The 135218-nt window shown below is 33.5% G+C and overlaps 14 protein-coding genes, 4 long non-coding RNA genes and 3 pseudogenes across 20 annotated transcripts; 16 read left to right on the forward strand and 5 right to left on the reverse strand.

The window, feature by feature from the left end:
* Window positions 1-5241: 5241 nt before the first annotated feature.
* Window positions 5242-8228, reverse strand: LOC133677818 (E3 ubiquitin ligase BIG BROTHER-related-like). The gene is made up of 6 exons (XM_062099945.1): window positions 7733-8228; window positions 6706-6806; window positions 6534-6593; window positions 6012-6136; window positions 5692-5800; window positions 5242-5554 (listed from the first exon to the last, which is right to left on the reverse strand). The coding sequence occupies exons 1-6, from the start codon at window positions 7920-7922 to the stop codon at window positions 5516-5518; spliced, it is 624 nt and encodes a 207-aa protein (XP_061955929.1). The 5' UTR covers window positions 7923-8228; the 3' UTR covers window positions 5242-5515.
* Window positions 8229-14258: 6030 nt separating this feature from the next.
* On the forward strand, window positions 14259-16150 carry LOC133678303 ((S)-N-methylcoclaurine 3'-hydroxylase isozyme 1-like). Its single transcript, XM_062100586.1, has 2 exons — window positions 14259-15212; window positions 15301-16150. Exons 1-2 carry the CDS (start codon window positions 14292-14294, stop codon window positions 15904-15906), a joined length of 1527 nt encoding a protein of 508 aa, XP_061956570.1. The 5' UTR covers window positions 14259-14291; the 3' UTR covers window positions 15907-16150.
* A 319-nt stretch (window positions 16151-16469) lies between these two features.
* LOC133677941 (uncharacterized) lies at window positions 16470-18406 on the forward strand. Its single transcript, XR_009835862.1, has 3 exons — window positions 16470-16559; window positions 17477-17556; window positions 18149-18406. It is a non-coding gene; the product is annotated as an uncharacterized LOC133677941 (long non-coding RNA).
* A 13144-nt stretch (window positions 18407-31550) lies between these two features.
* LOC133678958 (probable (S)-N-methylcoclaurine 3'-hydroxylase isozyme 2) lies at window positions 31551-33490 on the forward strand. The gene is made up of 2 exons (XM_062101494.1): window positions 31551-32544; window positions 32633-33490. Exons 1-2 carry the CDS (start codon window positions 31624-31626, stop codon window positions 33236-33238), a joined length of 1527 nt encoding a protein of 508 aa, XP_061957478.1. The 5' UTR covers window positions 31551-31623; the 3' UTR covers window positions 33239-33490.
* Window positions 33491-34193: 703 nt separating this feature from the next.
* Window positions 34194-36118, reverse strand: LOC133678212 (DNA-directed RNA polymerases II, IV and V subunit 6A). The gene is made up of 6 exons (XM_062100452.1): window positions 35975-36118; window positions 35276-35309; window positions 35011-35183; window positions 34866-34917; window positions 34628-34695; window positions 34194-34479 (listed from the first exon to the last, which is right to left on the reverse strand). The coding sequence occupies exons 1-6, from the start codon at window positions 36007-36009 to the stop codon at window positions 34410-34412; spliced, it is 432 nt and encodes a 143-aa protein (XP_061956436.1). The 5' UTR covers window positions 36010-36118; the 3' UTR covers window positions 34194-34409.
* Window positions 36119-40245: 4127 nt separating this feature from the next.
* Window positions 40246-41855, forward strand: LOC133678512 (uncharacterized). Its single transcript, XR_009835982.1, has 2 exons — window positions 40246-40464; window positions 41537-41855. It is a non-coding gene; the product is annotated as an uncharacterized LOC133678512 (long non-coding RNA).
* A 6028-nt stretch (window positions 41856-47883) lies between these two features.
* On the forward strand, window positions 47884-49493 carry LOC133677808 (uncharacterized). Its single transcript, XR_009835837.1, has 2 exons — window positions 47884-48102; window positions 49175-49493. It is a non-coding gene; the product is annotated as an uncharacterized LOC133677808 (long non-coding RNA).
* Window positions 49494-57669: 8176 nt separating this feature from the next.
* On the forward strand, window positions 57670-59278 carry LOC133678356 (probable (S)-N-methylcoclaurine 3'-hydroxylase isozyme 2; annotated as a pseudogene).
* Window positions 59279-63636: 4358 nt separating this feature from the next.
* LOC133678899 (probable methyltransferase PMT15) lies at window positions 63637-67575 on the forward strand. Its single transcript, XM_062101412.1, has 6 exons — window positions 63637-64535; window positions 65427-65637; window positions 65748-66045; window positions 66134-66526; window positions 66625-66702; window positions 67031-67575. The coding sequence occupies exons 1-6, from the start codon at window positions 63792-63794 to the stop codon at window positions 67272-67274; spliced, it is 1968 nt and encodes a 655-aa protein (XP_061957396.1). The 5' UTR covers window positions 63637-63791; the 3' UTR covers window positions 67275-67575.
* An 80-nt stretch (window positions 67576-67655) lies between these two features.
* LOC133678900 (protein 108-like) lies at window positions 67656-68021 on the forward strand. The gene has a single exon (XM_062101413.1). The coding sequence runs from the start codon at window positions 67737-67739 to the stop codon at window positions 68019-68021; it is 285 nt and encodes a 94-aa protein (XP_061957397.1). The 5' UTR covers window positions 67656-67736.
* Window positions 68022-70850: 2829 nt separating this feature from the next.
* On the forward strand, window positions 70851-74917 carry LOC133677937 (protein FAR1-RELATED SEQUENCE 5-like). Of its 2 annotated transcripts, none has more exons than XM_062100079.1 (5): window positions 70851-71035; window positions 71668-74042; window positions 74140-74292; window positions 74370-74425; window positions 74537-74917. In XM_062100079.1, exons 2-5 carry the CDS (start codon window positions 71709-71711, stop codon window positions 74874-74876), a joined length of 2883 nt encoding a protein of 960 aa, XP_061956063.1. In that variant the 5' UTR covers window positions 70851-71035; window positions 71668-71708; the 3' UTR covers window positions 74877-74917. The 2 variants fall into 2 exon arrangements, with proteins under 2 accessions (XP_061956063.1, XP_061956064.1); XM_062100080.1 differs by having other exon boundaries at window positions 74370-74429; window positions 74537-74731.
* A 10643-nt stretch (window positions 74918-85560) lies between these two features.
* LOC133678989 (GDSL esterase/lipase At1g29670-like) lies at window positions 85561-88122 on the forward strand. Its single transcript, XM_062101543.1, has 5 exons — window positions 85561-85867; window positions 86270-86394; window positions 86835-87077; window positions 87307-87553; window positions 87661-88122. Exons 1-5 carry the CDS (start codon window positions 85609-85611, stop codon window positions 87930-87932), a joined length of 1146 nt encoding a protein of 381 aa, XP_061957527.1. The 5' UTR covers window positions 85561-85608; the 3' UTR covers window positions 87933-88122.
* Window positions 88123-92137: 4015 nt separating this feature from the next.
* LOC133678647 (F-box/LRR-repeat protein At3g48880-like) lies at window positions 92138-96659 on the forward strand. The gene is made up of 3 exons (XM_062101051.1): window positions 92138-92355; window positions 92644-93039; window positions 95722-96659. Exons 2-3 carry the CDS (start codon window positions 92666-92668, stop codon window positions 96275-96277), a joined length of 930 nt encoding a protein of 309 aa, XP_061957035.1. The 5' UTR covers window positions 92138-92355; window positions 92644-92665; the 3' UTR covers window positions 96278-96659.
* A 1425-nt stretch (window positions 96660-98084) lies between these two features.
* LOC133678684 (membrane steroid-binding protein 1-like) lies at window positions 98085-100238 on the forward strand. The gene is made up of 2 exons (XM_062101125.1): window positions 98085-98446; window positions 99719-100238. The coding sequence occupies exons 1-2, from the start codon at window positions 98139-98141 to the stop codon at window positions 100056-100058; spliced, it is 648 nt and encodes a 215-aa protein (XP_061957109.1). The 5' UTR covers window positions 98085-98138; the 3' UTR covers window positions 100059-100238.
* Window positions 100239-116822: 16584 nt separating this feature from the next.
* On the forward strand, window positions 116823-122228 carry LOC133678758 (methyl-CpG-binding domain-containing protein 13-like). 2 transcript variants are annotated; one of them, XM_062101248.1, is made up of 6 exons: window positions 116823-117127; window positions 118287-118379; window positions 118516-118611; window positions 118842-118988; window positions 119928-120588; window positions 120804-122228. In XM_062101248.1, the coding sequence occupies exons 1-6, from the start codon at window positions 117044-117046 to the stop codon at window positions 122015-122017; spliced, it is 2295 nt and encodes a 764-aa protein (XP_061957232.1). In that variant the 5' UTR covers window positions 116823-117043; the 3' UTR covers window positions 122018-122228. The 2 variants fall into 2 exon arrangements, with proteins under 2 accessions (XP_061957232.1, XP_061957233.1); XM_062101249.1 differs by having other exon boundaries at window positions 116825-117127; window positions 119928-120582.
* LOC133678357 (uncharacterized) lies at window positions 122162-123248 on the forward strand (annotated as a pseudogene).
* Window position 123249: 1 nt separating this feature from the next.
* LOC133677976 (uncharacterized) lies at window positions 123250-124028 on the forward strand. The gene is made up of 2 exons (XR_009835879.1): window positions 123250-123581; window positions 123711-124028. It is a non-coding gene; the product is annotated as an uncharacterized LOC133677976 (long non-coding RNA).
* Window positions 124029-124160: 132 nt separating this feature from the next.
* Window positions 124161-127165, reverse strand: LOC133678086 (uncharacterized). Its single transcript, XM_062100280.1, has 7 exons — window positions 126876-127165; window positions 126030-126235; window positions 125765-125905; window positions 125222-125330; window positions 125029-125090; window positions 124809-124912; window positions 124161-124722 (listed from the first exon to the last, which is right to left on the reverse strand). Exons 2-7 carry the CDS (start codon window positions 126120-126122, stop codon window positions 124617-124619), a joined length of 615 nt encoding a protein of 204 aa, XP_061956264.1. The 5' UTR covers window positions 126123-126235; window positions 126876-127165; the 3' UTR covers window positions 124161-124616.
* A 619-nt stretch (window positions 127166-127784) lies between these two features.
* LOC133678173 (protein phosphatase inhibitor 2-like) lies at window positions 127785-130361 on the forward strand. Its single transcript, XM_062100404.1, has 5 exons — window positions 127785-127923; window positions 128194-128232; window positions 128643-128764; window positions 129312-129491; window positions 130040-130361. The coding sequence occupies exons 2-5, from the start codon at window positions 128228-128230 to the stop codon at window positions 130237-130239; spliced, it is 507 nt and encodes a 168-aa protein (XP_061956388.1). The 5' UTR covers window positions 127785-127923; window positions 128194-128227; the 3' UTR covers window positions 130240-130361.
* Window positions 130362-132197: 1836 nt separating this feature from the next.
* On the reverse strand, window positions 132198-133357 carry LOC133678369 (chalcone synthase-like). Its single transcript, XM_062100656.1, has one exon. It carries the CDS (start codon window positions 133302-133304, stop codon window positions 132306-132308), a length of 999 nt encoding a protein of 332 aa, XP_061956640.1. The 5' UTR covers window positions 133305-133357; the 3' UTR covers window positions 132198-132305.
* Window positions 133358-133866: 509 nt separating this feature from the next.
* Window positions 133867-134529, reverse strand: LOC133678358 (large ribosomal subunit protein uL14x/uL14z/uL14y-like; annotated as a pseudogene).
* Window positions 134530-135218: the final 689 nt, after the last annotated feature.

Here is a 135218-nt window from a genome sequence, read left to right on the forward strand (position 1 = left end):
TTTTTTTTACCATTAAGGTCTTGACGAGAGAAGAAAAATAGCATATCTAAGTTAACTCCTAATTTATTCTTATTATCATCGTAGTTTTAATTAAAAAAGAATAAATACCATCAGGAATTTTAACTACCATGCTTGCTGCAGCGTCTTTTTTATATGACTTTTATAAATAATTAAAAAAATAAAATTAGCTAATTAATACTTGTAAAAGGAAGTTTATTTTTGTTTAATCCAAAAAGCCCAAATACTTTGTGAAAGGTTTGTATGAAACGAATTATTAATATTCTTACTTTCTTCTTTTTTTATATCTGAAAATAATATTATCACTTACAAATATTTTTCTTTATTTTTCATAATTGATGGAATTTTTTTAACTCAACCCTCAAAGAAGATGGTGCTAGCGTATTTTGTTCTCCGGCGGGTGGCAGTTTTGAGTTGATAATTAATGGAGTAAATTAATGATTAAATCACATTAATTACTTACAATATTCAAAGTAATACTTACCTAAGTAGATTTTGTTGCTATATATAGAATTTTCTCCTGAAAACCATTCCTTTCCAATCCACAAGAAAAAAAAGGTCACGGAGCTTTTTGCACATGGTGGCCACTTGTTTAGCTTGAATGCTCACACACGTTTTTTTTTTTTTTTTTTCATATAATGTGTACCAATACGCATGACAAGGTATAATAATAATAAAAAAAACTTAGGATGAAAGAATTTACTTTTGATTTCATGTTTGAGTTTTTTTGTTATTAATATAATGGTTACTGTAGATTTATATAGTTATTAATATCAAGATTCATAAGACTAATCAAGACGTACACAATTAGTTAGTCCGACACTTAAGTTTCAATCACTAATCTCTAAACAATTCGAATGCAACATTTTTAATTTTCATAAAAATAATACAAGGTTTTTTTTTTTTTTAGATTTACACATTATCCTTACTTGGAGAGGCTCACTATGGGTTGCTCTTTCAGAGTGGTCCAACATTTCCAGCCTGGATTTTATTCAATATATATCAACTCACCGAATGATTTGATGTGTAAAGTGACATTTCTTTATAATTATACACATGAGATTCATGAGTTGTGTAAATGGTAAAAAAAGATCATGATTGCTTGCATCACACATATAGTTCATGGAAATTATATATCTTGCACATGGGACCATGCACTTTCTTCCCCTTGAAAATATATTTTATACCTTTATTTGTGTTAATTATTCAGTTTTCACTCTGTTTAATTAAAATCTCTATTGAATTAGAACCCGTAAAAATGTTCTTAATTTTTTCTTTTGGTTTAATTCCATGAAAGAGCTAGCTAGCGTGGCTTCAATTCTTGTTAGTTTTGACAGAATGGTATAATGGATTTATTTATAATAAAAGGGCTATGAACAAATAAATAAAAAGGTAAAATTGGGTCTACACCAAAATTATCGACCATGCATCTAGAAAATCAAACCTTCTTAATTAGCCACGACTAATCATATTTTAACCATTAGTATACTCAAAACAAAGAAGTCTAAATGAAATATATATTCATTATAATTACTTAATTTCTTCACCGGCCGATCATCATCATTTACCACCACCTCTCAAACCATTTCTTATCGAAATTCTATTTTCCCATGCATGGCAAGCTTTTTTCACACTAGAGGCTAGCACATAAATAAAAGTGAATGCTTTGTTGCTAGCTATTTAATTAATCGAAATTGCATAGCGCAGGAAATAATTTTGTTTCCTAAAGATGGTGACTAGTTAGTCCAATGGTCCTTCATGCTCTGCCGGGGCCTTCTTCTTTCCACGGGAATCGTCAAACTGGGATGTAATCAAATAATTACAAAGATTAAACTAGCTTAAGTTGGTCATTACTAAATTGAGAAACTTTCTCTCGAAATTTGAAGAAAAATTATGTCGTCCACTAATTTCACATGCTTAATCACGTTTGCGAAGCACTTTTGAACCCTATCAGACGTAGGGCTGACTCAACACAAATCATTCATTGAATTCATACACATGGAACAGTACATGTGTGTAGGACAAAAAGGGAGACAGATGACAGATTTTGGGTCGGAAATCATAAGGTTTGGACTGAAATCTCAAATGGTTGTATGTTTCTCATCTGAGTTTAAGAACACTATTGTCAAAAAATAATTGAGATAAGAAGGTTAGCTCGCAGTCTCAATACTTCTGCCAAAAGCTTTTAATGATGACAGTATGAAAGATGCGATGATGCAGATATATATATATATATATATATATATATATATATATATATATATATATATAGATTAATCTTTTTTTCTTCTAGCAATATTACTTTCCATTGTCCTAAAACACAAATCTTCCCTGGCTATTCCTCCATGGCCAAATTCATGGCCAATTATAGGGAATGAACTTCAAATGGGAAACAAGCCCCATATTTTTCTTCAGGTTGATGGTCCCCTCTCGTCCCTCCGACTAGGGACTCAACTTGTTGTGGTAGGGTCTTCTCGGAAAGCAGCCTCAGAAATCCTCAAGACCCACGACAGAGAACTCTCCGGCCGGTGTGTCCCTAACGTACCATTCGCAAAGGACCCCAAACCGAATAGGGACTCCATAGCCTGGACGGTTGAGTGCACTGACAGATGGAAGTTCTTTCGTTCCCGGATAAGAAATGAGCTATTTTTAGTCATTATATTTTTAATTAAAATTAAAAAAAAATACTAAAGAAAAGGAGAAATTACTATCCAAAAGACATTTCACATAAAATTATCTTTAATTTAAATTTTTTTTGAACTAAACATTAAAAGTAATGTTGTCTTTTCATAGAAAGAGAAGGAGAAGTTACTAGCCAAAGATACATTTTATTAATTATTTATTAAAATAAGAAAATTATCCCTGATTGAAAAAAGAAAAACTTTGAATTAGGCATTAGAAGTAATGTTGTCTTTTCACCAAGACATATTGTCTTTTATAAATTATAATTATAGGAGGTTAAATTGATCATTTTATTTTTTATTGCATATTAAAATTAATAATTTAATTCTAAAATAAAAAAAATATAATACCTCTTACTAAAAGAGCATTTTGATTTCATTTTATATTTTTTGAAATATATCAAATCATGTGTCCTTAAAAATCACTAAATAAAATATAATCTCAATCAATACTTCAAAATGGCTAAAAATATTTTTATGATTAAAAAAAACATAAAAAGATTTTCCACATCTAAATTCCTAGCCTAGTTGGTGAAATCTACCTTAGTATATGATTATGTTTTTTTGTGGGTCCAATAAAGATTCCATTTCAAAAGGATCGAAAATGACAAGTAATATTGATGATTGTGTTTCACTTTTCTATCAATGCTTATAAATAATAAAAATAAAAAAAACAAATAGGGTTGAACAAGAAGTTTCAATAAATCAAATTGATAATTAGAGGCCAATTGGTGTGAGGGTCCCAATTGATGAATCACATGGTTAATTTTGTACCGCATGCTTCTCCATCAACTCTAGTTCCTTAGCAGGTTTCAAACTAGGTTTTCAGAGCACTGTGTATGGGATCCAAGGTTGATTGTTCTAACCATGAATGAAGCCTAATCTATACGTATAGTCAAACCCAGTCATTAAAAATTAAAAAAAAAAAACTTATGATTTTTTCTGAATTTTATCAATTATAATTTTCTGTTATAAATGACCAATTGATGGCCTAGTGCCCTTGTTAGGCCAAGCCTTGAACCAAATTTGACAATCCTATTATTAATCTATGCTCTGGGAAAAGACAATTCTCAATTCTTTTCTCTCTTTGTTCAGTCAACCATTTAACAAAAATAAAAATATGAATATTAAATAAACACACAACATAATGGATTTTCATTTGAAAAATCTTGGTGTGGGAAAAATCAACGGGAATGTAGTCTGCTCAAACTCTTCCTCCAAGTCGAATAACAGGATCATAAAGTTCTTTCATAACCCAGATAAAGGATATATATTAAATCACCAAATTCATGATCACAAGGATGGATTCCATCAACAAAAAAAATAAAAATAAATAGGGCTATATCTCACTGATTAGGTGTTTTGAAAATCCTCAAATGTAAAAGTTTCTCAATGATCAGCACTATCTAAGCTCAAGAACTTGTTACCGGGAATAATATATCAAAATATTATTTTAATTAGAAAACAAATCATTCTCCAATTAAGATGTAAAAATGAAGAATACACTTTTTCTTCACCCTCTTATTTTTGGGCCATAAGCTCTTTCTCCCTGACACATGCAGAGCGAAGAATAGAGGTATTTTTATAATTCAAAACTCTGAAAGATCAAAAATATCATAAATATAAAAAAAAAATTCAAAATACTTAATTTTATTTTTTAGGTCTTCTTTTGCCAAAAAGGTATTTCAATATTTTATATAGAAAAAAACTAGAGAACCCTAATAATACTTAATAAAAAAAAATAAATTATGGAAAAATATCCCCTTCAAATAGGAAAAAACACTAGAAAAGTATCATAATAAATAATAGGAAAATAAAATAGAAATAAATAAAATTAATTAAGAAAAATATCTATTTTCCTAAAAAAGCTCTAGCATTAGTCTCTTTAGGTTGAGAGGAACTCGTCCTCGAGTTTAGTCTTTAGTTAAAAATTATTCTTCATCAAGAACATCATTTTATGTGTGAATCACCTTAATATGCGTTCCTAACACCTTTATATCGACCACTTATATCTCTAACACATTTTTAGACAGACAACTTTATTATGGATCCCTAACACAATAACTTGGTGCGGGTCGTCGCATCAAGGATCCCACCATTAAGAATTTGAATGATAACAATTGATATAGACAAAAACAATACACTAGTTTTTGAATGTTTTTTTTTTCCCAAAGGGAAACCTCCTCATCTCTTTTTATACAAGTATGTCATGTCATGCAACTTTTTTTAATCATGGTTGTTCTGTAACATACAACAAAACAAAATAATCACCAAAAACCATTGGGTTTTAATATCAATTGACACAGGTAACGTGAATGATAAGAGCTTTGTTATAAGTCAAAACCCTCTAAAACCAAAAACACCGTAAATATAAGAAGACTCTCAAAATATTTAATTTTATTCATTTTTATCTTCATTTGTTAAAAAGCTATTAAAGCCCTTTATATAGAAAAAAACTAGAGAACTCTAATAATACTGAATTGAAAAAAAATAAATTAAGGCAAAATATCCCTTTCAAATGGAAAAAAAAACTAGAAAAGCATTATAATAAAAAAAATAAAAAAATAAAATAGATAGAAATAAAATGATATTATTTCCATTTACAAAATGGTGGAATATCTATAGAAGATTTAGTGGTCGAGAAGAGTTTGTCGTTGTCCTAGAAAGATAATGTAATATTAGAAAGGAATCGCCTCGCTTATTTCAATTGAAAAAAAGAAGAAGAAAAGAATGGAAAAGACTACATATGATAAGAGTAAATTCAGAACCAGCAGCTCTAATCTCTGCCATGGTACCATGTCAAATGCCAAAATGAACTAACTAACAGCCACATCCTCTTTGCAGACACAGCAGTTCTGCGAGAGAAAGAAGAAGAGAGGGGTCAGGCATGCCTTCACGTACAAAGGCACAGCAAATAACTATGAGAAGATTACATTTAGTACGTAGCTGCTAAACAGTAATCAACATTGCCAAGCAAGAATAAATAACTTACCTTGTTATCTTCCATCCATTTCTTAATGCAATCCTCATGATATTGGTGCGCGCAGGGCAGAGTGACCAAGCGATCCCCCCTCTCGTATTCCATTTTGCATATCACACACCTAGATGCAGGCATGAAAGAAGAATTAAAGAGGATAATAACATATATAATCATAATTTAGAAGCTATTTTTTGGGAAGGTTGTAGGCATGACGGAATCGACATTGTCATGGTCTTTTACTTGCAAATGTGTGTGTCTGTGCCCCTGCTTATCACTTGCACATAAATGTTGTGCTGAATAGAACTTATAATTGAAGCTAATAATTCTCTTACTCTGCATCTCCTGAATTGCTTCTTGTGCTTGATGGACTGTACTTGTGAACAGGCAATCTAGAGATTGCTTTCCTTGACAGACCTTTGCTTACAGTACCCATGGATTCTTCGAATCGATGCATTTCCTGAACAAAATAACAGGATGTCGAAGTTATGTTCATATTATGAAGATCCCAGCAAGAACTTGTGAGTTATATGTTAAGACAAATGCCAAGAATTCTCGAACATCAATACATGTGGAAGACCGACCATTTCATTTTGATTTTTGTATCATTTGAAGCCACAACTTGCCAAGTTTTGACCAAAATCCCAAAAGAAAGCAGAGTTTACACTGATTTCTTATTGAAAACTTAAATGCAATAAACAACGTAAACTGTTGTAATGTAATGTGGAAAAGCTTGTTTGATGGAGCATACAACTAGAATTTCAAAGAAAAAAAGAGAAGAAAAACTAATGGAGTCTGCTAAAACAAGTCAGCTCAGAAATTTTACGAAAGCATGCAGTTCCCGTTCGAAAGCCTACCTCATATGACATATTATCTAAATCAACTTCACCGCCATCCCGTGTTCGAACATTAGTCTCCTGATCCGAAAAAGTAAGAAAATAGAAAAATAAAACTCAGTAACACACACACACAGCACTTGAAGAAAAATAGAAGAACAAAGAGAAAAGAGGGATGAGTTCATTATCTTACTCGAATAGAAGTTCCTCCACGATTAGCAGAACCTCCATGATTAGCAGAAGTTCCTCCACGATTAGCAGAAGTTCCTCCAAGATTACCCTCCCATGCAGAATCTGTAGAAATTCACTATTTTGGTCATATAAATAAGGATAAACCAAATTAACACTGGAAGTGGTCCAGTTGTTAAAGTCGTTTCATTATCAACTAAAGCAAAATTTAGAGACCACAAGCTAGATGAATATGTTTATTCAACTGAAAACCTGTAGAAATTTTACTCAAGTAAGTTGATTATAACAATCAGTTGAATCCATCACCAGGTCAAAACACGAAGTTTATACAGATAATAGTTTGAAACAGTGAGACTTCTGCCAGTCAATTGCTTGTCTGCGGTGCAGGAAGAAAATAACATTGATTCTTACTGGAAAATTCAGGAAGAGAACAAGACTTTCATTTTAAGGTCAAGGATAATCTAAAAGGGTTTCAAATTTAAACTCAATGAGATTTGAGAATGCCAGATGTTTCATTGCCATGCTTTTCCCAACACATTGTGCTGAAGCCTTGGAGCTATTTAATCACAGTGGAGGGTTTTGAATCCATTCAAAGAGACCCAGAAAGACAAAGAATGAACCCATCACAAGTTCCTACAAGGAAAATATTTTATGGTGTGTGGTTACAAGGAATGTTGTGATCCTACGACTTAATCTTAGTTATGATTTGCAGACTCCAAATATTGCAAGTCCAGGCTCTTGGCCAGCACCCAACTCCATTCCATTCACATTCTGTAATTTTCAATTTGCATAACTTTGATTTTCTATTTGTTTATATTGAGCCTAAGGAGGAGTCATCTCCAGGACTGTAACTAGTTGCATAATAAATAGCAGACACATTTTTGTAGATTTTAAACCTCACAGCATGAGATTTGTGAGTCTTTAGCAAGCAGACTATGGAGCGAGGAACAAAATCTAGCACTTGCCAAGAGTTATCCAAGAAGCTTAACCATTAACTAAATATGATTCAATTAAAGGTTCAAAATTTTTACCTATTATACTTCCAAAGGCTCCATCATATAAGGCCATAGTCCCCAAGCTATCCTCCATCTCCTGCAGTTCTCTAGCTATAGCTGCATCATCAGCTACATATGAATTGTAACTCTGATGCAGTTCTCTAGCTATAGCTTCATCATCTTCCAAATACGAACCATAGCTTCCATGCCATGGTTGTCCCATCATCGCTCCTAAGAACTGCCCCTAGTTACTCCTTTTATAGCATGATAAATGGCTCTAATTATATTAATTTTAGCAGTTTGTATTCACTAATACAGAAAAAAGGAGGTCAAATATATTCTAGTTACCATAAGGACCATGGATCCTAAAGGGCTTTCAAGTTTCAACTTCTAAACATGGTGTCGAGGATGCTAGATGGCTGACTGTCACGGCATTTTTTCCCTACCTCTAGATTAAGGATATTATGTAAGGCTTAAAGTGAAGGTTTTTCTATTTCATTCAAAGGGATCCGCAATAAACTGCATGAGTCCTATTAAAATTCTTAAGCAGGTCCAACTCAATGCCAAGAAGTAAGAACATTGACAGTTGCTTGTTATGCTGTGTGGTCACAGTGGAAAGCTCCGATGAGGCATCAAGAGTCACTGTTTCCATATAATCACCTTTGTTCTATAAGAGTCCCTAAAATTTTGTATCCTATTCAATTTTTCCGTTAAACCAGATGGGTATAGCCAGTAAAATAGCACAGTGCTGTGAGCTCTGCTCTTGAAGATGTCTAGTCCACAAAATATAGTACTAGCCTGCCCAGATTATTTGAAAGCTATGAACTCTTTTCATGAAGGTCAGCATCTAATCTTATTCAACCCATCCCGAACAGAATATGGTAAAAAAAGTGGGTTCTAATTTTATAATGATTTTTTTATTAACTTGAGATGTTAAGCATCTGTAAGCTCCACAATAAAATCTTTGGCATTCCTAGTTGTGCACTAAGTAATGTAGATTTAAGATTATAGAGTTAGGAACAAAACTTTGCCCATAGTTAACCATGAAAGGTAAGCAATTACAAGATAAAGATTAAATAAAAGTTGGTGGTTCTAACTAGTTGTGCTTCCTGAGTCTTCACCATATATTGACATCTCCTGTAGTTGTCTAGCCATAAATTCATTATCCAGCCATGAACCTCCAGCCGCCTGCCCTGAGTGCTGTCCCTGGTTTCTGCTTTCATAAGAACCACGATAATAGGATGCAATATTGCCATCGTCTTCGTATGATTCATACTGGGAGTATGTGCCCTGCATCATTGTTAGCCAAAGAAGAAAAAAACTTAAATTCACAATCATCAAGAACACAACTGCCCACATTATTAAGCTAATGGAAATGTTAAAACTAAGAATCTGATGTACATAGTGCCGATAAGAGTCTGAACTGCGGTCAGGATCAGCTAAAAACCGTTCAAAAAGTCTAGATTCAAGGGTATCCCAATAATTTGAATCGTTTCCATATTGATTTCCCTTCATGATTAACACACAACAGATTGGAAGCAATCTTATTTTACTCCACAAAATTGAAGATCCCTTCTCGTACTTCACCTTTCAAATCAAACTTCTCCTTACACTTATATGGGCACGAAATTCAGTACTCTCATGAGAAGAACTATTTATTATCATTAACAGCGCGGATCATTTATGATAGAATCAACACCATATCACAACCAAATATCCTCTTAATTCTCACTTTCATGCTTCAAAGTCATATTCTTTTTCATAATTAACCACAAAAGTTAAACACTTTAAATCTTTTCCAGGTTATGCCAAAGTTAATAATGAAATAAATGGTTACTAGTAAATCAACAAGTAATTATCTTGAACATAAAAAAACAACAAAATCTCTTCCTGAATCATTCCCATAAAGCATAAGGATGTTCATGAAAGAATAATTATTGTGTTTTAAGGCATTCAATAAATAAGATCAAATCTTTACTGATTATAAGCATGGAAAAGAACAATAAATGACAGTGACTCAAGATTATAAGAAGCAAGATTAAATCTTTACTACATTTTCCTAACTCTTGAAAATCTAAAATGATAAATGGATTCTTGAATTGAGCATTCAAGATAACTCCTTGAAACAATGTTCTCCTTTATTTTTTTTTTTATAATTAAAATTATAATTTCAGCAAGCTAATAGCTCAACTAATAATAATTAAGTGGTAAAGTGTCAAATAATTATCTCAATATAATAGTTTAAGTTATTAGGTGAAATCTCAAGATATGATTTATATTATTCTCTAACACACCCCCTCAAATGAAAGTCCTTTCAGCTTGAAATTTGCATAAACCCACATTATTATTTGCTTAATTTTTTATCAAATAAATAAAGATGGTAAAATTCAAACTCGTAACCATTTAGTCATTAAAACTTTGATATCATATCATAGAATTACCTCAATCTAATAGTTTAAACTGTTAAATGAGATTTCAGAATATAATTTATATTATTTTTTAATAAAAAACAATTAAATAAAAATATTTTTAATTTAAATTTTATTTACATTTTGCATTTCACGTATAAATATCAAGTGGGATCTCGAGTTGAAGAAAAAACAAATTAGCATCATTTAAGTGTCTACTGGGTGTCTCCAGATGATCCAATTTCTTGGACTGCGACAAATGCATAATTTGGCTGTAGCATTCATTAAATGTTGTGTGGTGGGCCTAGTTGTAATTAATAATAGCATTATGATTATTGTTTCTTGTTTGATTTTGTTGTAAATATTAATTCAGGTGAATGCACGCAGGACCATCAAATTCAATGGAGATCAGAGAGAGACTTTGACAATGGCATCTAAAGCCCCTTAAATTTATTCCAAAAAATCCACAAACTGATCCATCAAATATTAAGACATTCATTGGGGGCAAAGAAAGATGATTCAAAAACCAAAAAAAGAGAGAGATAGAAAAGAAGGCCTTTTGGACTTGTTAGAAGAAGGAAAATAAAAAAACAAGGGCTCTTCAAACATGGACGGCCTTCGACGTTCCTGTTCTTCTTCTTCTTTTTTTTTTTTTTATCAATTATTGTTGTTTTTTAAAATAAAAAATAAAAAATCAGTCACGTGATTGATTCCATCAAATTTGCAAAGATCATTCCACAAATGTTATCAGTTACATCTGTCCAGGAGATTACCTGTAATTGATATATAAATTAATTCTTTTTTGTGCCTTTTGAGATTTGCTGATATCATAACTTCTACTATTTTAAAATTAAAATTAAACCGGCAAGGTATGCTTGGCATTTTTTGAATGAGAATGACCCCCTCAGGTTAATGGCAAGGTCTTCTACTGTTAATGTTTGTTTTGTTTCTTATCAATGTCCACATACTGATTCTAAAAATCTTGCAATTAAAGAAAAAAAATGGTTAAAAAGAGAACCCATCAAATTAATTTGAACGAAGCAAAACATCGACATCTCTTTAACCAGGAGGTAATGAAGGCTTTGGAGGAGTAAAGTAAAAGTACTTTATTCAAGTAGACATGTCTCAACTTCTTGTTGTTGAGGTCAACCTATTCTTTCAGGCTCCTGAAGAATGGCATGAGTACACCAAGTTCAGAATCACATGAAGAGTGACAACAGAAGTAAAGAATGCGCATTCCATATATCCTAGTTATATCTTTTCCAGAACAAGGTATTATAATTCCTCTAATGGAGCTTCCAGCATGCTTGGCTGGTTATGGGTTCAAATCACATTTGTAAACAGTACAGAACACAATGTTTTAGACAAGTTTCCTTTGAAGTAGATACCTGAATGCCCAGTATGGCTCGTAATAAAGAGCGTATCAGGAATGCATCGGCTTTGAAAATGAAAGGTAATGTAGGAGATTTAATCCATCTAGTTTCATTTCGTGATGGTTTGGAATCTGAGGAGGATAGGAATAAGTCGTGGAAAAGATCCGAAACATTCCTGAGGCTTATGCCAGGAAAAGAAGAGGAGTTCACTGAAAGGATTAATGCATTAGACAGTGATAAGATCAGTTTCATCCTTGCTGATCAGACTATTGGATGGGCCTCGGTGTTGGGGATTTCTGCTCCCCCTTGCGGAACGGTGGTGTTCATGATCATTGCTCAAAGGAGGCTAAGCACGGAGGAGGATCACATCCACTCAACTCCCATCTCTCATTGCTATATAGGGCAACAGCTGCATACAGCAGCAGGACTGCTGGTGGCAGCCCTTCTCTTTCTTTCTCTCTTCTTCTCTCTTTTGTTCTTGCTCTTTCTCACACTCTCTCATTTTGTGCTGCACTCTTGGTGTCTATTTATAGGCTTCAATGACAGCTCCTCTTGCTCATTTGTCAACAATGGTGGCTGCCAAACTTACCAAACTTTGACATTAGACAATGGTTGTTGGCTGCCACCAACAACCCACTATTGTAGCCTCTTTCTTTGATAATGTCAAGGGGCTGCAAATGCTGCACCAGCAGCCCTCTTTGACTCTTACATGGCAGCCATCTTCTTTGATGATAACAACCATCTTCTTTGACAATGACAGCCACATAATTGTCAATATTCCAACACTCGGAACTTGCAGAAAAGAAGGGGATCAAGTGAGCTGCGTTTTGTTCTGCTGCAGCTACAATGTTAGTCCAGAGATTCAACATCCCAAAGCTCATTGAAGATGGAATCATAGATAATGAAAGCCAGTTCTTTCTCTCACCACTTTCTGTTTGTCCTGTTGTGATGTTGTATTCAGTTTTACTATCAGTAACACTTCATGGAACGTTTTGGTTCTGTGAAGGTGATGAATGCAGAGATAGCTTGCTAGCTAGGTTCAATACAAGAAGTATGAACAAATAATGGTGTCAATATAGATATCGGAGCTTATTGAGTGTGTTTGGGATTGTTGTAGCATTTGTGATTGTGGTTTGAAAAAAGTTGTTTTATAAAAAAACAATTTTAATTGGGATTGGTTTAGTAAAATATATGTTTGGTTAAAATTGTGGTTGATATTGAGGTTGAATAAAAAGTAATTTCATGTGTTTGGTTAAGAATGCTTTTCAAATTGAGGTTATAAAATAACTAAAAAAAGACATTTAGTAATATTGATTGTTTTTAATTAAAATATTATAGATTTAACTACTGTTATTATATCATGAAATAAATAATATTTTATATAAAGTATTTTTTATTGTTCCATTAAACTATCTGCAATTTCATCACGTTCGAAATCCATGTGACAAGGACTACAGTTTCCATGACTTCATGAGCATGCAACAATATCAGGTTCAATATCATCAGGAGTAAAATTGAGATTACGATCAAATTCTACAAATACTATGTCATGATGTGATCTTCTTTTAATGTAATTACGTAGTACCATTGAATAATGTTAAACACTATGTTTTCGAGTAAAACACAAAATCTAAGAAATTTTGCTTGATTTTTTTATTTTACTAGTCGGACCCGGTCCAATGCATTTAGGTTCGGGCAGGACCAGGTCCTGCCCATGAACAGTGGAGACGCTCTCCACTGTTCACTTTGCAGAATAGTGGAGATGGAGAATGCAGCTGAAGAAGAAAAAGGTGAAGGCGAAGGGGAAGAGCGAACTACCCTGCGCGGTTTTCTCCCCTTTGATGGTGGTGTTGTTGTTGTTGATGGGTCCAAAAGGTAGACGGTGGTGTCCTTTTTCTTCCTACGTTGGCCTCTGTTAAAACTTTCTTTTTTGTTTCTGTTTCGGCTTCCCAAAGTAACCTCTCTGTTCTTGAAAAACTGAGGTGAGATGCTATTTGTAAAGTTTAGTATTTTTGCTTCTGTTAAACCTGAGGTACAGTCTCAATTTATGGTGGGTTCCACCAAAATAAAATCGCGTTTTACTTTAAGTAAACATATATTTGTGTGACTCAATCTCAATCTCACATACGGCCGCATTACCAAACAGCCACTAAATTATGAAAATTTGAAATATTATTCTCTAAATTATGAAAATTTAATCACGAGGCTGGTGCATTTTTGTCAAGAGAGTGATTGAGATTGGTGAATTGATATTTCCTAGAGTAGGCGGTGAAATCTACCATAGCACATGACTATGTTTCAACTACGTCCTATCTTTGATGGGTCCAATAAAGATTACATTTCAAAAGGATCTAACATAAGAAGAAATATTGATGATTTTTGTTTTGTTGATCCATCACTTTCCTATCAATACTTATTAATAAAAAAGGACAAATAGTGTTGAACAACAAGTTTCAAGAAATTAAATTGATAATTATAGGCCATTGTTGTTAGGGTCTCAATCTCCTCGAACATGAATCACATGGTTTTTGTACCACTTGCTTGGCAATAGGGATGCATGGCATTTTTTGTCCAAAGAAAATATATATATATATATATATATATATATATATATATAAAAGTTATTGGCTCACCACCACAAGATTGGATCTGAGAATAAACCCCTCAGGTTAACGGCAAGGTTTTCTACTGTTAATGTTTGTTTTATCTAATTATTGGCAACAACAGTCCGTAGTCAGCAGCTAGCTTGATTGCCTCTTCCCCCATTATAAATAGAAACATAGTTAATGTTATAACACACCTTTGTATTAATTCATGGAAACCATGGTTTCAATAAGTGTTTTAGCAAACTCCTATCCATCCTTTCCCATGTTGTTTCTTTTAGCAATATTATTGTTACTTTCCCTTGTCCTAAAACACAAATCTTCCAAAGTCCCGGCCATTCCACCAGGGCCAAAATCATGGCCTATTATAGGAAATGTACTTCAAATGGGAAACAAGCCCCATATTTCCTTGACTAAATTAGCACAGGTTTATGGTCCACTCATGTCCCTCCGACTAGGGACTCAACTTGTTGTGGTAGGGTCTTCTCGGGAAGCAGCCTCCGAAATCCTCAAGACCCATGACCGAGAACTCTCCGGCCGGTGTGTGCCTCACGCATCCTTTGCTAAGGACCCTAAGCTGAATGAGGACTCCATAGCTTGGACGTTTGAGTGCACCGACCGATGGAGGTTCTTTCGTTCCCTGATGAGGAATGAGCTATTCTCTTCTAAAGTCGTTGATGGACAGTCAAGAACAAGAGAAACCAAGGCCAAAGAAATGATAGATTTCTTGAAAAAGAAGGAAGGCGAGGGAGTCAAAATACGAGATATTGTGTTTGTTTATACATTTAATGCATTGGCGAACATTTACTTATCAAAAGACTTGGTAGATTATGATCAAATTGGAGAGTGTCAAAGAGTGTGTGGGCTTGTAAGGGAAATGATGGAGTTACATACAGCTCTAAACATATCGGATTTGTATCCTATACTTGGTAGTTTGGATCTTCAAGGTGTGAGTAGAAAGTGTAATGAGTGCGAGAGTAGAATTCAAGAATTATGGGGGAGTATCATCAAAGAACGCAGAGAAGGCCGCAACGATACAGGAGATGATGATAATTCCAGTAAACGTAAAGATTTTCTTGATGTTTTGCTTGATGGGGAATTTTCTGATGAGCAAATCAGTTTATTCTTCGTGGTATATATGATCTCTAACTTATACACTCATAATACATTCCTTTTGTTGAGATATTAGTAATATCATTTGCATTATTTCATGGGAGCAGGAACTCTTAGCTGCAGTATCGGATAGTACTAGCTCAACAGTCGACTGGGCGATGGCAGAACTGATGAGGAATCCACAAGCAATGAAACAACTTCGCGAAGAACTTGCTGGAGAAACTCCTGAAGACTTGATAACAGAATCAAGCCTATTAAAATTCCGTTACTTGCATTTATGTGTCAAGGAAACTTTGAGATTACACCCTCCAGCACCATTACTAATACCTCACCGAGCAACAGAAGATTGTAAAGTTTTGGACTACACCATACCAAAGGACACCCAAGTTCTTGTGAATGTATGGGCAATTGCAAGAGACCCTGCCAGTTGGGAAGACCCTTTGTGTTTTAAACCTGAAAGATTCCTGAATTCTGATCTGGATTACAAAGGAAACCATTTTGAGTTTTTGCCTTTTGGAAGTGGAAGGAGGATTTGTGCCGGGTTACCAATGGCTGTTAAGAAAGTTCAGCTGGCTTTGGCCAATTTAATCCATGGCTTTGACTGGTCTCTACCAAATAACATGCTTCCTGATGAACTAGACATGGATGAGAAGTATGGTATCACATTGATGAAGGAGCAACCTCTTAAGCTTATACCGAAATTGCGGAAATGATCATAACTTCTTGTGGTTGATGATGGAGCAACCTTTTAATTCCCGTGTTTTCTGTTATCTTGCGTGATTGTTTCCTGTACTGTGTTGTGATCCATGAAGCATGTTAGGCTATTTGGTGTGGTGTTGTGCTATATGTATACAATCTGTTTAATAGCTTACTAGTTTTGTTTGAAATAAGATTATTGGAAGTCTCTGAAGAGACTACATCAACTCTATATCAGTAAAGAACATCCTCTTCATCTCATACTTCAAAAAAGCTAGAGTCTTTCTCACAATGATTGATGAATCTTAAGGTAATTCCTTTACTTGAACATGAGAAACAGAAAAATGTATGTGAAGGTGAGATGTGATTCCTGCCTTAACTTTATCCTCATCCGGCAAAGCTTTAATGAGTTTCTTTGTAATGTTTTGAATTAAAGGGATAGGAAAAGGCTAGAAAGCCCTTGAAGGCTTAGATGTAGGAATAAATTAAATGAGGGGTAGTGTGGTAATTGAATAATAGTTGATAAATATAAATAGAGAGAAGGAAAAAAAACAAAAGAGGGATCTAAAAATTTGAGAGAGCAAACCGTGAGAGAGAAGGGAGAAAGAAGAAGAGAAAAGAGGAAAATTAGAAGGGAAATAGAAAGGAGTTGAAGAGAATAAGTTTAAAGGTAAGATTTAGGTTGTTAAATATATAAATGTATGTTAATTGAACTTAATTTCAGTTTTGATGAATGTTAGGGTTTTGAAAATTTGTGTTTTGGGTTTAATTGATGAATTAAATTGAATGTTATAAGGTTGATTGTTATGGGTAATTGATTAATTAGTTGATTATGGAAGATTGTGATGATTTTGAGTTATGGTTTTGTTGAATTATGAATTTGTGTTAGAAATAAGGAATGAACAGTGGGTTTTCTGTTGAAAATTCTGGGTTTGAGGTTGAAGATGATGAAAATTCAATTTGATCCCTTAATTTTGGAAAATTACAGTTTAGTCCCCAAACTTTGGAAAATTACAGATTGGTCCCTGGGACATATTCCGAGATTCTGAACAGAATAAAATATGAATTATGGGCAGAATTACTGCATAGTTATGAAATTTTAACACTTTCAATTTAGTCCTCCAATTTGACAAAAATTACAATTTGACCCTAAAAATTTGGTAAAATTCCAGAATGGTCCTTGGAGTATAATGAGATGATCTGGACAGAAATGAGGACTAATTATGGTCAGAATTTTAGTATAGTAATTGATTTATGACAATTTCAGTTTGGTCCTTCAATTTGACAAAAGTTACAATTTGACCCTTAAAAATATGATAAATTCCAGATTAGTCCCTAGCTGTAATATTAGCTTGTGCAGTTTGGTTTGATGAATAATTGAGGGTTATTTAGTGAATTATTATCAATTTTATTATTTGTTTTATTATGGATTAGATTTCGGGAAAACCGTTAGATTTTGGGTTTTTAGAAAAATAACTAGTTTAGTCTAAAAACATATAGGGTTATGGAATATACCCTTAGATAAGTGTATTAAATAGGTTATATGTTCTTTTGAGTCATTCTTGAATATGTCTCATTTGTATTCAGATAATCCTGATATTCTACCGGCGGGACGTCAGTAGAATTTCCTTCGATATCAGCTTTGAGTCTTGTTGCTTTCGAGTCAGGTGAGTGGATAATTTTCCATATGCATGAGAAATAGTATAAATATTTGATTTGTTAATGTGAATTGAATCATGTTTCTTGATAATATATATGTTGATTATTATCCTTGTTATGATAAAGCATGATCAATTATTGAATCTGAATTCTTGATATGAGCCAACATAGATTTTGAATTGACTTCTGAATTGATAGATCCTTATTTGATTGATGTCATGAGTTGAGCTTTAAGATATAAATATGTTTGTTAGATTATGATTATGAACCTATGGTATGTCAATCAGAATACCCATGCTAATAGGGTAGTGTTAGTCTTTGTGCACATCATATCTGAACCCTAGTTGGTCAGGGGAGTCACCAACCTATGTGGATTGATCATCCCACAGTACGGAGCCTCATGCTCATTGCATTTTGATTTTCTGACGAACTTTACCATTTGATCTTCTTGTTATGGCTTATTTGAGAAACCTTTCTATAAGAACCTAGAGCCATACTTGTATATATGTTTCTCATTGTTGTATTACCTCGTGTGTGTATATTGAACGTTATCTACTCACTGAGTTGTTGAACTCACCATCTCATTATTATTCTTTTCAGGCTTATAGCTTGATAGCAGGTTGCTTTTGTTGAACCTTCCGAACCTACTTTTTGGTTGTAATTTGTACATTCCTTTTATGTCAAGTTAGTGCTCCAAAACTATGAATTATATTAACTCTTGTATTAAGACAATTCAATTATATTATGAAGTTGATTTTGTTATTAATGCTACGTTGAACTCTGATTAAGTTAGGATAAGTTTGTGTGTAAGTTTGGGTTCGCATAGGTATGGAACCTTGGAGGGGAACCTTGCCTATGTGTCGGTCATGGATCCGGGATTCGGGTCGTGACATTCTTATAACCAGTTTTTGTAAGAATCTGGGGAAGGCGATGAAGGACGACATAATGACGGGTTGGGTTCTGTATCTTTTTTAAAAGAGTAATGTCAATATGCTATACATCCAGGACTGAGTTTTCGATTAATATTTAACCATTGATGGAAAAAGCAACTAGGTGTTACAGACAATCAAATAATTGATGTTCTTTGAAATAGATATTTCAAGATGATAGCTACACTCAAACAACTTGATACTTGGTTTTTCCAAGATAATACAGAGGCAGTCAAGTGGCCATAATCTATAGCAAGACACCTTAACTAAACACAGCTGCCTTAGGAAAAGATAACAATAATTTTGTTTTATGTTGGAGTTTCTTTCCTCACAGAAGAAAAGTTGTGTTAGCTATTTGGAGACAAGCAATGTCCCACCTCCACTATGTGCTTAGTGGGAATACCTAATCTCCACTACACAAATGGAGGCAAACGGTGGGCATAAATCATGGCATGATTTATGCCCTTCACTCCTAGCTTAATATATATGTATGCTCAATGAAGAGCTGAAGAGTTAGAGTGTGAAGAACGCAGATAAGAAGAAAACACAGAGAGAGAGAGAGAGAGAGAGAGATAGACAGAGTTGAGTTGAGTAGAGAAGGTTTTCTCCTCCTCCTTGTTTTGTTGTTTGTATTGTTTCTAAGCTTGATTAATACAAATCAGTAGCTCCGTGGAGTAGGCAAGTTGTCGAACCACGTAAATTGATGTGTGTTTGAGTTCTGGAATTACCCAACAACTAGTATCAGAGCCAGGTTCTTGAAAAAAGAGGGTGTTTGATCCAAACTCAAAAATCAAAGTTCTCAAAACGTGTTTTTGACATTACCATCGTGTAGGGGAAGACACGAAGAATTCACTGTTGAAAACCCGGCGAAGAACCGACATCCTGCATGCCCGCACGCGCCAACACACGCCGACGATAGCACTGCCCGCGCGCGCCCACGCTCTCCACGCGTCGTCTTCGCCCGATTGTCTACAACTGAACCAGGTTGACCCGCCACGTCATCAGCCAGGCCAGCAATTCTGTACAGTCATCCGTCATGTCATCTGCACAGTCATCAGACACGTCATCACTGCCACGTCAGACGAAATTACGCGTGCATTTGCCACGTCAGCGAACGTGGGTCCCGTTGTGCTTACATGTATGACACATCATCCTACCATGTCATCTATTTGGGTTTTTGATTCAGTTCTTCGCAGACACTATTTGGCTTAACACGTGGCTTCATCTGCACCGTCTGTTGACCTAAAACTTTGACTGTTAAAATCTGAGCCATCCGAAGTGCGATTTGGGTGATCTCAGTGTCGTTTCTAATATTTTGGGTCGTTCCGGACACATTTGTAAGGTCAGATTTGACAGATTCAAATCCGAGACATAATAAAAATGGCAGATGAAATAAAGGCCGCGAGAATTGAAAAATTTGATGGAACAGATTTTGGATATTGGAAAATGCAAATTGAAGACTATTTATATGGGAAGAAACTTCCTCTTCCTCTGTTGGGGAGAAAACCAGAGAATATGCCAGAAGAAGATTGGCTACTTCTTGATAGACAGGTTTTGGGCATTATCCGGCTATCCTTGTCGAGAAGAGTTGCTCATAATGTTACAAAAGAAAAATCCACTACAAAATTGATGGAAGCCTTGTCTGGAATGTATGAGAAGCCCTCAGCAAATAACAAAGTGCACCTGATGAAGAAGTTGTTCAACTTGAAGATGATAGAAAGCACCCCTGTTACACAACATCTTAACAACTTCAATACCATCACAAATCAATTGTCATCTGTTGAGATTGAGTTTGATGATGAGATTCGTGCACTCATTTTGCTAGCTTCATTTCCAAGCAGTTGGGAAGGTATGAGGACAGCCGTGAGCAACTCAGCTGGAAAATCCAAACTGAAATATGATGACATCCGAGTCTTAATTTTAGCTGAAGAAGTGCGAAGGAAAGACTTAGATGAAAGTTCAAGTTCAGGATCAGCTCTCAACATCAACACTCGAGAGAGGAGACAAGATAAAGGCTTATCCAGAGGCAAGTTCAGACCCAGAAAGCAGGTTGAATGTTGGAATTGTGGCAAACCTGGTCATTTCATGAGGAATTGCACAAAACCGAAAAAACCTGAAGCTGACTCTGCAAACGCTACCACAGATGAGGTGCAAGACGCTTTGATTCTTGCTGTAAAAAGTCCAATTGATGATTGGATTCTTGATTCTGGTGCTTCATTCCACTATACACCACACCATGAGATGATGCAAAACTATGTTGCTTGAGATCACGGTGTAGTCTATCTGGCCGATGGACAACCAATGGAGATTGTAGGTATAGGATATGTGCAAATCAAGACACTGAATGGATCTACATGGAACTTGCAAAATGTAAGGCATGTTCCTGGACTAAAGAAGAAGTTGATCTCAGTCAGACAACTTGATGAGAGTGATCATTCAATCCTTTTTTCTAGAGGTATGTGGAAGGTATCAAAGGGAGCAATGGTTTTGGCTCATGGAAAGAAAACCGGCACCCTGTATATGACCACAAGATTTGCAGACATTATTGCCTCTACTGAAGCAGAAAATCAAGCACAGTTATGGCACTATAGACTCGGCTATATGAGTCAAAAGGGGATAAAGATACTTCAATCGAAGGGAAAACTACCAGAGCTTAAAAATGTTGATCTAGACATTTGTGAAAGCTGTGTTCTTGAAAAACAGAAGAAGCTCAGTTTCTTAAAGGTTGGCAGAGCCTTAAGACCAAGAAAACTAGAACTGGTGCACACAGATTTATGGGGACCGTCTCCAGTAGCATCTCTTGGAGGTTCTCGGTATTATGTAACTTTCATTGATGATTTTAGCAGAAAGGTATGGGTCTACTTTCTGAAAAATAATCTGATGTGTTTGAAACATTCAAGAAGTGGAAAGCTATGGTTGAGACTGAATCAGGTCTGAAGTTGAAATGCTTGAGATCCGATAATGGAGGAGAATATATTGATGGAGGTTTCAAAGAGTATTGTGTTGTTAATGGTATCAGAATGGAAAAGACCGTTCCAGGCACACCGCAACAGAATAGCACTGCTGAACGGATGAACAGGACCATCAATGAACGAGCTAGAAGCATGAGGTTGCATTCTGGGTTACCTCAGACATTTTGGGCCGATGCAGTTCATACTGCAGTTTACTTGCTCAACCGTGGACCATCAGTTCCTTTGGAGTTCAGATTGCCCGAGAAAGTATGGAGAGGAAAAGAGGTACAACTCTCTCATTTAAAGGTCTTTGGGTGTGTTTCCTATATGCATATAAATTCTGATGCTCGCAACAAGCTAGATGTCAAATCCAAGAAATGTTTCTTCATTGGCTATGGAGATGAAGAATTTGGATTTCGGTTCTAGGATGATCAAAACAGAAAGATTATCAGAAGCAGGAACGTGATCTTCAATGAGAAAGTTTTGTACAAAGACAGATCAAGTGTAGAAACAGACATGGTTAATTCAGATACAAGTCCACAAAAATCTGAATTCATAAGATTAGAAGGCCTTCCTGATGTTACAGAGCAGAACAAAACTCAAGAGTCTTTACAAGAAGATTCAAGCACATCTGTACCCACCACTACATAAGAAGATACAGAGCCAAGTGAACCAATTGTTTATGTTCGCAGGTCTTCAAGGACTGTAAAGCCCTCACAACGGTTCACATTTCGACTGAAATATATTTTGCTGACAGATGGTGGTGAGCCGCTAAGTTATGAAGAATCCTTACAAGATGGAAACTCAAGCAAGTGGGAGTTAGCCATGAAGGATGAGATGAGTTCGTTGCTGAAGAACAAGACTTGGGAGCTAACCACACTGCCTGAAGGAAAGAAGGCTTTGCAAAACAAGTGGGTTTACAGAGTAAAGACTGAGCATGACGGAAGTAAACGATTCAAGGCAAGACTTGTTGTAAAAGGGTTTCAACAAAAGAAAGGAATTGACTACTCTGAGATATTTTCTCCAGTTGTGAAGCTTACAACAATCAGAGTTGTTCTGGGGATAGTAGCAGCAGAGAATTTACATCTTGAACAATTAGATGTAAAAACAGCCTTTCTTCATGGAGAATTGGAGGAAGACATTTACATGCAACAATCAGAGGGGTTTGAAATACAAGGAAAGGAGAAACAAGTCTGCAAGCTAAAGAAAAGCTTATACGGCTTGAAGCAAGCTCCAAGACAGTGGTACAAGAAGTTTGACAACTTCATGAGTAGTTCGGGATACACAAGATGCCAGGCTGATCATTGTTGCTATGTCAAACATTTTGACAACTCCTATATCATTCTACTATTATATGTGGATGATATGTTGATTGTTGGATCCAGCATTGAGGAGATTGACAAGCTGAAATAACAATTGTCAAAACAGTTCGAAATGAAGGATCTGAGAGCTGCTAAACAAATACTTGGCATGAGAATCATCAGAGATAAAGACAAAGGCATACTAAAGCTTTCACAAACAGAGTATGTCAAGAAGGTTCTCAGCAGGTTTAGTATGGATAATGCTAAACCAGTAAGTACACCTCTGGGGAATCATTTCAAGCTCAGCAAAGACCAGTCACCAAAAACTGAGCTAGAATGTGGATACATGGATAAGATTCCATACACCTCAGCTATCGGCTCTTTGATGTATGCTATGGTTTGTACCAGACCAGACATTGCCCATGCAGTGGGAGTTGCAAGCCGATATATAAGCAATCCTAGAAAGCAGCATTGGGAGGCGGTGAAATGGATCATGAGGTACTTAAAAGGTTCATCGGAGACATGTCTCACCTTCACAGCTGGTGGTTTGAAACTTGAAGGTTTTATAAACGCTGATCTAGTAGGAGATGTTGATAGCCGAAAAAGCACTATTGGATATGTATATACTCTAGGAGGTACTGCTATTTCCTGGAGTTCTACCTTGCAAAATATCGTCGCTCTTTCAACAACAGAAGCTGAATATGTTGCAGTCCCAGAATCTGCAAAAGAAATCGTATGGTTGCAGAGTTTTCTGAAAGAATTGGGCAAGATGAATGGAAAGGGTACTTTGTATAGCGATAGTCAGAGTGCAATCTTCCTTGCCAATAATCCAGCATTTCACTCCAGGACTAAGCATATTCAGATCAAATATCACTTCATCCGACAATTGCTAGACGAGGAGCAACTACTGCTAGAAAAGGTCTGCGGAAGCAAGAATCCAGCTGACATGTTAACCAAAGGAGTTACACTTGATAAACTGAAGTTGTGCAAAACTTCAGTTGGTCTTCAAGGATAAAAGATATTTTCATTGTTTGTCTCCAAGTGGGAGATTGTTAGCTATTTTCATGGCATGATTTATGCCCTTCACTCCTAGCTTAATATATATGTATGCTCAGTGAAAAGCTGGAGAGTTAGAGTGTGAAGAACGTAGATAAGAAGAAAACACAGAGAGAGAGAGAGAGAGAGAGAGCTAGACAGAGTTGAGTTGAGTAGAGAAGATTTTCTTCTCCTCCTTGATTTGTTGTTTGTATTGTTTCTAAGCTTGATTAATACAATCCAGTAGCTCCGTGGAGTAGGCAAGTTACCGAACCACGTAAATTGATGTGTGTTTGAGTTCTGGAATTACCCAACAAGTTGGAACTTGGAAACTTTTTTAGAGAGAAGAAACACTCGCACCGATTGAAAATTTTCAGAACCAAAACAGCAGTACAGCTCTTTTGGCCGCAGGAAGATGATCAAGCTTCAGAATGGGACGCTTTTACGTAAGAGAAATCACTTAGGAATTCATTTATATATTCGGCAATAGATTCATGATTAACATTGCAGTTATTTGAAATAAATTCAAGAAAACCTCTTTCCTATGCCTGGCAGCAGGAGAATAAAATACTGTTGTAATGTAATGTGGAAAAGCTTGTTTGATGGAGCGTACAACTAATGGAGTCTGCTAAAACAAGTCAGCTCAGAAATTTTACGAAAGCATGCAGTTCCCGTTCGAAAGCCTACCTCATATGACATATTATCTAAATCAACTTCACCGCCATCCCGTGTTCGAACATTAGTCTCCTGATCCGAAAAAGTAAGAAAATAGAAAAATAAAACTCAGTAACACACACACAGAGCACTTGAAGAAAAATAGAAGAACAAAGAGAAAAGAGGGATGAGTTCATTATCTTACTCGAATAGAAGTTCCTCCACGATTAGCAGAACCTCCATGATTAGCAGAAGTTCCTCCACGATTAGCAGAAGTTCCTCCAAGATTACCCTCCCATGCAGAATCTGTAGAAATTCACTATTTTGGTCATATAAATAAGGATAAACCTAATTAACACTGGAAGTGGTCCAGTTGTTAAAGTCGTTTCATTATCAACTAAAGCAAAATTTAGAGACCACAAGCTAGATGAATATGTTTATTCAACTGAAAACCTGTAGAAATTTTACTCAAGTAAGTTGATTATAACAATCAGTTGAATCCATCACCAGGTCAAATCACGAAGTTTATACAGATAATAGTTTGAAACAGTGAGACTTCTGCCAGTCAATTGCTTGTCTGGGGTGCAGGAAGAAAATAACATTGATTCTTACTGAAAAATTCAGGAAGAGAACAAGACTTTCATTTTAAGGTCGAGGATAATCTAAAAGGGTTTCAAATTTAAACTCAATGAGATCTGAGAATGCCAGATGTTTCATTGCCATGCTTTTCCCAACACATTGTGCTGAAGCCTTGGAGCTATTTAATCACAGTGGAGGGTTTTGAATCCATTCAAAGAGACCCAGAAAGATAAAAAATGAACCCATCACAAAGTTCCTACAAGGAAAATATTTTATGGTGTGTGGTTACAAAGGAATGTTGTGATCCTACGACTTAATCTTAGTTATGATTTGCAGACTCCAAATATTGCAAGTCCAGGCCCTTGGCCAGCACCCAACTCCATTCCATTCACATTCTGTAATTTTCAATTTGCATAACTTTGATTTTCTATTTGTTTATATTGAGCCTAAGGAGTCATCTCCAGGACTGTAACTGGTTGCATAATAAATAGCAGACACATAGATTTTAAACCTCACAGCATGAGATTTGTGAGTCTTTAGCAAGCAGACTATGGAGCGAGGAACAAAATCTAGCACTTTCCAAGAGTTATCCAAGAAGCTTAACCATTAATTAAATATGATTCAATTAAAGGTTCAAAATTTTTACCTACTATACTTCCAAAGGCTCACAATACAGAAACATGGATCCTAAAGGAGGAATTAGCAGTTTGTATTCACTAATACAGAAAACAAGGAGGTCAAATATATTCTAGTCACCATAAGGACCATGGATCCTAAAGGGCTTTCAAGTTTCAACTTCTAAACATGGTGTCGAGGATGCTAGATGGCTGACTGTCACGGCATTTTTTCCCTACCTCTAGATTAAGGATATTATGTAAGGCTTAAAGTGAAGGTTTTTCTATTTCATTCAAAGGGATCCGCAATAAACTGCATGAGTCCTATTAAAATTCTTAAGCAGGTCCAACTAAATGCCAAGAAGTAAGAACATTGACAGCTGCTTGTTATGCTGTGTGGTCACAGTGGAAAGCTCCGATGAGGCATCAAGAGTCACTGTTTCCATATAATCACCTTTGTTCTATAAGAGTCCCTAAAATTTTGTATCCTATTCAATTTTTCTGTTAAACCAGATGGGTATAGCCAGTAAAATAGCACAGTGCTGTGAGCTCTGCTCTTGAAGATGTCTAGTCCACAAAATATAGTACTAGCCTGCCCAGATTATTTGAAAGCTATGAACTCTTTTCATGAAGGTCAGCATCTAATCTTATTCAACCCATCCCGAACAGAATATGGTAAAAAAAGTCGGTTCTAATTTTATAATGATTTTTTTATAATGAAGAGTGCCTGAGTACACCAAGTTCAGAATCACATGAAGAGTGACAACAGAAGTAAAGAATGCGCATTCCATATATCCTAGTTGTTGTAACCCAATTTTGGATCCACCAAGATTTTTTCGAATGTTATTTTATTTCTATTATTATTCATAAAATCCAAAAAAATTAAGAAAAATGAAAATTCAAAAATATATTTTTCTCGAATCAACCGTATCTTTCCATCAAAATCGAGTCCACCGGGTCAATACGGGTCAAACCATGTCGACTAGGGCAAAAAAAAAAGTTTCGGGCCGTTTCGGGTCAAAACCATCATTTGTTACCAAAACCGAGTCCACCGGGTCAATACGGGTCAAACCATGTCAACCAGGGTAAAAAATGAGTTTCGGGTTGTTTCGAGTCGAAACCGTCATTTTTGACCAAAACTGAGTCCACCGGGTCAATACAGGTCAAACCATGTCGACCAGGGTAAAAAATGAGTTTCATGCCGTTTTGGGTCAAAACTGTTATTTTTTTGGTCAAAACCCGGTCTACCGGTTTTATATCATTTGAAAGTTTTTTTATGTTTCAACATAATTTTCGGTAATTAAAATTGATTTTTAGCGGTTAAGTCGAGCTTTTTCTAATACTGATTTGAGTTTTAATTTTACCTATATAAATATTTATTATTATATGTAATAAAACAAAAATCAATAATTCAAAAGTAAATTTTTTCAACGGAGCAGTTTAATTATGCAAGTAGTAGTTATGTTAATATATTTTTTTATTTAAGGTAGATGGAAGGTGGATGTGATTTGTCCCCTACTCATTGGCTATAAATAGCCACGCGCAGGGGGAAGAAGAAAGGAGGAGGAAAAAAGAAAAAAAAAAGAGAAAGAAAAAAAGAAAGAAAAGAAATCTTTACTATTCATGTTTTTTTTTACTATTTTTCATGCGAGTAGGATATTGATTTTCAAAAAAAAACAATTTGAAAAATACCAAATATATCCTAACCGTTAGATCTAATAGTTTTTAGATCTGAACCGTTGATTTCATAAGATACAATAGGGCTTACCACACCCAATTAAAACTCAAATCAATCTCAACCCTTAAAACAATTCTCCCTTAAATCCGGTGGCGCCACGTCACACGGTGTACCAAGCTTTCGGTACACCGCGACACACCTGATCACACCTCAGCCCATCCAGACCGTCCGATCAACTTGCAGATCCAGCCAATCGCAGCCGTAGGATCAGTTCAACGGCGATCCAACGGTTCACAGCCTTCAGCTGCACCGGTGAACCGTGCGCGCGTTTACACCATAGCACATCTCAGAGCCTCTCTCTCCTCTCGCCAGCGACGCTCTCTCTCCCATCCGATCTCCACTTTCCAGCCGTCTCCAGCCTCCGCACCACCACAGAAAAGTTTCTCCCCTGATGTAAAGAAAAACCCCGGTAGTTTTCATCGTTTTAACCGCCTCATCTGGCCCGAAAAGGGTCGCGATTGTCGGTGGCTACCGAAGCTTCAAGTCGTCGATTCTCACTCATCAGCCATCAACGACCGTCGAGACCACCGCCATCAGAATCCTCGACATCAGATCTACCAGGATCAACCGTTGGTTGGACAGAAATCTCGCTGGAAAATCTCGCCGCCGCCCACAGTAACGGCGCGTGTGCCACACGCGCCGCCAGTGGCATTTTCGTAATTTTTCAAGAAATCCGAGGTAGTTCAGTCTTTTACCTATACAGTGACACTCAGGTAATTTTCTGGGTTTCAATTGGTATTTTTGATATTTTTATATATAAATGCTTGTAAATTTTCTTGCATGTTGTAAAAAATACAAAAATCAAAGTCGACACGTCTCTTTTTAAAAAAAGGACCGATGTCAAAAATGTAAATACCAAATATGGATTATGTCCATTATTTCTTTTGGTAACCCAGACGTAACTCTCCTTTTTAGGGTTAAAACGTCATATTTTAGACAAGTCTCCTAATTTTTAGGGACTGATGTCATTTTTAACGTGTCTCCTATTTTTAGGGACCGACGTTAATTATTTGAAAAAAGAATTACAAATAAGCCCAAAATATAATCGCATTTGAATCAAATAAAAAACACACAAGTAAGGGTAATCTTTCTTTTGAAAGGATGTTTTAAGGGTGGTGTCTATATTCCCTTAATCATAACTAACCCCGTACCCGAATCTCTGGGACCAGTGTCTAATTTGGGATTTCTAGTTCCCTCAAATTACTAGATGGCGACTCCAATAAAATCTTTGTTTCCCCCAATCGAGAAAAAACCCTTTTTGTTAAATAAACAAAAAAAAGCGGGAGCCGTCGCCCTACGTCGTGTATCGACACTAGTTATATCTTTTCCAGAACAAGGTATTATAATTGCTCTAATGGAGCTTACAGCATGCTTGGCTGGTTATGGGTTCAAATCACATTTGCAAACAGTACAGAACAAAATGTTTTAGACAAGTTTCCTTTGAAGTAGATACCTGAATGCCCATTATGGCTCGTAATAAAGAGCGAATCAGGAATGCATCGGCTTTGAAAATGAAAGTTAATATAGGAGATTTAATCCATCTGGTTTCATTTCGTGATGGTCTGGAATCTGAGGAGGATAGGAATAAGTCGTGGAAAAGATCCGAAACATTCCTGAGGCTTATGCCAGGAAAAGAAGAGGAGTTCACTGAAAGGATTAATGCATCAGACAGTGATAAGAGCAGTTTCATCCTTGCTGATCAGACTATTGGATGGGCCTCGGAACTTGCAGAAAAGAAGGGGATCGAGCGAGCTGCGTTTTGTTCTGCTGCAGCTGCAATGTTAGTCCAGAGATTCAGCATCCCAAAGCTCATTGAAGATGGAATCATAGATAATGAAGGCTAGTTCTTTCTCTCACCACTTTCTGTTTGTCCTGCTGTGATGTTCTATCCAGTTTTACTATCAGTAACACTTCATAGAACTTTTTGGTTCCGTGAAGGTGATGATTGCAAAGATAGCTTGCTAGCTAGGTTCAATACAAGAAGTATGAACAAATAATGGTGTTAATAGGAGCTGAGTGCGTTTGGGATTGTTGCAGCTTTTGTGGTTGTGGTTTGAAAAAAGTTATTTTATAAAAAAAAACACTTTTAGTTAAGGTTGGTTTAGTAAAATATATGTTTGGTTAAAATTATGGTTGAAATTGAGGTTGAACAAAAGTAGTTTCATGTGTTTGGTTAATAATATTTTTCAAATTGAAGTTATAAAATAACTAAAAAAGACATATAATAATATTGATAGTTTTTAATTAAAATATTGTAGATTTAACTACTGTTATTACATTATAAAATAAACAATACTTTATATAAAATATTTTTTATTGTTTCATTAAATTATTTGCAATTCCATCACATCTGAAATCCATGCGACAAGGACTACAGTTTTCTTGGTTTCATGAGCGTGCAACAATATCAGGTACAATATCATCAGGAGTAAAATTGGGATTGCGATCAAATTCTACAAATGTTATGTCGTCATGCGATCTTCTTCTAATGTAATTACGCAGTACCATTGAATAATGTTAAATACTATATTTTCGAATAAAACACAAAATCTAAGAAATTACGTTGGATTTTTTTATTTTACTAGTCGGACCCGGTCCAATGCATTTAGGTTCGCGCAGGACCTGGTCCACTTTGCAAAATAGTGGAGACAGGAAATGCAGCTGAAGAAGAAGAAGGAGAAGGCGAAGGGGAAGAGCGGACTACCCTGCGCGGTTTTCTCCCCTCTGATGGTGGTGTTGTTGTTGTTGACAGTGACTCAAGGCGGTTCTTGTGGCAGCAACAAGGTAGGTAGACGATGGTTCCCTTTTTCTTCCTACGTTGGCCTCTGTTAAAACTTTCTTTTTTGTTTCTGTTTCGTCTTCCCAGAGTAACCTCTCTGTTCTGGAAAATTAAATTGAGGTGAGCTACTATTTGTAAAGTTTAGTTTTTTTTCTTTTGTTAAACCTGAGGTGCAGTCTCAATTTATGGTGGGTTCCACCAAAACAAAACCGCGTTTTACTTTAACCAAATATATATTTATATAATTCAATCTCAATCTCACACACGGCCGCATTATCAAATAGCCACTAAATCATGAAAATTTAAAATATCATTATCTAAATTATGAAAATTTAATCTGGAGGCTGGTGCATTTTTGTCAAGAGAGTGCTTGAGATTGATGAATTGATATTTCATAGAGTAGGCGGTGAAATCTACCATAGCACATGACTATGTTTCAACTACGCCCTATCTTTGATGGGTCCAATAAAGATTACATTTCAAAAGGATCTAACATAAGAAGAAATATTTATGATTTTTGTTTTGTTGATCCATCACTTTCCTATCAATACTTATTAATAAAAAGGGACAAATAGTGTTGAACAACAAGTTTCAAGAAATTAAATTGATATTTATAGGCCATTGGTGTTAGGGTCTCAATCTCCTCGAACATGAATCACATGGTTTTTGTACCACTTGCTTGTCTATCAACTCTAGTATGATGGTTCGAAGATCTTCATTCACTATCAATAAATTTAGGTATAGGATTGCTTCAATCCAGCCTAAATTCTCTTGGGGTGAAATATCATCAACTTTGTTTTAAATATTAATTCAGGTGAATGCACGCAGGACCATCAAATTCAATGGAGATCAGAGAGAGATTTTGACAATGGCATCTCAAGCCCCTTAAATTTATTCCAAAAAATCCACAAACTGATCCATCAAATATTAAGACATTCATTGGGGGCAAAGAAAAATGATTCAAGAGAGAGAGAGAGAGAGAGAGAGAGAGAGAGAGAGAGAAAAGAAGGCCTTTTGGACTTGTTAGAAAGGGGAAAACAGAAAACAAGGGCTGTTCAAACATGGAAGGCCTTCGAAGTTCCTGTTCTTCTTCTTCTTTTTAATCAATTATTGTTGTTTTTTAAAAAAAAAAATCAGTCACGTGATTGATTCCATCAAATTTTCAAAGATCATTCCACAAATGTTATCAATTACATCTGTCCGAGATTACCTGTAACTGATATATAAATTAATTCTTTTTTGTGCCTTTTGAGATTAGCACATCATAACTTCTACTATTTTAAATTAAAATAAAACCGGCAAGGTATTCTTGGCATTTTTTGAAAGAGAATAACCCCCTCAGGTTAATGGCAAGGTCTTCTACTGTTAATGTTTCTTTTTTCTAATTATTGGCAACAACAGTCCGTAGTCAGCAGCTAGCTTGATTGCCTCTTCCCCCATTATAAATAGCAACGATGGAAACCATTGTTGTAACACACCTTCTTTGCATTAATTCATGGAAACCATGGTTTCAATAAGTGTTTTAGCAAATTCCTATCCATCTTTTCCCATGTTGTTTCTTCTAGCAATATTATTGTTACTTTCCCTTGTCCTAAAACACAAATCTTCCAAAGTCCCGGCTATTCCACCAGGGCCAAAATCATGGCCTATTATAGGAAATGTACTTCAAATGGGAAACAAGCCCCATATTTCCTTGACTAAATTAGCACAGGTTTATGGTCCACTCGTGTCCCTCCGACTAGGGACTCAACTTGTTGTGGTAGGGTCTTCTCGGGAAGCAGCCTCCGAAATCCTCAAGACCCATGACCGAGAACTCTCCGGCCGGTGTGTGCCTCACGCATCCTTTGCTAAGGACCCTAAGCTGAATGAGGACTCCATAGCTTGGACGTTTGAGTGCACCGACCGATGGAAGTTCTTTCGTTCCCTGATGAGGAATGAGCTATTCTCTTCTAAAGTCGTTGATGGACAGTCAAGTACAAGAGAAACCAAGGCCAAAGAAATGATAGATTTCTTGAGAAAGAAGGAAGGGGAGGTAGTCAAAATACGAGATATTGTGTTTGTTTATACATTTAATGTGTTGGCGAACATTTACTTATCAAAAGACTTGATAGATTATGATCAAACTGGAGAGTGTCAAAGAGTGTGTGGGCTTGTAAGGGAAATGATGGAGTTACATACAACTCTAAACATATCGGATTTGTATCCTATACTAGGTAGCTTGGATCTTCAAGGTCTGAGTAGAAAGACTAATGAGTGCGGGAGTAGAATTCAGGAATTATGGAGGAGCATCATCAAAGAACGCAGAGAAGGCCGCAACGATACAGGAGATGATGATAATTCCAGTAAACGTAAAGATTTCCTTGATGTTTTGCTTGATGGGGAATTTTCTGATGAGCAAATCAGTTCATTCTTCGTGGTATATATGATCTCTAACTTATGCACTCATAATACATTCCTTTTGTTAAGATATTAGTAATATCATTTGCATTATTTTATGGGAGCAGGAACTCTTAGCTGCAGTATCGGATAGTTCTAGCTCAACAGTCGAATGGGCGATGGCAGAACTGATGAGGAATCCACAAGCAATGAAACAACTTCGCGAAGAACTTGCTGGAGAAACTCCTGAAGACTCGATAACAGAATCAAGCCTAGCAAAATTCCCTTACTTGCATTTATGTTTCAAGGAAACTTTGAGATTACACCCTCCAGCACCATTACTAATACCTCACCGAGCAACAGAAGATTGTCAAGTTTTGGACTACACCATACCAAAGGACACCCAAGTTCTTGTGAATGTATGGGCAATTGCAAGAGACCCTGACAGTTGGGAAGACCCTTTGTGTTTTAAACCTGAAAGATTCCTGAATTCTGATCTGGATTACAAAGGAAACCATTTTGAGTTTTTGCCTTTTGGAAGTGGAAGGAGGATTTGTGCCGGGTTACCAATGGCTGTTAAGAAAGTTCAGCTGGCTTTGGCCAATTTAATTCATGGCTTTGACTGGTCTCTACCAAATAACATGCTTCCTGATGAACTAGACATGGATGAGAAGTATGGTATCACATTGATGAAGGAGCAACCTCTTAAGCTTATACCGAAATTGCGGAAATGATCATAACATCTTGTGGTTGATGATGGAGCAACCTTTTAATTCCCGTGTTTTCTGTTATCTTGCGTGATTGTTTCCTGTACTGTGTTGTGATCCATGAAGCATGTTAGGCTATTTGGTGTGGTGTTGTGCTATATGTATACAATCTGTTTAATAGCTTACTAGTTTACTAGTTTTGTTTGAAATGAGATTATTGGAAGTCTCTGAAGAGACTACATCAACTCTATATCAGTAAAGAACATCCTCTTCATCTCATACTTCAAAAAAGCTAGTCTTTCTCACAATGATTGATGAATCTTAAGGTAATTCCTTTACTTGAACATGAGAAACAGAAAAATGTATGTGAAGTTGAGATGTGATTCCTGCCTTAACTTTATCCTCATCCCGCAAAGCTTTAATGAGTTTCTTATAACCAGTTTTTGTAAGAATCTGGGGAAGGCGATGAAGGACTGAGTTTTCAATTAATATTTAACCATTGATGGAAAAAATAACTAGGTGTTACAGACAATCAAATAATTGATGTTCTTTGAAATAGATATTTCAAGATGATAGCTACACTCAAACAACTTGATACTTGGTTTTTCCAAGATAATACAGAGGCAGTCAAGTGGCCATAATCTATAGCAAGACACCTTAACTATACACAGCTGCCTTAGGAAAAGATAACAATAATTTTGTTTTATGTTAGAGTTTCTTTCCTCACAGAAGAGAAGCTGGAACTTGGAAACTTTTTTAGAGAGAAGATGATCAAGCTTCAGAATGGGAAGCTTTTACGTAAGAGAAATCACTTAGGAATTCATTTATATAGTCGGCAATAGATTCATGATTAACATTGCAGTTATTTGAAATAAATTCAAGAAAACTTCTTTCCTATGCCTGGCAGCAGGAGAATAAAATACTTCTCATGTCCCAGAACATGCATCCAACAATCGTTCCATCAGAACTTTGGCATACAACATTTGAAATTCAAAGCACCCATATTCATTTCTTTCTAAGAATCACAAGCACTTCTAGAGTTCAAAATCTGTCATTACACCACATATTCAGTTTAGTTTCACAGGTCATGTTCCGAGCAATTAGCGCAAATACTTTTGGTTACATATTATACAAGGCTTTAAACTATCTCCAACTTGATCAAATTGCAACAGGGTTCACCAACCAAATCTTGGTTTTCTCAATCACCTCCCACTTGCCTCTTCCACGAGTCCTCCACGATTAGTTCATCAACTCCCCAGTCTTCATAACTGGATAATTCCACAGGGTGCATTAAAGAACAAGAACAAACTAGAGTGAACAGTAAAGAAAATTAAAGGAGAAAAATGTTATACATTCCCCTCCCATTGTAAGGGGCAAAATTAATTTGCTACAGATAATTTAAGCTAACAATCTGACCTTCCATCAGGCAGGTAGCGACGGATGGTGAAAGGTATTTTTCGCTCACGAAGCTCCTTCATAGCAATCTAATCAAATGGAAATCCAAAACATCAAATAATTGAACATATATAACGTACAGTTGTCCACACATACCATATCATACGTTGCAAGAAGCACACCACTGACCACAGTATCTTTCATCTCTATAAAGCAATAATCTAGTAATTCAACATAGATCCCAGTAAAACAATCTTACCTCAAGCGGGTCAGTCTCACCCTCCAACTCAACCATCACGGGAGCATTCATGCTGCAGAGCAAAAGAAAAATTAGCAATCACAAACTAAACGGGGCCAACCTAATTTTATAGTGACCAAGTTTGTTAAGGGGAAAATGAATAAACCTGATTTGAAGAGCACGGGTTCCCAAAATTCTAGCACGCTCATATTTTGTCATAAATTTTGATGTTTTACGAGGCCGCTCCACTGGTTCCTGTTCCTCTTTGTCTTCAGTTTCAATTGGCTCGCCTTTGTCATCTTCATTGTCATCGTTATCTGCATCTTCTTCAACCCCTTCCTGTCCAATCATTGCACCCACATTTTAAATAAAGAACAAGATAGATTTCTAAGTTACATTGCAGGTAACAAATCATAATATCAAGTTCTTACTTCAATCTCAGGCTCTGGTGGCTCGTCCTCATATCTGCAACAGCAATTCAGAAAACCATACACCTGTTATTTGAGCACCAGACAGAAAGGGGAAAAATAACTCTATAAAGCAAGGACATTCCCAAAGGTATCCAGAAACAGGCGCATGGCACATTCAGTATGAATCTCATATAAAAAAAACACAGTATCCTGAGCGGTCATAAATATTCAAATGGTTTCTAAAATCTAAAACACAAAATTCTCTAACATCTTTTCATGACAAAAAAGCAGAAATCAAACATTGTCTGCTTTTATGTCACCAACAACACCTTCATCAAATTAAACACTAAGCAACTCCTTATAAAATCATAATTATCACTTCATGGGATTACAATATCAACAAAGCAGAAAACTTTACATCAAACATCATATTCACACTATAAAATCAAACTACAATCATGAAAATTCAACTAAATAGCATGATTTAACAACAAAATCCAAAACAAAAAAAACAAAAAAAAAAATTCCCAAAACCCAGATGCAAAAACTTCCTAATAAACTCAAATATAGCAAAATTTCATCATAACACTCAGTTGGTTCCAGAAAAAAAAAAAAGCAAAACAGATCCCTGCTAACAAAACCCTATTTTTCTGACCATTTTAAACAGATAAAAATAAACACTAGCTCGTTTTTTATGAGAAAGAAGAGATAGGATCAAACCCCATGTCCACATCATTGTAATCTTCGTCTGCCATTATTGATTCTTGAAGAAGGAAGGAGAGCTTCTCTCTGGTTCCTTGTAGGTCTAAAACCCTTTCTGTCTCCGGAATACGAGAGAGCAAGAAACACTGTCGCTGGCATTGCTTTTTATTTGACAGCGTTTGTTTCTTACTTTCTTTTGGCTAAATACCATCTTAGTCCCTATATATTTCTATTTATATCACAGACATACTTGGAAATATTTTGAAATATCACTTACGTGCCTAATTGTTTCTGTTTTTCTTTTTCGTCCTCGATGTCTTTTCTTTTAATTTTATCTCTTGCTTGCCTTTTACATTTCTATTATTTTACTATTAAAATTTTTAATTATTAGTTTTATTTTGAATTATTTAATTTGAAATCATAACTTTGTTTAAATGTTCTTATTAGACTATTAGTCGAAATAGATTTAAAATAATTTATTATAATCAAAGAAAGTAGTGTAATCACTCAAATTTCTTTGTGAATTTGAAATTAAAAAATATTGATAATAGTAAAAATTAGATAACTAATTTTTTTATTGAAGACAAGAATTTTATTAACCAAATAATTTAGCTATGAAGAGCATGATTAAACAAGAGAAAAGGAATATCAATAAATAAATACAAATTAAATATCTAGTTACATCCGTCTTAGCACAAAAATCTTGAAATTTGTGAATTATTTTACACCAGCCAAACGAAACCTTAAAATCTCTTATCCCCTCCTGCATTTTTCTTCTTCTTCTTCTACATCTGCTCTTTATCACCATGGAACGTGTTAGCTTGACAAAACCGAAGCCATGGCCTATCCCAAGAAACATCCTTCTATAACACTTTTATTGAATAAAGTAAAAAAAATCGTAATAATTGATTAATCAAACTTATACGACTAGAACACTTCAAAAAAAAAAATTTTGTATTGACTTATGTTAACTCACATAAAAATTAAAAGATTAAATTATTAAAACATATTGGGAGTGAAATAAAAAGATAATGATATATTGTATTGACTTATGTTAACTCACGTAATCAACAACCAAGGTAATGGTCACAATAATAATGAGTTAACCCAGATTGTAATAAAAATATAAATTAAAAAAAATTCTAAAGCAAAAGGAATTAAAAAAAAATAAGGATTAAATCACATAGAAAAAAAATTTGAAAGATGAAATTGTAAAATTTAGAGAAAAATTAATCAGTTGTTGTACTTAAATTTGTTATTCAAGAAATTGTTGGTTTGACCACCCAATGCTTAGTGATCCTTCGGGTGTAAAAAATTTTGATTTTTTTTGTTTAAAATGAAATTTTATTTTATATTTTTATATTGTTATGATGTGCTGATGTCAAAAATAATTTTAAAAAAATAAAAAACTTTATTTTAATGCATTTCTAAACGAAAAATATTTTAAATCATCACCGCTACCACAATTACAAACATGCTTGACTTTGAGACTGTACTATAAGGTTATCAGGTCAACATTTGCTCATTTAATTTAATTTTATTGGGCTCCTAAGCCCCGATTTCAAAAAAAAAATTAACTTTTTTTTATCAACTAAGAAAATGCATGTTATGTAGAAAGAAATATTAGTTAATTGGGCTAGTACAAAATATCTCTTTATTTGATATTATGATAAGTCTTTGTCTAGTGATTGAATATCGTGTATTAATTGTCAATAAAAAAAAAGAATATTACACCATAATTTATAATAAATGATAATCTTTTATTTTCTTAAGATTAAAAATACATTTCCTAAAAAATGCATGTTATATAGAAAGAAATCTCCATTGATTAGGAAAGTAAAGAATTTTTTTATTTATTTGATATTATGATAAGTTTTTATCTAAATATGACTCCATAATTTATTATTGATTTTGTTTTTGTGGCAGTATATAAATTGTAGTCTCTCACCATATACAACTCAATTTGTTTTTTAGTGATGGCACTAATCCGTGAAATATTATTTGTTCTTTTCCTCGGGTTGTTTCTGAGTGGCATTAGTACCGCTACACCAAGCGAAGCAACGCTGCCCATCACTCAAAAAAGGGCCGGTTTCTTCCTCGCAAAAGTGATAGTTCCACCGTCGGCGCCCGGCAAGCAGCATAATTCTGTTCCGAGGCTGCGTTCTATTCCAGCAACAATAGTATAGTGGAGGTGTTATGTGTGCGAACACAAATAATTAGGAGACCCCCACTTTTATATGTGCGTTGATTTCATAATTTCTTTTTGTTTTGAATAAAGAAGTGCGGGTATTGAATATTTTGTTATTTAATATTATGTTAAGTCTCTGTCTAAATATTAAATAACAAGTGTTTTCCATAAAAAAAAAAAGATTCAAGATAATACACACACATTGAAACGATATAATATTAGATTGATCCAAGTTTCATAACTTCATTTACCAAACTCGCAATCGACATCATAGACTTCACTAGATTTAACAACTTTACTTTTTAAACTATTTTTTATTTAAAGATATGATAACAAAAATAGATACTCGTATAATTGAGCACCAACTAAATGCTTGAATGTTTGTTTAATACTGTAATAACCTTAAAAAAAGCAAATCAAAACACATTATGAAAATCAATTCAGAATTAACCAAGTATTGAAGAATAAAATTGATTAAAAAAATCAAATAGGATTCAATTAAAAGAAGAAAAAAATGAAAGATGAAATTTAAAAACAGAAAATTATTTAACATTGTTATTAAAACAAACCCAACTTGTCAACTTTGAAATTTCCTGACTCGACTCATTTTCTAGCTTGGATTTAAAATTAACTCATATGAGAGTTGTCTCTATATAACTTGGTTGACTTAAGAGTCCAAAGACAACATAGACGATCAGTAAAAACGTGGTTTAACTTTAAATTTTTTTAAGATGACTTTTTTTAAAAAATATTGAAATTGTGACTTATTAGATTAATCTGGGTTTTAAGGCTTAACTCGGAAAACCCGCGACTAGAATCATGGGCTTCACTAGGTTTTAAAAAATTATTTTTAAAACTTTTTATTATTATTTAATGATATGATAATAAAAAAAACACTTGTAAAAATTGAATACTAACCAAATATTATGATATTTTGTTTTTGAGATTATGATAACCTCATATAAAAAAAAAACTAAAACAAATTATAATGATCATTTCAAATTTATTAAAATATTGAAGGATGAATTAAAAAAAATATTTGAAAAAAATAAGGTGCTTTACTAGAACGGTAAGTAACCATAATATTTTTCAATCCTTTAGTAGAGAGAGTAATCTCCATTGGGTAGGAAATTAAAGAATATTTTGTTATTTGAATATAAGTCTTTAAGTATTGTTGATAAAAAAAATTTAAAATAAAAAATATTAACTAGTAAGTTAACAATTCAAGAAGATAATGTTGTGTTATAGAGATTTATAAATATGTAACATAAACTACAATAATTGTTGGTATTATTTTTGTAAACCCCCGGTCAAAAAGAAAAGAAAAGTATGAAAAAGTGCTGGTGTAAACAGTAGTGAGAAATTGGTAATGTTGTCATGGCATGGGAATGAACCATGACTAAAAACAATAGAAAATAAATATAGTAAAGTGGCTCCGATGAGACAGTAAAATGATTGTGTGCTTTATGTTGGGATGAAATAAGGAGATTTTGAATTTTTGGTGAAAAATCATAAATCGACTAGTTTTATGTTAAAAATTCATAATTCTCGATCAGATTGTCAGAAAAATCTGAAAATTTTCGTGGAGACTTATAATATATTTTCTTAGCTTTGGTTAAAATTTTAAAATTTGTGGAGAAATTGAGATTTTGTAGAAAAATTGCAATATAACCAGTTTTGCGCTATCACGCATAACTTTTGATATGATTGAAAAATTGAGTTGAAACTTTGTGTGGAGCATTCTAATATATTATTTTACCATGGGGTAAAGTTTCAGAATTATTAGAATTTTATGTCTGGTGATTTTTAGAATTTGCATGAAAACATACAGGTAACCAGGTAAAAAACATATATATATATATATATATATATCAGAAACACATGGTAATATAATTAAAAGAAAGATTGAATAAATTAGTTGAAATATTGACCTTAAAAGGGCTGTTTCTAGCTGACCAAAAGGAAAAAGAAAATAAGAAAAGAAAATGACTCATGGGGACTAGATAAATTCAAACGTGAAAGGCAAGGGCTTAAATGCAAATAATAAAAATTTTACTATATAAACCCCAATTTGCTTGGGGTGTCCAGCGGGTTACATGCAGAGAAAGGGGAGTTAGGGATTTTCTTACATTTCTCTACAATTCTCTCATCCATTCTTGAAAATAATGCATGATTATGGAGAGTTAAGATAATTAAGAAGGTTTATGGTGAACTACACTAAATATTTGAGTGATCTAAGGGTTTTAAAGCTTGTGGAGGAAGAATGAAGTGTGGAGAAAGGAAGAAGAAGGAGGGATATAAAGGGTGGTTTCACCTTGAGGTTTTTTCTAATTAAATTCCTTGTTATCTTAGTAGTAAATATGATTGTATTGTGTTGATTGTAGAAATTTCATACATGTATGCTTGGGTGATGATGGGCTTGATTATAGAACTTTGTGTTTAGCATATTAGTTGTAGTAAATTGTGATATTGTGATAAAATTTTATTTGTTGGCATGAGAATTGAATGGGTTAGTGTTTAAATGAGTAAATAATTGAAGAAATTTCATGCTACCCTTTACTTGAAATTTTGGCATTGGTAGAAAAATATAGGGAATGTATGTGATTGATGAAAAGGAAAATTACCATGCTCAAATGAATAAAATTAATCTTAGATGAGATTTTAAAAACTAGAATTAAAGAAGATTTGATCCCTCCTTGGATGTTTTTTTTAAAAAATTCGGCAAGGCTAAATGATGGAAGAAGAGGGAAATTGTATTTGACTAAGTTAGGATTTTAGTGTGGATGGAAATATATTTAATGGGGTCAAGTAATGCATAAACAAGTAGGATGTAAATTAATAATAATAATAATAATAATAATAATAATAATAAATGCTATCCTTACTAAACTAAGAAATTTGGCAAAGTGAAGAAAGAACTAAAAGGATGGAATGTGGATGTGGGTAATGATAAAATTAGTGTTGAAACATGTTAAGAAACATGGTGAGAAGGATTGAATTGCAAATTAAATAGGATGGAAGAAAAATTTTAATTTTCCATCTTATAAAGGTTTGACCAAGTTCATGAAAATAAATGAATTGAGTTGTTAAAGTTGGTTGTTAAATTATGACAAAATCCTTGTTTAATCTTATTGTTGTAATATATAAGGATTGGGGAAAATGGTAGAATTGAAGTCATGGAATAGATAATACAACCAATTTATTACTTCAATAGACCATGGCGAAAAATGTATTATAAATAAAATAATTTATTATGGGTATATGGATTGGAAGTAGTTTATTAGTGATTTATGAATGTGAAGTTTAAATTTAATTTCGCGATGACAAAATAAATATAAATTATTTCAAAAAGAAATAATTGTATAAGTGATTAATAATTCTTGTTGGTACAGGAGAGTTGCCTAAGGGAGGACAATATTAGGGTCGTGCATTCTGTGACCAAACTGCAGGTAGGTGTTCAACACATAATCTATTTAGGAAATTTTATGAATGTTAAGATGTAGTAATTTTTCTTATAATGTCATTTTAAATATGAACATTGATGTGATATTATTATTAAAAAAATTGAAAGTTACAGCTGCCCAGTGAGGAATTGGCGGCAGTGGAACTGATTGAATGATTGTAATGATTGATACTAACGGTATCGTATATTTTTGAAAAAAGATTGTAGTGCGTTATGCTTTTAATTGATAATAAAGTAATTTTGTGATATTATTATGTATATTGTGGTTGTGTTAATTGTGGACAAATTTATATGTTGAATCAGTGCCTGGAAAAAAGGGCAGATGAATTAGTGACCTGGTAAAGGGGGTCAACGCCCGGAAAAATGGGCCCGAGAAAATTGGGCGGATGAATTTAAGACCCGGTAAAGGGGTCAGTGCTCAAGAAAATGGACGGATGAATTAGTGACCTAGTAAAGGAGGTCAGCGCCCGAAAAAAATGGTCGGATGAATTAGTGACTCGGTAAAGGGGCCAGTGCCCGGAGAAATTGGACCGATGAATTAGTGACCCGGTAAAGGGAGCAGTGCCTGAGGAAAATGGACGGATGAATTAGTGACCCATTAAAAGGGGTCAGTGCCTAGAAAATTAGGCATATGAATAAGTGGTCTGGTAAGGGGGTCAATGCCCAGTAAATTGGGTGAATAAATAAGAGACCCAGTGATGAGGTCGATGCCTGTGGAGTGGGCAGATAAATAAGAGATCTAGTGATGGGGGTGGTGCCGGGAATTGGGTGAATGAATTAATGACCCGGTAACGGGGTTAATGTCAAATGTTAGATGGTTGGATTTTTGGATAGTCAGAAGTAATGGACTGAACCTGGGGTCAGTGCTGAGTTTGGGTAAATATGATAGATGCTTGGTAAATGGGCATAATGGAAGTAATTACTTGTCTGGATGTTCGAGACTAATTTTCTGGTTAAAGGGTTACTAATAGAAGCAATTATCGAGTGGATAATTGGTATACGCGGTATAATGTTAACATGGAATCTTAAAAAAAATTTGGAATTTTTTTTTATCAGAAACAGAAAATGTCCATTGTTATTGAATACGTGAAAACGATTGGGATGTCATGCTAATTCTTATTTTCAAACTATTACAACATTATACCCCATTCTGGACGTCGAGCATTACTACTTGGTGAAGATAGAATGCTTGGTGAGGAGGAATGAGAGTGGTTGTCTGATTAAGAAATTATTGCATGGCTTGGATTGAGAAAAAAAAAAGTTCCTAAACGGCTGGGACGGGCCAAATAGAATTGTTAGGGTGATCCTGGACGAGGAGTTATTACTTGGTATTAATCAGTTAGTGCTGGTACATGACACTATTTACTAGAGTGATACTGTTGATTAGTGTATAGGAATTACGGAAGACGTTAATGGAAGGGCACTAGGGATCAAGGCTTTAAACATAAATTCTAATTGAAGGTTTAGATCGAAGGGTTTGTGCCTTAGTCTATAAAGTTATTGTAAGGCATTAGTGACTCAAACATGAAGAAAGGAACCGTAATTGATGGAACTGAATGGGAACCTAGTTCCTTTCATAGGAACTAGTGTTTATTCAGTGTTAGAAATGAAATTCTTAGAATGAAAGATGTGATGTAATAATATAGGGTATCAGCAATGGGGAGTACTCATGTTAAAAATAACAGTTAATAAAACAAGTTTATGATATTTGTTAGCAGGATGACGTGATCGAATGGGTGAATGCGTAGATCTCAAGATGGATATTCAAGATGATGCCGAACAGAGTAATTGAGATGGTCATTAGCATAGCAATGACTGGATTAAAGTGATTAGTCGATTTCACTATTAGAAAATGTGAAATAAATGGGTGATTCTGTGTAAAGATAAGGGATAACTGTTTGAGAAAGGATGGGTGGTATACCCAACTAGCATGAGCAAGAGTAAATGCAGTTGCGGAAATACAAAGGTGCAATATACTTTAATGAACTGAGATCTTGTGGACAAAACACGTCGAGGTCTTGCGGACAATGAGCATGTCGTGACTTATAACCCAACGATCTCATGAAAGTGTAAGGAATTAGTGGTTCTACTTTTATGTAATTATAGTTGTTCATATTTACATAAATATTAGTTCAATGCAGGACTTCTACCATGAACAACAAGAAAGAAATTTTCCATTATGAGACAATTGTTTTAGGAGTGGTTCGGATAAAATTAAATTTCTGGGAGTTGTGACCAAAGAGAAAAAGAGAAAAAGTATTTATGTTTTTCTCATTTCTTAGTCATTATGTTTCTATTACATCAAATGCTAATTTATTTGCTTAACCATTTATTATTTATTATGGTACATTGTGTGTGGAACTAAGACGTTATGGATATTGAAAAACAAAATCCTCATTTTCCTGAGTTCAAGGCTCATGGAAATTGTATTTATCATGAGAAAATCTCTGGGTGTTACAATTTTATTGGTCAATCTTTATTTTATGAGATCTTGTATTTATGAAAAGATATTTTAAATATTTTATTTCATGTGTCAATATTTTATTAGTCAAAAAACATATAAATTTTTATTTATTTTCTATGTAATTTATTTCAATTTTATTTTATATTTTCATGTAAAAATAAAATAAAAAATCACATATAAAAAATTTAATTGGTAGGAAGATTTTGTTTCTAAACTTGTGTTTACCGCCACTAGTAGCTCCTAATCTTCGTTCTCTAGAGTGGATAGCTAGAGTTTTGACCTCACGCGGTGTTTTTTCTACAATGGGTAGCCATTTCATGGTGGGAAATTGATGGCATCCTTGAGGACGAGGTATTGGTGGTGGTTTTTGTGGTGGTGTTGATCAGGTTAGATGTTGTTTCTGATTTTAGTACTCTAGCGTTTCTATGGAAGGAGTTGTAGTTGAAATTGTGGAAAAGTGTGTCAAAGTTTCTTGATAAAAATTTGCTAGGGAAAGATTTTAGTGTGTGACATGGTTATTAAACTCGACTTGGAATTGACCTGAGTTAAAATTCAGATCCCGAGTAGGAGAATTAACTTGGATTAATTAAAAAAATTAAATGTTAAAATGAGGTTTTTTTTAAAAAAGCTACCTTGTTTTTTATCGAGTTTTAATATTGGATCAATTCAAGTTTTTGACTGGGTTACTCAAGTCAATTTCCTTCTCTATTTTTTTTGTAAAATTCAAACTAGTCTAAACTCTAAGCAAGCTAGTTCAAGTTTTATAATAGCGATTTATGGTGGAGTGAGATGGTGTTTTAAGAAGATGTACAGCGTGTTTGGGAACGTGGTTTGCACCGTGTTTTTTTAAATTTTAATTTTTTTATTAAAAAATATTTTTTTATGTTTTCAGATCTTTTGATGTGTTGATATTAAAAATGAGATTTAAAAAATAAAAATTTATTATTTTATAATAAATATTTTAAATCATCACCGCTACCACAATTACAAACATGCTTGACTTTGAGACTGTACTATGAGGTTATCAGGTCAACATTTGCTCATTTAATTTAATTTTATTAGGCTCCTAAGCCCCGATTTCAAAAAAAAAATTAACTTTTTTTTATCAACTAAGAAAATGCATGTTATGTAGAAAGAAATATTAGTTAATTGGGCTAGTACAAAATATCTCTTTATTTGATATTATGATAAGTCTTTGTCTAGTGATTGAATATCGTGTATTAATTGTCAATAAAAAAAAGAATATTACACCATAATTTATAATAAATGATAATCTTTTATTTTCTTAAGATTAAAAATACATTTCCTAAAAAATGCATGTTATATAGAAAGAAATCTCCATTGATTAGGAAAGTAAAGAATTTTTTTATTTATTTGATATTATGATAAGTTTTTATCTAAATATCTAAATATGACTCCATAATTTATTATTGATTTTGTTTTTGTGGCAGTATATAAATTGTAGTCTCTCACCATATACAACTCAATTTGTTTTTTAGTGATGGCACTAATCCGTGAAATATTATTTGTTCTTTTCCTCGGGTTGTTTCTGAGTGGCATTAGTACCGCTACACCAAGCGAAGCAACGCTGCCCATCACTCAAAAAAGGGCCGGTTTCTTCCTCGCAAAAGTGATAGTTCCACCGTCGGCGCCCGGCAAGCAGCATAATTCTGTTCCGAGGCTGCGTTCTATTCCAGCAACAATAGTATAGTGGAGGTGTTATGTGTGCGAACACAAATAATTAGGAGACCCCCACTTTTATATGTGCGTTGATTTCATAATTTCTTTTTGTTTTGAATAAAGAAGTGCGGGTATTGAATATTTTGTTATTTAATATTATGTTAAGTCTCTGTCTAAATATTAAATAACAAGTGTTTTCCATAAAAAAAAAAAGATTCAAGATAATACACACACATTGAAACGATATAATATTAGATTGATCCAAGTTTCATAACTTCATTTACCAAACTCGCAATCGACATCATAGACTTCACTAGATTTAACAACTTTACTTTTTAAACTATTTTTTATTTAAAGATATGATAACAAAAATAGATACTCGTATAATTGAGCACCAACTAAATGCTTGAATGTTTGTTTAATACTGTAATAACCTTAAAAAAAGCAAATCAAAACACATTATGAAAATCAATTCAGAATTAACCAAGTATTGAAGAATAAAATTGATTAAAAAAATCAAATAGGATTCAATTAAAAGAAGAAAAAAATGAAAGATGAAATTTAAAAACAGAAAATTATTTAACATTGTTATTAAAACAAACCCAACTTGTCAACTTTGAAATTTCCTGACTCGACTCATTTTCTAGCTTGGATTTAAAATTAACTCATATGAGAGTTGTCTCTATATAACTTGGTTGACTTAAGAGTCCAAAGACAACATAGACGATCAGTAAAAACGTGGTTTAACTTTAAATTTTTTTAAGATGACTTTTTTTAAAAAATATTGAAATTGTGACTTATTAGATTAATCTGGGTTTTAAGGCTTAACTCGGAAAACCCGCGACTAGAATCATGGGCTTCACTAGGTTTTAAAAAATTATTTTTAAAACTTTTTATTATTATTTAATGATATGATAATAAAAAAAACACTTGTAAAAATTGAATACTAACCAAATATTATGATATTTTGTTTTTGAGATTATGATAACCTCATATAAAAAAAAAACTAAAACAAATTATAATGATCATTTCAAATTTATTAAAATATTGAAGGATGAATTAAAAAAAATATTTGAAAAAAATAAGGTGCTTTACTAGAACGGTAAGTAACCATAATATTTTTCAATCCTTTAGTAGAGAGAGTAATCTCCATTGGGTAGGAAATTAAAGAATATTTTGTTATTTGAATATAAGTCTTTAAGTATTGTTGATAAAAAAAATTTAAAATAAAAAATATTAACTAGTAAGTTAACAATTCAAGAAGATAATGTTGTGTTATAGAGATTTATAAATATGTAACATAAACTACAATAATTGTTGGTATTATTTTTGTAAACCCCCGGTCAAAAAGAAAAGAAAAGTATGAAAAAGTGCTGGTGTAAACAGTAGTGAGAAATTGGTAATGTTGTCATGGCATGGGAATGAACCATGACTAAAAACAATAGAAAATAAATATAGTAAAGTGGCTCCGATGAGACAGTAAAATGATTGTGTGCTTTATGTTGGGATGAAATAAGGAGATTTTGAATTTTTGGTGAAAAATCATAAATCGACTAGTTTTATGTTAAAAATTCATAATTCTCGATCAGATTGTCAGAAAAATCTGAAAATTTTCGTGGAGACTTATAATATATTTTCTTAGCTTTGGTTAAAATTTTAAAATTTGTGGAGAAATTGAGATTTTGTAGAAAAATTGCAATATAACCAGTTTTGCGCTATCACGCATAACTTTTGATATGATTGAAAAATTGAGTTGAAACTTTGTGTGGAGCATTCTAATATATTATTTTACCATGGGGTAAAGTTTCAGAATTATTAGAATTTTATGTCTGGTGATTTTTAGAATTTGCATGAAAACATACAGGTAACCAGGTAAAAAACATATATATATATATATATATATCAGAAACACATGGTAATATAATTAAAAGAAAGATTGAATAAATTAGTTGAAATATTGACCTTAAAAGGGCTGTTTCTAGCTGACCAAAAGGAAAAAGAAAATAAGAAAAGAAAATGACTCATGGGGACTAGATAAATTCAAACGTGAAAGGCAAGGGCTTAAATGCAAATAATAAAAATTTTACTATATAAACCCCAATTTGCTTGGGGTGTCCAGCGGGTTACATGCAGAGAAAGGGGAGTTAGGGATTTTCTTACATTTCTCTACAATTCTCTCATCCATTCTTGAAAATAATGCATGATTATGGAGAGTTAAGATAATTAAGAAGGTTTATGGTGAACTACACTAAATATTTGAGTGATCTAAGGGTTTTAAAGCTTGTGGAGGAAGAATGAAGTGTGGAGAAAGGAAGAAGAAGGAGGGATATAAAGGGTGGTTTCACCTTGAGGTTTTTTCTAATTAAATTCCTTGTTATCTTAGTAGTAAATATGATTGTATTGTGTTGATTGTAGAAATTTCATACATGTATGCTTGGGTGATGATGGGCTTGATTATAGAACTTTGTGTTTAGCATATTAGTTGTAGTAAATTGTGATATTGTGATAAAATTTTATTTGTTGGCATGAGAATTGAATGGGTTAGTGTTTAAATGAGTAAATAATTGAAGAAATTTCATGCTACCCTTTACTTGAAATTTTGGCATTGGTAGAAAAATATAGGGAATGTATGTGATTGATGAAAAGGAAAATTACCATGCTCAAATGAATAAAATTAATCTTAGATGAGATTTTAAAAACTAGAATTAAAGAAGATTTGATCCCTCCTTGGATGTTTTTTTTAAAAAATTCGGCAAGGCTAAATGATGGAAGAAGAGGGAAATTGTATTTGACTAAGTTAGGATTTTAGTGTGGATGGAAATATATTTAATGGGGTCAAGTAATGCATAAACAAGTAGGATGTAAATTAATAATAATAATAATAATAATAATAATAATAATAAATGCTATCCTTACTAAACTAAGAAATTTGGCAAAGTGAAGAAAGAACTAAAAGGACGGAATGTGGATGTGGGTAATGATAAAATTAGTGTTGAAACATGTTAAGAAACATGGTGAGAAGGATTGAATTGCAAATTAAATAGGATGGAAGAAAAATTTTAATTTTCCATCTTATAAAGGTTTGACCAAGTTCATGAAAATAAATGAATTGAGTTGTTAAAGTTGGTTGTTAAATTATGACAAAATCCTTGTTTAATCTTATTGTTGTAATATATAAGGATTGGGGAAAATGGTAGAATTGAAGTCATGGAATAGATAATACAACCAATTTATTACTTCAATAGACCATGGCGAAAAATGTATTATAAATAAAATAATTTATTATGGGTATATGGATTGGAAGTAGTTTATTAGTGATTTATGAATGTGAAGTTTAAATTTAATTTCGCGATGACAAAATAAATATAAATTATTTCAAAAAGAAATAATTGTATAAGTGATTAATAATTCTTGTTGGTACAGGAGAGTTGCCTAAGGGAGGACAATATTAGGGTCGTGCATTCTGTGACCAAACTGCAGGTAGGTGTTCAACACATAATCTATTTAGGAAATTTTATGAATGTTAAGATGTAGTAATTTTTCTTATAATGTCATTTTAAATATGAACATTGATGTGATATTATTATTAAAAAAATTGAAAGTTACAGCTGCCCAGTGAGGAATTGGCGGCAGTGGAACTGATTGAATGATTGTAATGATTGATACTAACGGTATCGTATATTTTTGAAAAAAGATTGTAGTGCGTTATGCTTTTAATTGATAATAAAGTAATTTTGTGATATTATTATGTATATTGTGGTTGTGTTAATTGTGGACAAATTTATATGTTGAATCAGTGCCTGGAAAAAAGGGCAGATGAATTAGTGACCTGGTAAAGGGGGTCAACGCCCGGAAAAATGGGCCCGAGAAAATTGGGCGGATGAATTTAAGACCCGGTAAAGGGGTCAGTGCTCAAGAAAATGGACGGATGAATTAGTGACCTAGTAAAGGAGGTCAGCGCCCGAAAAAAATGGTCGGATGAATTAGTGACTCGGTAAAGGGGCCAGTGCCCGGAGAAATTGGACCGATGAATTAGTGACCCGGTAAAGGGAGCAGTGCCTGAGGAAAATGGACGGATGAATTAGTGACCCATTAAAAGGGGTCAGTGCCTAGAAAATTAGGCATATGAATAAGTGGTCTGGTAAGGGGGTCAATGCCCAGTAAATTGGGTGAATAAATAAGAGACCCAGTGATGAGGTCGATGCCTGTGGAGTGGGCAGATAAATAAGAGATCTAGTGATGGGGGTGGTGCCGGGAATTGGGTGAATGAATTAATGACCCGGTAACGGGGTTAATGTCAAATGTTAGATGGTTGGATTTTTGGATAGTCAGAAGTAATGGACTGAACCTGGGGTCAGTGCTGAGTTTGGGTAAATATGATAGATGCTTGGTAAATGGGCATAATGGAAGTAATTACTTGTCTGGATGTTCGAGACTAATTTTCTGGTTAAAGGGTTACTAATAGAAGCAATTATCGAGTGGATAATTGGTATACGCGGTATAATGTTAACATGGAATCTTAAAAAAAATTTGGAATTTTTTTTTATCAGAAACAGAAAATGTCCATTGTTATTGAATACGTGAAAACGATTGGGATGTCATGCTAATTCTTATTTTCAAACTATTACAACATTATACCCCATTCTGGACGTCGAGCATTACTACTTGGTGAAGATAGAATGCTTGGTGAGGAGGAATGAGAGTGGTTGTCTGATTAAGAAATTATTGCATGGCTTGGATTGAGAAAAAAAAAAGTTCCTAAACGGCTGGGACGGGCCAAATAGAATTGTTAGGGTGATCCTGGACGAGGAGTTATTACTTGGTATTAATCAGTTAGTGCTGGTACATGACACTATTTACTAGAGTGATACTGTTGATTAGTGTATAGGAATTACGGAAGACGTTAATGGAAGGGCACTAGGGATCAAGGCTTTAAACATAAATTCTAATTGAAGGTTTAGATCGAAGGGTTTGTGCCTTAGTCTATAAAGTTATTGTAAGGCATTAGTGACTCAAACATGAAGAAAGGAACCGTAATTGATGGAACTGAATGGGAACCTAGTTCCTTTCATAGGAACTAGTGTTTATTCAGTGTTAGAAATGAAATTCTTAGAATGAAAGATGTGATGTAATAATATAGGGTATCAGCAATGGGGAGTACTCATGTTAAAAATAACAGTTAATAAAACAAGTTTATGATATTTGTTAGCAGGATGACGTGATCGAATGGGTGAATGCGTAGATCTCAAGATGGATATTCAAGATGATGCCGAACAGAGTAATTGAGATGGTCATTAGCATAGCAATGACTGGATTAAAGTGATTAGTCGATTTCACTATTAGAAAATGTGAAATAAATGGGTGATTCTGTGTAAAGATAAGGGATAACTGTTTGAGAAAGGATGGGTGGTATACCCAACTAGCATGAGCAAGAGTAAATGTAGTTGCGGAAATACAAAGGTGCAATATACTTTAATGAACTGAGATCTTGTGGACAAAACACGTCGAGGTCTTGCGGACAATGAGCATGTCGTGACTTATAACCCAACGATCTCATGAAAGTGTAAGGAATTAGTGGTTCTACTTTTATGTAATTATAGTTGTTCATATTTACATAAATATTAGTTCAATGCAGGACTTCTACCATGAACAACAAGAAAGAAATTTTCCATTATGAGACAATTGTTTTAGGAGTGGTTCGGATAAAATTAAATTTCTGGGAGTTGTGACCAAAGAGAAAAAGAGAAAAAGTATTTATGTTTTTCTCATTTCTTAGTCATTATGTTTCTATTACATCAAATGCTAATTTATTTGCTTAACCATTTATTATTTATTATGGTACATTGTGTGTGGAACTAAGACGTTATGGATATTGAAAAACAAAATCCTCATTTTCCTGAGTTCAAGGCTCATGGAAATTGTATTTATCATGAGAAAATCTCTGGGTGTTACAATTTTATTGGTCAATCTTTATTTTATGAGATCTTGTATTTATGAAAAGATATTTTAAATATTTTATTTCATGTGTCAATATTTTATTAGTCAAAAAACATATAAATTTTTATTTATTTTCTATGTAATTTATTTCAATTTTATTTTATATTTTCATGTAAAAATAAAATAAAAAATCACATATAAAAAATTTAATTGGTAGGAAGATTTTGTTTCTAAACTTGTGTTTACCGCCACTAGTAGCTCCTAATCTTCGTTCTCTAGAGTGGATAGCTAGAGTTTTGACCTCACGCGGTGTTTTTTCTACAATGGGTAGCCATTTCATGGTGGGAAATTGATGGCATCCTTGAGGACGAGGTATTGGTGGTGGTTTTTGTGGTGGTGTTGATCAGGTTAGATGTTGTTTCTGATTTTAGTACTCTAGCGTTTCTATGGAAGGAGTTGTAGTTGAAATTGTGGAAAAGTGTGTCAAAGTTTCTTGATAAAAATTTGCTAGGGAAAGATTTTAGTGTGTGACATGGTTATTAAACTCGACTTGGAATTGACCTGAGTTAAAATTCAGATCCCGAGTAGGAGAATTAACTTGGATTAATTAAAAAAATTAAATGTTAAAATGAGGTTTTTTTTAAAAAAGCTACCTTGTTTTTTATCGAGTTTTAATATTGGATCAATTCAAGTTTTTGACTGGGTTACTCAAGTCAATTTCCTTCTCTATTTTTTTTGTAAAATTCAAACTAGTCTAAACTCTAAGCAAGCTAGTTCAAGTTTTATAATAGCGATTTATGGTGGAGTGAGATGGTGTTTTAAGAAGATGTACAGCGTGTTTGGGAACGTGGTTTGCACCGTGTTTTTTTAAATTTTAATTTTTTTATTAAAAAATATTTTTTTATGTTTTCAGATCTTTTGATGTGTTGATATTAAAAATGAGATTTAAAAAATAAAAATTTATTATTTTATAATAAATATTTTAAATCATCACCGCTACCACAATTACAAACATGCTTGACTTTGAGACTGTACTATGAGGTTATCAGGTCAACATTTGCTCATTTAATTTAATTTTATTAGGCTCCTAAGCCCCGATTTCAAAAAAAAAATTAACTTTTTTTTATCAACTAAGAAAATGCATGTTATGTAGAAAGAAATATTAGTTAATTGGGCTAGTACAAAATATCTCTTTATTTGATATTATGATAAGTCTTTGTCTAGTGATTGAATATCGTGTATTAATTGTCAATAAAAAAAAGAATATTACACCATAATTTATAATAAATGATAATCTTTTATTTTCTTAAGATTAAAAATACATTTCCTAAAAAATGCATGTTATATAGAAAGAAATCTCCATTGATTAGGAAAGTAAAGAATTTTTTTATTTATTTGATATTATGATAAGTTTTTATCTAAATATCTAAATATGACTCCATAATTTATTATTGATTTTGTTTTTGTGGCAGTATATAAATTGTAGTCTCTCACCATATACAACTCAATTTGTTTTTTAGTGATGGCACTAATCCGTGAAATATTATTTGTTCTTTTCCTCGGGTTGTTTCTGAGTGGCATTAGTACCGCTACACCAAGCGAAGCAACGCTGCCCATCACTCAAAAAAGGGCCGGTTTCTTCCTCGCAAAAGTGATAGTTCCACCGTCGGCGCCCGGCAAGCAGCATAATTCTGTTCCGAGGCTGCGTTCTATTCCAGCAACAATAGTATAGTGGAGGTGTTATGTGTGCGAACACAAATAATTAGGAGACCCCCACTTTTATATGTGCGTTGATTTCATAATTTCTTTTTGTTTTGAATAAAGAAGTGCGGGTATTGAATATTTTGTTATTTAATATTATGTTAAGTCTCTGTCTAAATATTAAATAACAAGTGTTTTCCATAAAAAAAAAAAAGATTCAAGATAATACACACACATTGAAACGATATAATATTAGATTGATCCAAGTTTCATAACTTCATTTACCAAACTCGCAATCGACATCATAGACTTCACTAGATTTAACAACTTTACTTTTTAAACTATTTTTTATTTAAAGATATGATAACAAAAATAGATACTCGTATAATTGAGCACCAACTAAATGCTTGAATGTTTGTTTAATACTGTAATAACCTTAAAAAAAGCAAATCAAAACACATTATGAAAATCAATTCAGAATTAACCAAGTATTGAAGAATAAAATTGATTAAAAAAATCAAATAGGATTCAATTAAAAGAAGAAAAAAATGAAAGATGAAATTTAAAAACAGAAAATTATTTAACATTGTTATTAAAACAAACCCAACTTGTCAACTTTGAAATTTCCTGACTCGACTCATTTTCTAGCTTGGATTTAAAATTAACTCATATGAGAGTTGTCTCTATATAACTTGGTTGACTTAAGAGTCCAAAGACAACATAGACGATCAGTAAAAACGTGGTTTAACTTTAAATTTTTTTAAGATGACTTTTTTTAAAAAATATTGAAATTGTGACTTATTAGATTAATCTGGGTTTTAAGGCTTAACTCGGAAAACCCGCGACTAGAATCATGGGCTTCACTAGGTTTTAAAAAATTATTTTTAAAACTTTTTATTATTATTTAATGATATGATAATAAAAAAAACACTTGTAAAAATTGAATACTAACCAAATATTATGATATTTTGTTTTTGAGATTATGATAACCTCATATAAAAAAAAAACTAAAACAAATTATAATGATCATTTCAAATTTATTAAAATATTGAAGGATGAATTAAAAAAAATATTTGAAAAAAATAAGGTGCTTTACTAGAACGGTAAGTAACCATAATATTTTTCAATCCTTTAGTAGAGAGAGTAATCTCCATTGGGTAGGAAATTAAAGAATATTTTGTTATTTGAATATAAGTATTTAAGTATTGTTGATAAAAAAAATTTAAAATAAAAAATATTAACTAGTAAGTTAACAATTCAAGAAGATAATGTTGTGTTATAGAGATTTATAAATATGTAACATAAACTACAATAATTGTTGGTAATATTTTATTGGTCGATCTTTATTTTATGATATCTTGTATTTATGGAAAGACATTTTAAATATTTTATTTCATGTGTCAATCTTTTATTAGTCAAAAAACATATAAATTTTTATTTATTTTCTATGTAATTTATTTCAATTTTATTTTATATTTTCATGTAAAAATAAAAAAAAAATCACATATAAAAAATTTAATTGGTAGGAATATTTTGTTTCTAAACTTGTGTTTACCGCCACTGGTAGCTCCTAATCTTCGTTCTCTAGAGTGGATAGCTAGAGTTTTGACCTCACGCGGTGTTTTTTCTACAATGGGTAGCCATTTCATGGTGTGAAATTGATCGCATCCTTGAGGATGAGGTATTGGTGGTGGTTTTTGTGGTGGTGTGGATCAGGTTAGATATTGTTTCTGATTTTGGTGCTCTAGTGTTTCTATGGAAGGAGTTGTAGTTGAAATTATGGAAAAGTGTGTTAAATTTTCTTGATAAAAATTTATTAGGGAAAGATTTTAGTGAGTGACATGGTTATTAAACTCGATTTAGAATTGATCTGAGTTAAAATTCAGATTCCAAGTTAGGAAAATTAACTTGGATTAATTAAAAAAATTAAATGTTAAAATGACGTTATTTTTTAAAAAAGCTACCTTGTTTTTTATCGAGTTTTAATATTGGATCAATTCAAGTTTTTGACTGGGTTACTCAAGTTAATTTTCTTCTCTATTTTTTTTGTTGTGAAATTCAAACTAGTCTAAACTCTGAACAAGCTAGTCCAAGTTTTATAATAGTGATTTATGGTGGAGTGAGATAGTGTTTTAAAAAGATGTATAACGTGTTTGAGAATGTGGTTTGAATGGTGCTTTTTTAAATTTTAAATTTTTTATTAAAAATATATTTTTTATATTTTTAGATTGTTTTGATGTGTTTATATTAAAAATAAAATTTAAAAAATAAAAATATATTATTTTAATATATTTATAAATAAAAAATATTTTGATATACAATTTCAAATAGAAATGTCAGGTTGTGCGGTAAGTAAGTAAGATGATGGGAGCATTTCCCCCCCCCCCCCAAAAAAAAAGTTTTATTGTGTATTTCTGTGGCTTCTGTGGTATCTTATATATTTATTGAGCTTGCAGGATCTATAGTGGATCCGGAGATTAATTGTGGTGGGCGTAAACTGACCCGGACATCCGGGTTAAAAAAAAGAGAGAGCATGCATCACATGTTTTTAACTATTTGTACTGAAATTATATATTTTCAATCGAAATTGTATACTCTCATTTGTTAACTAATTTGTTTTTTTTTAACTTTCATTCAAATATCTTAATGGTTTAGCCAATCAGAAACATTTGTTGATTATTTCTTTTCTCGGTTAAGCAAGTCACTATTCTTTTTACGACTTTCAATCGAACAAAATTGACTTTTACAATCTTAGAATTCAAGCAATTTAAATTTATAATATCAATATTGTTTAAAACTAAATATCAAAAGGAACTATTATTAATTAAATTTTTCGATGAATTTGGAATTGTTTTCCTTTACTCATATTAGATCATCTTTAATTTATAGTAATCAAATATCAAATTAATTATAATATAATACTTTTAATCTTAATTATTTGTCTAGATTAAAATCTAGTGAAAAGTATTATTAAAAGGTCAAGTATCTTTTCATTTTTCAAATATAGCAAATGGTGTGTGTGTGTATAAAAATATAAATTGGGTATTATATAACATTTTAAACAAGAAAACCCACATGTATGATAAAGATTATATATGCCTAGATTAATTATAATATAAGTTTTTTTTTTAAAAAAAAACCCACATGTTTTATTAGTAATAAGAAATTTGATTTTTCAAATTTCTTATTACCATCTAACCTATCTTTTGGATTCAAACAAATCATAATAAAACTTTATAAAAGAATATATATGCCCAAGTAATTGTGAATCTCATAAATATTTGATTTGGAATTTCATAGTATAGTATGAGAATTTTGTATAATTTGTTTTTATACTTCAGCATTAGTTTTTTTTTTAAATAATGATTGTGTTATATAGTGTTATTAAACTTATACTGGTTTGGTTACTTAATTCGGTGAGTTATTATTTTAATTTTTAATTTAAATTGATTTTTTAAATTAAATTAAATAAAAATTTATCTAATTGACATGACATGACATATCTACCTACATTATAATTAAGTTGATCTGATTTGAGTGTTTTTTTAAATAAATTAAAACAATATTTTGACTTTCGGCGCGCATCTCTGATTAGGCACTAACTAATTGTACAATTAATGACCCAGACTAACAGGAATCTCATGTTCTAAACCTGTACCAAGTGTGCGGACATCAACCTTCTGCTCAATTTGTATACCGTCTTTCTTGCTCGCTTGTCGGCTTTATAGCGCTAGCATTGATTAATAATATATCCTTGATTTTTTTAAAAAAAAAAATTCTTCTGCCCACGGGCATCTTTAATTGGATGAAAGTTTTGAATTTCAAAATCAAGATTTCACTTGATTTAACCAACTAGATGATAGATGATATCAAGTAGTAAAAATTTTAAATTAAATTTTTTTTTTTTTTTGAGTTCAGGTTCGAGCTCTATAGTTACTTATATAATGGTCATTAAAAACTTACATAATTGTTAACTTTAGAGCATGTAGGATTAGTCAAGATACGCGTAAATTGATCTGGACACTCACGTTAAATAAAAAAACCAATTTCACTTGATGTTAGGAGGAAAAAAAAAATACTAGTCCAACTGTGGACTTAGAGGTTTGGTATTTGAATTTTTTTCTTTCTAATTCCATATAAGTGAATACATATCGTAATTAATTATGATATAATTATAGGAGAGTTCTTGTAATTATTTATAAGTTTGTCACAATTCAGTCTTCTCAAGAGATAAGTCTCTATATATAGCTACCTCGATGCGCTCAATCTTCTCAGAAAATATGGATCAAAGATTTTTGCCAAGATTGTTCAGTCTTGTATCCTCTGCTGAAATTCTATTTCTACTTCTTTTACCTCTAACATTTATCATCCTCAAGAACATTATAAGGTCATGTTCTAAAAGCAAGTATCTTCCACCTGGTCCAAAGCCATGGCCCATCATAGGCATCCTTCTCCATATGGGGAATCAGCCTCATGTCTCCTTGGCAGAAATTGCAAAAATTCATGGCCCCCTCATTTCACTAAGGCTAGGAACTCAACTCCTTGTTGTTGGTTCTTCAGCAAAGGCAGCAACTGAGATTCTCAAAGCTCACGATCGATTCTTCTCGGCTCGACACGTACCTCAAGTGATTCCTCGGGAAAGCCATGTCCTTCGCCGGGTTGCGCTCGTCTGGTGCCCTGAAAGCATTAATACATAGAAATTGCTACGAGGATTGTGTAGGACTGAGTTATTTTCAGCCAAAGCAATAGAGTCAAAAGCGACTTTGAGAGAGAAGAAAGTTGGGGAGTTGATGGATTTTTTGGTAGCAAGAGAAGGAAAAGTCGTTAGCATTGGAGAAGTAGTGTTTAGTACTGTATTCAACACAATATCGAATCTTTTATTCTCCAATGATCTTGCTGGTTTGGAAGAGAAAGGGATGTCAAGTGGATTGAAGAGCCATGTTCGGAAGTTGATGTTGTTGGTTGCTACTCCAAACATTTCTGATTTTTATCCTATATTTGCAGGGTTGCATCCTCAAGGTTTAAGAAGGAAATTATCCAATCTTGTTGAAGAAACTTTTGCTATATGGGCAATCAACATTAAGGAAAGAAGAAATAGCTACGTCCATGCATGGGTTTGATGACGATCAAATCAATTGGTTAGCTTCAGTATGAACAATCAAAATACCTTTTGCTTTTATTTCCATGTATTAATTTGGTCTGAATCCAATGGATCTTGACAGTATGGAATCTTGACAGTATGTAATTTCTGTTGGTTTGCTTTGCAGGAATTGTTCAGCGCAGGCACAGACACTACTGCCACAACAATAGAGTGGGCAGTGGCCGAGATACTGAAGAACAAAGAAGTTATGAAGAAAGTTGACGAAGAGCTCAAAAGAGAAATCACAAAGAATACAATTTCTGAATCTGATGTCTCTGAGCTTCCATATCTAAATGCATGTATAAAGGAAACCTTGAGGTTACACCCTCCAGTGCCATTGCTTGTTCCACATCGCGCTACTGAGACCCGTGAGATTATGAAGTACACGATTCCGAAGGATTCTCAAGTTCTTGTGAATGTTTGGGCAATTAGCCGTGATCCGTCGACCTGGGAAGACCCATTATCATTTAAACCTGACAGGTTTCTCGGCTCAAATTTGGACTTCAAAGGTGGCAACTACGAGTTTCTTCCATTCGGTGCTGGAAGAAGAATCTGCCCTGGATTACCCATGGCCAATAAACTTGTCCCCTTGATTTTAGCCTCTTTGATCCGTTGTTTTGACTGGTCACTTCCCAATGGCGAGGATCTTGCAAAGTTAGACATGAAGGATAAGTTTGGTGTTGTTTTGCAGAAGGAGCAACCTCTCCTTCTTGTTCCCAAAAGAAGATTGTAATTTCAGACTGGTTACTGTCTACGGGCTGCTATAATATGTTTTAGATCTACACAAAATAAAAAGCTGTTAGCTTCAATATAACTCGATTTTAGCATTATTATCGCTTCAACTTTTTTTCAATTAGTTTCCTTTTTATTATTAATTAATCGAGCAGTTAGTTAATTTCGAGGATACTCCATATGGATTGTGATTTTTAATACTAGGGGGTGTTTAGGCTCATTGTTTGTAACAATAGGACAGACTAAGTTACTTCTGGGCTGAGCTTTGGTAATCCCAAGAACTTCAAAGTCAGCCCACATGTAAGCTTACATGGCCAACTTCCAATTTCCAAACATGGCCTGGCATCCGATTCGTTTTATATATTTTCTAGTGCAATTTTAAATGTGTAAAAAAATAATTCAAGTTGCTCGAAATTCATTGATATTATTATTAAACCCAGTTTAGTGAGTTAAATTTAAAAAATCTTGACTTGGGTACTTGTTAATTCTATATTTTTAATTAAATTAAATGAGAATTGTACTGATATGAATCAGTTAATTTTGTTGGTTCAAGATAAAAAAAAATTAAAACAAAATTGATATAAAAAACAAAAATTAGATGCACAGGTTTAAAGGTAACTTAAACATTTGTTAAAAAGGATTTGATTTAAAAAAAATTAAAACTGGCATTTAAAAAAAATATATTTAAATGATGATTTGTTAGATCAATTTTAACTAATTCAAGTTAACCATACCTAAAAAATTTAAAAAAATTCAATTTTTTTTTGAGATATATTTATAAGAAAAACCCATCATCATTTAATTTTTCTCATCAAACCTGTTAACACCAAGTTTGATCTTGTTTTTTAGTTGATACTGCAAAATCAACTATTTTTTCTTTCTTTTTATTTTCAGGTACTTTTCTCTTTTTTCTTCTTAATTTATGGACTATAAATAAATAAAATAATTTTTTTGACTAAAATAAAAATTATGATGAATTTAAGGTGAGCCTTGTATTTTTTTTTGTGTGTTTTAATTTAGACTTTAATTTCATATAATTAAACCATAAAATAATACAATTAAAGTTTTTTTAATTATTAAAAAAATAGCCAGGTGGCTCACAGTCGTTCATATAAAACAGCACAAACCTTAAACTTTTTTAAGTTTAATTTTGTTAACATATCACTGCCAAAAATATTTTTTAAAGAAAAATAGAGCATTAATTTAATTAATACTAAATAAAAATAATTTATTATTTTCATAAGAAATAAAAATAAAAAATAACTTTTATTTAAAAAATAACACCAACAGTATAATATAACGTTTTAAACAAAAAACGTTCCTATATAAAATTTTTATAATTAATATATTTTTCTGTCATTTGAAATTATTCTTAAAAGTAATTTATAATAACACTCTATTAAAATTTAGGAAAACAAAGGCCTAGAAATAATTTAAAAAATAGGCTGGGTTTATTTTCAAATATAAGTTTTTAATTTCCATCTCATGTTTTTAACAGTCTAGTTTTCCTTCAAAAGTAACTGTTCCACTTTATATTAATGCATGGTACAGTTTGGATTTTTTTTAAATAATCTCTTCTTGTAGAAGAAAAAAAAAAGAATCTATGAGATATGAGATATATGGAATATGGAAAATAATATTTAATTAGAATAAAAATATGCCGTGGCTGAATAAGAAACAGCAATATTATTTAATTTACATATTTATATGACCATCATGTGTATATTTCATCTTTCAACTTCATTAACCTACCTTTATTTTTATATATCATTATTTTTCTTTCTTCACCATATATTCATAATGTGATAAATAACTCACACATGATTTAGTCTCAAATATTTGCGCATTGAGCATTATTAGATAATACCGGCGGGTACATTCGAGCCTAAATCAATCCCAGTTAAAATGCAGATTAACTTAATGTTGATCCAATTAAAATATTCTTAAAAGGTGTAAATTTATAATTAATGGTGCTACGAGCCTCGCAAATCTTAGTTATGAAATTCATTATTTCAATTATCTCTATATAGTTTATGCTTTGTTTAGTAACAACAATAGTAAATTGTTAAAATTAAATTGCTAGTCAAATTCTTCATGACAAGAAAATAAATAAAAACATCTTAATCTACACCTATTTTTTTGATTTTTTTAGTTTTTATTTGTAGTCATCGTTTATAATTTTTTTTTTTCACTTATTAGCACACATAGTTCTTGATTTATTTGATTATATATATATATATATATATATATATATATATATAATTTTTAATTTACACTTAGAATATTTTAAAATACAAAAACATGTTGAAAAGGTTCGTGAATAAGTTTTTTTCTTGAGAAAAAAATATCTAACCCATGATAAAGCGCTAGTCAAATATCTAGTCCCCTACTATATGCTATGAGATGAACTAAAACAAATTTAAATGTGAAAAATAAATAAATTCAAGTTGTAGTAAATTCATTGATATTGTAATTAAACCTGGTTTAGTGAGTTAAATTTAAAACTCATGATTCAAGTTCTTATTAAGTCTGGGTTTTCAATTAAATTAAATGAGAATTGTATTGATGCAACCCAGTTAATTTTGTTGATCCAAGGATAAAAAAAGAAATCAAAGTAAAAAAATGATATAAAAAACAAAAATCAGATGCATAAATTTAAAAATAACCTGGATAACTATTAAAAAAGAGTTTGACTTTTAAATAATATTGAAGCTGACACTTTTTTTAAAAAAAAAAACAAATATTAAGATAATGATGTATTAGATCAATTCTGGTTAATTTAGGTTAACCAATCCCAAAAAGTTAAATATCTTAATCTATATCTGTCTTTTGATTTTTCTAGTTTTTATTTTTAGTCATTATTTATGGTTTTTTCCCCATTTATTAACGAATATAATTGTTTTATTTATTTATGTGAATTGTCACACAACATAAAATATTATCTGCCTCTAGTGCAATCTTTAACAAGTTAGAGGTATTTGAGTGTGAGTTTCAACTTATTTTTTTCTTTAAATAAATTTTTTTCAATGTTTTTTTTTAATTATTTTAATATATTAATGTTAAAAATAAAAAAATATTATTTTAATATTTTTTAAATAAAAATATTTTAAAAAATAATCATGGTAGTTTTCAAATACAGTGTTAATATCAAATGTTAGCCAAGTGAGCTAGCCACGAAACAAATTTCTTAAAAAATTATTAAAATAATATATTAACGTGGTTTACTGTTATTTATACAATCAGTTAAAACGACCCCGTCCTTGTACAGTATAAACTGTTAATATTAAATTAAATTAAAAATTCATCATTACAAGAGAATAATAATAATAATAAAAAAAACAGCTAATTATTAACCGGTGGGAATTACCACCTGCAAATTGTTTAAACCGATATAGTCAAACATCATATTGTAGACATTATCGTTGCATTGACGTTATCTATTGTTAATTCTAATTAATTTACAGTTCATACTTTTAATCCGAACTCCATTCTATTGCCCAGTGGCTCTTCGCTGTGATGGTGTTTGAGGGTATGAAAATAATTATTTTAAAAAAATATATGTATTAAAAAAATATATATTTTATTTTTTAAAAATTATTTTTAATATTATCATATCAAAATAATTTAAAAAATTTAATTATTTTTTTAAAATCTAAATTTTAACCAACCCAGTTGTGAATATGGTCACTCTTTTGCTGTCATTGCAAATATTGTAGTTAATTTTCTTCTAATTTCTTTAAAATAACCTTAAATAAGTATTTTATTAAATTAATAACTTCTAAAAAATCAAATTTAAAATCTAATCAGTTAGATTGCATCTCAAGAATATTCACATTTTAAATCTTAAAAATATAACTGATAAATGAATTTATATATTCAAGAAAAATGTTTTTCTTGAATATAGAGACAGAAGTCGTAGCAGCAATGACACGCAATTTTTTTTTAAGCTTTCGCCGGAAAACTTTAGTAGTGTGTGTGTGTGTGTGTGAGAGAGAGAGAGAGAGAGAGAGAGACTGCAAGCGGGGTACGTACTTGTATAGTGATAACTCCACTCCGAACATCGAACCTTCCAGAGTACTATCTCCATAAGCTAATATTGTAATAATTATAGAGAACTAGGTGAGCTCTTGGAAGGGCTCCAATGGCTGAAACAGGTTGTGATATTTTTCTAGAACAGGGTGCGGCACGATGTGATCAACTGGCCAAAATGCACATTTCTCAGCTTACCTGGACAGTATCTACTAGACTGGATTAGGCTAGCCCACCCACTTACCCTCCCATTCTCACTTACTACCATATTATTTTATTGAAGTTAACGAAATCAGGACCATTTATTATAATATGATCTCTCTTTCCATTTTAGAGCTATAATATTTGTGCATCATATGATCAACTTGATTCAAAACCCATCTCTCTTCAACCCTTTTTCTCCTAAACTCTCCCAGTCCACAATAAATAGAGGGTTTTATTGAGAGAAAGAAAACATTCACTCAGAAAAAAATCCAGCCAGGGAGAATTGCCTAGCTAGCCATGGCTAGTCCTAATCAACAGTACCATGGCGCCACCTTCAAACCCCACAAACACTTCGCTGCCAACAGCCCTTTCTTCTTCAAGAAAACCAATCTCTACACCTTAGCCCTCCTTCTTTTCCTTTGCACCTTCTCTTATCTCTTTGGTGTCTGGCGCCACGAAGGTGGCGGCGGCGTCTTATCCGTTAACAAGAGCGCCGCTACTGCCACCACCAACACCATTGTTTCAATCCCATGTAACCCCTCAAAAGCCACCACTGCTGCAACAAGAGGGGGGAAGCCCCTTGACTTTTCATCCCACCACAAGGCAGATGATTTAGATTTCACGTTAACATCAGAAGTCAAAAGCTACCCATCATGCAACGTGAACTTCAGCGAATACACACCGTGTGAGGATGCAAAAAGATCATTGAGATTCAAGAGGCGCCAATTGATATTTAGAGAAAGGCATTGTCCAGAGAAACATGAGATACTAAAGTGTCGTATACCAGCTCCACACGGGTACAAGAACCCTTTTAAATGGCCTGCTAGTAGGGATTTTGCTTGGTACAATAACGTGCCACACAAGCATCTAACGGTGGAGAAGGCGAGGCAAAACTGGATCAGATTTGCAGGTGATCGGTTTAGATTCCCTGGTGGGGGGACTATGTTTCCTAATGGTGCTGATGCTTATATTGATGATATTGGAAGATTGATCAATCTCAAAGATGGGTCTATTAGGACTGCCATTGATACTGGTTGTGGGGTAATTAAGCTCTTGATCCTTAATCTCTACACATATTTTACTTTCTTTTATGATTTCTTTAATCTTAGGTTATTAAATTAATATTTTATTTTCATTTTGCTTCCGATTTTTAGAATTTTAAAATGTTTTTATTCTTAAAAATAGTGAAGATAAAAACAAAGATGAAGTCTTTTCATGTTCCTAGATAAGCACCCATTAATTGGATTTTAAAGTCTTGTAACGGTGTTTAGAAATTTAAGTATATGACATTGGTATATGTGACTCTATGTTTCGAAACGTTACAAAGTTTCTGTGGCCAAATTAACCAGCTGGATTTGTAATTAACCATTTATTAATTGTGGGATATGGATCTAACATTAGGGTTAAGAGCCTTGGTTTTTGAAATTATTTTTTGTTTTTTTGATGAGTAGTCAATTTTTTTTTTTGTGTGCAAGTGAATCAAGGGGATGAGACAAATATGGAATTTTCATTGAATTTGCTAGATTTCATTCTTGAAATATAATTGTCGTTGAAAATATATATGAGTAATTAATGAGATTTGATTTACTACTAAATAAAGCTTTAAGAAGTCGAGAAATATAGCTCTCTTAGCTAGTCAAAGACAATCCAAAGTATAATTTAGACCGTTTGATTTTTTAATTAATTATTTATTTCCCCCAAAAATCACTTTCTAGATAATTTAGACCGTTTGATTTGATATCCACCAGTAAAACTCAATCATTCAATGAATTAGATTATCTCGGGAAAATGATTTCGGCAAGAATCTCTGTATATCACTCTTTTCTTGAGGCTAATGAATTTGCAAATATGAGTTGGAATATTCTTAAACTATGGAACTATTTTAAACCTTGTAAATTTTCTAGTCCCTGAACTTTGTTAGGACTAGTGCAGGTTGCAAGTTGGGGAGCATATCTTCTGTCACGCAATATATTAACAATGTCATTTGCACCAAGGGACACTCACGAAGCACAAGTGCAATTTGCCCTAGAACGAGGAGTTCCTGCCTTGATCGGAGTTTTGGCCTCAAAAAGGCTGCCATACCCATCTAGAGCTTTTGACATGGCACATTGCTCTCGTTGCCTTATTCCATGGGCCGAATCCGGTACATATGCATATTCCTTAATCAAATTTAATTATCTCAAACAAAATTCTGTGCTTGATAGTGCAGTGGTTGGATCTAAAAGGATTTTTTTTCTTCTCGGTATGGAACAGGAGGACAATATTTGATTGAAGTTGATCGAGTTCTAAGACCTGGTGGGTATTGGGTTTTGTCTGGTCCTCCAATTAATTGGAAAAAATATTGGAAGGGCTGGGAAAGAACAAAAGATGATTTGAATGATGAACAGATGAAAATTGAGGCTGTGGCTAAAAGCTTATGCTGGCGAAAATTTGTCGAGAAAGGAGACATTGCTATTTGGCAAAAACCAATCAATCACTTGAATTGTAAGGTTAACAGGAAGATTACACAAAATCCACCTTTCTGTCCTGCTCTGGATCCTGAAAAAGCCTGGTACGTACATGTGCTTTTCAACACAAAAAAGAGAGAAGATTTTCTTGTATGTTCTATGCATCTTAATCAATTCCATTCCATTTTTTAGGTACACAAACATGGAGACATGTTTGACTCACTTGCCTGAGGTATCTAACAAGGAAGACGTCGCCGGCGGGGAATTGCTGAAATGGCCGGAGAGATTGAATGCTGTGCCACCAAGGATTAGTAGGGGAACTTTGGAAGGAATTACAGCTGAGACTTTCCAAAAAGATACAGCTCTATGGAATAGGAGAGTATCTTATTATAAAGCTGTAAATAACCAATTAGAACAAGCTGGGAGGTACCGCAACATTTTGGACATGAACGCTTACTTGGGTGGATTCGCTGCTGCCCTTACTGAGGACCCTCTCTGGGTTATGAATGTGGTTCCTATCCAAGCTAAGGTTAACACTCTTGGAGTAATTTATGAACGAGGATTAATTGGAACATATCAGGACTGGTAAGCAGAGATCGAACATAAACTAATCTGGTTTGGTTAGAGTTATAATATTTAAAACCAAGTGATTAACTTGTCTTATGATTTCATTTCTTTTACAGGTGTGAAGCCATGTCTACGTATCCAAGAACTTATGACTTAATCCATGCTGATTCTGTATTTAGCCTCTATGACGGCAGGTAATTAATTAATTATTTTTCTATGTTATGATCAGATAGATCATTTGTTGCTTTTCCTGTTCCAAAATAGCAGAATCATGGTCAACAACGCTGTTATATTAATATGAAATAATAATAATAATAATAAATCCATGTGAGACAAGTACCAAACACATGGTCTTGTGGGGACTCTACAGGATAAGGGTCTAGGTAGGAGGGCAAAAAAATTGCTCTTTAATTATTAATTTTATAATTTATTTTTCATATATATTTATGTAAGATAGAATTGTGGAATTACTAAATGGGAAATGTTTTGATGAATATTATCCGACATGGATTTTTGCTACAGATGCGAAATGGAAGATGTTTTGCTAGAGATGGATAGGATTCTGAGGCCTGAAGGAAGTGTAATTTTTAGAGATGATGTTGATATGTTGGTGAAGATCAAGAAAATAAGTGATGAATTGAACTGGGATAGTCAAATTGTTGATCACGAAGATGGACCTCATCAGAGGGAAAAGCTTCTTTTTGCTATCAAGACCTACTGGACAGCTCCTGCTGAAGGCCGACATGAGTCCACCACATCTTCCTAAGGAGCTTCACTTCCATTTTCTTTGTTTTCTGTTTAGATTTCTTCTCTCTCTCTCAAATATGATTCTTTCTTCGAATAGTTAGAGCTCAACCAATTCATCAGATAAACTCTAAAAATTATGCTACTCGTCTTGAATTGGACACAGAAGTGCCTAGCCTCTTGTTTCAGGTTCTGTATTTACCTCCATGGAAATGGGCTTGTGCCCAAATCAAGAACATGTTTTGTGCTGGGCACTTTTCTTACACATAAACTTGATGATCTAACTACAATATTGAATTCAACACATTTGTTGCGAGCTCAAAGCTTCTGTTAGGTGAGTCATGTAAAAGATCAACTATATCTAGCCAAGCTCAAACTATAAATGAAGGCAGAGATTAGCATAATGAGATATCAAAGCAAGCTTGCTAGCAATCATACAGAAGCTCTAGAAATTTAGTCGTCACAAATTGTTGGATAAGCAAACATGGCATCACTCAAGTCTCTTAGCTCCCCAGCAGCACTGCTTCTCTTGCTCATTGCACTTGCAGCGCAGACTCAACTGGCTCACTCGCAGATATGCACATCCCAGCTCAACAGCCTGAATGTCTGTGCACCATTTGTGGTGCCTGGTGCACCGAACACCAACCCTAGTACTGATTGTTGTAATGCACTTGGTGCAGTGCAACATGACTGCCTCTGCAGCACTCTCCAGATTGCGGCTCGCCTCCCTTCTCAATGCAATCTTCCACCTATCACTTGCGGTAACTAGAGCTAGCAGGTATGAACTTCGTAAATCAAATTTGTATCTCACTATCTTTATTTCACCTAATTAAATTATAAATACATTAAATACAAAACGCTATAAACTCGTGTAAATTTCAGACTTTAATAATTTTTATTTAAAAGAATATATAACAGAGTAATATAATTTTTTATAATAATTTAAGCTATGAGTTTCTTGTTTTTTTCCCCTTGAAAAAAGTGATGGGTCTTGTCGACGAAAACAATTTTACTCTCTGTAGCAACTGTCCTTAGCAATTAAAATATATAATATGATCCAACATTCATATCTAAGCATGAATTATCCAACCCTTATCATAGTAGTTTGACTTGGATTTTTTTTAATAATAATAATAATAATAATAATAATAATAATTTATGTCTATCGTCTCTTTGCAGGTACAAGACAAGCATGAAGCTTTTGGAAAAAGAGTGAAAAGAATATTAATTGGTGTAATTGGAACTTCAATCATTGAAGCTTATGATCCATCAATCTTCCTTCTCTCTTTCAAAAGTGTCCCGATGATCTGTAATCAAGCAGAAGCTTCATGCTGATTAAAAAATAAAACACATTATTAGTTGTTAATTCTATCGTAATTGTGACTGGATATATAGTAATTAATTACATGCACGTAGCAATGCAAACAAATAGTAGAAACATTAGATTAAATAATGATTAACAATAAAACACATTGAAATTATCCGAAACAAAACAATGGGTGATTGAAGATCGATGGCTTTATGATATATTAACATGGTGAACAGGGATTTCACATGGAATTAAACATTAAATTAAATAATGATTAACATATAATTACCGTGTTAGTTGTATAATTCTACTAGTACATCTTGACTGTATTATATATGTTCTATCACATTGGATTGCATGCAAATAAATCAATTTCAGTCACTAATTGTTTCAATGGTATTTCAAGCTAATGAAAATCTAACATCACTATTTTAAATTTTAATCTAGGTTTTTCTTTTTTTTTCCCCGAAGATAGACGTTTATTTTATTTAGTAAATATATCTTTGACATTGTGATGATTTTTATAGTTATGATTTGAAAATATAAGTTGTTTACAACATCTAGGATTTCAACTCGAAATTTAATCCCAAACTTGGTATAATCCCATTTATTTTGTATGACTGACATACTTTTTTATATTATTTTTAAGTTTAGAAACCACACGCACAAACTTTACGTGTATGTAAATTTTTTTTACACATATGAGTTTTTCTATATGAAGTAAAAACTATTTTCTACATTGATAACATTATTCATCATCAATTACACGATACACTAACCAACAACAACTAACGTTAACCAATGCAACACATCAATTTCTTCATTAACGATACTTTCTCCTTTTCTATTAATAAATTCCAAGACTTGCACATATAAATACACTCTACAACAACCATCTAGGTGGTGTCCCAGTGATAAGAACTTGGGATCAAGAGGTTTGCTTCTTCTGTGGTCTCAGGTTTGAGCTCTAGGTTGCTCATATGATGGCCACTGGAGGTTTACACGGTCGTTAACTTCAGGGCCCGTGGGATTAGTCGAGGTGCGCGCAAGCTGGCCCGGATACCCACGTTAAACTAAAAACTAAAAACTAAAAAAAAAAATACACTCTACAACCAAGTAATCAATAAAATCCAAACATAAAAATCCATCAAATACCATAAAAACCAGTGAAAGGCCATGAAAGTGTCATTCTATACCATAAAAGTCAAACCCATTCTAGTTAGCCAAGGCCACTCTAGCCATACAAGACATCCATACAAAAGCCAACCATAGCTACACCAGGAAAACCTGACCAAACTAGTTTAGGTTATACAACACAAAAACACATTTCCTCACCTTTGTTTAATTTCTTCCCTTCCTATTCATTCATTTATATATATATATATATATATATATATATATATATATATTGTGATTTAAGCATAAAAAAATCTTTTATTTTTTAAGAAACATTTTTTTTCAAAAAAATAACCTAATTGATATCATCAATTAGACTTGTCACCTTAGACTATCCCAGCCTAAAATACAGTTATAGAATATCCACTTTTTGTTTGAATTTTTTTTTAATTTCAACATTAAATGTTGTGTTTATAATTTTTTTTCCTTACATATACTATGAGGAAGCTAAGTCCTTTTTCATGAGATATTTTTTTAATGGAGGAACTTTATGTTTGATATGAATTTATAAAAGATAAAAAAAATTACTTTAATTTACAATGCTAAAGTTTATTTTTACATAATTTATGAAAAAAATAAAATTTAACGTGTATATATTTTTATATATAATGTACATGAAATAATTTATATGTAACAAGTTAGTAGTTAAAAGTTCTATTTTTCTATTTTTTTAAAAAATACTAAGGTATCATTTGAAATTACTGTTTGGATTTTTTTAAAATAATTTTTATTTTAAAAAATCATATCAAAGTTTTTTCATGTATTTTTTTAATAATTTTGATATTTTCATAACAAAATCATCTAAAATTAAATAAAAATATATCAATTTGATTTTTTCTCAAGTAAAAAAATACCTTTAATCATATTATCAAACACATATTAAATAAATATAAAACAAAAACTATTTTTAATTATATACATATGATTTTCCTTGAATCATCAAATCAAGAAATAACTCCAAATAACTTCAAAAAATCACACCAAATTTCTCCGATAGATAGAGAGAGAAAGAAGGGAATGTAAATAAGAAAAAAAGGAGGGAAAAAAAAGAGAGCTTTTGGGTAAATTACGTCAACACCCCGAACTTCTACAAATTATACGTAACCCCTAACTCATTGGGGTCAGGAGACCTTTCTGATGCCTAATGGCTTGCTGTTTCAGGCAAGAACTAAAATGGCTCCTAAGCACGACTTTTCCCTAAAATTCCAAGTCCAAAGCAAACCCCTCTCCCTCTCTTTCTCTCTATCAAAAACCCTCTAGGATTTTGAACCTTTGTGACCCCCAAAACCCTTCTAAAGGTACACACACTTTCTTTTCTTTTCTTTTCTCTCTCTGCATGTCTTGCAAATTATAGAAATGCTGCTTCTTATCTATCAAAACTCTATTTTTTTTTGGTTTTTTAGTTTCATACTTTGCTTTAAGAAATGGGTTTGTTTTTAGTGTGGAAACAATGCCCATTTTGAGAATTAGAGACCCTTTTGTGTGTGTATTGTATTGTATTGTAGTTATTTTCAATTCAAGAGAATTTATATTTTCTTGTGTTATTAGTTTTATTATTTCCTTTATTAGTACTGGTGATGATAATTTCAGTGACAGTGGAATTTTTAGAGTATATTTGTCAAGAAAGAATTCAAATTCAGTTTTGGTATTTAATTTCATAGCTAAGAGATTTTTAATGAATTTATAAAATATAGATGGACTTTTTTTTTCCTGTTTTGATAATGTTGGATGGGATTTTTAGTTTGAAATGAATGTAAAAACTGCTTGTGTTTTTTGCATGTTGTCATGGGCAGATGATGATTGTAGTTCAAGAACTGTGATCGTTTTGCCAGTTGTGATTTCTGTTGGAGTGAGCTAACGGTTGTCTTTGTATCTTTCTTTTTTGTAATGTCTCTATGTTGTTGTCCTTATTTCTTCCTGTTCTCTGAAGGTCAAGGAGTAGAGATGATGAAGAATTAGGTAGTCCTTGTGATGAGTGATGACATCATGGAAATCGGGCTTCAAAAGTCAGATAAGTTGGACTTGAACTTAGATCAGGACTGTCGTAGTCTGAATTTTGCACTGGTCAATTCATCCCAGTTCAGTAACTCATCGAAAGATGGTGTTAATATAGGTGGGGTACTAAAAATTGGCACAGAGTTTGAATCGGATGAACATGCTTATAGATTTTACAACAAGTATGCCAAAACAGTAGGCTTCAGTGTTCGAAAAGATTGGGTGAATAGGAGTAAGGTGCATGGTCTTGTGGTATCTAGAAAGTTTACTTGCTCTAAGGAAGGTTACCGGCGGAAGGACAAGAGAGATCTTAATGTGAAGAAACATCGGAAAGAAACAAGAACTGGTTGCTTGGCTCACATGATTGTCACTCGCCAGCCTGATGCCAAATACAGAGTGACCCATTTTGAGGCAGAGCATAATCATGATAACATAGACCCAAATAATGCTGAATCACAACTATTATGGAGGGAAATACATGTTGATCAAGCTGCCGAAGGTGACTTGCCTAGTAATTCAGGTACAGAATCAAGTTCAACCTTTGAACTGGTGAACAGACAATTTGAAGTTTGGAAATCTCTTGATCAACTGGCCATGGATTTTGACAATTCCCTGCGGTCTCAAAGGATTAGAGATATGAAGGAGGGGGAAGCAGGGCGTTTGCTGCGTTATTTCCAGAGGCAGCACATTGAAAATCCATCATTCATTCATAGCATTCAGGTTGATATTGATGACAAAGTAAGTAACATATTCTGGGCTGATGATAAAATGGTAGTGGACTATGATCATTTTGGTGATGTGGTTTGTTTGGACACAAGTTACCGAATGAATAAAGATCTTCAGCCATTTGTACAGTTCATAGGAGTGAACCACCACAATCAAGCAATAATTTTTGCTGCTGCACTTTTATTTGATGACACTGTTGAATCACTTAAGTGGTTGTTTAATACATTTCTAGAGGCAATGTCTGGAAAGAAGCCAAAAGTCATTCTTACAGATCAAGATGCAGCAATAGTTGAAGCAATCAATTCAATTTTACCTGAAACAAGCCATCGTATCTGTGTTTGGCAGATGTACCAAAATGCTCTTAAGCATCTTAGCCTTGCAGTGAAGGATATGGAATCCTTTTCTAATGACTTTCGAAGTTGTATTTATGACTACAATAATGAGGAGGCTTTTGTTCATGCTTGGGAGGGTCTGCTGGACAAATATGGTCTTCAACAAAATGACCGGCTAAGATGGATGTTTAGAGAAAGAGAGAAATGGTCCATAGCATATGGCAGGAACACATTTTTTCTTGACATGAAAGGCTCACATGTGGCTGAAGATTTATCTAATAACTTGAGAAGTTACCTAAACTCTGACCAAGATGCTCTTCAGATTTACAAAATTTTTGAAAGGGTGGCAGACGAGCAACGCTTCAAAGAAACACATGCTAATGATGAAATGACTAGATCCATGCCAAGATTACTGGGGAATGTAGCTTTGCTAAAGCATGCAAGTGGTATTTATACGCCAAAGGCTTTTGAATTATTTCAGAAGGAATATGAGAAGTGTTTAAATGTTGTAGTTACCCAGTGCAATGAGAAAGGATTTTTACTTGAATATAAAGTCAGTACATTTGGACAGACTCAAGAATATACAGTCATATTCAATTCAGCAGATGACACAGTTGTTTGCAATTGCATGAAATTTGAGAATGTTGGGTTTTTATGTGGCCATGCTTTGAAAGTTCTTGATAACTGGAACATAAAGGTGGTCCCGTCCCGATATATCTTGAAGAGATGGACAAAAGATACAAGGCTCGGGAGAGTAAGAGATAGCGGTGAGTTCACTGCTAAAGAGAACCTGAAGTTGGCTGTAGCTAGCCGTTACAAAGATTTGTGCCGCAACATAATCAAAATATCAGCCAGAGCAGCTGAATCAGAGGATGCTTTTCAGTTTGCATTAAGACAACTAGATGAGCTAATTGAAGGTGTAGAGAAGATCTTGATGCTGAAAGCTGAGGAGGGTCAAGGCATCACCTCTAGTAGCACAGTGGTGAATGGTTTTGAAAGTGAAAATGCTGAGTTTTTCTTGGATGAGGAAGAAATTGAGGATCAAGGCGAAGACAACAGAGTGGACGGAACCAAAGAAAGGGAGAGTGCTGCTCCTGATAGACATCAACTGAAGAATATAAATGAAAAGAGCTGTAAGAAAAAAAGATTTCAGCTTGGACAAACACCTTCACCAAATACTAGCAGCTGCATTTCAAGTCCTCCACAAGCACGTGTTATGACTGAAGGCCAATCTCACAATCCTCTTCTGCAGGTTATTCTAGCCATACTTTCAATCATCCTTTTCTTGCTTGGATCCTTTCTCATGATTGAGCCGATAATTGAATGATTCTTCCATGTGTATCAAGCAGGGTTTGTATAATTTTGAGGCTAATCAGGTGGTTCAGTGCATGTACCAGCAGCAGAATCCAGTAATGGACCATGAAGATAATCCTAACATGTACCAACAATCAGTTTTTTATGCTGACCAGCATGTCTCACCTACTCAAATTCCATTACTCCAGGTACTATTCATGGACATTTAACTTCTCTCCATTTATCGAATTAGAACCATGGTACTTATCCAGGTGATCTGGTGCAGGAACCCTTAATCCGGAGCGCCTACCAGGAGTCCCTCACTAACAATGCTCTATTGAGGCAGGTACATAATTAACTTGAAAATGGAAATATCTTGGATGTTAGCTCTTGTAATTAAATTGCAGCCAAACTTTGCATGTTGATCATCAACTTTCTCATTTTCATCTGCAGGCAATCGATCTCGATCTCCAACATCCTCATTCATCTTCAATCTTACTATATGATCATGGATTCAGAACTTTTGACACTTCTTATCTTGGACTCAAGTAAACATGAAGAATGTCATATCATTCTTCTCCCATGTTTTGTATCTATGTCCTCAAATGCTTCAGTTGTTTCAACAAATAATAAGTTGGATTACAATAAGGCATTTTTCTCATTAAATAGAAAGGCAGATCCCCACACCAAAATTTCATTAAAAAATGGAGTGCTCTCCCCTGAGGCATCCTGCATATTCCGTCTTTTTCACTCAAAAAGGGAAGGCAATGTTCTTTCTTTCTTTTTTCATTAACAAAAGGTCCTTCCAGATTCCTGGGCCATGTTCATGCTCTATTACTTAATTCATATGCTGGCGGACCATTGACCCATGGAACTAACTATGCCATCTAGAATCCCTAAGCTAGATCTTGTGGAATTATATTAAATATTTGATGATATTTTCTGTGCTTTGTTAAAAAACCGATCCTTGTTTGCCAACCGAATTCTCTCTTCATATGTTCCTTACAAAATCTGATTCTTGCGGATTATTATCCCAACTAATGAAGAGATTTTGATGGAATTACCACATATGAAATTGAGCATAATTTTGCAAAGAAACAACCCACTTCTTTCTTGAGAAGAGATGAGAAAAATACTCAGTATTATTTAATTGAATAGTTAGCTCAGCTCCTTATTGTTTGCCATGTTCATGCTTCCCATTAATTTAGCAAGCCTCGTCGTTTTTCACCTCAACCTCGTGTGCTACATTACACCTAACTCGTTTTGACTAGTTGTTGTCACGTGACCAGATGTTAGGCCATTGAAAGGCATCGATTGCTGCTTTTGTTTCTGGGTAGCTGAAACATGGCAGAGGTGTAGCTGAAACAACATTTAAGTTGGTGTAATACAGAAATATGAATGTCTGAAAATCTCCTGTTGATGCATATCCATTGATATCAGTGAATTAGGTAAGGTCCCAAATGATGAAACCGATTGTTGCAGTACGTGTGGCCATAAAAAATGGTGAAGACTGGTGGTGGGCATAGGGTACCACTACCAGGGCTTTCGTATAATTATATAGAAGATATCTACCATTCAAATGTTTTTTTTTTTTTTAATGTTTTTCGTAGAAGACCGGTTGACAATAGCTGTCAACGATTATTGACAATGTTTCTGTCACCTAAGATATCAGCATTATATTCTAACGAGATATTTGAATGGTAAAATTCTCAATCAACACCATATTTTAAAAAAAATAGATAAATATAATTTTAAAAAATAAAAAAATAAAATAAAAAAACTATGTAGAGAAACATCGCAGTAATCTACAGTATTTTAAAGAAAAAAATTACAAAGCAAAAATTTTAACCAGGTCAATATTTAAAAAGTAAAATCAACAAAAATAATTTTGGAAAAAACAAAAGAAAAAAATAAATGAAAAAAGAAAAAGAAAAAATAGGAAAGTTGAAAAAAAAATAATTTTGAAAAAAAAAAGAGAAAAAAGGTAGCAAAAAAAAAAGAAGAAAGCACTATGAATTACTGTTGTAATTCACAGTACTTTTGGGTATAGAGGAACAATGATTTCCCCACACCATTTAGAGTATTGTATAATATTGCAAAAAACCCTAACTACTGAATAAAAAATCCAATTGATATAATTTTTTGTCTTGTATTCTTTTTTAAATTAAATAATTCTAATAATCAATAATAATATAAATCATATAATATTGAAGTCTTACCTAACAATTTAAATTTTTTGGTGAGATGGTTCTTTGACATGGTACGTATTAGAGCCCTATATTAAAAAATAATATAAGTCATATCGTAAGCTCTTACCTAACAGTTTAAATTTTTTGGTGAGATGGTTTTTTGATATGATATTAGAGTCTTGATAATCAAACGGTTACGAGTTCAAATCTCACCACCCTTTCATTCTCTTTTTTAATTAAAATCCAATTAATAGCACAATGTAATATGGACTTGTGCAAATTTCAAGTTTAAAGGGTTTTTACGTGAGAGAGTGTGTTAGAAGATAATATAAATCGTACTGTGAGACATCACTTAACAATTTAAACTTTTGGGTGAGATGATTATTTGACAAACAACAACAACAACAACAACAACCCTAATGAATCATGTACCTAGATGGCGTTATCTTAAAGCTACGGTTTCATTTGGTCTTCATATCACTCGTAACTCTTCTTTTTCTTTACATGGTTTTATAGATGATGATTGGGCTAGTAATGTTGATGATCGTAAATATACGGGTGCATATCTTGTTTTTTCTGGTCATACTAATTTCTTGGAAATCATGCAAAAAATACATGGTTGCTCATTCTTCTACCAAGGTTGAGTATAAAACCTTAGCCGATAAGACTTTTGAGGTTTTGTAGCTTCAATATTTATTGTCAGATCTGCAGATTACCCCTTTCTCTATACCTACAATTTAGTGTGATAATCTTGGTGCTACTTATTTGTTTACGAAACCTATCTTCTATACTCATACTAAATATGTTGAGGTTGATTATTATTTTGTATGTGATAGAGTTACTAAGAAGGTCATTCAAATTCACTTTATTTCTTTCAAGGATCAGTTTGTCGATGTTCTTACCAAGCCATTTTCCATTATTCCTTTTATCGATCTTCGATTCAAGCTTCCAGTTGAACCTCCACCCTTAGCTTGAGAGGATGTATTATAGTGCAATATAGACTTGTATAGATTTAGGAAAGGTTTATAGATGTATTCTTATGTTATAATCTCTGCATTAACTATTGTATATTGCCCTATATATATATAAATAGTAAAGGTTGTCTAACTACTTGGTTAAGCCTTTTATTATTCTCAATTTGTAATAAGATTAAATTTTATGAAACCCAAGGGACTACAATGTATCAACATGAAAGTAGGAGGACCAAATAGGATTTTTGGCATTAGTTTTGAACTATCACCCATGCTCTCTGCTTTTTTCATTGTAATCCTCTATCTTTAAATCTTGTCTTTCTTTAAAAAATTAACTTTAATTTTCATCTAATTATGACTTGAGAATATTTCAAAAATATTATAATAGCTTCAATAAACCCATTTCCAATTAAAAAAACTTTTAATCACTCAAAAATTCAAAATCCAACTTTATAAAAAATAACATTACTAACTCTAATCTACCTAATAGCACGTTAAAAGGGAAATACCACTTTTAGTGAATCCTTCTCTTCAAAATGAACCTTTTGACACCAAAAACAATCCTTTTGGGGTTAAAATTAGATTAACCTAACACTTTCTCTCCCTTCTCTTATTTTTTTGCAATTTTCTCTCTCCTCTCTCAACATTGAAGGATTAAAACATAAAATCATAAAATATCATCATTTGTGTTTCTATTAACGGAGGTTGGACATATGTTGCCTTAACTCGCCATCTTTATGCATATGCTCTCATAGACTCTTGGTTTCCCTTTTTTATAGCCATCAAGTTAGTTCTATCAGGAGCAGTTTCCAAATTGAATTTATACTGCTTCAAAAAGATATATGCCAAATTCTTCCATTTATTAATCCTAGTACTATCCAGTCTCATATACCAACTTAAGGTAGATCTTGGAAGACTATCCTAAAAGAAATAAATTAACATTTTTTTTATAATGGATAACATCAACCATCTTGTTACAGTATGACCGAAGATGAGTGTTTGAGCATTCTAATCCACTATACTTGACAAAGTCTGACAACCTGAACTCTTTTGATACCACAATGTTTGAAACCAAACAAACTTCAACTGCTCGTACAAGATAAGACATATCATTTTCTTTAATTGCTCTCAATCTTTTTTCTAAAGCAGCTCATTTATCATAGTCCATTGAACCAACAAATCTAACATCAAAGGGTCCTTCAATTATCCTTTTATAAATATTTTCAACATATAAAAAATAAAAAATATGTTGATATATTTGTGTTATTTTCAACATTTTCAGTGTCGTCTTAAAAGGATTTAAATTTCAAATTTCTTTTCAACGCGTTATTTTGAAAATTGTTAATTTTTCTCATTTAGTTGGCATTGATTTTGGCTTTTTTTTAAAAAAAATCAAAATTAAAAAAACTAAGATAAATAAAAAATATTTGGACAAAGGCACCAAAATGAAAAAGGAAGAAAACAATTAACTAAAGTAAATTTAGGTTGCTTCTTGGACCAAGAGAAAGAAAACAAAAATTTTCACTTATAAAAAGGTGTTTATCTCACACAAGAGAAAGAGGGAGGCCACTACAAAAAAACAAAACAAAAAAACTCTCCAGCTCACACACTCTCCCAAAATACATACATAAAAAATCCATAGACCCAATATACTTAAACCCTAGTCGTCAACCATAAAAAATACCAAAAGGGAACAATAAAGCTCTTCCTCTTCCTCCAGCTCACCACCACCACTAGAACCAACACGTTATTTTCCTCAATCCAACCGGAATCACCATCAACATTGTCAAAATAGCCCTCATCCATCTTCAACCAGCTCTCACGACCAACCACCATTAAAGCTAGCAGCGCCATCATCCTTAGCCCTGCTTTATCGGGACCTAATCATGTACCGCAAACCAACGACCTCCTCTCAACCCAGTAGCTCCGACATCCACAAATGACAGCAATAGGACCAGCAACCTTCAAAAGTAGCAGATCTCACCATAGCTTTTTGGCCCAACTCCATCGTGACCCAGCAACGCACCGCAAACCAGCAACCTTCTCCCACCAGTGTCGTCTCCTCTTCCCAATTACAGTGTCTTTCATGACATGACCACTTTGAAAATCTAGTGAATGGAACTAGTACCACTAGATCTGTATCATCCACACTCTTTTATACCGAAACCAACAAGCAACCAATGATCCCTTTCAAGCAACAACAACCTCCCACACGTCAAGCAACCCACGATGACCACCGCAATGCCACACCACCTTTATAACGACTCGTAGCAATCCATCATGGCAGGGGAAAATGGATAAAAAAACCAGTAAGGAAAGAAAAAAGAATAGATTAGTTGAAAAAAAAAGAGAGATGAAGACTAAACCTTCAATCAAGCATATCTCCTCCCTCAGACATTTGTGTGTCTCACCGATGGTGTAAGAACAAAGAGGAGGCAGAGAAGTACCAGATCCACCAGCCTACACTCCTCTAGTAGCGGCAGCGTGTGAATCCACGCGCTGGTAGTGGCGGTAGCATGTGGTACCTGTGCCACCACTATTCCAGCGGTCTTCCAATGTTGATTACAATAGCTCCTGAACACATTAAACATCTCGAAAGGTTGATTCATAAACTCAGAATATTGTTTTTGATAATTAATTAAATGTGGTGTTTAGGACCAAATTCTTATTATTTTGTATAATGTTTGGACTATTTGGATACTAAATTTGGTTTGAGGTGTGTTGTAATTTCAGATAATTTTTGTTGGATTATTAGTATATTTTTATTTGGTTGTGATTTAAACACTAATTTTGATGCATGAATTTATGTTTGTATTTGAATTGGGTCATTTGGATTAGCATGAAAATTGAACGTAGTAAATGAAATTAATAAAATTTGTGTAGATGTTTAGTGTTGTTCGGTTTTGAGTTGATGAACAATAATTTGTTTTTTGATTTAATATTGTGGTTAAAATAGATTTGATAAAAAAAACCTTTTATTTGTGATTGCCAAACACGGTCTTCATCCAGTTTTTAATATTTTTTTATTTTTAAAAGATCATTTTGCAATTAGTTTTGAATTCCCTATTTTTTTCTACCCTCATATATTAATATTTGGAATTGTGACCTACATGTGAGGTGCTTTTTCAATATTAAACGAATTGTTTTCCTAAAAAATAAATTATATTTGCATATTAAAAAATCATAAAAATAATATTTTATTTTGCATGTATTTTTTGGATTTAAGAACTAGTTTTTTAAATCACAGTTTAAGTTGGTTGGAAGGGGGCAATGGGAATGATGCTCTGTTGTTGAATCTGCTCCCAAGTTCTGAGATGTATGAGGGACATGAGCTGATGGCGCTTCCAAAAGAGGCTGTGCAAACATTCCTTTCCTATTTTTGGAACTCAGTGCTTGTTCAAGTAGATTTTTTAGCCTAACCACTTCACCTTTGATGGTCTTAATCTTTTTTTGATAATGAGCTTCCATCTTAGTCTTTTCTTCATTTCCCATCCTTTCTCTCTTAGTCAGGTGTAGTAGACCTTCGGTGGTGGACTTATGTTTCAACCTATGAACAATCATGCTAAATGTATGAGCATGCATTAATATAATAAACTTGTTTTTTAAGAGGTGACACACAGTCATAACTCTTGCATGATGAATAAGAATTTTGATTATTGCCCAAACTCTACAATGAAAATTTCCTTAATGACGACAATTGTATCACCTATAAGTCTTGAACTTAAGATGTTACATGAAAGGCTTGCCTTGATGTAAAATATATGTAAGTAGCATACACTCTAAAGGCAAGTTCTAATTCTTCTATGCGAGACAGGGGATATGTTTACTACTTAGTCTAAAAAAGATCTCGAATTTGCCTAGTAATGATTTTCATTAAGATAGTAAGGGGGCATTGCGTGGAATGGCCAAGGCATGTATGCCTAGCCAATTGATATTATCAAATAACCATCTCAATCTAAAAGCTTAAGCTGTTAGGTGAGGTTCCAAGATATGATTTATATTATCCTCTAACGCATGCCCTTAAGTAAAAGCCCTTTGAAATTAATTAAAAAAAAATAGCTTAAGAAACTTCGTTCATCTTATGTCATCTGTTGCGTTGATGCAGCCATCATTCCTTGCTAACAGTGTCACCCATTTACTTTTTCTTTATTAAAAACACACACATCAAGGAAAGGTTGCCCCTCTAAAGATCTCAGGCAAAAGTGGAGCTCTCGATGGAATCATTTCTCGAATTCAAAAACCAGCTTTTGTTTGCCATTAGCTTAATGGCTCTGGCAATTCTTAATAAATAGCTGTAATATGTTGAAACCCTAATCCTAAATATCGTTTTGAAAAATTAAGATGTTGAAGTTCACACCTAGTGCAACTCTATTTTTTTTTTTTTTATATGCTAAATGTTGATTATTTTGAATCAATATTGAGGGAAAGATGGTGGATAGCGTGTACTGCTGAGGTTGTTGCTATGTTGCAGGAGGCTGATTAGTGTGTCGTAAATGTTGTTGCTTAGCATGAGAGAGAGAGAGAGAGAGAGAGAGAGAGAGAGAGAGAGAGAGAGATATATGGTGGTGTAGTTGGATAGTGGTGTTGGTGGATGAAGTCGTCGATAACTATGTTTTTTGTTGCTACCACTGCTAAGTTGATAGCGTACACGACGATTTATTGATTTCAGTTGGTGTTAGTTCAGTGATGATTGTGGAGGTGATCGGTCACAACGGCTATGAGGTTGGGCAGCGATATTGCAAGGGTTAGATTTGTGGGTTGTGATGGTGAGGGAAGAGAGTAGACTACAGTGGTGGCTAATTGGTGGCTGTTATCAGGAGGTGACTGCAGTGAGGAGAATTGTTGTGACTTCTACGGTTTTGGGCGAGGCTGGCTGGTTCACAATGGGGCTATTAATGGTGGAGGTTGCTAGCTAGTTTAAGGCTGTTGTGGTGATTTAATAGATGAAAATCTACATACAGGAAGAAGGCTAAATGGCCTTATTAGGGGTTTATTTTTCTACCTTTTTTTTTAAATTTGTTTGGAATTTCTACAAGTGTTTTAGAACCCGTTTGTTTTAGAGTTTTAAAAATATTTTAAAAAAATTAAGATATTTTTTAAAAAATTTAATATTTTTTTATGTTTTCAAATCGTTTTGATGTGTTGTTGTTCAAAATATTTTGAAGACTTGCCAACTAATTATTAATCAATCAAAGACTTGCTGCTTAAATTTTGAAGAATATTGGATATAAATCCCAAGGCAAAGAAGATTTGTTTCTTGCTTAATTTTATCAAGGAATTAAAAAAAAATCATATATATATATATATATATAGAGAGAGAGAGAGAGAGAGAGAGAGAGAGAGAGAGAATTGGCAATGAAGAACATGGAAAAAAAGATGTTATAGGGGCATGTTCGATATTAAATCAATTATAACGGTAAATCTGTAATATTTTAGAATTTTTGTTTTTGTTACTTAAGTTCGTCCAGTCTTGAGTAAAGTTTTATTAACTATATTAATAATTGTATGTAAAATATATTTTTTCAAATATGAAAAGAAACGTGTGAATCACACAGATAAATAACTTATAGTTAACAACTAATTTTCCATTGGATTAATCTAACAACTAATCAGTTTAATTTACGCCTATGGCCCCACCAAAATAGCCCGAAAATTTTCACCGCTATATATTAACATCAAATTTTAGCTACGAAATTATTCAATTACTGATTTGGCAATAAACTAACAATAATATATATATATATATATATATATATATATATATATATATATATATATATAATGTTTTCAAAATAGACCGCCTAAAAGAAGCAATCCCATTGGTCATTACACACTCCACCCGGATAGCCATCTCTACCGTCTATAAATTAAAAATCAACGGTTTAAAATTCATTTCATCCTGTCCTCGTCCCTCGCATTTTTTTTCCTGCAAAAATCGTCATGTAGAAGTAAAGGAGCCAAAAAAGATGAGCAAAGCAGCCAAGATCTGTCTTCGCCTTCAACTTCCAGTCAAACCAGTTCCTTTAGAATTACTGCTGAAGCTGAGAAGAAATCTTGGTGACAGAGCAGCTAAACCAGGTGAATCAACACTCAAACACCCTCTTAAAACTTCTGGTGTGAAGAAATTTACTCGCTCTGTTACTTGGGCTGATGAGAAATTTGATAGTTCTGGAAGTAGAGACCTATGATAACCTTGTCAAAATTTGTTGAATCCATTCTCGTGAAATAGTATTGTGATCGGACCATTTCATCTGATAACTTTGTCAAAATGTGTTGAAGCTGTGGAGGGTCTCACCAAAATCATTGTTAAAGACTACCAAAATCTAAACCGATAATTTAATATTGTCAAAGACTACTAAAATCTATTAATAACTTCGAATAATTTAATTTTGTTTGATAAAAGATGGCCATGGATTTGCTTCCCGTGGTGGATCTTTCCACAAGCTCTGAGAAGAGAAGGGAAAGTGAAGTTGTTGGGTAAAATGGAGTTTTGCAACATGTGAGAATGGAAAAGAAGGATGAAGTTAGTAAGTTAGAATTGGGAACGAAGGAATCCTTTGATGATGGAGTTGTAAAGAAAAGCATCTTGTTACGGAATTGAATCGAACTATTTCAGAGCATAGGTAAAAGAATTGATGGCTAATTTAATTGATTTATTTAAGTTTATTTAAGTTTGGAATCCAATATGTACGTGGAACTTTGCGATTACTCCTTAAATTTGAACTATTAATGATATGTACTATTAATTCAAATCGATGATTTGCTTATTAGGAAAATCTTGTGTGCACATACATCTTTCTGTTTTTTTCTTCCTTTTCTTTTTTCTTTTGAAAAGAGGCAGCATCTATTTATAGTAAGTAGCCTGTCGGGGTACGGTACTGCCCTAGCCATCTACTCACTTCTTCTTCTTCCTCGTCTCATTTTCATGCGTCTCTTGTCATTACTAAAAGTAACTACTACTATATATCTCATCAGAGTAAGCTAATTTCTTAGCTCGTTCTAATAAAAAAAATAAAAGTGGATTTAGCTAAACATCACTGGAGGGATACATCCGTAGAGTTATTGTCAGAGCCGATAAAAATCCAAGGGGACGCAGCTATAGAGATTCTCTGATGGGGGTGTCTTTTTTAGATCAAAATATGGTGGAGGGCTGTTAGAGAGAGATGATCATGTTTCAGATGATGATGATGATGATGAAGGTGATGAGAAATGTCCATTAATAAAGTTTGGCAACAAAAAAGAAGAATTCATGAACCTAGCTTGGCGTCAGACTCTAATAATTAAAGTAATAAGAAGGAGGATATATAGGTTACATATATTTATTAAAATGATTGCATATGCTATGGAAAATCCAAGGGGATTTAGGGTTAGTGGACTTAGAAAACGTGTTTTTCTTGGCTAAATTCTCCAACCAGAATGAACGTGATTTCACTTCGTTTGGAGGACCGTGGATGGCCGGTGACAGATCATTATCTTACAGTGAGACAGTGACATCCAAATTTTGATCCTTCTGAAGCAACCATTGAAAAGGTCGTAGTAGAGTACTATGAAGGGGAGACTGTCGGATCTGGCAATGGAGTATTATAATAATTTTGTGTTGTGGGAAATTGGAAACCATATTTGTAAAACTATAAAAGTTGACAGGACAACATCTTTTAGCCCTTACCAAGCTATTGTTACGCTAGAATCTATGTAGAGGTAGCCCTTACCAAGCTATTGTTGTCAAATTAAGATCAAACTAAAAAGGCGGGGACGTCGTATGGCCAGCCAATATGGTCATAAAACGAAAGTTTGTCCATATGTACATCACCATTCTCTGGCAAGAGAAGGGAAAAATATGGATGCAGATGCTTATGTTATAGCTGACAAAGTTCCAGAAAAAATACAACTGTCAACAAGTGTAGTGACATGCGTGGCATCGCGTGACGTACGAAATTGTTTCTGGAAATTAAGGCAAATTCTTTGTGAACCAAGAACCCATTTTCCACTCCTTTCTTCACTTCTAATAAACTTAAATAAATAACAATTTAGGTGGTGGTTCAGTAATAAGAGTTTGGGATCAAGAGGTTTACTTTCTCTATGGTCTCAGGTTCGAGCCTTGTGGTTGCTTATATGATGGTCACTGGAGGCTTACATGGTCGTTAACTTCAGGGTCCGTGGGATTAGTCGAGGTATGCGTAAACTGGCCCAGACATCCACATTAAACTAAAAAAAATAAACTTAAATAAATCAATTAAATTAGCCAACAACCTACAGTGCCCTAGCCATCTATATATAGTCTTGGTTCGTTTAATCTCGAAGTACTCTTCCCTACCTAGCCACTCACTTCTTCTTCTTCCTCGTCTCATCTACATAGTGCTTGTCAATGGCAAGTACTGGGCTTAAGAAATGGAAGATAATATTGTTGTCTATTTTGTTGGCGCTATCAAACTGGGAACACCGAGCTTGCGGATCATCACCACAAGTGCCTTGTCTCTTCATCTTTGGAGACTCGTTGTTCGATAATGGGAACAATATGGCTCTTGTAACAGACGTGAAAGCCTCTTATCTACCTTACGGTGTAGACTTTCCTTATGGGTCTACAGGAAGGTGTAGCAATGGACTCAACTTAGCCGACGTGATAGGTCTGCAGCTTCCTCTCTTCTCTTATAATTAAACATAAAATTTTCGTTTGGTTTCTCTTACCAAAAACGAATTCCTTCTCATTAGCTAGGAAGGTGGTTTTCTTGGATTAAATTAGAAATTTTGTTTCAGTTTAATTTTTACCATTTGCTGCTCATTTTTACATCATTTAATCTTAAAAAATAAATACCCTGCATAAATTACTTAACGATTTACTCAATATTAAAACACTTTGTGCCATAGATGGTCCAAACTTTTGTGTAAAATGTTAAAGACATGCAGTTCGAGTAATTTAATAATCTAAAAAATGTTATAGTAGCAAGGGTTATGCTATGAATGAACAACTATATATATTTATATTTGGATCGAGTCATTGAGCTAATTTAGCAGAGCTTTTGTTTCAGCTGAACAATTAGGTTCCGAAAATCACATCCCACCCTTTGGGACGGGGGACTGCAGGGATTTTATGAATGGTGTCAATTATGCATCTTCTGGAGGTGGCATTCTTGACATGACAGGATCTCTTCTGGTGATTGCCAACGCTCATATATATGCCTTTAAATTACGAATATATTAAAATTTTTCAGAATATTTCTTTTAGAACATGAAATAATTAAAATCCAACATTTTCTAAAATTTATGAAGTAGTACCTGCTGGTTCAGAGTTTTCTTAGGTTCGTCATCTTCTTGACGGGCGCCATCCTGTTTTTCAAAGTTTATTTGAGTTAAACAAACACTAAATTAATGATTGAGGATGGTTTTAATATGAAAATCTAAAAAAGCTTCAAATTATTTTTTTTTCGATCAAAATATATTTTTGTAAAAACATACGCACCGCATTTCCCAATATAATAAAGCGGATCAACTTCTTTTAATAAAGATAATAAATATATACTACTAACTAAATTCAGTAAGAATATTTATATCTTAATTTGCAGCACTAACAATATGATTCTTTTGTATGGAAAGGGACAACGATACACCATGGATCTTCAGTTATATAACCACAAGATTATAGAATCACGGATTGCCAAGGAATTGGGGGGTGCAGATGTTGCAAAGAAGTATCTTGGCCGATGCATATATGCTGTTGAAATGGGTTACAATGACTATCTCAACAACTATTATGGCGAAGGCTACAATAGCAGCAAGATCTACACTCCTGAACAATTTGCACAGCTTCTTGTTCAAACTTATGAAATTCAACTAGAGGTTAGTTCCTTGAAAAATCATTCCTCCAAAAAGCTAATTTGTTAGGACTATATATATATATATATTCAAAACCAGATAAAAGTAGTGATAATCCTAAGTTATTATATGAGATTTAAAACGTGATTTAATTGTGACTATAAAACTTTTTTTTTTTTTTTTGATGATAGTGGCTATAAACTAACTTACTAATATATAGTGCCTCTTCCATTCTTCTTCTTGACAATGTCAGAGATTGTACAAGGAAGGAGCAAGAAAGATAGCCGTCTTTGGACTTATTCGGATAGGTTGTATGCCATCATACATCCAACTATTTGGCGCAGATGAATCTTCATGTGTAGAAAAACTCAACCATGCAGTTCAACTTTTCAACAACAAGCTTCAAAAAGTGACCGCAAAGCTTAATGCCAACCTTACCGGAGCTAAATTTACTTACATAAACTCTTACGAAATTGATTCTGAAAATTATACAGATTTGGGTAATAGTTTTATTCTTTTGGGGGGGAGGGGGGGGGGTTAATGGCTGATCATCAAGACGTACAGACGTCGCCATGGCCTACTAATTTTACTTTTGCTTGCTTTGCAGGTTTCAAAATCACCGATAAGGGCTGTTGTGACGTTCCTACCGGAAAAATACCATGTGCAGCTCTTACTTATCCATGCCTCAACAGGGATGAGCATGTGTACTGGGACGGAGCTCACTATACTGAAGCTAGAGCTAGGATCTTTGCGAAAAGGGCATATAAACGTCAATTTCCTGTTGATGCATATCCATATGATATCAGTGAATTAGCTAAGGTCCCAAATGATGAAGCCGATGGTTGCGCAGTACGCGTGGCAGTAAAATATTATGATTAAGACTGGTAGTTGGCGAGGTAGCACTGCCTCGGCCTTCTATACTTGTATTCAAATGGTCCTTTTTTTTTCATGTTTTTCCAGAGAAGACTGGTTGACAATATTGTTTCTGTCATCTAGGATATTAGCATTGTATTCAAATGTTGCAATAATTAAACCCTAGCCATTGAATAAAACATCCAATTTCATATAATTTTCTGCCTTTTTTTTTATTTTTGTGAAATCAGTATCCTAACAAAGCTGAAAGAGAGAGGATAAAAAGGAAGGAGAATTGGGTCATCGAAATTTTAATTTGTGTTTGGAAAGGTTTTGTAATGTTTGTAAGATCAAGCTTGTCTTGATCATAATCATTTGAGATGATTTGGTGGTTTCAAAAATTATAAATATTCAGTGCCTTAGGCAGGAGAAAGAAAAGCATGCTAATGCTGCTTCATATGCACTGTTCATGCTAATTAATTAGCATGAATAGTAGAGCTGGCTACACTGTTTCGGTTAGACCGATTCCGGTTCAAAACTCAAAATGCATTGAACCAAGTCCGACCCAGTAAAATAAAAAATAAAAATTATTTTTTATTTTTTAATTATGCTTTATTCAAAAAACTAGTGTTTAACATTATTCAATGACACTATATAAATTAGACAGAGATCGCTTGATAACATAGCATTTGCAGAATTTGATCACAATCCCAATTTTATTCCTGATTATATTTTACCTAATGTTGTTGCGCGGTTAAGAAAGCAAAAAAACTGTAGTTCTTGTCAGATATATTTCATACGTGATGGAATTGTAGATAGTTTAATGGAACAATAAAAAAATATTTTATATAAAGTATTATTTATTTCATGATGTAATAACAATACTTAAATTTACAATATTTAAATTAAAAATCATCAATATTAAAATACTAAAATATAAAAATTATTTTATAACCTCAATTTCAAAAGTATTATTAACCAAATACATTAAACTACTTTTTGCTCAACCTCAATTTCAACCACAGTTTTAACCAAACATATATTTTTTCAAACCAAACTTAACTAAAAATATTTTTTTATAAAATAACTTTTTTCAAACCACAATCATAACAACAACCGCAATATTAAACACACCCTAATCTTCAAAGGCTAAAAAGCTAGCTCGGAGGCTGAAAATAGTTGTGTGATGAAGTAGCCTCGACAATTGTATGATCATTGACATTGTAATTTTCATTTATCTTTCTTGTGAATTTATTATAAGATTGCGTTGGGATAAATGATCACGCAGATATAAAGAATATTACAATAAATAGAAAAGAAAGAATTAGTTAATACAGTGGTTTTATGTGATATAGTATGTTTATGCCAACTAAATTAAGTTACGTTGAAGAATATGGTAGTATTTATAATTTAAAGTATTTTTTATTTAAAAATATATTAAAAATATATTTTTATTTTTTTAAAAAAAATTACTTTTAACAGTAGCACATCAAAATAATATAAAAATATTAAAACAAAATTAAAACAAAAAAAAATCAAATTTTAAGAGAACACAGTTTGAACTACATTTCCAAACAAGCTCTTAAAATTTTATTATAATAAGAATAAGCACAAGTTTGGAAAAACTCTCAAATTCAAATATTTTCATTGTTGAAAATGAATTTCTTATACAATATAGATATAAATTTATATCATGTTTTAACAAATCAACATCCAAATAAAAAATTATGATATTTTAATTGAGTATTGCATAGTTGTTCTTTTACTTTGTCTTCTTAACTTAATTTTATTTATTTATCTACTCTATGAATTCTTTAACTAACCACCCAAATATCATCTATCATTTAGGATATGCTTTATTTATAGCATATATAATTTGAAAACCAAATATGGGAATTAATCAGGGCTAAGCCACATATTGGAAGGGTAATTGAGATATATATAAAGGTTTTAATAGGCTTAATAAATTGATTGATAAAGTAAGAATTTGTACTTTATTACTAAATTTCTTTCTCTATTATAATTTTTTTTATTTAAAAAGCTTACAACTTTGTAAATAGATTAGAAAAATCAACTTTTACAAGGTAAAAATATCAAAATCCTAAGCTAAATAGAAAAGAGAGCATAAAATCCAAAACTGAGCTAAAAAAAATTAGCTCAAAATAGTTTTTTTTTCAAATGTTCGAGAGCAATATAACATTATTCTTGGAATATCACATAACAATTTAAATTTTTAGATTTAAAAAATTCTTTGATATGATAGTAAGGTTTTGATAACTAAGTGGTCAAAAGATTAAATCTCATCACCATGATTCTAATTAATAAAAATTAAGCATAATATAGTCTAAGTTCGTGTAAGTTTCAAGTTTAAAAAACTTTCACTTAAAAAAAATGTGTTAAAAAGTAATATAACACTATTTTTTGAACCTTATCTAACAATTTAAGATTTTAGATCGAGATGGTTATTTAATATCAAAATTAATTTAAAGGTTGCAACGTCCAACCAACCATATAAATAGATTATAACTCAACATGACCCAATAATATTTTTGGAATATTTTGATATAAAAAAGCAAGCATGTAAATAGAATAACTATATATTCAAAATGTAACATTCTATTTTTTTATATTTGTGTATGGGTAAAGTGATTTCACCATTAATAACAACCTAAAAATGCATGGGAGATTGGCTATTGTGAATTTTTAAATAGCCAAAAGAACCATATTTTTCTTAGATATCTTTTAAAGGGTTGTCCAATCCATGTTGAACAAAAAAGAAATTAATTTTCTAGATGGTAAAGGTACAGGAATTGCCTCTTAGCGTTTCGAAATCAATGTGATTAAATTATTTAATAATTAATTATATTTTCACGTGATGGAACCTCAAAATCTAGGATTCATTCATTAGTTGACCCGTTAATAGTCTTTGTTTGGTCCCTCTAATTTCAATTCTATCTTATTTTGGTTCCCTCACTCTTTTCCTCCTAATACCATCCTTTTATTCTTTTTATTTTGTAATCCAATCAATCCTTGTTCCTTTTTCTCAAATGTAAATGATGGTATTAGACAGGGATTTTCAAGAAAACAAACAACTCATCTTGTTTTAATTCACCTCATATTTCTGCGACCACTCTTAAAAAAAAATTAACAACAACATCATTTGGACAAAACAAAACTTGAAATGATGTTGTTTTTTTTTTTTTAAAAATAAAATTGATTAAATCTAGCTCGGGATATAGATTAACCCATCAAGTTATCTGGATTTGATCGGGTCAATAATATACTTGATTTTGTAGAAAATTAGTTTAATTTAGATCCCGAGTCAAAATGAGTCAACCTACTAAATCAGGTCGGGTTTCAAGAATATGATTCACCCTCTTAAACCTAACTCTATTTTAAAAAAAAAATAATATTATGGCTATTAATTTTAAAAACATTATTGAAATCAAGTTTAGATATAGTGTCTTCTTCTTTGTAAGTGTATCATTCTTCTTTAAGTGAATTATATTGTAAGGACATAAATTTGCAAGTGTAAGGATCGTACCATTTAATAGGTTTTAAATAATCAATCAACAAATTCTGTCACTAAACACAAAATATAATATTACCGGCATATGACACTCAACATTGAGGGTTAAACATCATTATAACAAACATAAGAAGGATGAAATCAAGATAAAAAAGAATTGAGGGACCAAAGCAAAACAAAACTTGAAATGATGTTGTTTTTTTTTTAATAAAAATAAAATTGATTAAATCTAGCTCGGGATATAGATTAACCCATCAAGTTATCTAAATTTGATCGGGTCAATAATATGCTTGATTTTGTAGAAAATTAGTTTAATTTAGGTCTCGAATCAAAAGGAGTCAACCTACTAAATCAGGTCGGGTTTTAAGAGTATGATTCACCCTCTTAAACCTAACTCTATTTTAAAAAAAAAATATCATGGCTATTAATTTTGAAAACATTATTGAAATCAAGTTTAGATATAGTGTCTTCTTCTTCTTTGTAAGTGTACCATTTAATAGGTTTTAAATAATCAATCAACAAATTCTGTCACTAAACACAAAATATAATATTCCCGACATATGACACTCAACATTGGGAGTTAAACATCATTATAACAAACATAAGAAGGATGACATCAAGATAAAAAAGAATTGAGGGACCAAAGCAAAACAAAATTGTGAGTAGCTATACCAAATGCTATAATAACCCCGTCGGTTGACTGAAACCAGGATTGGTCTGTCACCACTCACCAAGCAAGCCTGTATGTCCCGTGGATAGTTCCATTATTTTGCAGAGAGTTCGTTAGAAAGAAAAGGCAAAGCTAAGACATACACATAAGGCTTTTATGGTAAAATTGTAGCCCTTCCCATCTGATTCTTTCCGCTGCTTGTTTTCAAGAATCTGGCCAGAATCAAACGTTAACAGACTCATTTTTTTCAGGTATTTTTTTTCACCTTCTGCTTGCTTCTTGAGAACCCAGATCCAGTTTGGATCCTAAAGGGTCATTGGTTTTTAATGTTGAGAAAATGTTTGTACAGTTAGTTGATGAGGGCGTGTTCTGATCTGGACAAGATCATTGCATCCTGCATGTGGGGGCTATCAAAATCTTTTGCTCATTGATCTTTGTATTTGAATTGTGAATCCTTTTGTTTCTTGAATTTGAAAGATTGAGTCTTGGACTGATTCTTGACTTCTTGTGGTTTTTCTCGATTCCCATTGTTTGTATAGGTCTTTTTTTTGTTATGTTGCAATGGAGTTTCGTGAGATGGAAGAGGGTGGAACTGTGACGAGGAGATGGGAGGAGATGGACATTGATATCTTGGTGAAGATATTCCAGTCATTGACTGTGTTTGAATTAACTTCAGGCATTGCTCATGTTTGTAGTGCGTGGCGTTTGGCTGCTTGTGATCCTTGGCTGTGGAAAACACTTGATTTGTCCATGTTGGAATCTAATTTCATCAAAATCCCATTGGAGCCTTATGTGTACGTGCATGGTCATTCTGATAAGACATTGACTCGAATCTTGAAGATTTCGTTGAGTCTCAGCCGGGGAAATATAACTTCGTTGTTTTTTCACTTCAATTTGTATGTAAGTGAGGATCATTTGACTTATACTGCTCAGAGGTAACTTTTTTTATGGAGGACTTTTTATGTTTTAAAATTTTTAATCAAGTTTCTGATAATGTCTGTGTCTTTTCTTGGTGATGATTTTATAATTGATATGCAATCTAATAGTGGAAGATGATGAATTTTCAATACTAGAGGTTGTGCAGGTTGCACTCTTAAGTAAAAGGATCAGGCGATTATTGATGGGAGTTGGTATAGCCAACCAAACTAAAATTTGCGAGTAGAGGAGTTTGAAGATGTAATTTTAAGTGGTGGTGGACTTGATATGGAAGTTATTATGCTAATTGACTCGAAGACGGGGGAGATGTAATTTTGCAACTGATGGTTGGTTCATTCAGTGGCTCAAATTTGTAGCAAAATTAATCGAGTGCACCATGAAGATCTTATTACTGTATTTATTACAGATTGATTTCCTTGAAATGGAGTAGAGAGGCTACTGGAAGTGATCTAAGGAGGTTAATAAGGAATCGACGTGTCTGATTTCCTTGAAATGGAAAGAGAGGCTATTGCAAATTCTCTGAGATGAGGAGTGGATGCGTATGGGAATCGGGTCAAGTGAGACCTCTCAACCAGGAGAATGAGGTTAGTCAGAATTTAAGTCAGTGATGATGTCACAACTAGTAACACGGGGGATGAGTTGAAAATGCCCGTCTGGATCTGAGAAAAGAGATAGCTATTCCTTAGACTAAGAAGATATGTTTGATATGGAAGGGCTCCTTAACCTGGTATTGCGTATTGTTTGTCAGTTTATGGCTAAATACAGAAGTGTTTTAGCCTTTTAGGAGATGTTGTCAAATTATCAAGGCAAAGCAACCCGGATTGAATTATTGAAGGTGATACATGGCCTGGTGTAATTAAGCTGTTAAATTTTAAAAGTAGAGGCCACAGATGGAGTTGTTAAAATGCAGGTTAATATAGATTTGGACTTGAGTTGAGATGTGGAAAATTTCAATGCAGCATTAGAGTCCGGAGTGACCAAGTTATATATTTTTTTGGCATGCTTGGTATTCATTAATTCTATATCTGGGTAGCTACTGGATGAAGATTGAAAGTTTCTTATGACAGTATGTCTACTGAGGTTGTACTTGATTATAGATGAATTGACTGAGTTCAAAACTTTAGATATGTTTGATGATGATTTCGGTGATAACAATGTTAAAAGTATAGAAACTGCACAGCTGTGAATTGTTATTTGTGTGGTCGTAATCCATTGGATGGTTAGTTTTTGCTATATTACTAATCACTGTAACAGAAAAGAAAGGTCAAGTGAAAAATATAGCTTCCTGGAATAAGGGGTACGTTGTCCCCTTGAAGTAGAGGTAATGAGGAAATCAGAATATATAAATAAAGGTCAAATGTATTGCTGAAAATAGAAAAAAAAATGACTGAAAGAGGATTCTGTAAATGGACTTCCTGGTTGCTCTCTTATAATCAATGTATTCATGTCTCTACTCGTTGGATATATGAATTCGTTGGGATAATAAGACGCGAGTATGATGCTGAAAGTAAAGGAGCAGATTTTTATGTCCGATTGTTTGTGAAGCAAATGATATCGATTTGTTTTGGGGTTCAATAATGCATCAAATAGTGATGAAATGGGGAAAGAAGTCGTGGGTGAGGTTGAAGGAATGGTAGTCTTACAAATAGCATTCCTTGGATTCTCTTTTTAGGTTATTATAACATAACTGTACATGGTGAAAATATTAAGTGAAAAGGTCCGTAATGATATGATATGGCTTTTGTTGAGTTAGACCGGTAAATCAAAATATATTACATGCTTCTTTTGCTAAAAGGTTATGGTTGAATTGATTCAAACTGTTTGGTGGAGTTTATTCTGCCTGGAGTGTCTGATGATTGGCATGGCTGTTATTAGCATTGGTCCCATTGTTGTGTCCAAGCTGAAACTATTTAGACTCTTAACACTAGACTAAGAATACGGAGGTTAACCAATCTATCCACTATTGTCGGTTTCTTATGCGAAGGGAGTCCTCTGTTTAGACTTTAAAATAAACCTAAGATATGATTACCGAGTTAAAAGACGTCTCTAAAGCATGAAAAACCATTTAATGGTGTTTCAGCTGGGGGACTTATTGCTTGAGGACTGTTGGAAACAGCTTACAATAAGATTTTGCAGGAATCTGGTGATAAAATAATATGGTTTTGGTGTTTGTGGAGGGCTTAATAAGTTTGTGGAATGAATTTGCCGCCCAGCTGGACCGTAGGTATATGATAAATGTGGTGTATGTAGTTCTTAGTAGCAATTTATGCTGTAAAGGAAACCACTTATATGATATTGTACATGATCAGTATGGCATTATGGAACAGTCTTCATAAAATAATTGTAGTGGAAGCATCACCTACCATTTGCGATTTTAATGATCGCAAACTACTTTTTCTGTTGATAACATAGTGTTTTAAATTGCAGGACCATTCCGTTTATTTCCTGGGCACAATTATCATATCATAATTGTTAAGGAATCACAGATTCTTGTGATGGATGCTAACATAATGTTAAGTTACATGATGGCATGCCGTTTCTTTTTCACCAGAATATAAATATGATTTTATATACTAATGGATGTTGCAAGGATGTCTTTTGTTCCCCTACGTTTTAGAGAATAGGCAACACTGCGCTGTGGACAATAAAATGGATCTAATTGATTTTTGTCCTCTGTCCAGGTGCCCACGCCTTAGAAGACTTGTTTTACCAGCATGGAACCGAGTGGAGACTGTAATGATCAAAGCTATTGATTTATGGAAAGATCTTGAATCCCTGACAATGCCAAGCATAGTGAATTCCCCTCGTCTTGTTCAGGCAATTGCTACTAATTGCAGGAACTTTAGTGAACTCAAGATCATGGGACCGTTTGACATTTATTTTGCATCCTCACTCGCTACCTATCTTCCAACGTTAAAAGTTTTGAGCCTCCGATGCTCAAAGCTATACAAGGACACATTGATCTTCATCTTGGATAATCTGCGGTGCCTGGATGTGCTCAACATATCGCATTGCCTTCTAATACAAATCCCACCACCTCCTGCACCAGGAAGAATTGTTAGGCGGCTTGATAAAACTATCCTGGAGAAAGCTTCTCGGTTACGCAAATTCTTAACCTGCATGAGAGACACTTGCATCATGTGTCAACGAACAAGAAATGATGAAGGCCTCATGCGTTGGTACAAGTATGAAAAAGGGCTATGGAAGGAAGATGAGGTCAGGTCTCTTGCTCTTTGATTTGACCATTCCAAGATCAAATTTCTGTGGGGTAGAATGTATCCTTTTTCTTGGTTACTCTTTCACTTTATGCCAGGAACAGAATAAGACAATATTGAAAGAAGCAACTCAGGGCTTCCTGTCTATTTTATGTTAGCTGTGGTGATAAAAAGCCAAACTCTGGGTAGTTGTAGAGGGCTGAAGATTTTCTGTCAATGCTCGCAGATGTGTGTATGTGTATATATATGCTAAATTGCACTGTTTTGTTGTTTTTAGGTCACCCTTTATTTATTTATTTTATGTTTTTTTTTTCCTGATATATAACATAGTCTGTACCTCTTAACTTCCTTCCAGACATTGAATGTAGGCTCATTTGCTAATATAATATTGCCAGCGTTGAATATACACTCAACCGATACTTTGAACCTGTGGTTTGATTACAAGTATTTTGTCGAATATTATAATGAGATTGAAGGGCTGTGACTTGAACTGGTCTTGTATAAACATGATTTTCTCCAACAATTTCTGTGCTTAGAAGTTGAAAATCCCAGTTTTTAGTCGATTTCCAGATTGTTCAGCAGTCAAATTCCAAACCCATAACAGTCCTCACTGCAATTTTCTCCTTGTTGACTCATATATTGATGGACAAGTTGCATTATTTAATAAAATTTATGTCTTGTGAAGGACAAGTTTGAAGAACATGTGGGCAGAGACGAGGATGAAAATCTTAAGCATTTGTTTTTTAATTTTTATAAAATTTCAAATCATCTACTTCACATAAATATTGGAAGTTGATATATGTAAAACAAGTTATTTATAACTAATCTTTTATATGTTTTCCTTTTTTTAAAAAAAAAAACCTCACACTATGAATTATCATAGTTAAGGTATTGATTTAGATGATAACTAGTGTCATTTGAGTTATTAATTAGGGTTTGAATTCAAGGAAATATCGAGAGCTTTTCGTGAATAATCCAAATAATTGATTTAATATGTAATTGAAAAAGGGATTAGTGAGGGACAGGTAGCCAAATGTAATTTCTATTTTTTAATCTAAAACTTCTAGCTGTAAAATCTAGACCAGTTCAACAGGTGATTTGAGACCCAGTTAACTCAGGCCTTGGACATATTCGAGTTAATGAAAAAAGAGATTTTTCAGGAAATATAGCTCATATCTGTTGCAAATATATATATATATATATATAAACATGTTTGACTCGTTGACCCAATTATTAGGGCTATAATCAACCTTTAATGTGAATTTTTTTATTAAAATAATATTATTTTAATTTTTTTTTACAAAATAAATTAGACGATCAATCCTACTAACCCTTCTCATATAGTGAGTTGATCTTAAAAGTATATTTTCATGTATAGAATAATTTCGAAATTATTTATTTGAACTTAACGGTGCAATCACGCCATCCAAACAAATCAAACCAGCGTACGAATCATGATAAAATAGGTTAGGCAAGCTGGCTTGCAAGACCAGCAGCGTGACCTTTACTTTATTATTTTAAAATATTTGGGCTTACAAGTATTAATATAAATTAAATTAAAAATAAAAATATTTTATGTTGTGGTATACTATATTTAAAAAATTATATGAAATAAAAATGTTTACTAATATTTTTATTTATTTATTTATTATTGAATATATTGTATACTTTTATAATAAAACATTTATTTTTATCTATCCAAAAATAAAATTTTTTATTTTTTTCCCATAAAATATATAAACAAAAGGAAGAAACATTTTTTTATCTACCCAAAGTGATTGTAAATCTCAAATATTCATTATTTCAGACCAAACCCCACGGGACTCTGAACTGATAAATCCCTCCCTCCCCCCCCTCCCTCCCCTCTAAACACAGACAAAAACATGGCTTTGGAACTATGGGAAACACTCAAAGAAGCCATAACAGCATACACAGGACTTTCACCAGCAACTTTCTTTACAGTTGCAGCTTTGGGGTTAGCTGTCTACTATGTGGTATCAGGTTTGTTTGGTGGGTCTGATCATCATCAACATGTTCCAAGACAATCTGAAGAGCAGATGCAGCCTTTACCTCCACCTGTTCAACTTGGTGAAGTCACTGAAGAAGAACTAAAACAGTATGATGGTACTGACTCTAAAAAGCCTTTGCTTATGGCTATTAAGGGTCAGATCTATGATGTTTCTCAAAGCAGGTAAAGGTTCCATCTTTTTGTGGTCTTTTTGGTTGTTTTTGACTTCTGAGCGTTGAAAAATAGTGGGTTTGTATTCTTTTTTGAAGTGATGAGATTATTGTGTGTTTTGGGTCGAAGGGTGTTTTGAGCATATTGATTTTGTGAAATTTTGGGATTTTTGTTTGAGTCTTAGTTGATTCCAGGAAATCAGTTTTCTTTTCCTTGTTTGACTTTTTGGTGATCTTTGTTGATCACTTTTTTTTTCTGTGGTTTTTGCTACTTTTTGGCTACTTGTTTGTGGTGAGTCTCGAAAAGAGATGCTACTTTTTTTTAGTACGGTCGTTGAAAGGTTGCATTTTTTTCAAATCCTTTTTAATGGATTATGTGGTGAAGTTGAAGTGTAAATCTCCCCCCTTTTCCTCTTGTGATAAAAAGACTTGATTTTGATATATTATCTGGGCAACATGATTGGTTGTGTGGTCTTCTTCTCTTATTTTGTTTGTGTTTTACTAGTTTATGAGCAATGTTAAGGTATGGTTTGATTTTAAGTGATGGGATATTCTTTGTGGTAACATGGATGAGGCTTCATTCAGACATTGACCAATAAATAGAGGGCTAAAATTTTGCATTACAGCACTCTTTTTCACAACTTTTTGTAACTTGGATTGCTAAAACCTAAAACAAATTTTGTATATTGTCAGAAGTTTATTCTTAACAGTTCATTTGCTGCAGCTAAATGAATGATCTTCAGTAGGAAGGTTTTTGGCGTGATTCTCACTCTGTATTTCCTATTGCTACGTTGTGAGTGGATTTTAGTGGTCGACCACTGGGTTTGATATGAGACATTTGTGAATCTTAAGTCTGCTGACCTGCTCATCTTCAGCGTTTGGCAAACATTTATTTTTGTTATATGTGATGAACAAGCAATGACTGGAACCCTTTTTGGGCATGATTTAATCAAATCTTGTATCCCTTAAATGCAAACCATTCCTTTGTTTACAACACGCTATCTGATAGACTAATAATTACAATCACATCATGATTCTTATATGGATATGGCCTGACACCTTAGAGATACATAGACCCAGAAGATGTGTTTTTCATTTTTTTTTCAGTGACTTGTAGTGATATGTAGTGTATGTTAACATTGACCATGGATTATAATCTTATCGGCTGAGACCTGAGAGTTGGCTATTAATCTAGTATGAGACCGTGAATTCTGTGCATTAGGATTTGAAACTGTTATGAATTGGTGCTGAAACTTGTAAACTTGCTATACATTATTTGTCACAGGATGTTCTATGGACCTGGTGGACCTTATGCATTGTTTGCTGGAAAGGATGCTAGCAGAGCTCTAGCAAAGATGTCTTTCGAAGATAAAGATTTAACTGGTGATGTCTCTGGTCTTGGTCCATTTGAATTGGAGGCCTTGCAGGATTGGGAATACAAGTTCATGAGTAAATATATTAAGGTTGGAACAATCAAGAAGACGGTTCCAGTAACTGATGGAACCTCCACCAGTGAACCTGCTGCAGAGGCTACAGAAAGCGATGTTACTAAGCCAGCTGAAGATGTTCCATCAGTTGCTGCACCTGTTGAAACTCCTGCTGGTGGTGAATCCAAGGAAGAGTAATCTTATATTTATGGCGAAACAATCTTTAATGAAGAAAGAGCTGTTTGAACACATGTTTTTGGCGAATCTAGCCATTTATATTATGTATTAGCTTACATTTCTCAGTCTAGAATACTCGTGCTATAAACTTGCTCAAATTTTCAGCCTGCTATTTAATAAATTGGTCATTTAAAGTGTGGAGATTGTAACTTGTGTTAATTTGATTGTTCGTTGTGGTGGATTTATTTTACATGTGGGTTGCCTCAGCATTATTTGAGCTCTGTAAAAGTTGGATAAATTGTTAATAAGCAATAAAAATCTTGATTTTCTGCATCATTTGCAATATCCTATGTTGTGTTTATCCTCCATTTGTAATTCTGCTTAGATTATGCGTAGTGATCTGAGAAACAAAAATATGAAATTGGAAATCTTTTTATTCCTGCGGAGTCTATTTCATAAATCCCAAGCTATGCCGAGTGTGCTTGGTGATCTGAGAAGCAAAGATACGAAATTGAAATTCTTTTTATTCCAGTAGTCATTCGTAAAATCCTTAGCTATGCCGAGCCCTGCTGCTTCTCTTACGCAAGCCATGCAATACCCAATGAACGACTATACAATCCCATTATGATTTTCATTTTTTACATGCTGGCGATAGATTAGGTCCTCCATTCATGATGGCAAGGTGGTATGGGTTTCCTGTGTTTCCCAGGAGTTGGCTCGGTAGCAAGCTGGGAAGTCTGCACAAGCTTCCAAGTCAGGTTCACGAGGGGGGTTCTCGTTCTTAACATGAACCTGAATGTTGGAAATGAAACCAGTCTTGTTGAACTCTGGCGGCTCAAAGCTACCGCTTCCCATGGTTGGCAGAGGATCATTTGCAGGATCGTAGACCTGTCCTCCAAATTGTCATCTGATGCAAAATCACCTAAGCCTGTGACAATGATTTTGGGTCTAACTTGATCAGCACCACCATGGACTTCTAACCACCATTTTCCGTTTTCATCCGGCAATCAGATACAAGAATGTGTTAGATATCAGAAAGAAATTCCATTGATAGAAAATTTTCCAAGTACATACAATAATATTGTAGTGTTACCTGACGAACTTGAAACGTCACCAAATATCGAAGCCTACCGTATGTTGACTGGTTTAAAATTTCTAAACCTAGATAAGATTTAGGACCGACTTGAACGAAACCAGGGCAACGAAGATCATAGCATCCACTATTCCCATTGGTGGCCTCCATTGTTGCAAAAGAAACTGCATTACTATCATCATCAATTCAAATGCAGAATCAAAGTACAAGATTTCTTTTAGGGGCATACGGTCCAGAAGCTGTAAGTTCGCGTTTTGTTGTTTCCATGTAATCCAGGATTCACCTAAAGCATGCCCCCAAAAGGATAAAGAATTGTATTAAACGCATTGGTAGTTACAGAAGAGAAAGGCATGCAAGGAAAACTGTTTAGAACATTGTATGAGTAAAGAAAACAGGTTACTTACAACCCATCTATAGTGTATTCCATCAAATTGGCCTTTAAGATCATTTCCTAGTAAACTCCAGCTCCACTGTATTGGTTGGGAATCACAGTTTCATTATATATCTACTGACAGATCCTCTGAGTCCATAAAATTGAATAGATGGGTCGACAGCAGTTTAAGCCGTCACAAACTGCATTAAAACTCCTAAGTTACATCAATGTTAACAAGAAATATGGTGAGGGGAGGTGGCTACAAAGGAAAAGAAAATTGCTATGCTTCAGCTGTTGCATATATAAAGGTCGACTCACATAGCATCTTATGCAGTTTGAAACAGATGAAGGATCTGCTGAAGGGAGGAATCTTGATAGAGATTTTGCTCTCATTAGATCTTTCTCCTGATGGGAACAGTTCTCGGTGGACATTCCACCCCCATTTGCGGGCTTGTTTTCACAGATTCTGACTTTGCTGTTGTAAATTCTTTCAGCTGAGAACTGAGCCACAGCTGCTAACAACATTGAATGCGAACAAGATCATGAAATGCAAAAGAACTCCAATGATTATTGCAAGCCATTCACTAAATCTTATACAAACCTGAATTGTGTGGTTTCTAAGCAAGGGATGATCAAAAGCAGGTTGCTTGTAGATATCAAAGCAATCGATAACACTGCCATCCTTATTAGGAGTTAGATATCAATCAATCAATAACACTGCCATCCTTATCGTGTCCAAGAAAAAGGACAACAAAGATATGGTAGTGTATTGACAGCATTTATATCTTGCTCCTAATAGGTGGTTTGTTCAACCCTTTGAGTTGTCAATCTAGCTCCAAGTTTTCCTGCTAGGATATGAAGCTTAACCTTCCTTCAAACATGAAACTCAAACTTAGCAAAACAAGAACAACACACAGAATCAAAGATGCCATTATAGTGCACAAAGAGGAGAACAACTCCCTTAGGGATTCAGTTTTACTGATCTCTATTGATGGATTACATGGATTAATCCAACTGCCCTACATCTTCTCACACATTGGATGTCTTTATCTTTGTTTTCCATAAGAGGATTGAAAAGGAAGTGTAACTGCATCATTATGACCATTGTTAACTTATAATGGCAACAGGCTAACATGCCTCTAGGCTTAGAAACCGACTAGATCATTAGATTTATTCAAAAAAATTTAACATTAAAAAAAATATTCAAGTGTTGTTGATGTTTTTCTAGTAATTTTTTTTAAAATCATACGGAAGTTGATCTGACATTACCTGAATAGCTTGATGATTTTAAAAATAACTCGGATAATCGAAGAAAATATAGTTTTACTCACAAAAATTCAAGATATCTTTTTAACAAAATATATTGAAATGACAACATATTGGATCGATCTAAATCAACTTGGGTTAACCGATCAAATTCACGACCCAAATTATTAGACCATGATAACATCATATAAAATAAATAAAACAAATTATGAAACTTAATTCTTAATCAACACATTGTTGAAGAATGTAATTGAGAAAAATTAATAAAAAATTTACTGGGTTAACCTGTCACGCTCGTGACTCGAGTCATAAAACTGGAATAACCTTATAGAAAATAAATAGAAAAAAAATCTGAGTCAATCTGAGTTAACCTGACAAACCCCGACCAATGTTATGAGATTGTGATAATCCTAGAAAAAGCAAATCAAAACAAGTTATAAAACCTAGTTTTCAATAAACTTAATGTTGAAGGATGAAATTGAAAAAAAAATCAATCTACAAACAGGACACAATAAAAAAACCTGAGTCTACTCGGGTCAACCCACAAAACATGTGACCCGAGTCATAAGACTAGGATAACCTCATAAAAAGCAAATAAAAACAAATCATGAAACCTATTCATAATCAATTCAATAATAAATGATGAAATTAAAAAAGACAAAAAAAATATCAAATGGATTAACCAACCAAATTCATGACTCGGGTCATGAGACCGAGACAACTTCATAGAAAGCAAATCAAAATAAATCATGAAGTCTAATTTCTAATCAACATAATGTTAAATGATGAAATTAAAAAAAAATATTAATTAAAAAAAAACTTGAGCCTATGGAGTTAACTTGTCAAAGTCGTGAAACAAGTTATAAGACTGAGTTAAAAATGTATAAAGAAACCATAATAAATTAAAGGGCTCAATCAATAAATCAAATATTGAAGTATGAAATTAAAGAAAGAGACATAGATTTAGAAAGAAAAAAAGAATAAAAGCAAAAAAAATAAAAAGATGATATTGAAATAAATAGTATCTTGTGAGGTGATGCATAATAGAAACAGTACCCCTTTTAGTTTATTGTTAATTAGCTATTTAACCTACCCTCCACTGCAGGTTGTAATTTTTTTCTTCTAGAAAAATACTGGGTATACAGGCTACTTTGATATGTTTTTTTACATAAAAAAATTCAAAGTAAAAATAAAAAAGTCTATGCAATCATCCAATTAAATAAATCGATAATCATCTATGTAAACAAAAAAAAAAATTAACAACAACCAAAAGAGAAATTGAAAAAATTAAGAGATGAATGTAGATCAAGATATTCAATAACATAAAATAAGACATTTAACTGGTTATGTTTATTAAAATTATTTATTTAAATCAATAAAAGATAAATTCACACAAAAAATACTCGTTACCTAAAAGATAAAAACAAATAAAAATGATTAAATGAACTTACACAAAAAAAATATATAACACAAGGTCAAACATATTAGAAATATTATTTAAAAATGAATATTTATTTTGAAAAATAAATTTCATTTGTATATATTAAAAAAATTATAGATGAATTAAAATAATATATTGAAAAATCAAACACAAACAAAACAATTTTTTAAAAAACTTATATTAAAAAAAGGTAAGCAAAACTCTTGACCTAAGATATGAAACTAAAATAAACTCATAGAAAATAAATGGAAGATAATCACAAAACCAATATTTAAAAAAAAAACTAATACAGAACGATAAGATCATACAAAGTTGAATCCCCAACAAATTAAATGTCAAAAGATGAAACCAGGAAACAAAATTAATTACACAAAATGATCTAAATAAAATGAGGATGAAAATAAAATAAAATAAAAACATATGAGAAATGTAATTGAAGAAGTAAATTGAAAAAAAAAAACTTCTATAAAAGCAATAAGAATGAAGTAAGAAATTAAAAGAACGAAGACTAAAATGAAAAAACAAAAAACAAAGAAGACAATCGTGCATTTTATCCGGCAGGAGAGGTAAAAGAAAAAAAAAACCACTAGCAACAATTTGACCACCATATGTCGTGACGCACAAAACTATGTGAAAAAGAACATGGTGGCACATCTAAAAAGACGACAAAATATTAGTTTGGCCACCAGATGGTGTCAAACACGCCACCTAAATGACGTGAATGTCATTTATTCGTTGGCGCATGTCTAGCATGTGAAAAACAGTTTTTTTATTAAAAAAATAAAAGTCAACATGAAAATACAAAAACACTCCTCATGGCCTTGTTAATTATCCAAAAACCTATGTGAAAGTATAAATATATCCTAAATAAAAACCTTATTTTTCTATCTATTCTAAGGTCATATTCGTATTTTTATTGTACATGAAGAATGGGAAAACCCAGAAAACCCTAGCCCAACAACCCAATTTTTTGTTCCTAGGAGTAAAGAAATATCTTTACTTGTTAAAATACGATGAAAAGTCAAGAGAATTCTTGGTCTAACGGTTCTAAATTTTGCTGACTTCCAGAGTGAAAATAAATTTTTACTGTATAAAATTTTAAAAAAAAAAAACTTAAATACCCTGAATTAGTTTTTAATGACCAATAAATCGAAATAAAAAATCAAAGAACCCCACAACCAACGTCACCGTTTCTTCCGCTTAAAGGAAAAATATTAATTTGACTAGGAATCCATGTGTCTATTGTTACGGTGAAACAGTCACATCATATATATTTTGTTAAATTTAATATGGTAGGCCCAAAACTTGCCTACTTGTCAATCAATGGCCCCACCTCAAGGATTTCTTACAACTACAAGTTTCTCCTTCTGATCCAGCGGGTTACTTGTGTCTTGGTGATTTGTGTTTTGTTTCTTGAGATCAACGACTAGTTTGCTTCCCTTCTGAATATTTGCCCCCACCATGAGGAATTAAATCTACTCTGCCAAGCCCTCCATGCATGGTTCCTGTACAAGTGCGCTGGAAGTCTAAGAGAAGGCACAACTTGCAAGTTATAATAATCAAATTAGAAACTGGGTTGAGGTAAGCACTACTGCACATTAGAGCCCTTAAATCATTGCTTGCCTCAATTTTCCTCTCCAAGTTATAATCAATAGCTTCCTCTGTGTCCTGGGGCAACTATTGCACGACAGGGAGCCTCAAAAATCTCATGGAGGTATCCTATGATTTGAAGTGTGGTGGGGATTCATTTAATGGATATTTATTTGAATATGTATCGTATCTTTTAATATATTTTCTTGAAGAAAGTATAATTTAGACTGTTTATAAATCTATATCATTGTTTGGTTGTTAAACCAGCCCGGCTCATCGGACGATCTAGAATCGGACTTAGATCAAGTTTTACAATAAATAAAAAGGTTTATTTTGTGTAACCTAGTCAAAACTCAGTTGACTCGTAACTTTATTTTAGCTTTTTTTAAATAAAAAAATAGATTAATCATAGTTAATCCGGTTTAATCAACCCGACGAGGGTTGCACAGATACACCAACTAAAGCCGACTGTTTGACCACAGTTATGGCTCTTTAACTCTTTTGAAGAAGGAAATTTCGCTTTCTTTGTGCTGGCAGTTTGAAGGTGATCATCGAGCTATCTCATCAAACTTCAATATCAAATGCGTACACTTCATTTATTGCTTTGTTCCCTCAATGCAATGGCAGTGCGCAGGATTTGTCTCGTAATTCCTGCCCTGCCAGCTAATTTCATGTTTAATACCTCAAATCATTTCCTATTGCCAGAATTCAACTCTCTCGATCATGGGAAATTAAAAAAAGAAATTATGAAATATTAGTTAAAGCATGAATGATCCATCTCTAACCAGATCGAAGAGATGATGTCAATCTACGTAGATGCGAAAATTAGTTCCAGCAACAGATTTTGTACTTAGATGAAGACAATCTTACAAAGAAAAATCAAATGAATTGTAGGGCTTTCAACTTGCACTCATTACCCCAATCCTAATGGTCAGAGCAGTTAGAGATGAATCATTTTGTTTCTTGAAAAACTTGGCCATTTCTTTTAACCCTTTTACGGGAACTCGTGGTTGTCAATTATATGAGGCAGGGCTAATAGAAAATGGGTTTTCATGTCTTTCAAATATGATTGATTGTTAATTTTGGCCCTATCGTCCTCCCCATCAGGCTGCCTGATCCCCTTATAAGTAGACATTAGACCCACTAGAATTACTCAAATTTTGCCTGTTTCCTCTGCCTGAAAACCCTCTCAAAGAAGCTCCTTCTCAACAGCCTCCTTCATCAAGACTCAAATCATGAGGACTTATAGCCCTTTACTTCCGCTTCTAGTTTACAGTACAATCTTGCTAGCCTCGCTCCATTCTTCTACTTGTAGGCATGTCAGCTGGACTACCTATGAAGAAAAACAGCAAATTAACACCGAGTATCCTCTTCCATTTCCACAGTATGATCTGCCTGGTATTTCTCACACCGTGAAATCCAAAGATGACAAGGTCAACAAATTGTTTGGAGGATCTCATAAGGCTGTCCCAGGTGGACCTAATCCACTTCATAATTGATTTGGATTTCTCAATTTTTGTAATCTGTTTCCATGAGAAGCTCCCAGTGTTGTCCTGGAGACAGAAAAATGCACTTGGTTCTTGTCAAGAATGAAAGAACCTTTGTGGTTCTTTCATTCTTTCCTTGAACCAAAGTTAGATTCAGTTGTAAGAGTACATCATGGATTAATTACCATGTTGAAGTTGTGTAGTGCTAATCTAAGCTCATTTTGTTTCTCACGAGCCTGTTGCAGTAGTAGTAGCAATTGTAAACTGTGCATCGGAAGTATGAGGCTCCGTTTCAACCACGTGAAAAGCATCAATTCGATACTTTTGATGGTTGAAACGTGATTTCAAGCATAGCCAAACGTATATTTAAATGATGATCATACAGTTCAGTCGAAATTATCAACTATATGATCAATTATCTTTTGTTATCTTGGATTGCTTCAAGAAAATTATATATCTAGCAAATATGGTGTTCAGATAGCAAGGAGATAGCCAGTGATCAAAGCACTGATTACCCAAGGGGGCAGTGTAGCCTTTTAGGTGGGACTGGAGAAAGACTACAAAAACTAGGCTGAGGTTGACAGTTGACTTGTTAGTTGCTAGATTGCAACCTTTTCTCTTCTTTTCTCATCCTTTTCAACCTAGAAAGTGGATCATGCATGCGTACAAATCTACTACCTTGTTTAATACTATTTACAAATGTCGAAGACAATCATTCTTGGCATCTTGCATCAGTAATCCATATGGCAGAACACGAGTAGTATCGGCACTTGTTCCAAAAACATTTTAGTATTGGACTGCCGTCTGATAGTTAAACCATGAATTCATATTGGCAGGAAACTGAAATATTCTAGCTATGAACATCCACTCCCGAGTCCCTATCTGCTTGTTGGTAGGATGATGGTCAGATGTGCTTGATGGTATGGAAAACTTAAATGAAACTAACTGGAAATATCTTGAAATTAATCATGTGGATGACTAACTTAACAGAGAACAGAAAGTTACGAAATTTTCACATTGATCTGTGTTATATATGTGCATGGTAAACATTATTAAAGAGTAATTTAATTCGGAATAAATGCCCTCCAAGAACTAGCTCAAGGCAGTGAATTAAGTCAGCAGTTAACAAGATGCATCATAACAAGTCCTGAGGGATAGGTCTTGAGATCAAGGAAGTTTGTTCCATCTCTGAACTTTTTGAAGACGATCTTTAAAACCAGCATCTAAGAGAAATTTATTCTTCCGATTACACCAAACCGATATGAGGACATGCTTTTAGTATTTTTTCGAGAAAAGATTTAATGCAGAAACTGGCTCGAGGATACCATTATCGTCGGGGGGCCGGGTGATGCATCATATTGATCTCAATTCTAGACAGGATAAGTTGTCCGAACCCATTTTTCTTATTCACAGTTCACCAACTATATTATAAGATTGGTACAAGTGTCAAGCTCTGTTACTTTCTGCATCATCTTCATCTTAGAGATTGGTTATTAATTTATTTTTTCCCTAACAAAAGCCCACCCTATGTGTAGTGGGCGCCCACCTACTCCCTCAGCCATCCTCCTGCCTCTTCAAGATTCCGAATTATGCTTCATGCTTGATCAGTCCAACCTCACCAGATTAAATTTTCACAATATTTAAGGTGTTGATTTTTGTGTAACCTTTTATGTTTATTTCATTCATAATAGAAAAATTGCAGCAGGTCAAATCACTTCACACGCAAAAAAAGCTGTGAATCGACTTCATTTCTAGCTGTGTCGATTGATCGTTATGTCATCTTGTCCTGGCTAAGTTGGCGAAGCCTGCACGCTGACACAATCAACGTGGAGTTATCAGGTTTAACAAATACAAAGACGGTGAACTGGTGATCTCTACTTTGTTTCCCTAATCTACAGATTTCACGTCTCGCAATGTAATGTTTTTAAAATTCAATTATTCATAACTGAAATTAACTAGTAAAAAACATAAAAAAGAAATTCAAAAATAAACAGGGAGATAAAGAAAATTATAAAAAGGAGCATCTTCTAATTTTAATTTAAGCATGAAAACAAACTCTCAAGATTACATCTAGGGAAAAGACACGTAGAATACTCCGACAAAATTTAAACCCGATTCAAATTTTAAAAAACAAATTAAATTCGTTTTAACGCATTCAAAGTTCTTCTTGGACTTAACTTTATCCAGAAAATTTGGAAGCATTGCACATTGCCTTTTTGTGAGACAACAACAGAGAGCATACACCATTCTTTTTCTTAACAAAAACATTACATTGTAACAAAATATTGTGGATTTTAGCGTTTAAATTAAGATATATGTACTAATAAACCTCCAAGTGGCATGAAGGGTCAACACTCAACACCAGTAGTATTCTGATAAATTGGCGTGTGCATTCCGTAGTCAGCCTAATTACGGAGAAAAATATTTTATTCAGGAAAGGCCTTAAGACCTTTTTCAGAAAACTATAAATAATCAGGTGAAAGGCATGCTTTTTGCTTCACAAAATGTTCTACCACACAAAGTCTTCTTGTAGGACTTGAAAATCTGCCATGTTTAACCAGCCTGGGACCTGTTTTCGATCCATTAGGTTTTGAGATTCAATTCTTGTATGTATTTTCAGGAGAAATTTTTCCTTTAAGTGAGTACTGTACGGCTCGGTGCCTTTCTCAGGGTGCTATTTAACTTCTTGAAAGAAATCATCATCAGCTTGTGTTGTTCATGGGGACCGAATCGATCAACCCTATATGGAGATGTTATAACATTGCGCAGCTTCGGTTTAACTTATTTTTTGAAGTATTTTTTATTTAAAAAGATATTAGATCGATGTATTAATATAAATAAAATAAAAAACATCATTTTAATATATTTTCAATTAATTTTTTAAAAAAATATATCTACATGCTACAGTACCAGACACACATCCAATTTATATAATAATTTTCAAAATTCAAACTCATTTTGACTTGTGCAAATGTCAACATGTGATTTGAGAGAGCTAAGCCAGATGTGCCCTCAACGAAGTATTTGAAAAATTCTGGATGATAATGTATGAATGTCAAATGTTGAAAAAAAAATAAAAAGGCCTGGCCTGACAATTGACATGGCTCCCCTATAAATAAACTTAAGAAACCTGCCACACCAGACACAAAAACAAGAAGACTGTCTTGTTCCTTCTTCTATAAAAATCCAGTATCCCGTCTATCAACCTCTCTATCCCCACCATTCACATCATGAAAAATAAAAATTCTCAACTGTTCCTCATTTTCCTGATGGTGTTCCTGGTACTAGTCCATGGCACCACTTGCCGCGATATCAAACGATCTATCGGGAACGGAGAAACAGAAAAAGGGTCCGAAACCAAACATTCTTCTACGTTTCTACAAGCCCTTTCTGCCACTTTTAAGGCTTCAGAATCCAGCAATAACAAGATCAAGGAAGTTCACTCGGTATCACGCAGGCTTGTTCCTAGTGGACCAAACCCACTTCACAATTGATTGGATCAACACGATTCCATTCTGTTCTCATTTATTGAACTACAAAATACTGTTTTTTTATTTATTAGTTTTTTAGAATAATCTATGCATAATTTCCCATGTTAGATCATTTCTATACATCCAGTTTTGAAGACTACTATATTAAAGCTTTTTTTTCTTGGTGACGACTGTACAAACTTAGTGCCCGTTAGAGAACCACAGCGCAACCAGCGTTTCTAAATGAAAAGCATAAATTTTGATGCTTGCACCGCAGGTACAGGTGCAACCTCGTTCCAAACGGAGCAATATAAGTTCAATAGGATTATATATGGTGTAAGGTATTGCAAGAGTACTGTTTCATTCTTTTCTGTTTTGTACTCGTAGAATAATTAATGGAGTTCAAGAAGTAGCTAGATAATTCTGTTTTGACCAAAATTATTGATCTTTGTATTGAATTAATTATTTATGAATAGGTTTATTATCCTATGCTATGATATTCCTTTGCAGCAAGATTCTCTGGATGATCATGAACAACTCTTGAATTGTTTTGTTTTTCAAATGCTTGCAGCCATTGTTCCTGGCCTCCTGCCCTCAGTTCATGTACCTAAATTACTCACATCTGCATCTTTCCTATTTTTTTATTTTCCTCACCATGTTCTTATTTGTTAAGTACATTAGCTCACTACATAAGGGCCCATTGTGCATTTGAAAACTACTCAAACATGCTTCAACATGCTCGTTCATCAAATTGCATGTCATTTTCAATCCCAGAATCCAAATTGCCCCAGGAGCCTCTTGCATCAAATATCATAAATTTGGCACAATGTTTTGATCCATGGAGCTAGGGTTTATAAACTTGGATAGACAAAGCAGGCCAACCCGAGACCTGGACCGTTTCAAGTTGGAAAAAAAGGAGTGACCCAGCCTAATCCAGTCAAAAACTTGGGTCGACCCGCGATCTAGTAAATTCAGGGTAAAACCCCGTCCTTAACTCGTTGACTTAAAAAAAATTAAATCAATTCGGATTAATCCTCTTAACTTGTAGCTCAAATCTTGATGTAGATCAATTCTCGAGCTGAGTTTTATAACTATATAACATAGTTATGATAATAATAATAATAATAAATAAATAAATAAAAAGCAGACGTAGGAGTGCAATTCAATCAGACAAGCATATAAAAAATTAACAAAAAATAGTGAGCTATCAAAATCAATGAAAAAATAAGAGCAGTTGATGGAACAAGAAGAGAATCAACGGAAAGAATGAAGAAGGTTTTTATTATTATTATTGACTCCTGAAATTGCTCTTTTTGTTCCGTAATTTATTTTTGATGTGACACATTTGTGTCCAAGTTCGCAGTCCATGGCTTTAATGATATCATCACAAGTACAAATTTATCGAACAGCATTCACGGAGACGAAACATTATTTTGACGTTCCCATAGTATTAAAAATATGATAATTTCATATAATAATCACTTGATTTAATTGTTTTTTAAATATAATTTAGTTAATGATGAGTACCAAAATTCAAAATATTTATGAATAAGAATGATATGTTGAATGATTGGTTAATTTTTTAATTTAAGTAATATGATTTATTTTTTATAGTCAAAGTATTCGATAACTTGATATGAAAAGTTTAGAGGATTTGTAAATATTAAATAATAATAGGTGATGTTTGATAATATAGGTAACCGATAACTATGGTAGTAGCAGGTGGTGACTAATAAGTCAGGTGATCATGGGTGGTACCTATAAAAAGTCATTTTTTATGGATGTGATGACTCTTTAATGGTAAAGCCAATAGCTTTATGCAGAGAGAAAGGGCGATGATATTTTAGAGATATAGACTCTGAAAATACATATGCTAAAAATATTGAAAATAAAAAGATTGTGAACCTTTGACTTGAAGGATTCATGATGTATTTATAGCTCATGAATCCTTTTCTTTTATGAGGAGGGGGGGTTAAAGTGTAATTTCATCCTTGTGATATTTTGAGTTGTATTCTACTCAAAATAATACATATTGGATCAATATAAAAATATTAAGAAACCCACGTGGGGTTCGAGAAAAATTTTATGGTGAGTATTAGGCTCAAGCAAGGTACCCGGACTATTAAAGCTAAAAGTAGGTTTAGACACGCTACCTGGATCCAAACATGCTAAGGTCCACGAGGACGATGAGATGCATGCCCAGCACTAGTTGGGCATAAGCCCACTGAGGTGCACTGGGTGTGAATGCACTGTATAATGCACATGCACTAGGCATCCATGCGCCCATGTTCCTAATACGTAGGCTCATACTCCTTACTTGAATCCATGTTTTTTGGATTTTTTTTCTGTTTTAAAGGATATCTTTAAGTTTATTTTGGGATATTGTTAGTTCATTTTATTTGGATTCTTCAATTAGTGTCCTAAGATAAAAAGAATAAATATATAAAAAAACAAAAATATATTTGAATTAAAACACAAAAATATAAATATAAAATAAATATAAAGTTTTAAAATGAAATTTTATACTCTCAAAATAATAAAAATACAAAATGTCGAGTCTCCTCAACACTCATTGTTTTTGTTTAAAGTGGAAAGAATGTGTAGGAATTGTTAATAATTTTTTTGTTTGTTGGATGATTCCTCCTCCAATCCGTACCATCAAAGGTTGAAACTTATGTCTAATTCAATCTAACTTGTACAAAATCTTGATCTAAAAAATAACTAAAAAGCTCTAACTATCTACTACTATAGACTTATTTTCACACTTTAAATCTAAATCTCTTTCAATTATGTTTAAATCAACTATTCGAAAAAACTTCTTCATATAAAAAAATGAATAATATATTTTAAAGGGTATTTTAAAGCTATTTTACATCTAAATAAAGATTAAGTTATGTGGTGAAAGAACTGTATTTTTCTTCATAAAACACTGTAAATTGCTATAAATTATTTTGTTTAGTCTCTAAATTTTGATCACCAACACAATTTTTTTTTCCGTTATAAAATATTTGCTCTATCATATTTTAGTTTTTATTATTTATCTAGTGCTGATTCATAATTATAACACTATTAAATATATTTATTTTATAAATTCACGATAACGCACGAACATGCATTTCATTTTAAAGCTATTCTACGTCTAAATCAAGATTAAGTCATCTCCTTACATGATCTTAAGAACTCACCTCTTTTATCAATCCGGCTCAAAAGGTTGTCCTTCCTCCGAGCCTGTAGGCCCAAAAAGACACATCCTATTGGTAAATACTAAAGGCCCAAAAGACACATACTAAAGGTCCGAGGCCCAATTTCTGTTTGTCTGGTGAGTCAACCTGGTCTTGAAACGAGTACAAAGTGTTGCTAGATATCTCAGCAAGGCTAAAGCATGATGTCCAATGTCTCAACCCCATCTTAAGCTTGAAGTCTTGCCGATGATTGGCTTAAAGACTTAAAGTCATTACAATTATTACAAATAAAACTAAAAGATAATAGTAGTTTCATGTAGATTTTGCACGGTATAATTCAAGTAAAACAATTAAATTTTTTTAAAAAAATAAGTAGTTAAACAAATACTCAGAGATAAATTTGTATTTTTATATCTTTATTACATAGTATAATTACTTTTACATCCTTAAAAAACCAGGTTTTTTTTTTAAATTTCATATTTTTTATACAATTTAATTACCCTATGACTGTTGAGATCAACTTTTTTTTTTTTTTTATCTAACGTAAAGGGGTATTTTTCAATTTCTTAACCTTAATTTTTTTACAATTATCACGTAGAGTCAAGGGTGTTATGATCTTTTTATAAATCAATAAAGAAAAATAACTAAATCAATTAAGAAAAAGTGGTTGTGTTTACTGCAAGGGCATGAAGGAGCTCCGATGATAATTTTTCTCCTCCCCCATCTTTTCTCTCTCCTCCACCTTAAAAAGTGTGATGGCCTTGCAAATTACAAAGTAGTCCTCAATCTTTTAATTGTATTGAATTTAATTTAGTTATTTTTTAATTTCATTCATTGGTATTTGATTTTTTATGCTTTTTTTTTCAAATTTGATCTTTATTCTTTTTATTTCTATTTATTTTTGTTTTAATCTTTTTTCTAATAGGATTTTATTTTTTGATTTCATCCTTAATTATTTGATTTTAATTTTTTTTTGAATTTGATCCTTATTTTTATGATTGAATTCCTTTTATTTTGAGTTATCTTTTTGATTGACCGTTTTTGTTTCTGGCAATTTTCATAACTCATTGTTTAATTTCATTGATTTTTCATATCATATTTATGTTTTTTTTATCATGCTTTTATAACCTAACTCAAGAGTCAACCCTTATCATGTCTCATGTCACGGGTTGGGTCAAATGATCATGGTTACTAGAGTTAATCGAATTTTTTTATTGTGCAGGAAATACAAATGACATTATTTTGATAAAAAAAAACATATTGGTAAAAAAAATTAATAGGTGTTGACATGATTTTTCTATAACTAATCGCTTGATTTTTTATTTAGCTAAAAAAGTAAAAATGATATTATTTTGATAAAAAAAAATAATTGAGAAAAAAGTTCAATTATGATCCTCTTTCTTTCTATTGGTCTTTCTATATTTTAGATTTTTGTTCATCTATTTTTATTTGATTTTGTTTTATTTATATATCAAATATTGTACTCATTCTCTTGGTTGTTGCTTTTTTTTCCCTTTACTTGGCTTGTTTTATTTTTTCTTTCAATTTCATCCCTTAACATTTTATTTCATTTTTTTTCTCTAGATTTAGTCCTTATTTTTTTTAATTGCTCTTTTTTAATTATTATTTTTTCAATTTTATTTCTCTGCATTTTATTTCATTTGTTTTTTAATTAAATCTTGATTCTTATTCTTTTAATTTCTCTTTTTTATCCTTATTTTATTTTATTTTTCGATTAAGTCCTTCATTATTTTCTTTCATTAGTTTTTATACTATGTTTGGTCATCATTATTTTTATTACTATTTGTTTTCTTTTTAATTTTTTTATGGTCAATAAATTTGTTCAAGATTTTTTTTTGATATTCTGTATGGTCATCTCGGTCTCGTGGCTAGAGTTGTTGGTTTTAAATATTAGCCCGGTTTAACTTTGTTTTTTTTTTATTTCATCATTTGACATTAAGATATCAGGCATTGAACTTTTTATTTTTTTTCCCTTTTTTTTTTAGGGTTATCTCAAATTGCTAGTTAATTAAGTTAATTTAGATTCACTCAAGTTATCATCATTTAAATATATTTTTTTATGTTAAAAAAATTAATTCATCCCGAGGCATAGCATAATAAAAAAAAAATCTAGAATATTTCTAATTTCGGACAATGGGGTGTTAGATAATCTGACCAAACATGGAGACAGGATAAGATTGATGATGCTTCCAAAAGACAAATCCAAGAAAACTACAGAATTGGACCACATTGCAAGTAGAGCACCAGATTCCAAAATCACGCTATCCATTAACTTAGTTTTCCCAAACATTGAAGAAATTAGAGTAAACCCATGAGATATTGTGTGGAAATTTTCCAATGACATGCTGTGTTATATGATCAATTAATTTTATATGAAAAATAAAATAAAATAAAATTCACCTCACCATCTGCTACTAAAATATTAAAATCTATCTATATATATATATATATTCAAACCATCAAATAATTCGAGAAATCACAAGATATCATTGCTGTGTAAATTGCAACTATACCTATAAGTTATATAAAAAAAACATGCTAATTTCTTTTTAATCATTTCTATTTATTTTGACTCATTAAATTCAAGTCCGAGATAATTACTAAAAAGAAATTAAATCCAAAATGCTAACATGGGGGGAAACTAACATGTGAGTAGTTAAGATACGAGAAATTTACTGTGATTATGAGATAGAAATAAAGCGAAGAGAGAAAACTAAAAAAATAATAATAAAATGGAGTATTCTTATACTTTTCATGGGACTGCTTACTCGCATTTATTTCACTTTGACATGGCAGCATCTAAAATTTTAGACACAAGCTATTTCCCTTTGATGAGAGGGACTTGTTTAATGCTAATGTTGTGTGTGGTCAAATAGGAAGACAAGAAGTTTGGCAACACGTGGGATACGGTCCTCACTCATCTTGTCCTAAATTTTCCCATATCTTTCCTTTCCAAGCAAAGCCCCTTGACTTACCAAAAAAAAAAAAAACAGTTATTTATTTAGTTCAAGAAAAAACGGTGGTAGTTGTGTTTTTTTGAGTTGCTGGTGATCACTGCCGGAAAAAAGACAACGGTGGGGAAGATGGGGGACCCCAAATCTGATGACTGGTTACCAGAAGGTTGGAGGGTAGAAGTTAAAGTGAGAAATAATGGTAAAAAAGATAAGGTAATTGAATACTGTTTAATTATATTCATTCTTTGTTAATTCAAGATTTAGTCTTGCTGTGTTGGTTTGTGTTGTTTTGGATATGTAGCTCTGTGTGAAGTTAAGATCTTTGCTTTTTTGTTGCGGCAGAAATGACCCTTTTGGTTTTGTTATCTGTTGCTTTTGGATCTCTGGGGCTTTAGGGTTTTGTTGGTGAGGTTTGTGCAGATGTAATTCAAGTTAATTTATGGATTTTTCTTTTTAGTTTCTGTTGAGGTAAGTTGATTTTTAGGTGATGCAGTAATTGGTAGTGTTTAGTACTATGTAGGGATGGAAAGTTTGAGTTGAATTTTGGATAGCATGAGTTGCTTGCACATTTGCTGTACTTCTAGAAATTGGTGTCGAAATTTGTGTTAATGAAAGTCTCAAACTTGAGCTGTACAAAGAATAAATTTGCAAAGTGAAATTCTTTTGTTGTGCTGTTGGATTGGGATACCATGAAGCAGTACTATAAATTCATTTTCATGTCTCGACAAGAAAATGATTATTAAACTTTCTGAAAAGTAAATATTTGTTAACACAATTAGATAGGGAACTTAGACCAATAGTGATTTCCCATAGCTTCCTCTTGCCCCCTATTGTGGAAACTAGAAAACGTATAACTCAAGGCTGCATTAGGGTTTTGTTTTTGTTTGGAAAAGCCATGCACAACAAGTAAGATAATTGTGAACATTTTAATTGTTCAATTTTACAAAAGATGTTTATTTGATTGTATCATGCTATTCTAGAGTACAAAGTATGTGGAAGGCAAAATGATTTCTGCGTCCAGTAAAAGGCTTACTATTGTTTTGCTTAATCCTCCAATATTCACAATTTCTTGTTATTGAGATGGAAGGGTATTCTCTAGAGGAATGGTGACAGTCTTTGGGTTGCAACATCTTATCTGGGTGGCTTTTTATTTGTCAGCAACTTGAAATAGTGTTCTTATCCGAGCTTCTCTCACCTCTTATTTAATGTAGGCATGGCCATGTCTTTCAAGATATGATTCTGCTTGACTTTGATTATCTGCTGAAAGTTATATAAAGTAAAAATGCAGCAATAAAGCGATGTTAAATGGAGTGATAACTTTAAATCATCTATCAGCTGAAAATCTTATCTTTAACCATTGTATTTATTGCAGTTTTACTTTCCTCCCTCGGGTGGATGTAGATTCAACTCCAAGATTGAGGTTTCTCGTTATCTCAACAGCAGCCATCCTAATTCTGAACAAAAGGTAAGAAGCAATGACCGGCGCATTCAAATGAGGTCTGAGGAAGCATGCTTCTCTTTTGGCCCTTTTTGTCTTTCTATCTTTTCTTGGTTATATTTTCAATTTAGGGAAAAAAGTTTCTAATTATCAAGCAATCTAGGTTCTAATTGAGAAGACTGTGCCAGAAGGGTTACCTCTGGGATGGACCCAGGAAATCAAAGTGACAAAGAAGGGTGGAAGAATCAGAAGAGACTCGGTATGCAGCCTGTACTTCTCCTTATGGAAAAACTTCTCTACGAGCTTCTTATTCCTTGACATGAACATCATCCTTTATCCACAATTCTCTCAAATCTTGTTTCTATAAATACTCGCTTGGTTCTTTAACTTCAATTTGCTTACTACTTATGCTCTAAAGTTATTGAGTTACTAATACAGTTAAGCCTCTAAAGATTTGTATAGAATTTAACTTGTCGCTATTTTCTGCAGTTGTATACTGACCCTGTTAGTGGGTATGTTTTCCGCTCCATGAAGGATGCATGTCGCTACATTGAAAGTGGTGTCGTAGGAAGGCTGGCATTCAAGCGAAACGATAGAGAAAACCATGATGTAGAGTTGGAAGATGATAAAACTTTTGTGGGTGCATCAATAAATACCTTTCTATTCTCACATCTTTATACATTCAATTAAGCAGATATTTGCTTTAGTTGCATTCTCCAACCTTTTCCTTGTATAGTTTTATCTAGTAATTTTTTTTTTGTTAGTTTGGTCAATCTCTCTTTTGGTCAGTTCAGGATGGCCAGTCTATAGATTTAAATGTGTCAAATTGTCCAATCTGAGTTGACCAACCAGAATAATGAAAATAGACACAACCTGAATCAGATGCTTTTAATGGTAAGACAAGTGTGATTTATTTACCCATCCTCAGACTTTAACCACCATTCATCATCTCCAAAAGTGGAATACTATCTGGAACATGAGCTGGTCAATCTCATCTAGCTCTATCATCTTTCTTCTAATCTGTCAATAGGTGAATGGCATTAGAAATGCCTTACCCTTTCCCCTTTTTCTTTTTTTAAGATTGAGTCAAGAAAGCTATTAGCACCAACCTTTTGCCTCTGACAGTTGAGTGCTCTTTTGAATTCTAACTGCTGGTCCAAGTTGCTCTTTCCCCATCATGTCCGTGTATGAGTAAATAGTGGCATAAGAGCAGAAAACGACTTTACCTTTAATTTGCCCACCTTTTCTTGCCTCTAAAAGTTATTGTGCTTCTGTAGTGTGAAAGTGTATAAGCTTCAGGTAACCCCAATCTTTCCATCCCTTGTGTGTTCAATTATTTGCTTAGCGATGTCACTCTGTATGTTCTTACTTCTAAAACTGATATCCAGAACAACACTTACACAATATACGTTGTTGTGTAAGATGCATGAATTGGTGCATTTAGTGACATTGATGATTAGCCAAATTTAATTTCTGATTTTCCTTGGGATGCCAGTTGAAACTATTGATTGGCTCAGATTTGGTATCTGCAATTTGTTGACTTTTTGAGTGTTTTTTCCTTTTTCTATCTCGTAGTCACCAGCTGTAGCTGAGAAAGAAGGGTCGGAAGTCCATGAAAAACAGAATCCAGTTATAGGTGACCAGAGCTTGAAGTCATGTGAAATTGCTAAAGATGATCAGATACTTACTTCAGTCTCTACAGGAGAGTGCATAACTGGCTCTGAACGTACATCTGATCAGTTTATGTCTGTAGCCAAGAGACAAAATGTGGAAGTCAACAGAATACCAAGTCCAATTGTCAGTGACCAGAGCCTGAAGTCATTCGAAATAGCTAAAGATGAACAGACACTTAATTCAGCCTCAGCAGGGGAATGCACAACTGTCTCCGACCATGCTTCTGATCAGTGCGTCTCCATAGCCAAGAAACAAAAGTTGGAGGTCGATGGAACATCAAGTCAAATTGTAAGTGACCAGACCTTGAAGTCATGTGAAATTGCTAAAGATGAACAGATACTTGATTCAGCCTCTACAGGAGAATGCACAGCTATCTCGAAGCGTACTTCTGATCAGTTTGTCTCTGTAATCAAGAAGCAAAAATTGGCTGTCAACAGAACACCTAGTTCTATTATAAGTGACCAGAGCTTGAAGTCGGGTGGAATTGTTAAGGATGAACAGATACTAAATTCAGCCTCTGCAGGAGAATGCACAATTCTCTCCAAGCATACTTCTGGTCAGTGTATGTTCATAAATTTACTATCCTCTTACCAAGCAAGCAAAATGTGTGTAGTTGCTTTTTTTTTTTTTTCTCCCCCCCCCCCCCCCCCCCCCCCCCCCCCCGAGTGTTGGAGATGGAAAGAAAGGAGTAGGTTGGGAAATTGGGTGGATTTCTGGGGTTTGTTGACTCTGAATCTGCGTATTAAAACCTAAGTATGAGTTTTCTTAACGATGCAGGTGGAGTAGGAACAGAATCAAGCAGCTCAGAATTTCTTGAGGATAAGGGTTCCAACCAAACAGAAGAGAAGAGTGATTCTGTTAAGGCTGAAGATCCTTTGCAAACTGTTCTACAGGATAAACCATCAGTGGAAGTTGGGGAGACAAAAAAGGAAAGTAAAAAGACTGGAGTTAGAAAATCCAGGAAGAAAACTGATCTTAACCTTCCTCGTCGGGCCTCAAAGCGTCTTGCTGGCATTCCACTAGCTCCAACACCAGAACTGAAGGCAGCAACTCGAGCTCGTCGAGCTGCACTTGAACCAAGTAATGAGATCGTTGCTAGTACAAGTGAGCAGGCTTCTTGTGGTGACCCTGATACTGAGCTGAATACAAAGCATGCATTTGACACCTCCAAAAGCACAGAAATACCGGTGGATTCAAATGAGAGCAAACATGCTATTGTGGATGTGGAGCATGCTGGAAAGGCAGGATCAGGAAAGCAGGGGGACAAGAAGCATCAATATGATGTTGCTTCCCCTCCTGGGAACCTCGCCACTGGAGAACATGCTGGAAAGATTGAAACTTACAGTACTGGTGATGAGAAGCAAGGACTGCCATTTGACCTGCCACTTGAGGAGTTATGGCAAGACCCATGCATTGCCTTTGCAATAAAAACTCTCACTGGAACATCCGTTGATGATTCTGATAGCATTAAAGTGTTACCAGGATCAAGCAACAATGAATTTGTGGGCATGGCTACTTTGGACAACCATGCTGGCAAGGAAGACATTGGGAATAATGGAAATCTGTCTATTCTAGAGGAACATGCTAGAGCCGTTGGAACTAGCAATAAGTCTGATGAGAAGCCAGTATCTCCTCTCGTCTTACCTTTTGCAGATGCATGGTCAGACCCCTGCATCGAATTTGCAATAAAAACTCTCACTGGTGCCCTTCCATTGGACTTTGATATGGTTCAGGATTACCTTCCACCGCAAGTTAGGTCTTCGCAGCCGCAAGAAAGTAGAGGCTTCACCTTGCCAAATGTAGGTGAGTTTCGCCAAACTGAATTTTTGTGCCAGCAATTTGGCACTTCAGAGAAGCCATCATTTAATCAAGCAGCTTTGGTAGGGCCTGCATTGCCACACACTAAACATGTTAATTTAGGATACGCAGCTGCAGCTGGACCTAGTCGACGCCTACATAGTGAAGAGAGAAGCAATAAACGTGGAAGATAAGCAGTCCCCTGTGATTCAATTGTACAGATCAGGGAACTTTTCTGGATGTGATTATATTTTTCAGACTAAGATCATCCCAAGTTCTCTTGTTAGTTGTACCGATTCACCCTTGTGCTAGTGTAGTTGTAATCAAATTTTAACTCGATGACTGTTGTAACTGTTAGAAATTTTCTAGTGTAGTTGTCCATTGTGGGACTGCTGTTGCATGTAATTCATCTTAGCCATCCTATAGTGTTTTACATGCAGGACTGCTCTTATTTTAGCACCTAATCTTGTGAGAGAGGGTGTTTTACATGAACATTTTGCATGGTCAACAAAATTTTGTAGCCGGATCCAACGGTTAATGAAGAAGCAAGAAGGTCAACGGATAATATTTTTAGAAATATTAGAAAGATTTTAACAAGATTAATTTATAAACAGTAATAAAAACTATACTTGGAACTGTTGGTACGTCACAAAAAAATTTGTACTTGCTATCATCTCACTTGTGAGACTTGTGGGTCTCAAGATTAATTTATAAACACTAATAAAACTTGCATATCTCAACAAACTGTATTATTTTTATAAATAAATTTTTAAATATGATATTTCACCAAAAGTTTTTGGTCAGGGTTATTTTTTTTTTATAAAAAAACTGAAGTGATAATGCACACCTTCTCATTGTTCAAAAGGGTTTTACTTTAGTTCATAGTTGAAACTTTCTTAATATTACTCCTATACTTTCCAAGATTTTCATTGTTACTAATTGTATTTTGTTTAAATAGTTTTAAATTAATTTTTTTTTATGTTTTTAGATGGTTGATATGTTAATATTAAAAATAAATTTTAAAAAATAAAAAAATATTATTTTAATATATTTGTAAGTAAAAAATACTTTATATCTAGGTTTGTTTTTTTATTTTATTTTTGATATGAGAATTAGAACAGTTTTTAATCTTTTTAATTGTTTTTTTTATTCTGTAAGTGATTTTGTGAAGTGGGTTTTTGTTGTTTTGGTTTAGGAAAGCTATACCTTTACTGTTGGGTATCATGAATTGACAGGGTCTCAAGTGACCTTGAAGAGGCCACTGTTGGTTTTGAAGAAAGTTAAAGGCTTTATGATGTCTATCACGCTGATGACAACAGCAGCAACAACAAGGGTGACTTACCGTCATCTTCGGTTGAATTGGATGTTATTGGGATTATCAGGCATTAGATTTTGTTTAAGGCAAGGCCCAAGGCATCCAGTAAGTTAATACATGAACATGTTATTGATGTTATGTTTTGCTGCTTGTGAATGCTTGAAAAATGTGTAAAATGGTGCTTGTTATTACATTTTCATTGCCTTTTGGATTCTGTGTCCTGTTCATCACTGTTAAATTTGTCGCAATTGAAGCTCAGATTATGTGCTAATTAGAGGTGAGTTTGTGTGTGATTCCAGTGGAAAGGGGAGATAATAGTTACTTATTAGTCATTGTTCACCATGGAGGGTCATTTTATTTGAAGATTTGATTTTTGCTTAGTGTGCATGCTTGTGAATTTTACTGGAGTCTGTTTGAGGAATGACTCAGAATCTAGTTGGGAGGTATTATGCTTCGAGCTATTTCATTCTATGCTTGTTTTACCTTAAAGAGATCTCTTCATCTTCATATAACTATTCCTCTGCACAAACTTGACATTTCTTCTTCCTCATTTGGTCTTTCTTTCCTATAAGAACCGCAATCATTGGTGAAGGAAAGAGCCAGAGCTGCAGGTCATCCTGTTCCGAACTAGTTAGGATGCAAGCAGACATGCCCTTCTGCAGACCTCGCCAAGTTGATACAAGACCTCATTTTCGTTTAACTGTGTAGCCGTTCTCGAAAAAAACCAGCTTAGAAATGTGGATTTATATCCTTTATAGCTTATCCATAAGATGTCTTTTCTACCAGGATGAAAATCTGAACGACTAATACTGGCTTCCTTATATCTGGGTTCCAACACATGAATTTTCAGCATTACAAGTCGTTATTGAGGTGGGTTTTCTATGAATATATATCCCTCTGGCTCTCCAGCAGTAATTAAGTAAAAGAATCAGGCGTCTCTTGTAAACTTAACGTTGTTCTCATCATGAAAAACCAAGAGAAACTCACTTAAGATTGAATAGAACAAGCCAACAAGGCACACATTCCATGAACTTGAATCTGTTAAGAAAATCTTGTGGGTTTCAATTTATGAACAATAATTAGAATTCTTTGGTAAAATGGAACAATTGATATCTTGAACTCCTCTAATACCTTTATATGAGGACATTAATGCACCTCGACTATTTTAAATTTTGGTAGTAAAAGCATTTCAAACGGCAAATGCAGTAACATAATGCACCAACAACCTTGGTCATTCTTAGCAGATATGGAGTGTCCTCCCTCCTCTGACTTGCTCCATTGCAGTGTAACGATAGAATTAAAGTATCTTCTGAACATTTAGCAGTCAAAAAACAGGCACTGGGCATAGTAGATAAGAAGGTGTGCTGCTGCAGGGGAGATTGAAAAATGGACGGACTCTGTCATGTAAAATCAAATCCAATCTCTGTTTATTTACAGCTGCTACAAAAAGCAGGAGAAACAACTGCATTGGACAATCTCTAAGCACCAGGGCCAGTTACACCAGCACGAGCTCTTAACATCTCAGTTCTCTTGCTTCGTTCCATTACCTCCACGAGCCATTCTACACTTTCTTTGATCCCCATCCTGCAATCAAATATCAATCTGTGATGTGGTGTTTGAATACTGAGATTGGTTGTCAGAATGAACCTGAAGTTATAGCATGTACTTACCCATCATATGCTGAAACAGCTTCGAAAATGTAAACCCTTTCATCCAACTTCTTAAGGTCTAGATATCGAGCAAGCTCTTCTGCTGATGCAGCATCAGTTAGATCCTGCCATTAATTTGATGTACAAGAAACAAAAACTTTCATTTTGCTTAATGACATGCAAGATCAGCAAGTAACACGATGCATATTCTTTGCATCAATAGAGGTGCAGTTGGTTATACCTGCTTGTTTGCTAATATCAAAAGAGGGGCTCCCTGCAGATCATCGTGCCTAAGAACCTTTTCTGTTAAAATAGTTCCAAGGTGTCAGTGCATCCTTCTATTACCAATAATAAGCTCTTCACTACTATTAAAACTGCAGTCACATCATACAGCAGCATATTTTTCCCCAGTTTAACCATAGAATGTCACTTACCCAACGCAGATTTTGCATCTTCAAAACGTGATGGGCAAGCAGCATCAATTACATAAATCACAGCATGTGCCTCTTCGTAATATTTCTCCCAAATTGAGCGAAGACCAGGCTAACAAGAAAATTATGTAAAAAACACTTCAAAAACTGAGCATGATGCATATACAGTGTTATACATCAAATAAAAAAGCAAAACTAAGGAATAAAATCACTTATCTAACTGAAATCTCATGTTATGTGTAGCCCATTTCACATAACAGCTGTAGTAATGGCTAGAGAGAGCTTATGCATAATATTCTATTGTTTTTAATTAACAACAATAAGCATGGCATAATATACAATTGTAATATTTTTCTTTTACACAAGATCGAGGATTTAAAATCTGGTATCAAATCCTGCTGTTCAGCAGAGCACCTACAATGCAATTGAATTGGCTCAACCACAAAGTAGGAAAAAACACTTAAGCCTTACCAAAGTAAATGAAATTCCCACCTACATAGATTTTAGATAGTTTCAGAAAGTTGATTTTTTATGAACTTCACATACCTGACCTCCTAGATCCCAAAACACCAGTTTTGAATTTGCCAATTCAATACGACCAATATTTAGTCCAACAGTAGGAATAATTCGATCAGGAGGAAGGCCTTCCAAGTTCGAGTGCACTGACTTCAATTTCTCCAGCAATGTCTACAAATTCACGAACAAATCATTGACAATAAGTGAACTTTCTGGCAGCTATACATAAATGAAGAGATGACAAATTTGTAAAGCTTAACATGAATTCAACTAATGAGGCAAAAAGAAGCATTACCGTCTTCCCAGCCTTGTCGATTCCAAGAATGAGCACATGAAACTCTGTCTTACTAAATATATACTTCCAAAGGCCATAAAACAACGAGAACATCTCTGTGTTGTCTAATCTTATCAATTAGTTTCTTCCTTCTAACATTCAAGTCTCAAACAAACAAGATTTCACAATTTTAAACAGATTCCTCTCCTGCTCGTCAATTAACAATCCTGAAAAACAAAGAGAAATAATCCACATTATTGAGAAATCCAACTCAATCTGCTTTATCCTTGATGCTGTTTCTATATATGTATTATTTATCATTTGATTTAAGTTTCTAGTAGCCAGAAAAGTTATTCAACACACTCAAATATCACTGTTGAAAAATGGGAATTCGGCAGATAATTAATCTTTCCACAAGCGCTCTCCATTTTTCCTCATATTGGCCACCAACACACCACTAATCTCTGCTCATGTCATCATTGACTTGTTACAAAAACTAATCAAAACAAATACCCGTTTCCTTCTTATTACATCACAAAAAAATCTAAACTTTCATCTTCCAACACCGAAAAAAGTTGATTAAAATCACGATCTGAATTAGAAAATACTAAAAAAAATTGAATTACAAGTAAATCTCAAGATCCCATCTCAAAAACCATCAAAGGAAAAGCAATCCACAATCGAAACCGAAGACAAGCTTGAAAGTGAGAGAATCCCAGTTGCTTTTCAGCATTGAAAATCACAAAAACATAACAAAAACTGAAACCCAGATAACATATATATATATGATCATGTCAGGTCCTATATTATTCAGAAAAAGGAAAAAAAAAAATTAAACACGTCATGGAAATAATCAAAGACACATACATGTAAGAGTAGTAACTGCTGCTCTGATCTGCTCCTGCTTAAATCTGCATGCGATTTCAGAGAGCTTCTTCTTTCTTTCTTTTAACTAACAAAATCAGTGGGTTTCTGCTCTTTTTTATTTTGTTTTCAGTTTTTTGATAGTCAATTTATTTATATATTCAGATTTTTTTTCTCTCTTTTTTTCTTTCATGCCTTAGGACAGTTGGGATTTTCTCAGATTGCCACTTCGTGGGCTTCCTCAATAAGTTTAGGTCGTGTTTGGATGATTTTGAAGGAGGGCTAACCAAACTACCAAAGTGCTTCGTTAATGCTTCCTTCCGGGTGTTAAAAAACCAGTCCATATTTGTATTATCTGATCCTCTTTAATCTATTAAAATCAATCAAATAATATATACATTTTTTGATAATTAGAAAATTGAGATTTATTTTTATCTTATTTAAAAACATTTTACCTCTAAAATTTTTGTTAATAGTTGTATAAGGAATAAAAATTAGACTAAATATTGAGGGTGTTAGAACACCTATAAAATAAGCCTAGCCTATAGATATATGTAATATTCATAAAAAAAAATTAGCCTAACATAATATATTTAACCTACTCAAGTTTAAAAAAAATTAAATAGATTAAATTTATAATTTATAAAATATCAAAAATTTAATTAAATATAATTATAGCTCAAACTCGATTCAAGTACATCCACAAAGAGTGTGTTTTAGCTTGTGATAGATGATATTTTTTAAAGTATTTTTTATCTGAAAATACATTAAAATAATATATTTTTTTATTTTTTAAAATTTACTTTTGACATCAAAATAATAAAATAATAAAAAACATTAAAAAATAATTAAAATTAAAATGTTTTAAAAGTACAGTCGTAAAAACAAACACCCCAACTTTCCCTCAACTCATCCAAATCCCAAACACACCGTTAAGTGTCAGAAAGGGTAGACTCGGAAACAAAAGGAGAGTCAACAAAAGCAAAGGCCGATAAGCGCAATAAAAAAAATTGCTACCAAAACAAAATCAGCGGAACATTTTCACAAACTGGTAATAATCTCTCGCTCGCTCTCATTTCCTTGTAATTTAATTATTATAATCAATTTTTTTAATTCTTCTGTTGATAATTTCCCTTGATCATTTCTTCATTACAATTAACTTTTCATAAATCATGCACAATCTGTCATTTTTTCTAAACCTAGAAAGAAAATTTTATTTATTTTTATTTTTTAATTCTTATGATCTGTTCGACTATTTAACCTTATGTTTAATATGATTTTATCAAGAATTAAACAAATTGCTTTGTCTTTGTTGAATCAGATCAATCCGCAGCTGCTTTATAGCCACCAAAAAGATGAAGTAATTTTTTCAGCTTTCTCTTGCTTGCATTCTTGCATGCTAGTATTCTCAAATATCTTGGAAAAACAAAAAATGGGTTTTGTTTTCTTTAATCATCTATGGATGTTTCTTTAATCATTTGTGTTGTTTTTATGTTATTTAAAGAAAATTGGGTTTTGGTTTTTGGGTTTCGGGCTTGGGATTTTTCTGTAATGATGATGGAACACGATTTATGGGAGTTGTTTGTACAGTGTACATTTGGTGGGTTCTTTGGGAGTATTTTGATTGGTTGAGAAATTTTATGGAGAAATGGGGTTTGTAGTATGATTTATTCTCAATGCTTTATGTTATCGTTTTGGTTTAGTTTACGTGTATTTTTATGTAGTTGTGAGTTGTTTTGATGTGATGTTTATGTTGTTTTGTATTTGTAGTACTAGAGGACGAGTAAAATGGGATGAGGATAATCTGGGGGAGATCGAAGCAAATAAGCCTGAGAGGCAGAAAATCACTGAACCCAAGACCCCGTATCACCCCATGATTGATGTTGATGATGGTATGTTGATTTCTCACTTCTCTGCAATACCCTATCAAACTGTATTTATTTGTCTTTGAATGTGCATCAATAGTACAGTTGTGTTTTGCTGGTGTTAACTCTTAAGAGCGCATATGTTGTGCTCAAGTCTTAATGAGCTGAATTTTGTCTGGTGTTTCCCAAGTTTTTGGTTCAAGTTCTCCTTTACATTACTGGATTCTGCACAAAGCTTTGTCATGAAATTTGCTGCTTTAAAAGTTTGGATAGTAATCACTGTTTGCTCTTTGATTTTTAACAGTAAAACTATGCCATCTTCCCTACACTTAAAGCCTGTTTGGAAGTGTGGTTGCGGTTGCTTTTCAAAGTGCTTTTCATGCTGAAATGCATTAAAATGATGTTTTTTTATTTTTTAAAAATCATTTTTGAGATCAGCGCATCAAAACGATCCAAAATATATAAAAAAAATTAATTAAAAAAAAAATTGTATTTTTTAGGAACGCAGTTTGCACCGCGTTCCCAAACGGTGTCTAACTGAATGTTTGCGGCTTTTTTTTTTTTCTTATCACAGATTCTCTTTCTCCGAGGAGGGGCAGCAGCTTTAATGAGGTTGCTGAGGATACAATGCGTGCAGAAGAATTGAGGACTGCATTGGATATCATGGCTTCCTCAAGTAGAAACCCATCTAGAAGATCTAGTGGCTGGACCTCCTCCGAGGACGAGGTTGATCCTATGGAACAAGATGAAGAAGGTTCTCCATTACATCTTTGCTCTAAGTAGAAGATTTTTACTTTAAACTTAAATTCTTGGATTGTATAGACAACCATAAATCTTTGAATCAACATTGTATTATTGCATTTACTATTGCACTGGCATGCCATCTTCCTGTTTCAATCCCATCAAAATGGGATTCTGAGAGAGAATTTGGAGAAGTCCTATTCTTCTGCACTTTTGCGTGAAGTGACTGCTCAAAATGCTGGACCTTTCTCTTGTGCAGTTGCAAGTTGAGAAGGGATCTGTTTGCTTCTTCATCCAATTTTCCTCAGAAGTTTGTTTAACAGACATAAGATTTAAGACTCCTTCAATCATCTCATTTGAAGCTGATGAATTTATATGAGTTCTCTTTGGTTAGGATTTCGCCTTCACCATTATATATAAACATCATGCAAATTTGGAGCAGGCAACCTGTGTTTTTTTCCTTCTTTCCCTCATTTTTATGGTAGTTTTTATTTGTTTTGCATTTACCATATCATTACCTAGCATGGCTTTTATGAACTTTCTATGTTCCTCTGATGTCAGATTCTGAAACGGATAGGAGTTCAAATTTTAGGGAGCACAGACGAGCACATTATGATGAGTTCCGGAAAGTGAAGGAACTAAGGCGGAAGGGTTCTTTCTTGGAGGATGAAGAAGAAAATGGTGATGGTGTGAGGGATATAGAAATTGAAGGTGCTGCAACTTCGCATCAAAATTCTTCACCTCCAGCCAATGGGGTTTAGAGGCTCTTAAACCAAACCGACGCTTGAGAAACTGACTGTTTTGGTGCTTTTATGGTATTTTGTTCTAAAACAAGATGTATCGCACCTGATTTGTGTGTTTTCATGCAATGCCGTTCAAATCACGAGTTGACTTGCGAGTCAATTTATGTTTATAGTGTCGGTATAAAAATCAAAAACCAGCAAAATCAGGTTAAGAGACAGGGAGCTGAGGCCAAGGTTAACATGGAAGCTGGATCAGGTTAACATGTTTATAGTGTCGGTATAAAAATAAAAAACCAGCAAAATCAGGTATAAAAATCTTTTTGTTAAATCGAGAGGTAATCTGCGATAATGACTGTCAAACTTCAATGATACTGTCAATCATTCTCATCTTGATACATGAAAACCAAAGACTATGAATTGAATTATTCTAGACCTTCCAAACATAGTTGATACACGAGAACCACAGAAGTACCAACAACACAACAAGAAACCCATTTTTTCTGCATAAACCAAATGACCCTATTAACACAAAACTTCTACCCCTCACCAACCTATTCATCTTGTAGGAGCTATAACTTGCCGCCATGCATTTAGTGAAAGAAAAACAAAAGAATGGCATCAACCACAACTTTTTATTGAAAGCATAGGAAACTAAAAGAGAAGTTGGTGTCCTTCTTGACCAATATTAATTCAAATCTGCAGGGAAAATGGTGGCTTATACAAGGTTAGAGAAGATGATGCAGTAAAAAAATTGAAGAGATGGGTGGTGGTGTTTCAATGTGCTTTGATGAGGAGACCAGTTTTGTCCAAAAATTTCAACAGCATCCACAATTATATTATTTGATTTATACCATGACCATCTTTTTCACATGATGAAAAGCATCTTTGACATACTTCTCACTAATTGAGGTCAGACCTTAATTTTTTACTTCTCATTGATAAAAGGGAGTTTGGAAGAAACCACATAATTAACCCACCGCCCAACTGCTGCTGCGATAATGAAAACAAAATAAGTACTGCAGAAAGAAAAAACCCTGCAAGTTGCTTGAAATACTGAACTGCTATGATAATGAAAACACAATAACGAGGGTCATTCTGCCTGGATTGTATCTTTGTGGAGGTGTGTTTGAGATTTCCTTTTAAGATAAAAAGGACAACACTCTACTAACCATTTTTGTTGGTTTTTTTGTATTTTTAAGTTATTTAAATTATATATAATTTTTTTATTTAAATCATGTGTCATGTGTTTTAAAGTGATTGAACTTCTTTGCGATTTTTGACAATGTTGTATGATTTTGCTTGGAACATGTAAATAGATCTTGTGCCTCCAAAGGAGATAAAGATGTCATATTTTATGAGTAAATGAATCTCTCTTACTGCTGCTGGTGATGATTTTACTTGAGTAGGGAGGGACTAGTGCTCAAGGCTCTATGCATGCGGCTGGCTCACACCTTGGCCTCTCTACCCCACCAATCACTTCAAATGACCTTGTCGTAGCCACTGCTGGACCTGAAGGGCTCTCCACTGTTAATGCTTTATGTTCACTCGCAAGACCTAATGGTGCTACAGTGTAGCTGTTGACTGCTCAGCCTGAGACAGGATCCTGTTTGAAGCATGCTAGCGTGGTTTGTTATGTGCCAGCACAAACCATGGCTGATGATAAGGGAGAGGGTGGTGATGGTGGAGAGGTGAAATTAAGGCATTTAATGCCCATGGAAAGTGTTTACCAGGGGACCTTGTTTATGTTGGCAAGTTAGGAGAGGCTTTAATTAGGACAGAGCCCTGAGGCCATTCGATCTCGCCATACCAATCTTGAATGAAAAAGAATTAATCGACTTCTTTTTTCTGGATGGGAAATTACAGCACAATGAATGTTATAGGAGAAAAGAAGTGGATGTTTGCTTTCCTTATTTCTTTGTTTTCTGACTGCTAGTTCGTTGATGGAACACAAGCAAAAGAGCTTAAAACCCTTTTATTTTATTTTATGCTGTAAAACATTACAACCATGCTAGTAAAGGGGGATCTTATCAGCTTGGATTGCCCTTGCAGCGGAAGGAAGGCAATAAGCCAGTCAAGATCTTGGCTTACTTTGTGACGGCAAGAGGGACACTGTGCAACACAAGTGTCTCCATGGTTAGACCAGGTCCCAACCCGATCAGGACTCCCCACTCCAATCCTTCTCCTGTAGTGGCCTTGCCTTCCTTGACAGATCTCTCCCTCATCTCGTCAAGTACAAATAATACACATGCACTCGCTACATTACCATACTCCCTTAGGATGTGCCTGGGAACACCAAGTTTCTCTTTTTTCAACTTAAGTTTTGCTTCTACTCCGTCAAGGATTGCCCGCCCACCCGCATGCACAGCCCAAAATAATGAGTTCCAATCACTTAAAACACCACCAATTGGGGTAACAACTTCACGTAGAGCCGCTTCAACGTTGTCGGATATCAGTTTAGGCACATCCTCTGATAAATGGACCAGTAGCCCCATTTCGCGTACATGCCCTTCGATTGCATGTTCCGAGTCAGGAATCATAATCTGTGCTGCCGAAACAAGTTGAAATATCGGCTTTTCAACCAGCGTGTCAGTATCTGAGCCGATGATTGCTGCTCCTGCTCCATCACCGAAGAGAGCTTGCCCAACGAGGCAACCTAACTGAGCTTCATTTGGAGCGTGAAAAGTAATTGCTGTAATTTCAGAGCACACGACAAGAACTCGAGCACCGGCATTGTTTTCGGCAAGATCCTTAGCAACTCGGAGGGCAGTCCCACCCCCATAGCAGCCTTGTTGATACAGCATCAGCCTTTTGACCGATGATGAGAGACCGAGCAGGTTGGCTAGTTGATAGTCTGCACCAGGCATGTGTACACCTGAAGTTGTGCAGAATACCAGGTGTGTGATCTTTGACATGGGGTGCCCCCATTCTTGGATAGCTTTCAGAGCGGCTTCCTTTCCAAGCTTGGGCACCTCTGCAAGTACTATATCCTGACGTACATTGAGAGAAGGAGTCATAAAGTTACCAATTTCAGGGTTTTCTTTGATCATTTCTTCTGTGAGGTGCATGTAACGTTTATTGATCATTGATTTTTGACCTGTTAGGAAAATTACACAAAAACAAAACACAACACAGATGATCTTGATTAATGTCAAATGCAAAAAAATGCTCGCAAATATATATATGTATAAGTGCAGAGCCAGGAATTTTTTTTTATCTTGGGCTATAAACTGTTACTGATCCTTGTTGTAGAGCTAAGTTAGAATTTGAAAATTCTTATTTGATCGTGATGGTTTTGCACTCTGTTTAAATTCGTCTTCAAAACCAAGTTAAAATCCGATGTTGTTGAGAAGAAGAGAATTAAAATTCTTGTTGTCGAGTATTGATAAAGGAAAAAAGTGGATTTTAATAAATGATAGAAGACAAAATCTTTGTAAGGAGTGGGTTTTTTAAAAAAAAAACAAAAGGGAAAGTCTTTATTTTTTACTTTAACAGATGCATTTGCAGGAGACAGCGTGCTCCCTATTTAAATTTTTTTTTTCTTGTATAAAATCCATAAAGTTGATTACTGCATGTAAAGCTACAAATAAAATTTAGTCAAAATAACAAAAATACAACTAAAATTAACCCTACAAATACATATAGGACTTAACGATAGTATGATTCCCAAAGAAAAGGAACAGACAAATTAAAGCTCTTAGCATTAGCTGCATTTGCAATCCTAGGCCAAAGATCAGCACCCTCCTTTCCAATTGAACCGGTAATTGCTGAGCCTTTTATTTCTCCTTTGGGGTTCACAACGACACCAGCATTATCTTCAAAATACATGAAAACACCATCCTTTCGGCGCCAAGGCTTACGCTGCCTAACAATGACAGCAGGCATAACCTTCTTCCTGAGATCAGGCTTCCCCTTCTTGACAGTGGCCATTATCATATCACCAACAAAGGCAGAATTGCAAGCGGTTCAAGCGACCCTTAATTCCCTTCACAGATATGATGTAAAGGTTATGCAGGGAGAGTATTGAGTTTTTTAATAATTTTTTTTTAACCTGGATTACAGCCCACCTTAGCCTCCTATACTCCTCCGCCTTGATATATATGTCCGCGCGCGCATACATACATATACGCTTGAAATACGCTTGAACTTGGCTTTTAGCTCAGTTAAGTTCTCAGTTTTGGTGACTCGAGAGAAGTAATCAGGATAGTCAGCCTGGTAGAAACAATTTACAGGCACTGCAGTGCCAATTGCTAGGACCATTGCTGGACCTCGAGCGCGCTGCGCTTTCCGAATCTCGTCCACCAATGCCATTGCCTGGATCTCGACGTCTCTGAGCAAATATTTAGTTGAACTCAAGATTCTAAATTTTTGCCATCCTTGGACGTAGAGAAGTCTGTTTTATAAGTGCTTTCCGGTAAATCCAAATTTAATGGACGTAAAAAAATCTAAAAAAATAAATCTAAAAATCTCTATCAAGTAAAATAGGCACAGGCTATTACCTGAATTGATTGGATTCACAGGACTGACTCAATTAATTTTGTTTGGGGTTAACGACACTCTAAAATACCTTAACCCAAGGTTAAAAGCCCATGAGAATATATTTTCCTTTAGAATTTGGAAGGCACTAAAAAAAAAAAAATTGAGTCACCAACTTTTTTTTTAATTAATATAAATATTTGAATCAACTTATATTAATCTTAACTAATTTCACAAGTTTTAAAATTAATAACTATATAAATTTTTATTAATTTCAATATTTGTGAAACTCAAATTAATAATTTTTAAAAAACAAGTAAAAACTTGACCAGTTAATCACCAACTTCTTTACTTTACTTGTTGTTGAAAGTCTCTGTCTCTTTGCATTGTTCCACATGATATAGATGTTAATTTCTCCAAATCCCTATTAAATTAAGATCAACTTTTTTTAATTTTCTTTATTTGTTTTTTATCGTGTCAAAGGCTAAAACTAAATAACATTTGTGAACATGGGAAGATGAAGA

Source organism: Populus nigra, chromosome 18 (genome assembly GCF_951802175.1).
Source record: "Populus nigra chromosome 18, ddPopNigr1.1, whole genome shotgun sequence".
Lineage (NCBI taxonomy): Eukaryota > Viridiplantae > Streptophyta > Magnoliopsida > Malpighiales > Salicaceae > Populus > Populus nigra.

Bases quoted from the DNA above. Each gene is read 5' to 3' on its own strand.
- LOC133677818 (XM_062099945.1), bottom strand. From the start codon at position 7,922: ATGATGGGACAACCATGGCATGGAAGCTATGGTTCGTATTTGGAAGAT. The intron at 6,594-6,705 runs GTAAGATAATGA...TTTTCGGATCAG, and splicing joins GTGGAGGAACTTCTATTCGA to GAGACTAATGTTCGAACACG. The intron at 5,801-6,011 runs GTAAGAGAATTA...GCCTGCATCTAG, and splicing joins AGCAATTCAGGAGATGCAGA to GTGTGTGATATGCAAAATGG.
- LOC133678303 (XM_062100586.1), top strand. From the start codon at position 14,292: ATGGAAACCATGGTTTCAATAAGTGTTTTAGCAAACTCCTATCCATCC. The intron at 15,213-15,300 runs GTATATATGATC...TCATGGGAGCAG, and splicing joins AAATCAGTTTATTCTTCGTG to GAACTCTTAGCTGCAGTATC.
- LOC133678958 (XM_062101494.1), top strand. From the start codon at position 31,624: ATGGAAACCATGGTTTCAATAAGTGTTTTAGCAAATTCCTATCCATCT. The intron at 32,545-32,632 runs GTATATATGATC...TTATGGGAGCAG, and splicing joins AAATCAGTTCATTCTTCGTG to GAACTCTTAGCTGCAGTATC.
- LOC133678212 (XM_062100452.1), bottom strand. From the start codon at position 36,009: ATGGCAGACGAAGATTACAATGATGTGGACATGGG. The intron at 34,918-35,010 runs GTTTATTCATTT...TTTGCTCTGCAG, and splicing joins ACCCGTGCTCTTCAAATCAG to CATGAATGCTCCCGTGATGG. The intron at 34,480-34,627 runs GTCAGATTGTTA...GGAATTATCCAG, and splicing joins CGCTACCTGCCTGATGGAAG to TTATGAAGACTGGGGAGTTG.
- LOC133678899 (XM_062101412.1), top strand. From the start codon at position 63,792: ATGGCTAGTCCTAATCAACAGTACCATGGCGCCACCTTCAAACCCCAC. The intron at 65,638-65,747 runs GTACATATGCAT...GGTATGGAACAG, and splicing joins TATTCCATGGGCCGAATCCG to GAGGACAATATTTGATTGAA. The intron at 66,703-67,030 runs GTAATTAATTAA...TTTTTGCTACAG, and splicing joins TTTAGCCTCTATGACGGCAG to ATGCGAAATGGAAGATGTTT.
- LOC133678900 (XM_062101413.1), top strand. From the start codon at position 67,737: ATGGCATCACTCAAGTCTCTTAGCTCCCCAGCAGCACTGCTTCTCTTG.
- LOC133677937 (XM_062100079.1), top strand. From the start codon at position 71,709: ATGAGTGATGACATCATGGAAATCGGGCTTCAAAAGTCAGATAAGTTG. The intron at 74,043-74,139 runs GTTATTCTAGCC...TGTATCAAGCAG, and splicing joins CTCACAATCCTCTTCTGCAG to GGTTTGTATAATTTTGAGGC. The intron at 74,293-74,369 runs GTACTATTCATG...GATCTGGTGCAG, and splicing joins CTCAAATTCCATTACTCCAG to GAACCCTTAATCCGGAGCGC.
- LOC133678989 (XM_062101543.1), top strand. From the start codon at position 85,609: ATGGCAAGTACTGGGCTTAAGAAATGGAAGATAATATTGTTGTCTATT. The intron at 86,395-86,834 runs GTGATTGCCAAC...TTGTATGGAAAG, and splicing joins ACATGACAGGATCTCTTCTG to GGACAACGATACACCATGGA. The intron at 87,078-87,306 runs GTTAGTTCCTTG...TGACAATGTCAG, and splicing joins CTTATGAAATTCAACTAGAG to AGATTGTACAAGGAAGGAGC.
- LOC133678647 (XM_062101051.1), top strand. From the start codon at position 92,666: ATGGAGTTTCGTGAGATGGAAGAGGGTGGAACTGTGACGAGGAGATGG. The intron at 93,040-95,721 runs GTAACTTTTTTT...TCCTCTGTCCAG, and splicing joins TTGACTTATACTGCTCAGAG to GTGCCCACGCCTTAGAAGAC.
- LOC133678684 (XM_062101125.1), top strand. From the start codon at position 98,139: ATGGCTTTGGAACTATGGGAAACACTCAAAGAAGCCATAACAGCATAC. The intron at 98,447-99,718 runs GTAAAGGTTCCA...TATTTGTCACAG, and splicing joins TATGATGTTTCTCAAAGCAG to GATGTTCTATGGACCTGGTG.
- LOC133678758 (XM_062101248.1), top strand. From the start codon at position 117,044: ATGGGGGACCCCAAATCTGATGACTGGTTACCAGAAGGTTGGAGGGTA. The intron at 118,989-119,927 runs GTGGGTGCATCA...TCTATCTCGTAG, and splicing joins TGGAAGATGATAAAACTTTT to TCACCAGCTGTAGCTGAGAA. The intron at 120,589-120,803 runs GTATGTTCATAA...TTAACGATGCAG, and splicing joins CAAGCATACTTCTGGTCAGT to GTGGAGTAGGAACAGAATCA.
- LOC133678086 (XM_062100280.1), bottom strand. From the start codon at position 126,122: ATGTTCTCGTTGTTTTATGGCCTTTGGAAGTATATATTTAGTAAGACA. The intron at 125,091-125,221 runs GTAAGTGACATT...CTATTTTAACAG, and splicing joins AGATGCAAAATCTGCGTTGG to AAAAGGTTCTTAGGCACGAT. The intron at 124,723-124,808 runs GTAAGTACATGC...ATTTGATTGCAG, and splicing joins GCTGTTTCAGCATATGATGG to GATGGGGATCAAAGAAAGTG.
- LOC133678173 (XM_062100404.1), top strand. The intron at 128,765-129,311 runs GTATGTTGATTT...TTCTTATCACAG, and splicing joins CATGATTGATGTTGATGATG to ATTCTCTTTCTCCGAGGAGG. The intron at 129,492-130,039 runs GTTCTCCATTAC...CTCTGATGTCAG, and splicing joins TATGGAACAAGATGAAGAAG to ATTCTGAAACGGATAGGAGT.
- LOC133678369 (XM_062100656.1), bottom strand. From the start codon at position 133,304: ATGATCAATAAACGTTACATGCACCTCACAGAAGAAATGATCAAAGAA.